The sequence below is a fragment of the Callospermophilus lateralis genome, chromosome 5 (assembly GCF_048772815.1).
Source record: "Callospermophilus lateralis isolate mCalLat2 chromosome 5, mCalLat2.hap1, whole genome shotgun sequence".
NCBI lineage: Eukaryota > Metazoa > Chordata > Mammalia > Rodentia > Sciuridae > Callospermophilus > Callospermophilus lateralis.
This window is the reverse complement of record NC_135309.1, coordinates 106,845,963-106,979,340: the sequence shown is the minus strand read 5'-3', so window position 1 is coordinate 106,979,340 and position 133,378 is coordinate 106,845,963. Positions and strand designations below refer to the sequence as shown.

General features: G+C 42.4%; 1 protein-coding gene across 1 annotated transcript; it reads right to left on the bottom strand.

Annotated features, from left to right (window-relative positions):
- Positions 1–11,817: 11,817 nt before the first annotated feature.
- Map1b (microtubule associated protein 1B) lies at positions 11,818–112,851 on the bottom strand. The gene is made up of 7 exons (XM_076857131.1): positions 112,596–112,851; positions 103,948–104,049; positions 35,963–36,045; positions 33,232–33,372; positions 18,837–25,341; positions 15,651–15,889; positions 11,818–12,291 (listed from the first exon to the last, which is right to left on the bottom strand). Exons 1-7 carry the CDS (start codon positions 112,777–112,779, stop codon positions 12,136–12,138), a joined length of 7,410 nt encoding a protein of 2,469 aa, XP_076713246.1. The 5' UTR covers positions 112,780–112,851; the 3' UTR covers positions 11,818–12,135.
- Positions 112,852–133,378: the final 20,527 nt, after the last annotated feature.

The following is a 133,378-nucleotide window of genomic DNA, read 5'->3' as shown; positions in this document are numbered from 1 at the left end:
TTTGGGGGTCATGCCTGCGAAAGGTAAAAGGAGGTGGAAGTAGCATTGTCAGGGAAAGCCCGCGGGTGTAGACCTCACATCTGCGAAAGGGAAGGAGCACTGGGAGTTGCTCAACCCCATTGCCAACCTCAGCCAGAACTGTGACCTGACCACCTTTCCTACCATGGACCCTAAGCTACCACTAAACTTAATGACATACGTCCCCTCTCACCCCCTGGCCTTGTTGAGTGTCCGGGTCTCTGTGCAACCTAAAGCTGTGCTGGGCTTCCTGGCTTCCTGTGATATATGTGTCCACCCAGCAGGCTCACTCCCCTCCACGGCCAGTTTTATTCAGGCCTTGCCGGTCTGTTCTGTATGGAACCTCTCTTTCTCCAGGCTTTTGCCAGCCATCCTGGAAACAAGTTTGCAAAATCCTGAGTGGTAAACCCCTTATCCACTTTGTGGTTCTGAATTTTCTTAAGAACCAATGGGTGAGAGCAGCACCAAACTTTAACCTTCAAGACAGGAACTCTTTGTCTTGTTAATTATCATATCCTGACAGAAAGCAATCACTCCCATGACAAGGATGCTGCTTATGAATATTTATTGAATAAATTATTAGGTTGAATGTCCTTGGACTGAGCTATATAATTCTTGGTAGAAATATTGAAACACTAGAAAATACACACACACACACACACACACCAAGGTGAGAGTTTAATGACAAAGAAAGCCTCTGAATTCCTACAAGGGGTGGTGTAGGCCAGCAAAAGTGACATCAGGTGGAAAGTTCATGGGGACTGGCGAGGAGAAGTGTCAGAATTATCTCTGTGTCTCATATGTATCCCGTTTACTTGCCTCAACGCAGAAATTGATAAAGCAAAGACACAAATCTCATGATTCCTAGACCAGAAGCTAATATTTAGGCTGAGCATGGTGGCACACACCTATAATACCATCAGTTTGAAAGGCTGAAGCAGGACTCAAGTTCAAGGCCAGCAACTCAGTGAGGTCCTAAGCAACTTAGCAAGACCCTGACTCAAAATGAAAAAAAAAAAAAAAATCCAAAGGACTGACGATATACAGCTAGGTGATAAACTATTCCTAGGTCCAATCCCCAGTAAAAAAACAAAAAAGAACGTATTTATTGAATACTTATAACCAAGAACTCTTTTTTTAAAATTATTTTTTTATTTATTCATTTGTTTTTTTATGCGGTGCTAAGAATTGAACCCAGTGCCTCACATAGGCTAGGCTATCTCTCTTCCAACTGAGCTACAATCCCAGCCCTAAGAACTCTTTATATTATCTTATTTAACCCATATAATATGGTGTTATAGCTGTATTATATTACATATGAGAAAACGAAGTCTTAGAGAAACAATTCACTGCCAGGATCACCGTCAATGAATTGAAAAGCAAGAGTCAAGCCCAGACCTGACTCCTAAGGCTACTTTCCCAAACTCGCCAGATCACTGTCTGATTTAGGTTCCCCCTAAATCAGTGCACGCGATAGGAATTTGAGTGCAAGTAGGTAGTCTGTGGTTGGAGCATTTCCCAAGCAGATGAATGAGGGAGGTCAGAACTTACAACAGGTATGCGTAACTGAGTGGTTGGTGGGGGGCAGGCTTACTCCTAGGGATGCAGAGAGTGTAGGCACACAGCAGCCTCAGTGCACCAAGGGGTAAGGGAGCCGGGGTATTTATGTGTGAATTCCATTCCCTCATTGGCTAGGGAAACTTCTGGCCTCCTGGGCCAGCACACCAACATGACAGTAAATACCCCTGTGCAAAGACAAGGAAGTCATCTATCCACTGGTGGGAACTGTCTGCAGGTGACCTCAGGTATAAGCCCAGGACAGTAGTTGTCAACCAGGAGCCATTTTGCTTCCAGAGAATATTTGGCAATGTCTGTTGGTGCTTTGGATTGTCACAGCTGTTATTGGGGAGGTGGAGAGGCCAGGGATGCTGTTGTAAACACTTTACAGTGAACAGGACAGGCCTCTCCCACCCCAAGAACTATCCTGTCTAAAAATATCAAAGGTGCTGGGGTTAGAAGCCCTGGGCAGAACAACCGTGGGACTTCTGTAGGGATTTCCATCGGACCCAAGGATGACTTTTAGTAGCAAATAGTTCATTTACAAATTCTTCAGGCTAGAAGGGTAATAATAGTTGTTTCTTATTTAATTCTGAATATGATTACCAGATAAACAGCAATGCAGAGGGGGTCATTATGGTTCCTAAACAATGTTTGTTAGGGAAAAGGGTAAATGATAATTTACATGAGTTTGCTATCTGGATGTGACTGGGCCAAGACCTCGCATGGGTCAGGGGAAGATAATTCCCTTGGTACCTGAAAACCTCCCTGGGTTTGGATAAAAAAAATGGATGTCTCAGAGAGCTTTGTCTTTCACGAATCAATAGCAGAAAAGATGATGGAATTGTATTTTCATGAACTTTTCAAACACTGAAAATGATGTATTTAAGAAAATAGGGAGAGGGGAGTGCTTTTCAATATAATTATGTCAGGAAAATTGCCTTTTATTTTGAATAACTTCTTAGTTATTCAAAATAACAGTGGCCCAGCATACTATCACTGCCCCCCTGATGTGGCATTTTCACTGACATTACATACTTCCACGAGGATGTTATTGCCTGCAGGTAATAGGACAAGATGCTGGCAGGGTCCCTGAGATTGTGACAGTGACCACTGGGATCTTTGTTTAAAACAAAATAGTTACTTAAGCCATGTGTTTACTGGGTGTGCACATTAGAGACTCCAAATCTGAGCTTAATCTGTTCAAAACACAAAGAATGAATTCTTGTAAAAATCATTTGAAAACAAATTCCATTGTGGAATTTAAGTGCTGAATCTAAGCTCATGGGGAAGATTTGTAAAGGATCTACAAAAGGGGACATGATATCCTCTGATATACCCAGTGGCAGGAAAATTGTTGAGTTATTTTATTTTATTTTATTTATTTATTTTTTTTTTTTGTTCTTGTTGTGTTTTTCACACTGAGATTGGACCCAGGGTCACTTAACTATGGAGGCACATCCCCACTTCTTTTTATTTTTTATTTTGAGACTAGGTCTTCTCGCTAAATTCCTTAGATCTTTGCCGGTTCCCAAGGCTACAGATAATTATGTCAGGAAACTTGCAATCCTCCTACCTCAACCTCCTGAGTTGCTGGAATTAAAGGTATTCACCTCTGCACCTGGAGCATATTAACTTCTAACAGTGTTTTAAAGATCAGAATTTTGAACTCTGGGGCCAGGTGCAGTGACTCATGTCTATAAATCTAGCGACTCACAGCTATAAATCCAGCAACTCAGGAGACTGAGGCAGGAAGATTGAAAGTTTGAGGCCAGCCTCAAACTTAGTAAGGCCCTAAGCAACTTATCAAGACTCCATCTCAAAATAAAACATAAAAAGGGCTGGGTTTGTGGCTCAATAGTTAAGTGTCCCTAGGTTCAATCCCTGGTACCAAAAAAAAAAAAAAAAAAAAAGTTATTATGCCTGTGATAGTATGTGAGATAGACCAAGAATGTCCTCTGGTGATAGTATGCTGGGCCACTGTTGGGAGTGGGTGTTTCCTAGGCTCTGGTTCAACAGAAATTATGTCCCTACCTTGATTACAAAAATCATGTGAATTCCTCCTTGTTAAATGCCCATTATCCAACCTGATTGAATGCATCTTCTCTAATCCTTACCACAACCCTGCAGGGCAAGGCTTATGATCCACATTTTCCAGAGGAGACATAATGTCACTTTTCCAGGGCTATCCAATTAGAAAGTGACAAGAACAGTATTTGAACTGAAGTTTGTCTGGTTCTAACCCAACTTTCCAACTACCACATGGTACAGTCACTCTATCAACCTGAGTCTTAGTATATTCTTTCTTTTGTTTATTCAACAAATATCGAACACCTACTATGTGTCAGGAACTGTGAAAATACTGATGATACAGCAAGAAAAAATACAGACCCGGATCTCTTCCTTTGGCATTTGCATTCTATGGCAGGAGGTAGATATAATTAATAAGTGTATCATGTCTTATGGGGATAATGACATGGAGACAAAGCAAGGAAGAGGACAAGAGAGGGCTGCGTAAGTGGTGGCGGTTGCAACTTAGGATGATGAGTGGAGGCATCCCGAGAAGATGACACCTGAAAAATGACCCACTGGGGAAAAAGCATGTCAGACAAAGGAAACAGCATCAAAGCCCCTGAATGAAAGAACATTTCTGAAGGATTGTTCTAGCTGCTACATGGAGAATAAGCTAGAAGAGAAAAGATGAGCAAGAGGAGGAGCTGTAGGTGGCCATGGTGCTAATCCAGGAGAGAAGTGACTTTGAGAGGAGGTAGCAGTGAACGAGGGGAGGAGTCGGACTGGATGTGCAGTTGTGCATCATTAAACAACAGGGTTGCATTCTGAAAAATGCACTGTGGGTGATTTTGTGAACATCAGAGGGGACTTACCCAAGCTATAGCAGGTGCAGTCCACTACACACCTAGCCTGTACGGTATATGCCACCTTATGTGTGATCCATTGTTTACCACAGTGTCATCTGCAGTGTGCAACTGAATTTTTTTTATTTTTTTTAGGGGGGGTGGGTACCGGGGATTGAGGGGCACACAACCACTGAGCCACATCCCAGCCCTATTTTGTATTTTATTTAGAGACAGGGTCTCACTGAGTTGCTTAGTGCCTCACCATTGCTGAGGCTGGCTTTGAACCCTGCAATCCTCCTGCCTCAGTCTCCCAAACTGCTGGGATAACAGTCCTGAGCCACTGTGCCTGGCTTGTGACTGTATTTTAAAGGTCAAGTCAGCAGGATTTTCTGACAGGGCTGATATTTGTGACCTAAGAAACTAGAATTATGCATTTGCCATTTACAGAGGTAGAAAATCCTAGGGGAAGAAGCAGTCTGGCAGTGTGGGGAGAGATATCAAAGGTTTGTTTTGAGGCTTTTTTTGAGGGGGGGCGATTGAACTTCATTCCCAGTCTTTTTGAGACAGGGCCTCCCTAAATTGCTGAGACTGGCCTTGAACTTGTGATCCTCCAGTCTTAGCCTCCCTGGGAGCTGGGATTATGGGCATGTACCACCGCACCCAGCTGATTTGGGGTATTTTTAAAACATTCCCTTTTGGACATCAAAGTGAAGATCTCAACAGGCAGCTGGATTTGAGTCTGGAGATCAGAAAAGAGGTACAGGCTGTACACACAACTGTGAAAGTCATCAGTTTACACATGACATTTAAACCCCTGTGAGCATTAGAGTAGCTTGCATTTCTGGCTTGAGCGGATATGGTCTGGACTATGACCTGAAGCTCTCCCTCAGAATCAGGCGCAGCTCCACTGTCTGTAAAACACCAACAACAACCCCCACAGTGAAGCAGGAGAACATCTCACAGCAAAAGAACTGTGTGTGACCAGAACTGTGTGTGGCCAAGCTGCAGATAAGCTTCCAGTGAATTTACATATGATATTAGATAAGAGGAAATGGTGATCTGTATTTATGTGAGATGCCAAGAGTTTGTGAGTCAAACTATGTTAAAAGATCATTGTAGGGCTGGGCACAGTGGCACATGCCTGTAATCCTAGCGGCCTGGGAGGCTGAGGCAGGAGGATTTCAAATTTAAACCAGCCTCAGTAATGGTGAGGCACTGAACAACTCAGTGAGACCCTGTCTCTAAATAAAATACAAAATAGGGCTGAGGATGGGGCTCAGTAGTCGAGTGCCCCTGAGGTACCAAAAAAAAAAAAAAAAAAAAAACATTGTAGGGACACAGAAGAGCATCCAGAATGAGTGATAGAAGTAGAGACATAAAGTATGGTCACAGGTCCTCAACAGACATTTATGATTTGGAAGAAGGAAAAATGAAACTGGAAAAAAATCTACTTCCACAATATGGAGGAGAAGCTGGAAGAGGGTTCACTCTTTTCCAGATTTAAATAGGACAGGGGTGGGTAGAGTGACCAGGCCTCAGGGGTTCCCTGGGCCTGAGTATCCTGAGGCACAATCAGGCACGCAAGGCAAACCACGATGGTTGTCACCTGGGGTTCATGTCAGAAGAAAAACCTGGAATTGGGCAATGGAACAGAAAACAATTTAACTATCCAACTTTAGCCTGAGAGAGGTAATTAAAAACCTCTTATTTCCCACCCCAGTTCTCACATCCTAACCCTTTCATTCCTGGAGGTGTTATGGTTTAGATGTGATGTTTCCCAAAAGCTCAAATGTGAGACAAGGCAAGAAGGTCTGGAGGAAAATGAGTGGATCAATCCCTGATGGGATTAACTGAGTGGTGACTGGAGGCGGGTGGGGTGGCTGGAGGAAGTGGTTCACTGGTGGCAGGGTTATGGGGATATATATTTTATCTGGAGAATGGATCTCTCTTTCTCTCTCTCTGCTTCCTGATCACCACGTGAGCGGCTTCCCTCTTGTCACACTCTCCTGCCATGATGTCCTGCCTCACCTGGAGCCCTGAGGAATAAAGTCAGCTGTCTATAGATTTGAGACCTCTGAAACTGTGAGCCCTTGAAGAGACTTTTCCTCCTCTACAATTGTTTGGGTCAGGTCTTCTAGTCACAGCAGCAAAAAGCTGACTAAAGCAGGAGAGTTTCAGAGTCCCTCTTAGCAAATAGTGAGTTCTGCTGAGACCACTCAATGCTGTCCGAGTGGTTCAGAGGCAATGCGCAAGATAAGAAGTAGAATACGTGACAAAGGAACATCATAGTGACTCAGGACAGACTGCAGGGGCCTTGTGAGGTCAAAGACCATCTCTGAAGACAGACATGGCCAGGTGCTAGAGGTCTCCACTGAACACCCCATAGGCACATCCCCCGGGGGGCTTGGGCTCCCCACTATGCACTACCATCCTGAGCTGTCTCTGCCCCAACAGATGTTGATCCTGCTCTCTGCTGAGCCGTGGTGTGTCTTCTGCCTGGAATTTGCTTTCTCTCCCTCTTTCCAGGGCTCAGCATACACATTGCCACTGGTTTCTCTTATGGTCACCTAAGCTCACTCTTCAATTTTAGGAACCCTTGTCACAAAGTAGCATCATTGCCTCTCTGCTGGCCTGTCTTCCTAAACCAGGTAGGACAGAAGTTGTTTTGTTCCTCTTTAAATTCCACAAGCCAAGTAGAACTCACCACTGGGTACAGAATAAAGGCAAGAAAACCATTTAAATGGCATATAGGAAATCCTACTTGTTTAAGTATTTTGGGAATACAGATGTATTCAAAATACTTAAACAAGTAGGATTTCCTCTCTGGCATTCAAATGGTTTATATAATAATTTTTCACATTGATGAGTGAGTGAAATATACAGCACACTATGTTAGTTAGATATAGCTTATTCAGCTATAATAATCATGACAGCTTACAGAACACATCTCAGGAGGGACCAGCCCATCTGACCCTTTAGTTGAGCTCTCTCATTTTACAGAGAAGAAAACTCCAGAAAGATTAAATGACAGGTCACCCAGCTGGAGGTGACAGAGCCGGCATTCAAATCTGCTTTCTCCTTTATTTGTGGTTTGTGCAGGAAGCCCAGCTAATATTCTCCTTCAACTACTTTCTTTTTAGGCCACTGTTTTTATTATTATTCTCCCTCAACTCCCAGTTTCTGTCCTTAAGACTCTAACCTCCTTGAGGGCTTGGCTACACACATCAATCAATGAGTAGCCACAAAAAAGCAGTCTTAAAAGAATGTGGTCACCCCCCCACCCCCCCACCCCCCCCACCCCCGTCATGGATGGCAGAGCCCAACTCGGGACACAAAGCCAAAAACAGCACGGGGAATGCGTGAACTTTTGCCACTTTTGTATTTTATTGTGGAACTGAGTTTTTTTTTTTTTTTTTTCCTTTACATCAAATATCCTCAATGGAAGAGGGGATATTGCACACAAATATCATAAAAGCACTACATATTACTTTCACTGGAAACTAATTTTCTACATTAGATATGACTGGATAGGATAGAAGTGATGCAGGATTATAAGACATAATGCCATACACAGCTGCAGACTGACACAAACACCATTCAGAACAAGAGAGAGGAGTGTGAAGTGCTTCTCAGCCCAGCTCAGGACCACTCCTTGTGGGGGCTGGAAAGTGAAGGGGCTGCGTGCAGCGTGGAAAGCGTGACTCCCAACTGCTGGCTGCAGGGTGTTCTCCAAGGGGCAGCCCGGTCCGAGCCTCTTCTCTGTGGCTCCCTCTTTGGGGAGCTCCAAACAAGTGCAGAGAAGCTGTTGACTTTTTCTTCCCTTCCTTTTTCAGTTTTTGATGCTGCCTTTTAAAATGAACTTCGTAAAAGTCACAGATTTTTTTTTTAAATAGTAGATAGTTTTAATACCAGGTGAATAACCTAATTGCTTTCAAAGAAATGCTCATCTCTAGGCTGCTTTTGGTGTGTTGTTCAGTTGGTTAAAAGATAAAAAGCTTAACAGTTCCTTTCAAATGGAAACAGGATCTTTTCTCCTACATCTGAAGCACAAAAAAATAAAAATAAAAAGTTCTCCTAACGCACAATATCGTTACTGAGCAGAAACCTCCTGTGACAGATGACTAAAGAGAGGCGAGAAAAGCAATTCCAGAATCGTAGAGCAGCTCCTCGGAGCTGAAATTTGGTAACAGAGGGAAAAATGGAAGGTGGAAAAATTTCCATTAGCAAATGATTAAATCTTATTAAATGAATATTGGAAAGCTCCTAAACTTCATAAGCTATTGGAGACACTTAAAACATCCATATACACTGGGGAAACCATTCACTATGATATGTAACGTTAAGAAAAAAATTTTTTTTTCCTTTTGAACTCCATGGAAAAATGGTGTTTAAAGAGGGAGGGGTCAGTCATTGTATCCAGTCCCACCACAAGACTGAGAAAGCATGCACAGGGGTTGGGGTTTTGAGAAAGGGGATAGAATTGGTTAAAATTGAAAATGGAGGATCGTCTCTAACATTTAGTCTCTGTAGAATTTTGTTTAAGAATACTACCAAAAAGGTCATGATCATGAGTGCTATCGCAATAGAATCCCATCATTTAAACAGAATGGAAATTCCTTCCACTCAAATATTCAAATCTATACAATTGGATTAAGTAATCGGTATGAACAAAGCTCCTAGAAGTCTGTGTCGAGTTTTAGCTCTCACCATGAAGGTACATGGTACTTTCTGATGGCTGTTACTAAACTAATTGTGTATTTATGGAACTAGCAAAATTAGGTTAGTCACACAGGTAGGAAAGATGTCTAGAAGGACAAGAGCAACCTGTAATGCAAATATTGGTTTTCCTGGTATACTCAGGCTCTGTGGCCATCATAGAGAACAACGAATGGAGGACAGTACTGATAGATTTCATAGGAAAAAGAGCCAGCTGATCAATGACAGTTTTTTATATTTTTCTCATTAAATTCCATAGAGGGGTAGGGGGTTGGGGGCAAGGAGTGGGTAGAGAGGTTATAACTGAAGACTGGCTATAATTCTCCAAAAGTGTTTGCACTTTTTTTAAAGCAAAATAATATACAACTTAAGTAATTTTAATTTGGAAAATTGGAAAGTAACTCCATCTTCTATCAAAGAAAAATCAACCAGAGGTCTGGATTTGGCAAGAAGGCCAGGAAATGTTTCTCTTCCCAGGCATTATGTGAACCAACTCAATAACTAATCATTAAATAATAAACTTGAGTAATTTTATGGGCTTCTCATAAAAGAAGTTTTAGGTAGATGAGTTTATGCTCAATGAAACCCATTTTGGTCACAATGACTCTTCCATCAGGTGTGACGTTTTTGTACCCTTAGTATGTTATTTTTAAAAACTTAAAAAAGAAATAGGGCAATAAATAAAAACTGTATTCCTAGAGAAGCCTAACAAAAATAGAATATTAATTTTCTTAAAAAAAATTAAACATTTGGAAAATGTAATTCACAGCATTAAGTAGACTGCACGGGTCCTCAGTGAGGGACCCTGAAGAAGCATTGTTTAAACCCTCATATTAGTTAGGAGTGCAAAACAAACACTTAACAGACAAAAAATAAACTAAAATGTTAATTCTGAAATAAATAACTAACACAGAAAATAAAATGAGGTCATTGTTCACTACTCCGTAGATCTTAAGAGTCTGCAGGAAACGTGACATGACAGAGCACAGCACAGTTGTCACTGAGAAGTTTGCCACATCCGAACTCTGGGTGCATGGAGCTGCAACTTGAAACCGGACGTCAGTTTTAATCATGATCTGGCTTCCCAGGTTCATGGTTCAATGATGACGGCGATGGACAGTATGTCTGAACTCTACATGATGAACAACAGGAGTGGGGGATTCATTTGTTGTCAATCTATTACTTATTTTTTTCCAAAAAAGAAAATCCCATGTGCTAGGGTTCTTTTGAACTTGGCTCTTTTACCTCATGGTTGAAGATCTTGAAAGAAGTATGTAGGGTACCACTGGGTGATAGACTTGTAAAAGCCCTGGAATTAGCCTACCATGCTGTTCTCTCCCACTCTCAAATAGCCCATACTCAAATTTTTAGGTTATGGGAATCAAAAGGTGGGAGGTATCATTCTTCCTGGTAGTTATGGGTTTTTAATAAATATTATTACTGCAATCTTAAGACTTCAATCTTGCCAGAACTTCAAAAAATTACTCGATTTTTGTCTTATGAAACACTTAAAAAAAAAAAGACTATCGCTTGAAATTTTTCTTTTGTATTTTCCTGTAAATTAAAACGTTAGTTAAAAAGTTCATCTATGAAAAGTTCTCACATAGCTAAAAAAAAAAGTTCTGTACACTTGTTCCCATAATCATGTTGAAATTAATGGAAAATTAAAAAAGCCAATGTAAGACAAAGGAAGGTAAATACTGTACACTTGCTGAGAACCTCTTCCACCATAAGATTCACTGTTTTCCCAGTTCTGATCATAGAAGCCTTTTCAGTCTTGAATTTGCAGTAGTGAAGAAGCTATGAAAGGTGCAACTTGTTTGGCTGAGGGGTCACGGGTGCACTGGCGTGGTATTCAGCACGCATGACTCAGCATCAAACTGTTGGACCAATCAGATCAACTTCTAGTACCCCCCATGTGCACACACGTGCTTCTTCAACTGGAGTATCTATAATCCTACACGGATGTTTTATAAACTTGCTGTCTCACATTAAAAAATAAGTGCATCAAGTATCTTTGTACATTCAAGTCACTTCCTAAGGCAAATTGTCTACCATATGTACTCCCAACTGCTTTGGTATTTGCTTCAGTTAATTGGGGTGGACTTGGGCGTTGACGCATGCAGGTTAATTGACGCAGTGTGGACTAAGTGGGTGGACAAATGCTGGGAGCATGCCTTAGATCAATCTACTCGTGTGTCTAAAGAGTCTGAGAGTTCTGAATGGGGCTCATTCCACTTGTGTGTGCGGTCTACACTCACTACAGCATGTCAGTGTGCAGCCTTCAAACTGAAGGAGCTTAATTAAGGCGTGACAATCTCACATGCCCTCATGACAAGTTTTGTTCTTTTTGTATTCCTCTAGCCAGCTTGCTTTAGAAAATGATGACTTAAGACTGACAAAAATGGAAAACTTGGCCTGTGTAGACTACAGAATACCTACTGCCTGAGGAAATGCAGACCTCACTGTTGGTTTTCTTCTCTTTACCCCACCCTGCTCTCTCTTCCTCTCTGGGTATCTCACCAGAACCTCTCCACTCCATCTCCTTTTCTTGCATTCTTTTTCTTTCTCATTCTTCCTCTCTCTCTCTCTCTCTCTCCTGCATTCTCTTTGTGCGCTCACTCCCTCACTCCCTCTCTCCCTCCCTCCCTCCCTCTCTCTCTCTCTCTCTAAGACAAATGCCTCTACCTAGCAGAAGTCAGTTGGGTTTGCTAGTGCATGGTTTCCAAATGTTCAGCAGAGATGAACTGGGGTAGGTAATTTTGTAGTAACTTGAACCCTATTGTGGGAATACTGTTACTTCCCTTAGCAATCAGCAAAAACTGAGAAATATTAGTGACTTGCGTCACCATGACACAGGATAGCATTTGGCAGGTAACTGTTCGGCGACTTAATTAGATAAATTGGCGTTTTAGAAAAGGTAGTTTCAAATTGAAGAATTTCTGGAAACAAAGTTCAAATCCTGTGGTGTGGCTGGCCTTGGTTTTTACAGTTCTATCTTGCATGCAGGGAAAGATTCATCTTGCATAACCACTGTGCTGCTGCTGGCTAAAACCATGATGTTGAGGTCTTGCTGTTTCTCATGGGTCTCCTGGTACCATTCCCTCATCACTTCTGAGTCATGAGTTGGGATCAGAGTTACCTGCAGGGAGAAAATAGCTGTTTAAGGGCAGGGACAGAAACCAGATGCAAAAATAGTACAAACCCAAGGTATTAGACCACTAGAAGATGGGGAATGAAAGAAAAATGTTCTATTTTCCTCAAGGAATGCAAGTCTTTTTTTTCAACTTACATTTGTAAGGAACCAGAATAAACACACACACAAAAAGAGTGGAAGACTGGAACCAAAGGCAACTAGAGACTTGTCAATTAGTTCATCTAAATTCACTGTTGTTTTTTCAATCCTTTAATATTCATTAAGTACCTTGGTTAAGGCTATTTCTTACATTTTCTTTCAGCCAGTAAGTTTTGCATAAAAGATAATGCATATTTAGTCAAAAAGAGTTTTAGTTATTATTGTAGCTCAACATCCTCAGAAAACCCACCCACTGGGTGTAATTAACATTTTTCTGGAAACGAAGATATGTCTCTTTGCATGTGTGGTTGGGGGGTAGGTGAGTGGGATAGGTTGTTAATGACTTAAAAATGTAATATTCCTTAGGAGGCAACTGGCTGTTTCACATTAGATTTCTTTGACCTTTTTTGTGGTACTGGGGATTGAGCCCAAGCACACTCCACCAATGAGCTATGAGCTAGCTATATCCTCAGTCTTTTTTTTTTTTTTTTCTTTTTTCTCCCCTGAGACATGGTCTGACCAAGTTGCTGAGACTGGCCTCAAGTTTGGCATCCTCCTGCCGCAGGCCTCCTGAGTTGCTGGGATTATAGGGGTGTGAAATCTAATGCACCTGGCTACATTAGATGTCATATGATTAAATAAGCAATTCTACTTAATAGTATGCAAACGCAGTTTACTAAGTGATTTTGTGCAGAACCACAAGTAAAATTTGGATGAACAAAGATCCCAACCGTACTGACAGGGTGGTTCATAGCTAGACACTTGGTTTGGGAGTTAGGCATATTCTTTAGGAGTCAATGCTCCTACTATGGAATTTCACCTGGACAGTTGATTTTCTAAAGTTCTGACCTTTGGTCCATCCATAAAACACAAAGGAGTGAATGCACTTCTTCAGCAGCTCTCCCATGGAAATATGACTGCTTTGATTCACATGCACAATACTCATATATTGGGGGAGGGCAATTAACCTTCAGTCCATTTTGTAGATGAATAGATTATGCCTTAGGTAAGGTGGCTTTCCTCCAAAGTGATGGTTGTTGGTGGCATCAAGAATACTACTTTAGACAGAAACAACACAGGGATGCCCACTTTCACCACTTCTATTCAACACAGTCCTTGAATCTCTAGCCACAGCAATTAGGCAAAAGAATAAAATAAAAGGTATACAAGTGGGAAAAGAAGAGTTCAAAATACCTCTGTGTGCCAATGACATAATTTTATATTGAGAAAACCCAAAAAACTCTACCAAAAACTTCTAGAACTCATAAATGAATTCAGCAAAGTAGCAGGACACAAAATTAACACTCAAATCAATTACATTTCTGTACGCCAATGATGAATCAGCTAAAAAAGAAATTAGGAAAACCATCCCATTCACAATATCCTCAAAAAATAAACAAAAAAAACTTGGAAATCAATCTAACAAAAGAGGCGAAAGACCTCTAAAGTGAAAACTATAGAACACTAAAGAAAAAAACTGAAGAAGACCTTAGAAGATGGAAAGATCTCCCATGCTCTTGGATAGGCAGAATTGATATTGTCAAAATGGCCATACTACCAAAAGCGCTACACAGATAGAATGCAATTCCTATTAAAATCCCAATGACATTCTTCATAGAAATAGAAAAAGCAGTCACAGTATAGAATAGAAAATAGAGACAAACCCACAAAAACATAGTTACCTCACACTAGACAAAGGTGCCAATAACATGCATTGGACAAAAGATAGACTCTTCAACAAGTGGTGCTGGGAAACTGGAAATCCATATGCAGCAGAATTAAATTTAACACCTTTCTCTCTCCCTGCACAAAACTCAGCTTAAAGTGGATTAAGAACTTAAGTATTAGACTAAATCTGCACATATTCGAAGAAAATGTAGCCCTAACCTTCCAACATATTGGCTCAGGAACTGACTTCCTTAATAAGACTCCTAAAGAGCAAGAAGTAAAATCAATAATCAATTAATGGGATGGCATCAAACCAAAAAGCTTCTCCACATTAAAGAAAACAAAAGCGTGAAGAGAAAGCCTACAGAATGAAGAAAATCTTTGCCACCTCAGATAAAGCATTAATTTCCAGGATATATAAGGAACTCAAAAAACTTAACACCAAAATAAAAATAATAATTACAATAATAATAACCCAATCAATAATTGGGCAAAGAAACTGAACAGACACTTCACAGAATATTAAGGGTCAACAAATATATGAAAAAATGCTCAACATACCTAGTGATTAGAGAAAAGCAATTAAAATTACACTGAGATTCCATCTCACTCCAGCCAGAAAGGCAATGACCAGGAATACAAGTAACAATGTTAGTGAGGATGTGGGGGAAAAGGTTCACTCATTCATTGCTGGTGGGACTGCAAATTGGTACAACCACTCTGGAAATCAGTATGGAGATTCCTCAGAAAACTTGGAATGGAACCACCATTTGACCCAATTATCCCACTCCTCAGTATAAACCCAAAGGACTTAAAATCAGCATACAGTGATGTAGTCACATCGATGTTTATAGCAGCTCAATTCACAATGGCTAAACTACGGAACCAACCTAGGTGTCCTTCAATAGATGAATGGATAAAGAAATGGCGGTATATATGCACAATGGAATATTACTCAGCATTAAGAAGAATGAAATTATGACATGTGCCATGGAAACTATCGTGCTAAGTGAAGTAAATCAGTTCAAAAAAAAAAAAAAAAAAAACAAAGGTTGAATATTTCCTCTGATAATGTGAAAGGGGCAGTGAGGGCAAGAGTAGAAGTGCAGTAGATTAGACAATGGGGAATGAAGGGAAGGGAGCAGGGATAGGCAAGGAACAAAAATGGAATCAATCTGGCATAGTTTTCCCATGTACATATATGAAAACAACACAGTGAATCTCACCATCATGTACATCCATAGAATGGAATTCTAACTAAAATAAGATATATCCAATGCTAATATAATTATATCAAAATGGATTCTGCTGTCATGTATAACTAAAAAGAACGAATTAAAAAAAAAAAAAGAATACTACTTTAGATCATCTTTTGTAGGTTAAATTGACTTTGTCCTAAGGAGATTTCATGTGTGACAGTTTTGGAAGGCACCTTGTACAGATCCACAATGACAAAGATGCCTTGCTAAACATGGCTCCCTCCCTCTGCCTCTGGCCCCAGTTCAACCACAGTGCAGACAAGGTCCTCGGGCCCTTACCTGCATGTTGCTGCCCCACTGAGCCTTCCCTTCCAACAAGGCATCCAGGACAGCCCGGCTGGGCTCCTCAGCAGCAGGGTCATTCCCACTCACCACATAGTAGGACGACCTCACTCTCTTGAAAAATTCAACATCAACATTCTTACTGTTGCTGTGGTTGGGAATATAGCACAGGTCCAAATACACAGGGAGGCCTGGAGGCACAGCTGAGGACTTGGCGGTCTTGGTGGCTCCTGGTCCTTTGGAAAACAAACAAAAACAAAGCAAGGGTCTCAGTAACATGAAGAGAGCTGTCTGTCCAATATACCTCTCCCACTCATCCCCAAGCAGGCTGTCTGAGACAGGCAAAGAAGTGAAAGCATCTCCATCTCCCCAATAACGTGTACAGGACATCTAACACTAGTGATACGAGAATTCCAGGGTTGTTTATCACTTCAGTAGGAGAAACGAAGAGTGGGATGTTTGTCCTCCGTGCACAACCCAATATGAAGTAAGAAGTTTCAAGGCCCTTGCAAAGACAGAAGTAGATAGCAACACCTTCCTAAAGGAGCTACTAACATCATCTAAATCTGAAAAGTGATCTAGGAAACACCTTAAAAGTCAAAAACAAGCATCTGCATTTGGCAAACCATAGTTAAGCGATGATTGATTGATTGATTGATTTCAGTGGTACTGAGTACTGAACCCAAGGGCATTCTACCACTGAGCTATATCCCCAGTCCTTCTTATTTTGAAACTAGGTTTTCACTAAGTTGCTGAAGTTGCCCTCGCACCTGTAACCCTCCTGAGATGTTGGGTTTATAGAAGTGGGTCATCGCACCCAGCCGCAGTTAAGAGATCTTAGCAGTTCACTTTAGGGTATCAATTGATAGCAGTTGTGCCCATAGCTGAATAGTATGCCCTAACCTTTGTCCTAGTAAGTAGTTCAGATCTTCACCCTATATGCTCTCCAGGGCCCTCCTCACCATTCATAACCCAAGGAAACACTGTATTCTCGCCTTCGCACAGTGCTGTGAGACATCTCTCCCTATGCAGGACTGGACACCAACATTTGGCAAAGGAAGGTCTAGAAAGACTAGGCTTTTGCTAACCAATCAGGACATATCAGACTGCAGAAAGGGGCACCTTGGAGCCAAAATTTCCAGCCTAACCCAGAACAGCCTGGGCAAAGAAGCAGTTCAGATTAACCCCCAAATTTCCTGGCACCCTGTTTCGTCAGCTGCCTTGCTAACTTCTTCTGGTTTGAAGGTTTAATGCTTTTGAACGAGTAAAGCTAACACTCGGGCAGTGGTCCGTCACTCTCCCTGCAGATTAGAGTCACCTTGGCTGCTTACTGATGCCAAGGCCTTCTCCTCTAGAGTCTGCTTAAGTGGGCTAGGGCTGGGGTCTGGGCACCACGATCTTTTAAAACCACCCCAGGGGACTCTAATGTGCAGTTTAAGACCACTGCCTAAACCATCTGAAATGCCGGTGAGATTCTATACACTTAACCTGCTTTCCTTTCTCCATGGGATGTATAAAAACTCTCATCTCAGGGTTTAAAAAGTTCCAGTGAATTCCATCAATTGCCCAATTTTACTTTTAGTGGAGCAAGGGAGTAGCAAGAATCGGCCAAATTAATGTTTGAGGTAAATAAGCTCATTTTATAAATACATTCACAGGCCATTTTAGTCAATCTGAGCTGAAAACAACCATTTGGGGACCTTCTAAAGAATCCTGACTCTAACAGAAGTTTGAATTTATGTTCTAATAATTAAATATGTTTGCAATTTTACCTTGAATATTAAACTGCTACCATCAAAATCAAATTAATAATGTTCATAGAAGCACAAACTGGAAATCACCAGAAGTCCACCCAAATTTGTTTTTAAAATCAGTTAAATGGGCAACTTTGCCTTTTTAGAAATCTAAAAGCATCTTCAAATTAAATAAAAATTAAATCCTCTTTATTACTTTGTCGTTAAATTGTCTCCTTAAATGTTCAAGGAAGGTTTTTTTTTTTTTTTTTTAATATCAATTCCGTGGGCCAGGGTGTATATGTTCTGCAAAATTTCATCTGTTTTTTATTAATATTATTAATTTGAAGGGATTCCATGCTTTCTCCTTAGTGCAGGTCATCAGCTCTTTCAGACCAAAGGGTTAATTATCTGGTGGCTTTATATTTATACTAAGCATGAACAAATTCCATTTATTTTCTCTGTGTACATAAAAAGACCCAATCTCGTGAGAACTGAGTCTTAAAATTGATGCTTCACATAAAGTAAAATCTGCAGCTGTAACCAAGATACCATAAAATGCATGGAATTTGAGAGCCCCAAAGGGTCATCTCTCTGATATTCTCTAATAAATCAAGGAAATGTTATTCAAATTATTTTTTATTTCATAGTTTTGGGTCAATTTATATGCCTTTGTGAATGGTGATCTAAAATCCCTGGATAATTACATAAAGAAAGAAAGAAAAAAAGAGCATTAGTACAAATCCCCGTGAATACTTAGAAGCAACAAGATGAAGCTGTGCTACCAAAGTCCAGTGTCATCAAAATCCCACATCACTGCTATAAACTGATAAATCTGGGAATCAGAGGCAAATCAGGAATGATCAGAAGTCAGGAATATCAATTGGAATTACAGTGTGTGTTAGCTAATAAGAAAACAGAACATTTCCTTCAATGGGAACGTATCTCCAAACTGGTCATTTTTTTCCTTAAATAAAAAAAATTATAATTCTAAATTTTCATGATTTTATTTTTAAAAATCTTAAAAAAATAGGACTCTAAAATCCTGGGCCTTGACAGGTCATTGGGGGTTGGGATGGAATTTCTAGTTCTCTCTAGGCCTTTTGGAGCTTCTAGCCCTTGTAACCTTGGCCAGCACATCTGAAGCCAGTCTTCAGAGCAGCTTGAAACTCATACCCCTGGCTCTGAAGGTTTCGATCAGGAATGCAGTTGCTATCCTCCAGAAGGGTGCAAAGCCAGGAATCCCACCGTCCCATCAGAGCTGCTCTGGGCCATCGGCTGAGCTACCCCTAAGCCCAAGTCCACACTGGGCTCGGACACAGACCTTCAGCAGGAGAGAGTAATGAGGGGAAGTGAAGCATCCATGTGTGCTCCCCTGTCCTCCCAGCACAAAGTCAAACAGGGAAAGAGCTACATGACCTCCCAAGGATGCCCGGTGCCCTGGGCCTACCTGCGGTGGCAGTCTTTGCTGATTTGGATGCGGAAGCGTTGGCGGCATTCTTGGTCTCCTTGTCCTTCTCTTCCCCTCGCACAGCTTTGACTTCAGGAGTGGTGGTGGTTTTCGCTGCTTTTTCCACAGATTCTTTCTTCTTAGGAGAAGCCACTCTGGACACCTTATCTGAGGTATCTTTCAAGGTCCCCGGTTTCGGTGAAGCTGCTGAGGGCTTGGACTTCCCGTCCCCCTTTTTGACAGGTGACGAGGACTTGGTCTTAGTCCCTGGCTTCTTGGTCTTAGTCTTCTCTTTCAGGTCCTTCTTCAGAGCTTTGCCCAGGTTCTGCTCAATGGCCAAGGCCTCTGGGTCAACCATGGACACGTCAGGGTGGCGTGGAGAAGGGCTGCGGTCCTGCATGGGGGCAGGCGGGGGGTCCATGTGCTTGTATGTGACAGTTTTGTCTGTGGGGATGGTTTCTGACTCATCTTCGGAGTCGATGTTTGCATCGGCTGTGATGGAAGGACACTCTTCTGTCTCTGGAGGGACATCAGAGTCGGTCTGGGATGGGGCCGACTCACTGACCGAGGTAGGTGGGGTCTCATCACACTGTCGTCCCTGCTGCTTTCCTCCTGGGGGTGGTGGGGCTCCCCCTGACTGAGTGAGGGGCTTCTCAGATTCTCCAGTGGGCTCTTCACTGGCAAACCACTCCAGAGGGTTGGGATTGATGAAGGAGGGCGAAAGCTCTGTCTTGGGATGCTTGTACTCACAGGAGGACACGAGGCATAAATCCACATCCTGGCGGGCCTCCGAGGGGGACTTCTTCTCCGCGGTGTAGCAGCGATCTGAAGTCTCGTAGGAATATGTCGAGGCCTGGGGGGTTTTAGTAATTCTCTCCATCGTCTCATAACAGTACGTAGAACTATCAGGGCTTCTGGCTGTTTTTGTAGACGTCTCGTAGGAGTAACTTTCAGATTCAGGGAAGCTGGCAATTTTCTCTGTGGTCTCATAAGAGTAGCTGGCATCCCCAAGTGGGTGGCCACCTTCCTCAGAGTCGTCATAGCCATTGCTGATGTCATCCAGGAGCCTTCTAGCCCTCTCGGTCTTTTCATAGCTGTAACCGCTCACTTCAGGGGTCCGTGTGGTCTTCTCACTTATCTCGTAAGAGTAGCCGCCCTCTTCAGGGGTCCGTGTGGTCTTCTCGGTGATTTCACAGGCATAGCCACCATCTTCAGGGGTCTTGATGGTCTTCTCAATGGTCTCGTAGGAGTAGCCACTGTCACATGCAGATTTTATGGTTCTCTCCGTCTTCTCATAGTAATAGCTGCCCACATCTGGGGTTCTGGTGGTTTTCTCACGAGACTCGTAGTCATAATCTTCTTCATCTGGGGACCTAGTGGTTTTCTCAGACTTTTGATAGACATAGTTAAAGTCACCAGGTGTCTTTCCTCCGTTGTCATTCTCCATTCCAGATGTGGCCATATCTCTATTCAAGGCAAGATGATGTTGCATCGTATCGAATAACATGGAGGCTCGGTAGCCAAAGGGCTCTGCAGATGCTGCGTCTAAAGGTGGAGATGAGGAGGTATGGCAAGCGTCTGTGTTCTCTTTGACGGCAGAGGTAGAATCTGAAAAACCAGGTGAATATAAAGGAGAGGACTCTCGTGGGGTGAGTGGAGAGATATCAGATTTTGGAGAGAGCTTCTCTCCTTCCAGACTTTGCTCCTTCTCAGAGGTGAGTGAGGCATATAAGGACATCTCTCTGGGAGGAGCAACATCGGATAGAGTTTCTTCTTGCAGGGGAGAAGCTATCTGAGATGGGGTATGAGCAGAAGAGGTGGACGGGGAGGCCTCCACCTGAGACACTGAGATGAGCTCAGAGAGATCATTATCTTGGGTATAGGACTGCTCCTCCGTTGGTGGAATCTTGTGTGATAAACTGGAGTCTTGCATGTCAGAAGGACTATAGTCCACTTCAGTTGGCCCATTTTCAGTGATGTGAAGCATACTTGCACCCACCGCAGGGTGATCTGGAGACTGTCGACTGAAGTCCATAGCAAGGGAGTGCTCAGGAGATTCTTGGCCAAACTCAATAGACATCGAGGACTGTTCTGATCTGTGATCTTGAACTGGTGTCCTGGATTTGGCTGTCTTGGGGGAAAAATCTGGAGGAGAAATTGACATTGGTCTTGGGCATTCTTCTTTAGATGGAGACATCTCTGTCTCCTGGAAAGTGGTAGGCGTTTGCACAACAGACACTGAAAGGGAGTCATCGACTTCTGTGGAATGTGGGGAGCCAACTTCCGCATGCAGAGAAGGAGACACATCATCTGTTGTTGGTTCCGGAAACGAGCTGGTAGCCACGGAGGCGGTGGAGACCGAGGCCACACCCTCCATGTGAGAGTAGGTGTCTTCTGCTACACCCTCATCAACAGGAGTGGCTGACTTGTCTGAGACGGTGCCTTCAGAAATGGACATCTTGGTATCTTCTTTGAAAGATCCAAACTGACTGACATCTATTTGGGTTGGAGAGACATCTCCTCCCAATTTCCTTTCATCCAAAGCCAGTGCTGGTTGAGAACTCATGGCTTCAACATCATTGGTTTTCTTTTCTGGACCAAAGTCTTCCTTGATTGGTGTAAAGTCTGTACTTCTGACCTCCTGTTTGTCTTGGTAAAGACCAGGGGATGTCATTTCAGAAACTGGACTGACTTGGTCTGCAAAGTCTTGTTTTCCATTCTTTCCTTCAAAGGGGCTTTGGGCACATCTGCCAGGAGCCTTGTCATCTGCACTGAGAAAACTTTCATATGCAGACTCGGACCCAATCAGGGGAGGGCTGCGTAAAGGAGACAGGACTTTTTCCATAGGCGACTCTGAGTCAGGCACGGGTTCATCCATGGGGCTTATGGAAGCCCTTTCACTCTCATCTTTGGCATCACTGAATTCAAAGCTCACTGGCACTGCTGCTGGCTTTTCAGTGACCTCTGTAGGGAGGTGACTAGCTTTCTCCTCGGTGGGAGATTGGTAGTAAGGTGTGTGGCCGGCACTGCCAGTCACAGACTGCGACGGAGACACCACTTCCAGAGTCTTCTCCTCAGGACTAGCACAATGTTCTTCAACTACTTCTTGGGTCACCTCAGGAGACACAGGGACCACTTTGGCCTCTGTGGAGACTTTAATCTCATTGGGCGTCAGAGAGAAGTTCACACTACGTTCACCCAGGGGGGTCTTCTCTACGGGTGATGGCGGAGACGGACTCGAGGATGGACTCTTGGCTGGGCTAAGCTTCTCATCCGAAACCGTGGAGACAGTATCTCTGATCTCCAACGTGGCACTCGCTTTCACCTCTTTCTCTTCTGAATAGTAAGCATCACGTAGAGCAGATTTGCTGAATTTGTCTTCCTCCATGGAGGAGGGTGGGGATATGGTGGAGGCTGAAGCATTATAATCCTTGCCCTCCGTGGCATCGGTTTTTGACCCATCGGATAATCCGTTGAAGGGTGTGACCGTCGTTTTGGAGTATTCCTGAGAATACAGTGAAGACTCGTATTTGGTGATGTTTATGAATTCCTGAGATGGGGACTCTGTCTCTTCGTTGTTGGTCTCGTCACTCATCACATCGCGAGGAGTAGACATCTCATCCATGGGGGTGGGCTCGCTAGATATCTCGATGGTAGACTGAGTGTAGCCAGAGGTGGCAGTGAATTCCTCAGGCTGGTCTTCTCGATTCTCCTCATCAGAAGCAGTGGCCTCACTCTCTGAACCTCCAGGTAGCGTCTCATCGTGAATTGAAGACGCAGGTTCTCGGCCAGGAGACTGGACTCCGGGCTGCTTGGCCGATGTGGTGAGGAATCCATACTGATCCTCGGCACCCCCAGCCTCCGCAGCCTTGTCAACCACGGCCATCACATAATCTTCAGCTTCAATTTTTTCCGGCTCATATTCATCTCTGGCATCCTCTGCTTTGTCCTCCTCTTCGGCCTCCTCCTCCTCAGACTGTTCAGCTTCTCCTTTCTCAATGGCCTCGTCCATGTCTTCTTCTGCCCGGTCGTCCCCACTGGCCACAGACTCCCTCTTCTCCCTGGTGTGCACATCTGCCTCTGCCTTGGCACTCTCCTCATCCTCCGTGGGGCTGTGCTTGGAGGTGCACACGTTTTCCTCACCGTCTTCTTCGGGCTCCTCAGCCTCCTCGGTTTCTGCCTTCTCCTCATAATCCCCGGTCTCCGAGGACTCCTCGAAACCAGCTCCTTCATCTTCAAATTTTTCAATGTCGTCCACCCCCGGTTTCTCCACCGGCTCCAGCTCTTCCGGCGTTTGCTCGCATTCGCCCTCCCCTTCAGTGGTGGTGATCCCCTCATCGGGAGACTCGGCAGAACCTTTGATGACTTCTGTCTCTTTCTGGAGGACGTAGGCGTCCACTGGCTCGGTTCCCTTCAGTTTCTCTTCGTCTTCGATGAGTTGCAGCTGGGGCTTGATGTCCTTGGCTACATCAATCTCTTCCGCCTTTAGCTCTTCAAAGTCCTTGGTGAGATCCTCAGGGGATGACATAAGAGACCTCTCGGCTTCCAGTTCTTTGGCAGGACCGGTGGCTGCTATTCCAGCCGCTGCCACAGCGGCTGCCGAGGTGGCCACGGCGCCAACCGCTGCAGCTGCAGCCTCGGCCGTCTTGCCCTCCTTCTTGACAACTTTGATCTTCCCCTTCTCCTTTGGCTTCCCCGCAGCTACAGACTCCTTCTTGACGGGCTCTTCCTTCTTGGGTACTTTTGGTTTTAAAGCCGCTGGTTTTTTTGCTTCAGAGAGGGGCGTCGATGGTTTCTTGGTGTCCTTAGAGAGTTTCTTGATTTCTTTTTTGGGCTCCTTCTCCTCCTTTTTCGTGTCCTTCTTTTCTTCCTTCTTCCCTTCCTTCTTGGCATCCTTCAGCGGCGTTTCTTTCTTAACCTCTTTCTTGGGTTCTTTTTTCTCTTCCTTCTTGACTTCTTTCTTGACTTCCTTCTTCACCTCTTCCTTTTTGGGTTTCTCCTCCTTCTTGACAGGTGTTTTGTCCTCCTTTTTAGCCACTTCCTTCTTGGGCTTCTCCTTCTCCTCCTTCTTCTCCTCGGGTTTGGTCTTGGTCTCTTTTTTCACGATCTTCTCTTTGGCCGTCTTGGGCTTGACGTCCGTGGCTTGCTTCTCGGCCATGTCGGTTTTGGCGGGAGGCTGCTCCTCTTTGCTGGGTGCCTCCTTTTCCGTCACGGGAGGTTTGGTCTCTGTTTTGACCGGCTTGTCTTTTTTCACGATCACCTTTTCTTTGCTTTCGACTTTGGGTGGCTTTTCCACCTGATTAGCTTTTGTGACCTCGGGGGTTTCTTCTTTCGACTCCTTACGCACTGATTTGCTGGCCAGCGGTTTGGCAGCTGGCTTGAGACTCTCTCGGCTGTCGGCTCTCTGCTTCAGTTTTACTTGTTTCACGGTCGGGGTGGGCACCTGGCCCGTGAGATCCTTTTGGGTGGCCAGCGGCTGCTTCAGGAAGTCTAAATGTTTGAGCTTTTCTAGCCCTTCCAGGATGTTGTACTGGGTGCTATTGCCAGGAAACAGAACTCGAATGATTTTCTCAGCAGGGTTTGCTGGATGCCACACGATCAAAGAGGAGACGGATGTCAGGTAGGAAATTGGGATGTCTACTTCTTGACCATTGGGCAGGATCAGTTCAGCCTTGTCTTTGTTGGTGCCAGTCCATTGCTGCATAAAATACTGCATTTCCTTGCTGCTCTTGACGGGGTTAAGCACGTACATCTCAAGCTTCCCCACGCCCATTTTTTGGAAAAGAATGACAGGATCAATGGTATTGCCGACACTTCGGAAGAGAGGCTCTGGTTTCATGGACAATTTGTTTAGGTACTGGAGCGTGAAGCAAGCTTCTTCTATGCTTCTCTTCATCTTGATATTCGGCTCTGGGTTTTTCAGGTTTTCAGGTACGTTGAGAAATACGACCCCTAAGTCAGGGGAGATGAGGTTTTTCATCCAGTCACTGTTGGTGGTGGAACCCTGGGACTGCTCTTCCTCCAGCTCTGCGATCTTCCGCTGCAGCATGCTGTTGATTCCGGGCAAATTGTCATCCCCAATGTGGGTGAGCAGGATGGAGTCCACTCGGTCCAAGTGTCGGATGAGCTTCCAGAAACAGGATTTTCTTTCGGATCCTCCATTGATGAGCATATTGAATCCGTTCACGGCGAACAGGGCAGAATCACCCCGTCCTCCTGGGAAAATGTAACAGCAGGGCTTGGAGAGCTTCAGAAATCCACCCGACGTGGGAGGTTCCAGGATGTCAAAGGGAGACGGGACTTCCACTGATTCTGAGAGGTACTCGGTAAACTCAGAAAGTCCTTCCATTTCTGGCAATATAGAAGCTGAGTTGAGTTTGATATTGATGAAGTCTTGGAGATTGTGTCTGTCAAGGTTGGAGTTCTTCCAGTCCCCCTCTTCGGGGCAGAACAGGGTCAAGCTGGCTTTGTTGGCAGGATGGGTGGTACTCAGTAACTCCCCAATCTGGGTTTACAAAAGGAGGGGAAAAGGAAAGAAAAGGTTTAAGTGGCTGTCATTACCGATCTGTCACTTCCATCAATTACCAGGTATTATGGGATCACTGACTACAACTGGGACCTGCTTCAGAGATGGACTCGGGTAGCCATGCTATTTAATGCGGACGTATTTATATACTGGGAGCTGAACAGCCTCTGTTTAGAGCCCCCCATTCCTCCCTTTTGCCACCACCAGCACCCCTCCACCTGACACCTGCCCAGTAATCCTTCTCCCATATGTCTTTGCCCAGTAGGAGAACTTCAGAACTCTGCTCCAATTCCAAAACCACTGACCATCTGGGTGACCAGCGCTTCCGCTCCCGCAGTTACAAAATACTTTGAATATTCCCCTTGGGTATTTGCCATGCAAAGATGCCCTTTAAAAAATATTAAATATCACGGATGTGTGTGGAGGGGACTATGTGAGTCATTTCACCACTGACATAAAACCTTTTCTTTTAATCCACTGGGCTTGGCAAAAAGAAAAAGGCCTGATGGACACATTAAAAGGAATTCAAATAATAATGCACTTCTTCCTGTCTCATCTCAGAATTTGGTAGGCATAAAAGAAAAAAGTTTGGTGGGTTTTTTCCCCCCTGGGACACAAGAAGTTGCAGATTGCCCATTACAACGAAAAAAATTCCTGGTTTCTGGCATCAGTGCACTCTACTTAAAACATGAGTGGTATACCCAACAGATCCTCTGTAAATGCAAATGCTTTTATTGAAGCCATAATGATTCAAGTGGTTGGGTAATTATGCAAGCCTGTGGCCAATTTCATTCCTCACTTGCTTAAGTTTAAACCCAAGGTAAGGCCCTGCTCCCATTTTATTTTTTTATTTTTCAGGGCAAACTGGGTGCTGAGCGGCTAAGATCACATTGGACTCAAAGGCTTTTCAACACACTGTTTAATACTTCCCAAGGACGGGAATGCGAACAAGCAAATCAGGATCAAAATGGTGACTGTGGTTTAATGAAAGCCCTATTTTCCTTCTCACTCCATATTAAGGCCATATGTTTCATGGTCTTAGCTTAGCAAATAACAAGGGGGAATCACGCCATAAATTCCAGAGCTCTTTCCATTTCAGCAAACCTCATAAATCAGCTCAGAGTTTCAACTGACAAGTGCTCTGTGGCCTGGATAGCAAATGATAAAGAGGCAAAGCAAAGGTTTTATTTCACGCAGGCATCCCTGGGCCAGTGGAGCTGAACTCTTACCTCCTAGCTTTGGTTTCCTCTGGCTCATAACCTCCTGCATATTAATATTCTGACTACCAGAGTGTGTGTGGTGTGTATGTAAGGGTTATTTAGACTGAGCTTTCCTATATTAGATTGCAGAAAATAATCATTTTTGTCTTGTTAGCCTATTAGTCTTAAGCATAACATTTTAGATGAAGCATCACAAAATAGCAAAATAATGAAACTTTTCTATTTTCCTCTAACCTAACTTCACAATCCTGTACAAAAGGCATAAGAATCAACTCCTAGTTTGGAAGCACATGGCAACTGTCCTTGGGCAAAAATCTCTGCTCAAATTATTTGCTGTCCAAAGCAAACGTAAGTACCAGTTATGGTTTCCTGTCCAATAATCAGCACAGACCCTCGTCATCGTCACTATAGCCCCATGTAGATTCTCTTAGACCTAATATCCACAAAGAGCACACGCAAGCTATGCATGTATGTTTTGTAATACACTTTAGGAGGCAAATTCAGGATAACTCAAATTGCTAAATCTTTAATCATGAATTTTTGAAATTCCACCCAAGCTACAAAGCACAGCAGCCGGGGTCATGTGTGTAGGGGTTGATCAATCACTAGCTCTTTTTATGTGAAATGTGGACTTCCTCCAACTTTAAGGAGAAAGTAAAAAGACTTGAGGAATATCTCCCACTTTCCACCTTTTTGCCTCTACCCAGAGAGTTGAATGCATTGCAGGAAAGGACCCCCAAACAAAATGAGCTTGCAAAGGCATCTGAGGAGGTCAGAGGGCTCGAAGACATCAAGAGGGGTGGGTGAAGGAAAACCTACAAGGGACCAGGCCGAGCGGAAAGGAAGTCTGCTCTGCTGGGCAGGTTTCTTTCTTTCCAACAAGTTTTTGGTCCCTCTAGAAAAAAAGCATGAGAGAATGATGAGGCAAGAATGCAGAGACAAGGACTGGAGACGGTGAGGCCAGGAGGGACGGGATGGGACAGGGAAGAGGAGGAGGAACACTACATCCTTGAGCCGCTCCACAGAAACGAAGCTCCCGTTTTCTTGCCCGATTCTAGACCTACAGGCCCACAGGCCCCCTAGAGAGCGCACCTCCAGAGATGGCTAGAGAGTGCCCAGCCCCTGGCCCACACTCCATGGATGCTCATTCAACAAACAGATGAGACCACTAAGGAGAACCCAACAATGGCATTCGGGCTCTGACTGGCTGTTAGACTTGGAAATGGAGGCTTCTTCTAAACAAATTGGGAAAACGTCTCGGTGATATGACTGTTTCCAGGTAGCAGAAATACATCATCATCATCACCATCATCGTCATCTCTCTCTCTCTTTCTCTCTGTTTTTGGTTTGGTGCTGGGAATTGAACTCAGAGGCTTGCTCATGCTAAACATGCACTTTACTCCTGGGCTATGCCCCAAATCCATCCTCTGTGTCTTTGTATCTTATTAAATGTTAACTAGTATCTCAATTAATATCCTTGATTCCCTAGATTATAGCCAGACTCAGCAGATTTCATTAAATTGCACTGAATACAGCCAATTCCACTCCTGCCATTTTCCTGGAGTGGGCACTGGGAAGAGACATGAGCCTGTGGGTACTTATTAAACATACTAATTACTCCCCTGGGCCTTATGGGTGGTAGACATGACTGGGAGAAATGTTTCTTCGGAGCAAACATAATCTTTTTTGTTAATTATTTTTTTCCTGATCAAATGCAGGCATGCTGGAAGAGGAAGGGCGATAAAGAAAATAAATGGCTTCACTGAAGATGATATTAATGAAACAAGACTTTTATTTCTAAACCGTGGCCTTCTAACTACATCTCCTTTTTTGATTAGGTTACTTGGTTGGCTGATGAGGAAAGACCACAGACAGCGTATCTCTAGGCTTTAGCAAAACATTGAACAGGATCTCTGAACGTTGTGATGGCAGAATTAGGTGGATTTACAGCAGCCGTACAAATAGTGCTACTTAGTGTCAACCTGGGGGTCTGTGATGGGCTGCCTCGAGACTAATTTCTGTCCTGCTGCGGATTCACTTGAGAAAGAATGGTGGGGACGTGCTTAGGGGATCAGTGGAGGGCATGAAAACCAGAGGCCTGGCAAAGATGTGGGGTGGCAGAATTAAAGTACTTAAGGAAGCTCTGGATGATGATGGCTAAGTCACCTCTAACAGGGTGGCACTCTAAAGGGATAAACGTGAGGTTCAATAGACCAGCAAAGGACAGGATTGGGAGATGTGGCTTAGCAACAATATCCATGGGGGAAACTCAGGGATTTTAGTGACAGTCATGGATTTATCATGAAGCTAAAGAAGCTTAAATGCCAAGGCCCCTCACTGGCATGATTCCCTACTAAAGTTTTGCACTTAATTGTGGATTAATAATTGTGTTTTCTTTTTCTTTCTTTCTTTCGAGTGGCACTAAGTGGCTCAGGCTGGCTCCAAAGTCCTGGGCTCAAGGGACCCTCCTGCCTCAGCCCCCCCCCCCCCAGGAGCTGGGACTTCAGGCATGTGCCACCATGTCTGGCTGGTTTCTTTTACTTAATAAGACACCCCCCCACACACCAAATTATCCAAATTGCAGAGCTCCTCAAAGGCTGCGCCCTTCCTGGTTGGCATTTAATCACATATGGTGACTGTCAAAGGTTACTTTTAGACTTGCTCAATAGATAATTGTATTGGAAACTATCAAAGTCATTGATTTTTACAGTTCTAATCTGGTCAGATGACTCCCAGGAAATGGTGTCCAGTTTAAGTCATGGCATTTTTGAGAAACTAGATCAAACAACGTAATAAAAGTTTCCCCCTTGCTGGCTTCATCTCCTTGGCCTTGACCTCTACCTGCTAGATCTGGGTCTCTTTGTCTTGATACACCATGTCTCTCTCTAGATCATGACCTGTCTTCTAGGTGTCAAATACCTCTGGGTTTTAACTATACCAGCAGAGTACAAATCAACATCTCCAGCCCAATTCAAGTTCCCCAGCTCTGGACTTCCAATGAACTGCAAGATATTAAAACATGACCAGGACTAAACTCTTGAATTTCCGGCACAGCACCTCATCTGCCTTTCCTGACAAAGGAACAGGTTTGAAGGACAGTGACCATGGAACATAAGGAGCTTTTAATATTTTACAAAGATGGTTAATTTGCAGGGAGGATAAATTGAGTGTTGTTTAGGGGTATCTAAGACACTGTAGGTGGTAACGGATTCTGTTCCTTTCTCAAAGACATAAAAAGACAAATAAGGAAACACTTCAACAGAGAGGCAGGAAAAGGCCCCCAGGAGGCGATGACTTGCCACCCTGGATTTCAAGAGGGGGGTGAGTAAACCAGATGGCTGCTCTGTCAGGAAGAGCTGGTTTTGTACTTGACCTCTAGTGATGAACGCTTCCTAAACCCAAAGCTCAAAGTGCATAATTCTATTTTTTTTTTAGACCCTTTATTTGTAGCTATTCTTGTTAAAAAGAAAAAAAAAAGTATCATTTTTGTTTTTCTAAAATTGTGCTTCTGGTTTCTCTGGAATTGACAAGGAACACTTTTCAAGGACTAAAGGACTGGAGCTGGACTCAGAGTGACCTCTGGTGCTTTTGCTACTGAGTCATTCTGTACCCAACCCTTTTCCCCAGGCAACAAAAAAAGGGCAAACATGGCTGCAAAGACTGAATTGTACCCGGAGCACTCTAACACCATAACACGGAGCTCTATCATTTTTTTATTTTTTGAGACAAAGTTTCACTAAGTTGCTGAGTCTGGCCTTGAACTTGTGATCCTGCTGCCTCAGCATCCCAGGTTGTTGGGCTTACCTCACACTGATTTTTAATTCACTTTGTCTCTGGCTTCCTTCTTCAATGCTCATGATGTAAGACAGATAAAGGTTGAGTGGCTCTGATTGGGGCAGGAGGGAGGGACTGGATCTTCATAATCGTCCTCCTCTCCCCCTACTTTCCCTCTCCACCCCAACACCACTGATCTAGACTGTTAGAAAAAAAAAATCTAGAAAACTTTCTCCATTTGCATTGACCATTACATTCTCCAAAGAATCAGGATGAGGGACTGTGAGGACAGCAGAGGGGAATATGACCTAGTGTCTGGCCCTGACAATACCTGCCTGAGTATAATGAAGATGTGTAGCCTTCAGAACAACCCTATGATGATGAGCCCTGGGAACCTGCCCTTCCACAGAGCTCTTAATTCTTCAGGTGAGGTTGTTCATTTTTCTTCCGTAGTTAATGGTAAAAATCAGACACATGCCTAGCCCATTGCGCCACAGCTCTACTTCCATGGTCTGTAAAAATGACTTAAATGGAAATATTCTTAAATACTATTCTTCATTTAAAAAGGCAGGTATTGTTTGGGGTCCAGAGGGATGAAACATGATATCTCCTTATGTAAAATTTTGGCAATGATGAACTCTTTACATATTTCCTTTGCTTGGGGAGAAACTGACCACTAAAAACCAACTGCAGAAATGCACAGAAATGCAGAAAGGTGTCCAGGTGCAGAGGAAAGAGCCAGAGGTTCTGTAGGGTTAGGTGCCCACCACTGCACAAACTCCAGTCCTCTGCAGCTCTCCTGCCTCCCTGGGACAAGATACTGATAATGTGCATGGCCTCTGAGCTATCAGACACTGCCCATCTGCCCCCGGTACAACATGAACTTGAGGATACAATCTTGCAAAAGAGTCTGTCCTTCCAGTGATCATACATCAACCTCAGAACAGTAGACAGAGCAAGAATTATAGCTCAAGCTCAGGAATTTCAATGCCATTCAATGATGGTTTACTGGGCCTTTACTATATGTGGGAGCCATGGAGACCAGAACCAATGAGGCATGGAGGCTGCCTCTAATAGCTTGGGGGGAAGACAGATCACAAGCTCTGGAGAAAGAGCCAAAGGGCAGGGCAGGGTGGTGCATGCTTGTAATTCCAGCAATGCAGGAGGCTGAGGCAGGAGGATTGCAAGTTAAAAGACCAGCCTTAGCTAGTGAGACCCTGTCTCAAAACAAACAAAAAAGGACTAGGGGTGTAGCTAAGTGGTAAAGTGCCCCCTGGGTTCAATCCCCAGTATCCAAAAAAAAAAAAAAAAAAAGAGCCAAATTTTCATTCTGAAGTGGCAAAGAGATACCAGCCTTGAATGCTTAGAGGAAGGGACTACTTGATGCCTGGGGGACAGCTTTTTGCTTTGGGGAACCAGTGTCCTATGCTTCCAGATGCAGATGACCCCACACCTACAGAGGGCTGTGGCTTCGAGTGTTAAGTGAAATGTTCATTTTCACGGTCATGTTGTGTCTTGGTCCCCCGTGGTGGGTGGAAGAGTGAAAATCATTTTGTTATCTGACCTGTATTTTTACAGAGGTAAACTAAATGAAATTGGGCAGTTTTCTTACAGCTCTTGTGGGTGAGGAAAAGTACACAGGGACTTTTCCAAGAACCATCAGGCAAAGGGAGATTAAATGCAGAAAGACACTTGGCCTTTCATGACACACAGGAGATGGACAAGCTGCCGTAGCAAGAAGACAGTTTTAAATGGTCCTGGCACCTCCACATCAGCAGATCCCCAGCCGCTCTCCATTTAGAAATCTGCTATCAGCTACAGGCAGGCCCCAGTGATAGTCCTGAACTCTTTCTGTAACCACTATGAACAAATGTGCTAAATCAAAAAGGCACATTTTTTTTGGAAAGTTTTTCAGCCAGGACAAATTCTCAAGTAGAAATAAACAAATTCAAGTCTTTCATCTGATTTCACCAAATACTACTAGCTTCCTATAGTTTTCAATACTACATAAGTATCTTCCTTGAGTAAGATATCTTTGTGAGAAATATTAATGATCCAGCTCCAGCTTAGCTACTTCGACCATCTTTTTTGGGGTCACAGTCATGCCCCATTTTCCTATGTGCCTCCCCTTCCAGATCCCTCTCTTTTTGGTGGACTAGTTATACAACCCAAGTTCAAACACTGGGATTAAAATGAAGAGAAACAGAAAAAATAATTAGGCCAAGGAAAGTAGGTACAAGTATTGAAAGAGATCAAAGCAGTGACAGCCTACCAAAAGCTAAAGAGATCTTCGAAGTATTCTTGCAGAAAACAGGGAACCTGGATTTTCTATTTGGCTCTGCCATTCCAAGTCTCCCCATTATTTCTGATATCTGTAAACATTTTTTTTTTTTTTTGTACTGGGATTGAATTCAGGGGCACTCGACCATTGAACCACATCCCTAGCCCTATTTTGTATTTTATTTAGAAACAGGGTCTCACTGAGTTGCTTAGTGCCTCGCCTTTGCTGAGGCTGGCTTTGAACTCTGATCCTCCTACCTCACCCTTCTGAGTCACTGGGATTACAGACAGGCACCACCATGCCCAGATGCTATCTGTAAACTCTGACTATTTCTAAATACCCTGCCCCAACACACACCTAGCTAGTCTCTAGCACATCAGGTGATTCCAAATAATTGCCGATGAGTGCCCTAGATTCTTTCCATGATAAACCATAAGAATAAAGTATTTTGGATCACACACAGTTTTGCTTATTTCAAAGGAGTCATAAGACTTCCTCTCCTCTTTCTATCTCCCTAGTGTTTTCAAAGAAGAGCCTACAGCTAAATAATTATCAAACAACTGGAAGTTGAGCTATCCCCAGAAAGGAGCCCACCTCTTGATCGGTGAAGATCTCTATGAAGTTCTGGAAGGAGAAAGATCCAGACTGCAGAATGAGCTCTCCTGTGTTTTCGAAGCACTGCCCGGTCAGCACGAGCAGCTTGTGTCGGGCGGCATCGGTGATCATCAGGCGCACCTGAAAGAAAACACGTGGAACCAGCCATGAGCCGCGGGGAGCACTGCCACCCGCCTTCAGGACGGGGCTTTGGGGCACATGAAGTTATCAACCAAAGGCGTTCAGGCCCTGGGAGTCTACTTTCTTCCCCTGGGGTTGGTCGGGGTTGGAGCAGGCAGGGCTGAGCACAGCAGTGGCTGCAGGAATCATCTGCAAACTTTATGGACGCAGCCATTGGGAGTTCACCCATCAACACCATTTCCAAAGTTGTGCTATAACCCAGACAGTCATGCAGTTGACTTTCTCTCCTAATCTCCTCCTGGTTTTCAAGGCAGCCTTCACAGCTGGCAGGCATGTGCTCCACAGCTGTTCGGAAGTGTCTGCTAGCAGCAGGCAGTCTGGGAGACCAGGACCGTCTTGCCAAAATCCCACAGGCTGAGTCACCACGTACAGCCCAACTGCCCCTTCAGGAAGGAGAGGCTTCCAGCCAGGGTCCAGGCCGGCCCCTCCCACCTCGGGTCCCTCCCTTTTCCTTCCACAGGGCTCCAAAGGCAGTCTCCAGTGGGATCTGCAAGGTGGAGGACACTGAGCATGACGGAAAGGCTTCCCCTCAACAGCGATCTTTGAAACTGAATTGCAAATGGTTTGCACTGAAGAACTCTCTGTGAACTTTATGTGGCAGGAAGCCAGCTGTCCTTCAGCAGAAACACCAGTCTGAGCACCAAGATATTTGTTCTGGGTCCAATTCGTGAATGTTTGACACATACTGGGTGCCAGGCATCATGGGAAGCACTGAGGGCAGAGGGCAGAAGTAAACAGACCAGGACCCCGCCTTGCCCAAGGACCCCACAGTCTTATCATGGGAAGACACATGTATCCAAGCAAGTGTTTCAGTCCCAGTTGTTCTGCAGGCAAGCCTGGATTCCTTTTTCAAAATCCTTATTTTTGTGGGCTGGGGTTATGGCTCAGTGGTAGAGCGCTTGCCTAGCATGTATGAGGCACTGGGTTCGATTCTCAGCACCACATATAAATAAATGAATAAAATAAAGGTCCATCAATATCTAAAAAAAAAAAAAAAATGTTAAAAAAATCCTTATTTTTCCTTGTCCATTCCTCATAGCTGTTCTAGGCAGTCTGCCTGGACACAGATTAATCCTCCAGTCTTTTCAGGTTGTAATTACTCCCTGATTCCATTAGTCACAGAGAGATTGCTATTCCCTCACTTTCCTCAACTTTTTACCTTAATGGATTGTCAAAGAGGTTTTGTTCATCTGAAGTAGGGAGAAGAGAGTCAGAATAGGCTACACTATAAGGGTGAAAAAGTGGAAGCAACTCAGATATCTAGCAACTGAAGAATGAATAAACAAATGTGCTATATCCTCATGGTGGAATATTATAGAGCCATCAAAAGGAATGCAGAGCTGATATATGTGACAACATGGCTGAACCTTGAAACAATCATGCTAATAAGCCAGATAAAAAGGGCACAGGTTATTTGAAATGTATAAAACAGGCAAATCTATAGACATAAAATAGGTTAGGGGTTGCCAGGGCAAGGGGGAATGGGAAGTGACTGCTAATGGGTTTGGGGAATGATGGATATGCTCTGGAATTAGTGGTGATGATTGTACAACTTTGCAATAGGCCCCAAATCACTGAATTGCATACTTTAAAAGAATAGCTTTTATGCATATGAATTATTTCTCATTAAAAAAATAGAATATAATCATAGATGCTCAAAGCATGGGCAGAAGACACTGCAAATAATGGATGCTTTCCATCTTAAAGCCATCTTTAACAGCCTTAAAATCCAGGAAACAACTCAGTTTCCAAAGTGCTAAACTCTAATAAAGGAAGTTGGAAATGGAGTTATATCAGCTCTTGAGCCTGGGTGACCACAGACTGTGGGCTTCAGCCTAGTTCTCTGTCACAGTGGGGCTCTGAAATCCCCAGTTACTCTAACCATGCTTTCATATGTTGGGGACAATAGTAGCCAACACGCTTTCGTCATCACATGCCACACTCTGTTCAAAGTACTTCGAAGTACCACATTATGTACGCACATTCCGTGTAGGGACTGGTACGATGTCCTTTTCACAGAGGACAAACTGAGACAAAGACAGTAAATGACCCACCCAAGGCCACCAGCTAGTCAGTGGCAGACCTGGGAGTGGGAACCCAGGGGGTGTCCAGGCTCCTGACCACTGTGCTGGCCTGCCTTTCAGCAGCAGTAAGGGTTGTGCAGGAGAGCTCTCAAAGGGCTTGCATCTAAGGTGCCATTCTTCTCCAGGTTAGGTTCCTGTACACCCCAGCCAGAGGGCTCGCAATCTATCTCCTCTGCTGTATTCCTGCTAGACTCCACCCCTCCAGCACACACCCCACGGATACCCCCATTCTACACTGTCTCCCCGCCACAGAGTACGACAGCCCCAGGAGCGCCTTCCATTTGTCCTTACTGGGAGGCGCTGTCTGAGGCGGTACTGATGCAGAGAACCAGCCACTGCACCCAGGATTTCTCCTCCTCTCATGACCCTGGCTGGCCCCCTCCTGTCCAGCCCCTGGAGTCAGTGTGTGAGACCCTGCCCAAGCCCCTGCGGGGACGAATGCTTACCTCAGTGCTGACGGCTTCATCTGAAGGGTTGATCAGGACCACTGTTTCTAGAACGTCACTTCGGTGATGAAGGATCTTTTGTCCTGCAGGCACGAAAAACACACAAACACACAAAGAGCAGATCTTTAGCTTTTTCCGGATGAAAAGCCTGCCTGCTTCAGGGAAGAATTTCTGCCTCCAAGGTGGCACGGGGCACCGGGTTCTCTGCAATCTCTGGGGAAACACAGTCGGGGCTCCCGATGAAGAGGGTGCAGGCAGCAGGCTCCACCCGGCGCTGGGTCCGTGTGGCCTGCAGATCGGTGACCCCTCACACTCTAGTTTTCATGGTAGATCGCCAGGCAGCCTCAGCGCCCTAATGGCGGTTTTCTTCTGAGACCAGGCGTGGACTGCCAGGAAAACTCAACTGGGGCTCTTGACATTTCTTTTCTCATGGTAATCGGGGATGTTTCTCCCTATCAGCCTTTCTTCTGGTGAGAACTGCGCTGAGATTAATTAGGAGCCTCATTGTGAAATGAATGACATCCAGAAACCCGGACTAACAATTAGCCCAACAACCGGAATGGCTGTCTGAGGCAGGCTCGCAGTCTGTTGGGGGATTCCTTAATTAATTCACTTGCTCATAGAAAAGTGGAGAAACTGTGGGCAAATGAAAACGGGAGAACACCCCTCCTGCTGGACAGGGTGGCCAAACGGCCCCCCTAAAGATAAGCAAGGTTGACGGAGAATCAAGGTGTAGGGGAGGACTGAAGCCCTGCGGGACCCAGCTCCACATCCCAGCCTTCCCCCATCTCACAGGGTCATCCTGTGGCTGCACAGCCCTCCAGCCAGGGTGGACAGAGGTTTTTGGCGGCCTCAACACCCCCTCCTTTGCCAGCCAGATGAAAGCCATCAGGGGTGTGCAGCCAGAGCCGGCTGTGTGTGCTCTGCCAGCTGATAGAGAAGGGGGGCATCCCTCAGAAAGTCGGGAGGAGACACGTGGTTGGAGGGTAGACAAGAATGCATCGGCTGCACAAGGAAGCTTGGACGACAGGAGGAAACAGATTGGAATCTGAGCGAGGAGGACACCAACCGAGAGAAATAGAGAGGGGAAAATGACCAGAGGCAACTGTTTTCCAGACAAATAGCTTAAGTTAATGTTCTTCAAAAAGCTAAAACAGAATTATCAACAACCCAGCCATTCCCTTCCTAGTGGAATGGAGAGCAGGGACTGAAATGGGTGCTTATACACCAATGCTAATTACAGCAATATTCACCGCAGTCAAAGGTGAGACAACTCAGATAAAATCTGTATGCACAGACAATGGAATACCCACTCACCGTGGAAAGGATGGAGTACTGATAAAGCTACAACATGGACGACCCCAGAAAACATTATGCTCAAAGAAATAAGCCAGACACAATGGACCAATATATGATTCTGCTCCAATAAAATAGCTGGAAGTGGCAAATTCACAGAGAGTAGACGAGAGGTTATCAGGGGAGGGAGCATGAGGGATTGTGGGTCCAGTCTCTGCTTGGGGTGATGGAAACGTTGTGAAAATAGAAGTGATTAGTTGTTAGTCAACTTTGTGAATGTAATTAACACCACTGAATTGTATATAAAAACTGTTAAAATGGCAGATTTTGTTTTATTTATATCTTATTGCAACTTTAAAAATAATTAATATACCAACCAGCATCGAGTAGTAGTATGCTTACATGGTGAATGGTATGTTATGCAAATCACATCTCAGTGAAGTGGTTAGAAACAAAGCAAGCAGCCTAGGCACAGGGCCGAGGGTTTTCCCCTTTTCCCCTCAAGGACCTGGAGTCCTACAGATTCTGGACAACATGTTGACATTCTCAACATCGCCATTTTCAAGCTCATTCTCCTCCAACATCATGCTTTCCTTAACAGCTATTATTTACCAGTAAGCCTCACCTCAGACATAGAAGCAGCCCAAACTAAGCCACAATGGTATCCAGCGCTGCTCTAAGACTTCATATATACAAATTTGCTTATAACTGAGGTATCATGATAATTCCTGTTATTGTTGAAGATGATGAGTCTGGAGAAGAAAATTAAGTACCCACCTCACCCAACCAGTGAGTGAGTGGTCAAGCTGAGAAGGCACCCAGGTTGCCTGGCTCTAGGGCCCTCCACGTCATTCCCTACGGAGCTAGTTAGGGACCAGATTAGGAAACAAAAAGGCTCAGGCATCCAGGGTCAAAGAAGAGCTAGAGAAAAGGCCAAATAAAATCCGTATGCACAGACAACGTAATACCGATTCACTGTGGAAAGGATGAATAAATGAATAAAATCAGAGATGTGCTTAAAGAAGAAGCCTCAAAGCTTTAGGAGAAGAATACTAATCAAAAAACAAGACAAAACAAAGAACTACCTACATAAACATAAGTAAAATTAAGTGAAAGTATGCAGTGCCTTACTCCAAACACCTAAAAATGAAAAAACTTCAAATCAGGACAATGCTACACAGTTCTTTACAAAAAACAAAAACAAAAACAAAAAACCCAAAACATAGAAAAGAAAGTTCCTTTATTTATGAATTCTGAATTCTGTAATTCATTGGAAATTGCTTTTGGCTTTTTCGTTGTTTTTGTTTTTGACACATATGTGCATTTAAAGCTCAAGCCAAAGAAAAGCAAATTAAATAATAAGGAAATGATAAAACGAAAGTCAGCAAAACACACAAATCCATCCTCTATCAAGTGGCCTCTGAGTGCCTCCTTGAACAAAGATTTCAGGATCTTTGAAGGCAGGAAGCTGGGTCGAAATTAAGCTACGGTGTGAGACCAAAGAGAAGCAAACAGTCATCTCCCTTTTCATAAGTTTGACCTGAGTACTCAAAGCATCAGGCAGCCCCATGCCGGGGTCTAACCATTGTCCCTGACTCTAATCTGCAGGAATTCATAAAAGTAAATGAGTAAGTTCATAGAAGGAGCGCCCACCCCAAGAGACAGTAGTGGTCTCAGAGCCCCTTCTTTCCTAAGTGATCCTACATCCTGCCCCCAACCCAGCTCACTGAAGCCGGCACAGCCACGCCCCTGCCCGCACTGCATATCCTAGCCAGGTCCCAGAGGCCACCTGCTGCCCAGGTGCTGCCTGAAGGGGCTTCTTACCATGCTCCGGCAGTGCCCCTCCTCCTTGGCTTCATCAATTGCAAACAAATGCCATGTGACAGCTGCCGTCTACCTCCACTCCTCCCAAGCCAATTTCCAGACCTGTTCACCCAGGAATTCAGCTACCGATGTTCTTCTCATCCATCTTTGGAAAACACCCAGAGGAATGGCACCAGCGATGTCCATGCACCAAGATGCAATGGCTGCTCCTTCAACAAAAGCCTTTTTATAGGATTTATTAGGACGAAGGAGGGGATTTAAAAGGAGAGAGGGAAGTTGTGTGCTCTTGTCACGGCTGGACTGTGGGCCAGATTCTCCTCCAGGACAGGGGCCGAGCCTCCTGGGCCAATCTGGCAAAGCCACAGCTGGGAAGAGGGTCCTGCAGGCGCCCCCACCCCCGCATCCCCTGGGTACCAGCTCTCCCACAGCAGGCGGCTGTCAGGCGGCTGGGACACTCACAGAGTTGCATATTTGGGGAATGTTTCACACTGGGAAGTGGGCCAGGCATTCTGAAGGAGAGGCCACTACCCTTGCCTGTAAAGGTCTCATTCAGTTGCTTCAGAAAAGCAGTTCCCAGGAAAGAAAGACGACAGGGTTCCAGCCTCTCCCCACCATTCCAGTGTGCCCTCCCAGCTCACCGGGTGACCATCAGGCAGCCCCCATGAATAGTCCGTCTGAGGGGAGCGGGGGAATGTCACTCACGGCTCGCATCAGAGAGAGTGTTCTTCAGGGGCTTACCCACAGAACTCAGTGTGATTGTGAGGCCTGACCCGGCTGTATGGGGGCAGCCGAGATGGCAGTTGTGTGACAAAAAGGGTCTGCTCCACCTCTGAATCAAAAGAGGACAGTCTGGGGACCCCTTGAAGCAGCAGGGGCCTTGCAGACAATGAGACTTTTGTCTGGGCTCTTCCAAAGCTGTGTTTGGAACTTGAAAAGAGGCCTGTATTTTCCAGTTATGGCTGGAATTTCTTTCCCCCTTTTGAAAATCTGAGCTATTGAATCTATGTGTCTTCTTAAAGTTAGGCTGCTGAGTCATTCCTGTTTTGCTATATGCAGGTGATTTTGAAATCTCTTCAAGCAAAATGTTGTTTTCTTTGTACATAAGATTCTAGGATGCTTACAGGGTCTCTTTTCCCTAGAGCTAGAGATTCATCTAAACTTGTACTTGTGAGCACACATAGAACACAAGCTCTCTCCTCAATTTCAGAAGCTGAGGATGGCTGAACTCAGAGACTGGGAACAGTCACAAACTACCCCCGCCACCAAAAGCTCAGAACCTTCTTTCACACCTGGCTGATGCTTTCCTCCCACACTGGACTGGGAACACAGTAGCTGGGAGGTTGTAACATTTCTGCAGGAGTCAGAGCAACCTCCAGCACTGGGCCTGGGCAGGCGCTCCCAATGCAACAGTCTGGCATGAGGGAGAGCAGAGCGCCCAAGGCCGCCAGGTAGCTCCCAGCTACCTGGAGCAAACCCTCAAGGGAAAACATAACCAGTGTTGCTGAGACCTTTCAAATGGTCTCTAAGAGGGTGATACTTACATGTCTTGGAGATGAATATTTAAGTCTTTTTCCATTAATAATCACAAGCCCAAATTTAATTTTTACAACTTCTTTTTCCTGAAAAATTAACACGTGGCAAGCATAATCTAGAAAAGCTAATTGAAGAATAAAGAAAGCATTCAATTTCCACTCTGCATGGGATGGAGAAGACAAGGAGGGTCCTGAGTCACTGATAACCAGGACCCAGGGTCAGAGTGGGTGAGGGGCTCCAGCCAGGAGAACAGCCCTCTTGCCCCATAGAGATGGCTCCTTGCCAGGTGAAAACCAGGTGGGTTCTTTTTAGAAAAGGCATTTGACATTGTGATTCGACACTTTAAGAAGCCCCCAAGGTGAAGACACAGACCTGGTAGAGAAGGTTCAAGAAGATTCTAGGGTTAGAAAGGGAAATGTGTGGGATGAGGAAGGCCTGGGATGATTGAGCTAAAGGAAAGGTCTAGCAGGTCAAGAAAGGCCACAGGCAGAAGACGTGTTGATGTTAAAGAGGTCAAGGAGAAAGGAAGAGGGCAGGGACCGTGGATTCGGAAAGGCACCCCTCACCTGAAACCATGCAGACAGAACACTCCCCAGGTAAAATTAAGCTAAATGGATATAAGCAAGAATGGAAAGGCGCTCTGTGGAGGGACTGAGATCACCAACAGGTAATTACAACAGGCCCCCCAGCAGCTTTTAATAACAGCTTTTTATTTGAATCATACCCAGGTCTCTTTTCTGCAGGAACCCACGTCACACATACAGCAAATGTGTGGCCAGGTTGAAGGGAGAGGAAGCCAACGTGGAAGGATCTAACACTGGGTGCAGAGCAGGTCCCAACCCGGCAGGAAGAGTCCCCAGCTCCCTTCTCAGAGGGAGGGAAGGGGCCAGTGTGTGAGGAAGCAGCAGAGGCAGCAGAAAGGCCTGCTCAAGAGTCCATGGTGGTTTCCTGAGCTCCTCCATCCTACCTCGGCATTTCTGAGCAAGAAAAACAGGGAGAGAGAGAGAGACAGAGAGACAGACAGAGGTGTGCACACAGGTCACCTGGTAACAGAGTTTATGAGAAGCCACAATTAGCAGATTTTCCTGGGTGCCCCAGGGTGGGGCTCAGGGGAAGAATCCAGGAGAGGGGCTGAGGCAACCTGACCTAACAGAAGTCTCCTTCAGGTCCCTGAACCAAGAAATCACCTCAGTCCTGGGGGACCATGTGACCACGAGGCAGGGAAAACAACTAAGTCCCTTCACCCCTGCCAGGGAGGCACTTGGGGACAAAACAAAGGTGCTGGGGGACCTGGTATCTCCTGATTACCCAGATCCCCAAACCTGGTATCCACATGGAAAACAAGAGGCCAACTGTTACCAGGAAACTGTGCAGAATCCCTCTCCAGGGAAGGAACACTAATCCTGGAGGGGGTCTGGTTTCTCAGGACCCTCACATGTCAAATCATCTTGCTTATCTTTTCCCATTTATCTGCCTTTCAGCTCAGCCCGAAGCTTGGAGAAGAACTAGCCTGGGGTCTCAGAGACCATGAGGACCTGGAGCAAAAGACGGCACAAGTATCACCTGACGGACGGGCAAGCTGGTTTTATGGTCATGTACACATGGGAGCCCCTTCAAGGTGCCAGGTGCCACCCTATCTGGACCGAACACAACTAAACATGAAACTAATGCACAGATGAAGTTAGTCACAACATCTGATCTTTGATCCCCAGAAAGCCCATCTGAAGGACACAGCAACAAAACTTGACACAGAAACAGTGCTTTAGAGTTCTTAAGTACTGTTCCTTCACATCGAGCTTAGTTTACGATTAAAACATTCCCATGAAGTGCTGGGGGCAGATATTACTCTCCCCACTTTTTGGACTGTAGACCCGAGTTCTAATGACTTGCTCAGTGTGGAAGAGCAGGGCTAGGACTCAGGTCACCTCCACTTACAGCTGCTCATGGCCAAGTAGTCAGGGACCCGGAACGATCCTTTTTTCCTTCTTGTACTGACCCACTCCTGTGCAAAATGAAACTTTCAAGTTGTGATGCCAAGATTCCCCTTTGTAAGAAGGTAACGCGGAGGCTGGGTCAGTTATGTTGAGTAGTGCGGCTCCACTGCTGGGAGAATATACCCCATTCCCTCCCATCACGGGGCACCCTGGCCTCCCACACAAACCCTGAGGCCAATTCCTCCTTTGTTTCTGCTGAACAATCAGCCAAGTTCTCTCCCACCTCCCCTGATATTCCTGGAAATGGCATTTCTTTTCTATTGAAAATGAATTTTTGTTTCTGCATGTGTTTCATCTCTGAAGTGTGTTCCCGGATGTCACCAATTCTGGACATGCACTTTATTAAAGAGAGACTTAAAAAAAAAAAAGAGTCAAATCCCATTGTTCGGGATATTTCACGAATGATCTTTTTCCATATAAATAGGTTGATCATTGCTTGGAAGCCAGAAAACTTGTTTCTCTCACCTTTGGTATCTTTTGTGTTGCAGAGAATTTACGTGATAATTTGAATTTATACCTAATTTTTTCTACATTTCCCGGTCCTTGTTCTATTAACTATTTGCTTTTTTGTTACCATCGGTTGGGGTCTGATGTCCCCCATGTCTCCCAGTACTTCCACCCCATCTTTCCTTGGGTCTGCCGCCATCTTGTGCTTTGTCCCCCCAGCCTTTCTCTGCCTGGATAAACAAATAACCAGAGCCTTCACATTTCCAGGTTCTTTCCTGGGTCCACATTTTTCACAGAAGGCAGAAGCCTTCCCAGCCCTCCGGTTCCAGGCAGGCAGGCCTTGATCCTGCTTGTGGAGAGAGCCTGGTCTTGCAGTTGGCAAACCCGCATGTTCTAACTGCGCGCACCAGGAACAGAGCTTGTGGGACAATGGGTCCCGGGTTCTTTTTGCACTTCACCCACTTTCTAAATCCTCTGGTTCAGTGTTTTTCTCCTACCTTGCCTCATTCCCCTAGGTTTTCCTCTTGCTTTTTTTCTTCTCCCTTTTTTTTAAAGTCTCAAGGCAAAGGGATAAGAATCCAGACTATCAGGTGAAAAGAGAGTGGAAGGAAGAAGTGGAAATAAATAACATGGGTAGTGTTGATGGAACTAGGCCTCCCTGGTGGACACCCAAGGGGAACCAGCAATGCCCAGTGTGGGCACCAGCTGAGGCCGACAAGTCAGCAGTGTACAGATGCTATAGATACACACACACACACACACACACACACACACACACACACACAATGCAGACCTTGTGCAGAGTGAACTAGTACCCTGTCAGGGAACCAAGTCCAGGTTCATTAAAAAAATGACAGACCAGCATGTATCTTGTACCTCACCACTTACTATGCCTCTCCCCCTATGTCTGTCCACAGCCTTCCAAGTCTCTGAATTGGTTTCCTGGGGCTGAGATGAGATGGGATCTGCTCTGTTCTCTAAACAAAACCACTTCAGACAAAGGAAAATACTCACAGCCCTCATGCACAAGAAACGATTCCCTTTCTCCACTTTTAAGACCTGGAGTCCATCAGCCAGGAAGGAAGCGTCCTCCCCATGAGTCTCATGAGAACCTGTTGCTCTTAGGGTGTAAAGAATCAGAGCTTCCTCACTTCTCAGCATGGGAGGACCTGAAGGAGCCCTGGGGACAATGTCATCCTCTCTTTTTCCCTCTCATTTTACAGAAGAGGAAGCTTCAGACACTGCTGTGGTCGCTCATGGGTGGTAGACGTGTATTTGTACAACTGCCAAAGGCATTTCCTATGTATATTGTAGACGGTTCTATTTGGAAGTGGGTGGCAAAATTCTAACGCTGCCTTTCAGCTGTGATGCACTTTATGGTTTGTAAAATTATTTATTTGCACATTACCTCACTTGGACATTACCAAGGTCAATGATCAGAACTCTTTCTTTTTACAGATGGGGAAACAAAGCCAACAGTGAAGGCTGTTGAGAAGAGTTAGCTGTCTTTATGGGAGACAGAAGGAGCTGTTGAACTCGGTTAGAATCCAGCCCATCTGACTCCTGATCCCTACTTCTTTTACTGCCCCTCACTGATGGAGAAAAAATGTTGAAAGATGTAAAGGTTCCCTGCCTTCTCTGCTCACCTTCACTCTTGCCCGCTTCTCAGATTATTTTAGGAATTTCATGGTCCAAATCCTTATTTTTTAAAAAATGACTTATCTGAGATACATTTCCCTTGGAATATTATAGAATAATCCCAGCATTTGGGATATAAATTTGGGAATAAATTTTATTTTGAGGGATACCTTCCATGTGCCAGGTGCTTTGCCAAGTCATAGATTATCAATATCAGTTAACTTTTAACTTGAAGACAGCACTTTCACCTGGTTGACAATTAGATCCAACTTTCTTGAGAACAGAGTAGGTTTCAGAGGAATGTTTTCAAAATCTTTAAAAAAAAAAAAACAAAACATTGCTTTATTTTTCCTTAGGTTACTGGGGATTGAACCTAGGGTTTCATGCATGCTAGGCAAGGGCTCTATTGCTGAGCTACAGATCTCTTTATTTTTTATTTTCAAACCGTATCTTCCTGTTTTGCCCAAGTTAGTCTTGAATTTGTGATCCTTCTGCCTCTGCCTCCCAGGTATCTGGGATAAGTGTGCACCACCATGCTCACATGATGTTCTCAAAAATCTTCATGGTCTCCTTCTGCCTTTGTAAAGCATGTTGTATTTTCTTTCTGTTAATTTATTAATTACTTACAGGGGACACAGTTTCCTGGAGTTTAATTCAGGCAAATCAGTTCTACTTTTATAACCTGAACATTGAGAGCAACACATAAAAGGGATAGACCCCTATCCTGAAAGGAGCCCAGTTTGATGGGGGAGAGACTCAGTGTTTTGTCAATTTCTAATTCAGGAAACCTAAGTCTGAAATAATGTCTGAGACACAGAAGTAACTCAATCAATATTTGATAAAGGAATGAATAATAAAATGGCTATGATATATTGAATACCTACCCTGGGTCAAGCACTAAGTTCTTTGTGTCTTTTATTTATTTCATTTAATTTGGACAATAACCCAATGAGGAAGACACTCCTCTTGTTTCACAGACAGGAAAACAAAGCATGGAGCTACAGAGCCACAAGAGTCCAAAGCTCTGCATAGTTAGTCATGAGACCAGGGTGGGATCTGGGTAGTTTGGTGTAGGACATGCTGCATTTGGGGTCCCTGTGGGATAGCCAGGGGGCTCTGTCCAGTAAGCAGGCAGAAATGTGGATCTGATGCTTAGGCAAGAGGCACAGTAAGCATACTTTTAGTGGATACTCTTGGCAAACACTGTAAGAGCCTCCTGCTGAGAATAGTCTTCAGAAATGCCTGTATCTAAAGGGTGGGCAAAGGCAAGTTGAAGATGATGGAGAAAAAATGTGAAAGATGTAATGGTTCCCTGCCTTCTCTGCTCACCTTCACTCCCACCCGGAGGTGACCTATAAGCATAGTGCTATTCTGAACCCTGAGCTAAATCACCTGTTATGGTTTGGACCCAAAAGTTCACTTGTTGAAAGCATGGTCCCCAGTGCAGCAAGATTCAAAGGTCAGGCTTTTGGGTAAGGATTGAATCACCAGGGCTCTGACCGCCTCAGTGGATTAATCCGTTTCATGGAGGTGGTCCCTAGTTGGAGGAAGTGGATCACTGGGGGCGTGCCCTGGAGGGGTTTGTCTTTTCCCTGGTCCCTCTCTCCTTCTCTCTGCTACCTAGCTGCTATGAGCTAAGCAGCTTTCTTCCCCTATGCCCTTCTGCCACAATGTTCTGTCTCATCTCAGGCTCACAGAAATGGAGTTGGCTGACCATGGACTCAAAACTCTGAAATCAGAAGCCAAAATGAATCTTTCCTCCTCTAAAGTTTTTTTTTTTTTAATTTTTATTTATTTATTTTTTATGTGATGCTGAGGATGGACCCAGTGCCTCACATGTGCAAGGCAAATGCTCTACCACTGAGCCACCCAGCTCTTTGTTTTGCTTTTAATTTTTATTTTGAAAGACAAGAGGACTCTATACATTAACATGTACAGCCAGTATTCAATCAGATAGCTATTTTGCTACTCAAAAACAGAAATGCTGTGGTGCCTCCAATCATCTTGTCCAGCAGTGAAAACAGACTAAAGTATCATCTCTGCATAGAGGAGTCGAGACTAAATATTTCAAAGACATTAACCAATCAAATCAGAACTTATTTTTGGTTTTTGAAGTCAATCCAAATACTCTTGGTTGAGCTCTATATACCCAGCTATGATACATTACATAGACTCTGGGCGAGGCTTTATTTTCTGTCAGACACCTGAGATACCTGTCTGGTGGAGGAGAAAGACTATATCCTGGCAGGTTTCAGAATCAAATATTCTGCACAGTCATCTAAGGAGCGCCATAGAAATGGAGATTCTCATGGCCTCCCTTAGACTTTCTCATTCAGGAGTGAAGCCTGGGACTCTGCATTTCCAAAGTCTCCCAGATGATTCTCTGGTTCCCTTCTTGGAGAAACAAGATGGCATGATGATGAATACGCTATTGATCGATTATATAAAAAGTGACCTCATTTAAAATTGTCCTCGTGTTGTTTCATGTATTACTACCCTAATGTCCAAATGGATTGTGAGAATTATTTCCCTTGGGAGCAAATGTGATCATTAAAGACTCAACCCACTCTTCTAGCAGGTATTGATTCTTAGGATCATTTGACAGGTTTATCTGACATTTAATTTGCCATCAAACTCCTACCATTGATCAAACCCAGGCAAACAGTTGACCTTTTGCCCTCATCTCTTCCTATCAGAACCAAATCATCCCACTATTATTCACCCTCAAAGCCAGCTGCCTTTAAAACAAAAAGTAAATTAGTCTTCTTTTTTTTTGGTATTTGGCCATCAAAAAGGAAAAATTTTAAAAACTACAAGTAGCTGACATAACATGTTAAATCTAGAATCTGACAATGACCTACCCCTAGGCAAGCCTTTAGCCCGTCAGGGAAAAGTGGTATGAGATGATTTTCTTCCCCCAGTAAAGTCTGGAGGGGACAAGGCTAGTGGTACTGGCAGCATCAGGCTGAACACAGCAACCTGGTCTACCAGGAAGGGACTTTTTAGGGTCAACAGCCTGATCTAGAAGGATGAGGCTCAAGAGGCCTGAGACCTTGTCCTGGGTGACATGGTGCCTTGGCTACCACCATCTGTTAACACACAACTCACAGGTAATTCTCAGGTCCTGAGCTCTGGTCAGAATGAAAAAATCTGGTCATCTCCAAAACAGTTCACATAAAACCTCAGCCCAACCCAAAGGGCCTGTGATTCTTGTATTTGTTTAAACGGTGTTTTATTAATACTATGCATCATTCAAAAGGTGAGGCGCAGATGGCTAACTCGCCCATGGGGACTGACTGCACCTGGATATTTCCACCTGTGCTATGGCCGTGTCGTTCAGTCATGACTGGATGCTTGGCTGCCCAGAGAAGGACACCCAGTTCTTGCTGACTTTGGGTCTTTCCTCTCCCAGGCCTGAAGGGTGGTTCTCAGGACCCCAGGGCTGAGTCCTCATTCCCCTCAACGCTCTTATTCTTTGCGAGCCCTCGCTGGGAACCACAGGACACCTCTGTGGAGCCTGGTTCTCAACCTCCTTCTGTTGCATTCCGGTGAATCCCAAGAAATCTCCTCCCATGTTTAAATGCCTTTTCTTTAAACCCCAAACTTACAGTCTTTAAAGATCTCTACCGCATCTGTAGGCTCCAGCTTTACTGTGCTGATCTCACAAACAGCCTCAGGAAACCCACCATATTTGCTCATGTGTTTTTCTCCTTATTATTCTCCTTTTTTCTTATTCTAAGCAGGAAAGAACCACCCCCTTTTGCTTTACTCTTTTCTGCTCTGTATGTTATCCTGGGCAGCAGCAGGAGTAGGGTACCATTTTTGAAGGCTTGATGTGAAGATACAAACAGAAAGCCTTGGGTGGATATTTTAGCCCTATTGACTAAATGTTCGTGTGTGTGTGCGCTGCCATATTCTGTTTTTATTTTTATTATACATGTATATATACGTGTGTGCATGTGTATGTGTGTGTGTGTGTGTGTGTGTGTGTGTGTGTGTGTGTGTATAAAACACTAAATGTTAAAGAGGACAATGCCACAAAGACTTGACAAGTTAAATTGCTCCCACCACATCTTCAGATGTGCCACAGGGGATATTAAACCTCTGCAAATTGGGCAGTTCCAGCTCCTCTCAGTGGGCACAGAGGAAGGAAAATTTTAATAGAACTTTCTCCAACTAAACCCTTCAGCTCTAACTCAACTAAATCCAACCCCTCACTTGTGCAGTGAAATATTTATTAAAAGGGTCAAGAGGAGTGACTGCATGGCTAATGCTGTATTCTCTTAGGAACATCATAAACAGAGTTGACCTTCTTGCTGCCCTTCACACCATTGTTCTTGGAGGGGATAAGAAGATAAAGAACCCAATTTGCTGCTGACTGAGGCCTTTGAGGAGTCCTACTTTGTTGGGTAGGATGTAGGCATTTGGATTTCAAATCAGCTACTAAGTTTTTTTCCTTTTATCTAATAGTATTTCATTTCAATGAGCCGTATTAATAAAAGCTTCCATGAAATAAACCAGTAATTTAAAAAGCTGAATGTGTTATCAGATATTCATGCCAATTGATCCCTGCAAACATTTTTTTTTTTTTTTTGCCCCAGTGGATAGTTTGCTTGAAGTTTGTTTTAAATAAAGGGTGTTGTTTGATGAAATCATTTACTGTGCTATGAAACAAGGCATCGTATCTACTTCAATCTCATCATTTTCTTAAGAGTTCTGCTCACATTTGATTTCTTCTGGGGATATCTCCCTGTCCACTTCAATTCACAGAGTTTTCTCTTTCCCCAAAATTCTGATAGCAATTAACAATCACATAATTCAACTAGAGGAAGCACCTAAAGACTTATGAGTTATTACCTTCAAAGAAATTATAAGATCTTAGTGAACAAAATGCTTTCATATCTTTTCACATATAAGATCTCACTTGCGCTTCCTGTGAAGTTAACAGTTTCTACGAAAATCTCCAAGTCTAGATGAGTGCCTTCCATGCACAGGCATTCAGATGATGATAATATTTTGCAAAACAGGACAATTCAAAGTGTGGATACCCACATTCCACACAAACATCCACTCAGTTTCTTTCTTTTATAATTGTTTTTTAGTTGTAGATGGACACAATACCTTTATTTCATTTATTTATTTTTATGTGGTACTGAGGATTGAACCCAGGGCCTCAAACATGCTAGGCAAATGCTCTACTGCTGAGCCACAACCCCACCCATTCAGTTTCTGAGAAGGATTTACCACAATGATGCAGACTGAAATGCAGCCTTCAGAAGCAAGCTGATCAGGTAGTCTAACTGCAGGATCTGAAAAATATACTACTGTCACCCTCAGCAGAAAGCTCACTGTCATACTTACAGAATGAAAAAGGAAATGCTGCCCAGCTCTTTAAACATGATTAAGGCCCCCAAATGTCCAAAAGTATCAGGAGTTGCTTGTGTTTGTCTTGTTTCCTCACAAACACATTAGATTTTGCATCTCATTATTCAATCATTCCCTAAAATCCCTTAAGCAATTAAAATTGGGCATCATAAAGAAGATAATTCTGTGACTCCCCCCCCCACCCTACAGTGAATTGAACCCAGGTCTTGATGCATGCTAGACAAGTGTTCTACCAATGAGCTACCTCACCAGCCTTTAAACATTTTTTTTTTTTTTTTTAGTTATTTGACATAGAGTCTTACTAAGTTCCTCAGTCTGTCCTTGAACTTCCGATCCTCCTGCCTTAGCCTCCCAGGTAGCTGGGATTACAAGTGTGCACCATTGCCACTGTACTCAGCTCCATTCTTACTTTATATTAAACTATAAGATCTTCACATGGTCACTATCTGTGGAATGCCACAGCAAATCATGTCCCTAAACCACATGTTCTGCCGAAGGTTTAATTCATACTTATTTTTTCTTTATTTTAAAGTTAATGCCATTGCCCTTCTCTGGGAGACTATAGCTGAATGAATCCATTTGCAGATTTAGGAAAACTTGATGTAGGAAACAAAAGGAAGAAGTTTGGGCCACACAGTTAATGATGGCCTGCTAAACAAGAAGAGATTTGTTTAGGATGCAATTCAATCAAACCTTGGCCAAGGGGCATTCTGAAGGCATTGACAAATGTTTTTTTTTTTTTTTTTTTTTCTTTTTTGGTACCAGGGATTGAGCCCAGGGATACGCAACCATCCCCATCCCTCTTTATTTTCTATTTTGAGACAGGATCTCACCAAGTTGCTAAGGCTGGCCTCAAACCTGCAATCCTCCTGCCTGGGCCTCCTGAGTTCTGGTATTACAGGTGTGCATCACCATGCCCAATGAATGTATTTTAATCTACAAAGGTAGCTCTCCTGAGAAACCGATTTAAAGCCCATGAGGCAAAAGCCATTTAGACAGGGAGTTAAATATGTTGTATTTTCTTCTATCTTCCATTAAGAAAGACTGAGATTCAATTTTAGAATGAATTTGGGTAGGGAGAAAAATAAACTGGAGATTCTGGCAAAATTTGCTCTTGAGAAAATTTCTGAATTTTAATTTCCATGAGAACTGACAAGTTCTCATAGAAAGGGCAGCTGCATCAAATCACTTCCTATAATCCTTTCTCACATTACCCTCCACCGGTTAGTTGTATGTATTCATACACTTGGAATATATGCAGTTATCCATATTATGCTAATCAAAGTTCTTCTAATGCAGTACTCTTTACACTTTTATAAATAAAATAGTGTAAAGTGGGAGTTCGTTTTGTCCCTGTATAAATGCTAAGAGGTGAAATGGCTCTGGAGAACGGGCTTCACATGTCCTCTGCCAGAGCTCCAGGTACAAAGGAAAGAAAGACCATCTAGCTCCTATCCACCTTCCTATTTGTTCTGGAGAAGCTGGAAATTCATTCTGAAGAGACCAGAAGGTAAGACAGAGCACCCAGAGGCTGCAGAGGGCACTACCTCTCAGTGTGAACTCAGATATCTGGAAGAGGCAAGGGGTCAAAGCCAAGGGTTGGAAAGGCAGTTTTCAAGGGAGCATGAGGCCCTCCTTAGGTTGGGGCCTTGGCAAAGCCAAGGAGTGGGGACAGGGGCCAAATGCAGGCACATGGCCTGGCCTGTTTGCTGACATTCAGCAGTCCATCCTGAAGAGAACCTGACCTTGTTCCTAGCTCCAGTGTCCTGGGCTGAGTTTGAGGTCAGGAATCTTTCCAAAAAGGGATAGAGAACAGTCTGCTTTGTTCCTAACTGAGAGGCTGGTATGCAGAAGGCCAGAGGCTGCAGCACATTGGTCATGACACCGGGTACACTAGCATGTTCCTGGCACTTTCTCTAATACTGTTTTGGGAGTCTTCTTCCCAAGGCCATCCTACACGGAGAGCCAGATACCAGTGGGTTCACCGCAGTGTAGATAGTTTGTCTGCATTACTGAAGAAAAGGGAAAGTTGGCCATCATTCCACCTCCAGGCAAACCAGTGGAATCGGGAGTGTTTGGGGATGAAGAGGTTCCAGAACCTGCATGATATTGTCCCTCTTTGGAAGCACTACTCGGGATCAGCCTCTGGAAGCATGTTTCCAGCTGAAATGGGACCACAGGAGCAGCCCCAGCTGTTCTTTCTCTCCAGCTTCTCAAGGTGTCGGGTGTGTGTCTCTGATGGAAGGCAGGACACCTAGTGTGCAGGAAGCCCTGGGTTTGATCCCCAGAAGGAGAAAAGCAGGAGAAGGATCTGCTCTCAGATGACCAGAACTTGGGACAAATTCATCAGAAGAGGCTTTTGTTGTATAAAACAAGGGTCCCCCACATCGACACTTGATTATATATTTGTATCTTCTGTGTTCTAAACATTTTGCCACAGAAAAGTTTTAAGTATCTTAGAAAAAGCTTGAATTTATGTCACTTTTTTCCTTATAATTCTTAAAAGAATGCTTTAATGTGTGATCTATATTGTTTTGGGAAACACCTGCATTGCCTTTCTGTCATATCCAATCAAAGTCCTTGTTCAATTTCCTAAATGTCTCATATGTATAACATTGCATTACAGGATAAATTATTATTTTTCTTAAATTGAAAAAAAAATCATGGGTCGTTGGGGGAAGATATAAAATCAACAAGGAGTTGAAACACTTTAACTCAAGACAAATCATTCTTTCAATATCTTGGTTTGTTTCATTTAATTTAAAGAACGACAGTTGACCAAAGTATCTAAGGCAACACTAGAGATAGACACCAAAAAATATCCTGAGTCTTCCCTATGAATGGATACTTATTTATTTATTGGTATAGGGGATTGAATCCAGAGGTGCTTAAGCACTGAGCCATACCCCCAGCCCTTTTTTATATTTTATTTAGACAAGGTCTCACTAAGTTGCTTAGGGCTTCACTCAGTTGCTGAGGCTGGCTTTGAACCCATAATCCTCCTGCCTCAGCCTCCTGAGCCTCTGTGATTATAAGTGTGTGCCATCACACCTGGCTAGATAATTACTTTAAATGGGCTCAACTGTTGACCTTCCCCGGTTTGTAGCTGAGTCCTGAAGTCAACTGAGAAGTGTCCTGTGCAGAAAAGTAGTAGACAAGCAGCTCACACTTTTTTTAAATTAATATTTTCTAAAAAGCTATGATAACTAATCTGGAACCTCAACTTCCTAACTCCAGAGGCTTTTTTTTTTTTTTCCTCTACTTAAAAAAAAAAATCCAATTAACAGATTTCAAACAATGGGACAGATGCTGTGAAGAGCAGCATCACACATGGAAAACCATCCCCTTCTGCTCCCTCATTTTCCATAAGGCTTCCCATGGAACAGAGAGGTGCTGAGATAGCAGACTGCTCAGCCATTTTGTAGATCTGAGTCTGGATCTCCTGTTTCCCTTGGTCCCTCCTCTCCTTTTTGTAAATGTCTACATTTCGGCATTTCTGCATTGTCTGTTTGTTTTTCAGATCTTTCAACTGAGCATTTCCTGGGGACAGCAACCACCACCACCAATAAATAAATAAATACATACATACATACATACCTAAATAGAAAGGAAGAAAGAAAAAAGGAACATGTAGCAATTAGCATATATTATGCGGCTGCACCAGATTTGAATACTCACCAACACGTCTGCATGGCAGACCAGTCAGCCCTGTTTTGTCTTCTTTCCTGGACTGGCCCGCCCCACTCCCAGTCTGCCATTTGCCAACGGGAGGTGCCCGCCCCTTCTCTTCCTCTGCTTTCCCAGCCACTGCAGGGCACACTCAGCTTTCCTTGCTCAAGTACTTAATGAGTTTTTAATTCAGTTTTGACTCTGGAACTTGGCCAGCTACTGCCGCCTTGGGCTTGCATTTCCCTTTAGACATCATCAGAGAAGGGTCATAAAGACAAGTTGTGTCACCCCCTGGCTTTCTAGGGGAGGATCCTGTTATTATGAAGATTTGCTGGCTGCAGACAATAAGAGGGCTGAAGGGGGAGAACAGGGAGACACCTTTGAGGGTCCGGAGGGAACTGTTCTGAAATTTCTAAGGAGTGAACACTGCTCTGGATACCAGGAGACCTCTGTCCACCAGGAAACGGGAGAACTACAGTGCATGGAATATTCTTTCAGCTCAAATCAGATGCATTTTTATAAACAGATGGCTTCATAGAGCAGCATCCTGGAATGCTCCTCTCCACCATGATTCCTGTGGCCAGGTCTCTGCTCCCAGATATTGAAAAGGGATCTGCATGCCACACTCCTTTCCCTGAACTCATGTAGATCTTGAAACACTCCGTGACCCTTGAGGAAGCTCTGTATAACCCACAAAAGCTATTGCTCTGGGGGAAAATGTGAGAAAGCTCTCTGAGGCTTGATGTGCTGGGATATGCCTCGCAAATGATGCGCTTTTTCCTGCATTTGCCAAACCATAGCTGGGATGTTACCTTCTAGAATTTCAGGGCCTGGGACTGCAGCCAGAAGACCTGGGTTTATGTCTTCTTGCTAGCTGTGTGATTTGGGGCAAATGAGTCTGAGCCCTGTCTATGAAATTGTGGTAACAACAGTGCCTGCCTCTGACAGTGGCTGGGAGGGTAGAACATGCTGGGACTGGAAGAGCTATTGTCGTATTTGCTATTACATGATTTCTCCCTCCTAGACTCTCTGGTCCTACAATTAGACTTTGCAGCCTCCTCAGTCATAGGACTTTGACAATCACCATCACGACATCTCCCAATGTGGGCATGTTCTACTGGACTGGAGCAATACATTTGATGAGTTTATAAAATTTTAACAGCAATGCATACTTTGATATGTCATGCATATGCGTCGTTACCTGGCATTGATTTTCCATCAAGGGTAGTGATATTGTCTCGTTACATGAACGGTTAAGTGAACTAATGATCATTGCATCCAATTCTTTTGTAGAATGGAAGAGAAAATTGAGCCCCGGAAGTTGTGTGACTTGCCCCAGAACCTGTTCTAGCTTTGGCCAGAAACAGAACTGTTGTTCACGATTCTTCTACTGGACCACATATGGTCATCACCATCTCATGCCATAAGTAACATTTCTATTCTATCAGCATTTTAACCAACTGATGTATGACTTTTTAAAACCCCAATCTATCTTATATGCCGGGTCTATGGACTTGACCTAATTTGCATGACTCAAATATTCTTTCATTCATTCGTTCAACAAATATATATTAAGGACTTCCCATATGCCAGGTCCAAGGTATACAGTGGACTCAACTTATAGTTGGGGCAGAAAAACAAACAAACAAAAAAACCCAATAAGAAAAATGTCAGTTAGTGATTGGCAGAGGAGATTGGTCAATATTTTTTTGACAAAGGGACCAAGGAGGATGACAAAGCTCTCCATTCACAATTACCTGACAAAATTACATTTTATTTCAAAGAGTAAGTTTTTGTGGTTCCTGTACTTTGGCTTAAGCCTATCAAGGTTCTCAGGGTTCAAAACCAATAATAAGGTAGTGTATGGGTATGTGATACACATGTCCAATTGCTAAAAGGTAGATTCCGTTGGAAAAAAAACTTTTTTAAACAAAGAGATAAAGGAAGAAAGAAAGGAAAGACTTCCAGGAAAATATTAATAAGTAAATATTAACTGAATGGCAAAAGTCCTAACGAATAAACAAATCATTTGGCTGAAATATCCCTACAAGCAAAAACATTCAGGGAAGCAATGGTTCACCCAACAGACTGCAAGCTCTGCCGTCTAAGAGCATGTACCTACCCTGGTAAAAGGAACAGCACAGCCCTGGGGAGGCACGTAGGACCTACAGATGAGATCTCCCCCACCTGAGAATGGAAGTCAGGCAACTGCATGGCTCCTGGCTATCCTGTTATGTGGTTCCAAAACCCTTTACTGTAGTCTTGTCAGGGATGGATTCTAGGACTCAGGCAAGAAAGCGGGCACCCAGCAAAGAGATGCGGTAGGTGGCAGCACCACCAAATGGTTCCATCCTGGCCATCATCAGCCATGAGAAACCCAGAGAATATTAGTATCATCCAACAAAAAAACAAAACAATACTGCTGTCAACTCAAAAGATTCTAACCCATAAAAAAGTGAATTTCAAACCACAGAAATGCCACCTTTGTCTTAGCCTAGATTATCATCTTCCTTCACCGGAACTGTGATAGCCTCCTACTTGTCTCCTTGTCTCCAGGTATGCACCTGTCCAATCTACTCTAACAACTATAACAGAAGTAGCTTTTTTAATGTATAAATTTACTTTTATAAGAGTTCAGGCCAGATGTGGTGGCACGTGTGTGTAATCCCAAGTGGCTCGGAAGGCTGAGGCAGGAGGATCACAAATTCAAAGCCAACCTCAGCAAAAGGGAGGCACTAAGCGACTCAGTGAGACCCTATCTCTAAATAAAATACAAAATAGGGCTGGGATGTGGCTCAGGGGTGGAGGGCCCCTTAATTCAATCCTGGTACACCCCACCCCCAAAACAAACAAAACAGAACAGAGTTCAGACTCTGGAACCAGACTTCATGGGTTGAAACTCTAGCTTCAATGTTTACTGGCCAAATTATCTCAAGGCAAGATATTTCTCCTCACTCCATTTCCTTGTTAATAGTTTAGATCTATGGTGTCCCCCCAAAAGCTAACGTATAAAATGGTGTAAGAAAAATTTAGGGGTGAAATGATTGGAGTGCAGGAGTCCACTTGAATGGATTAACTGGTTGGTAACTGTAGGCAGGCAGGATGCAGCTGGAGGGAGCTAGTCACTGGGAGTCTGACTTTGGGGTATATTTTTTGTCCCAGTCAGCAGAGCTCTCTGTTGCTTGATGCCACGTCCTGAGCTATTTTCCTCTGCCGCACCCTTCTGCCATGATGTTCTGCCTCACTTGGCCCAGAGCATCTACAGAGACCTCTGAAACCATGAGCTCCACAATACACATTTCTTCCTCTAAAATTGTTCTGGTCAGGTCTTTTGGTCACAGCAGCAAAAAAAAAAAGCTGGCTATAACACTCCTCATCTGTAAAAGAGGACACCTCCCAGGGTTGCTGGGAGGAATAAAGGAGCTATTGGGTGATGTGCAAATATCAGAATGGTAGTAAGTACACGTCAGAAGTATGCTAAGTGTCAGGCGCAACGGCCAGGCTCCATCACGGTCCTCCACATCGTCCTGCCACTCTCCTCCTTACAAACATTTCAGGTGTCCCCAGGGCCTTCAAGATGAATCTAAGCTCCTTAACATGGCTCGGGAGGCTACTCACGACCTGGCCCACACTTCCCACTTCAGACTTTGAAAACCACAGGAGACCACAAACACTCCCTGAAGTTGCTTTGTCTCACCTCAAGTTGCTCTGTCCACCAGAAAGTTCTTTCTGGGTCTTTGCACATGCTGCTCTCTGTGTAGAACACTCACCTCCTATTTACTTGCCTGCTTCCTATTTGTTCTCCAGTTTTTGCAGAGATGGTCCCTTCTGGAGTCCTCCCCAAAGCCCTGTTCCTTGTAGCACCTGGTGCCCTCTCTCACACTCACAAACTCCACACCATGTTTCTCTGCGTGGTTGGGGCTGAAGTCTACTCTGATGTCAGAAATCAGGGGTCAAGATGGCTTTTGGTCCTTTCTTTTAGAGAGACACTTGGCATTTACTTATTATTCATCAGTGGGGATATCTGTGAGGAATAGCCTCCTTAAATGAGATTGCAGTTTGATGTTTTGAAAAGGGTAAACAATAATATTAATCAAATAAATGGATGTGGAATATTTGAAAAGAGGCTTTGGCAATGAGGCAGATAGGTTTAGAGATTGACTTAGACTACAGGTTATGGTTGGTATTTTAAAATAGCCTACCTCTCATGGGCTATGATTCTTCCTATTCACAAATACCTGAGGTCAAATTGTTAAGCTTAGGTTACTAGTCATCAATAAATTACTCCATCTTACCTCAAATGTAGATTTTTATTTATTTATTTTTAATATTTTTTTAGTTGCAGTTGACACAATACCTTAATTTTATTTATTTATTTTTTAAATTTATATTTGGTGCTGAGTATTGAACCCAGGGCCTCGCATGTGCTAGACGAGTGCTCTACTGCTGAGCTACAATCCCAGCCCCAAATGTAGATTTTTAAATCCCACTGACAATGTAAGTGTCTTACAGTCCAGGCACACTGTCATGATAAATGAGACTGGACATCTGATGAACACACAAAAAACCATAGAAACAGACATGAAACTAGGAGCTGCTTATGGACCCACCAGCAGCTTCAGAATGGTGGTCCTGGTCCTGGCTACCACATGTGCTTGTTATAATAGTACATATTGCTGGGCCCAATCTAGAACTGCTAAATCTGAACCTCTCAGGCCAGAGTGATGACTACCGTCATCAGAGGGTTGGGAGCCTCTATTCTAGAGATCACTCTTGCTGAGTAGAGGGCTGACCACCCTAAATGCTTCTCTTGGGGCTCTCTCAATTCTGAGTTTCAAATCTTTCCCTAATCAAATTAAGGATGAGTTACCAGTGACCATAGTAGCTATACATACACGTAACTACATAGAAGTTACACGCTCTGGGAGACATGTCCTCTGAGATGGAGAGATGTGGTCCAATTAAAATCCCACAGCCTGTAATGAGGGGCTAGGGAAATGTAATTTGGATGGATTTATTGCTAACTCCTCATTTACAAAGATATCAAGGATCAGAAGGCTCAGTAACTTGTCCAAGGTCATAAAGCAAGAAAACGGCAGAGCCAGACATCACATGCGGGTATCCAGATGACCATCACCTCCAAGTAACCACTGGAGAGGCGACCTGAGAGCTCTGTGACCGGGACACTTCCTCCCACACCTACCTGCTAGCCCATGGCAAATGGAAGCACGCCATCAAGTGGTATCATCTCAAAGAGCATAAAAGGCCCTTGGATTCTTACCTAGATACTGCTCAGATTCCTAATTGGAAGCCATGATGGACTGAAAGAGAAGCCATCTTAAGCACAACTCTTGGATCACCAATTTGGGTCAATGATGGCAAAGACATGGAATTTTATCTCATCTCATCCATTTGGCTAAAACTGTGAGGCTAAAGCTGGCTATACAACCTTCCTTCTTTGGAAAAAGGAATAGACTAGAAAATATAACTGCTTTATTTACAAAACTACTTTAAGTGGCAACAGGGAATTCTCAATACAGAATAGCAAGCCTTCTTTTGGGGCTCTGTTTTGCTTTTACAGTCTTCAGAGACCCCTCATAGAAAACTGTAAATGATAGATGAAATGAAAACCCTCACACACTGAGTAGGAAGGTTTCAAGCCAGGGAGAGGTCACTCCTAAGCAACCCTCCCTGTGCCATAATTAATATTCCACACATGCACAGTCTTAAAACTTAAAGGGCTCATGGTGGAAGGGAGATGCTTTTCCACTGATGGTGGGTTTTATGTTTACTAAGTCCCCACGGTGCTGGGTCCCTCATAATGCATGTCAACAGCCAACAACCTGGGATGTGCTGAGGTGAGAGAATCTGAGCAAGGAAGAAAACCTGATGTGAACATCCTTCTATTTCTTTAGAAATATTTCATAAGCATGAGCAGAAAGTGATACATGTAGCTACAGGAAGTAGATGGGAAGTGGTTTATAAGGAGCTGTTTCCTTTTGGCTTTGGGTTGACTTGTTTAGCCTGTTTTTCTTTTTCTTCATTTTTTTTTTTTTTTGGCACCAAGGATTGAATCAGAGACTCTTAAACACTGAGCCATATCCCCAGTCCTTTTTATTTTTAATTTTGAGACATGGTCTCACTAAGTTGCTTAGGGCCTCGCTAAGTTGCTGAGGCTGGCTCTGAACTTGTGATCATCCTGCTTCAGCCTCCTGAGCCGCTGGGATTATAGGTGTGCGCCACTGTGCCCTGCTGTCTTTCTCTTTCTTAAAGCCATTTTATTTTCATTTCTCCTTGAAGGAGTTTGAGCAAAATGGAGAAAAAGAAGATGCTTTCCCAATCCTCTCATGGTCCTGGTATCAAAGATTTTTCAAGTTCTTGAAAATGGCTCAGAGGGATGAAAGGTCAGCACATTGTTTTATTAATAATGACTGTCTCAGGGAAAAAAAAAAAAAGACTTCTGTACTATTTTGTTTCTTCTGCTCTGCTCAGACACTCACCTCGCCAACCAGCTTTGCTAAGCGGTGTGCCATATCCTTGATCACACAACGTTAGTTCTCGGGCATCACCTGCAGTGGTACCCGGCATGGCATAATGTGCCCAAGGTGCTGTCTCAGACACAAAGGCCCCTTTTCACTCTCTGGCCTTGACAACTTAGAACTAGTTCATCATAAAGCCCCTGAATTGGCGGTCAGTTTTGTTTCTTCCCAGTATCTATTTTGCAGCAACACATCCACAGAGCCTAAGTGTGAGCTGAGGGTGTGAAAATCCCTTTGGGTAGAAAAGAAGGGCAGAGGAGTTGGGAACATCACCATGATTCTTCGCTAACTGGGACTTTCCCTGTCCATGTGTCTGCAGGAATCCTGGCTGTAGGGGGCAAGACATCTTTTTCATAGAAAAAAATCTTACAGAAAGAAGTGTTTATAGTTATCCATTCCTTCATGGCAACACTAGTACTAGTACTAGTAAGCATAAGAGCCATAACAGCTGCCTTTCACCAACAGTTTATTGTGTGTTCTTTGTGTATCACCACATTAATTCTAATTTTCAACAAGAGCTGTATGATGGGCTTCACTGTATACGTGGAGAAACTGGGGAGCAGAGAAGGGAAGTGATGGAGCCAAAATCATATGGCTGGTGGGTCCACGGCTGGATTCCAACCCAGGCGTACCTAATATGGAAGCTCATCTTCTTTTCTTGGTCTCCAACACTCACTGGGTCAAACCTTGTAGCTCAGAACTGCACTCTTCTCCACCCCTGGCATGGGGTTTTTGAAGGTGGATGTCCCAAAATCTTAGGGAGAAGTGACGGGGTCTCCCCAGAGCCACTCTGTAGCTCAGGTTCAGAGGCATCACGTCATGTACACAGGTGTGGTCTCGAGTTAAGCAACCACATGGTACTGCGTTCTGGGGTCTATCTGGCCTGGGAAAATCTCCCAACCTCTCTGGGCCTAAAACTATTTCCACCCATCCATCCAGGTACATTTCAAGGTCCAGGACCAATGAAGGAGCAGTCCCTCCTGCCCATGGCCAGTCTTGCTTCTTGAAGATTTCCAGATAAAAAGATTCCATGAGAGTCTCTCTAGCGTCACTCCAAGGGCTTCTGATCTCTAGCTGGAGAGGGTGTAAATCCTACTGTTTGCCCTACTCTCAACTTTGTGAGGATTAAGAGATTTCCCACAGTCTTGACTGTTGTCTACATACGCTCCTCAAGGAACAAAACCAGCCCTGTTACTAGACATTAAACTCAAACGATACGGAATGAAATGATTACATCTTGAGGCTACTGAACTGATATCAAAAGAAGGCATGATGAAAAAAAAAAAAATCACAAGAACATTTATGCGTCCTTCCTACCTAAAGGGAATGCAGAAAATAAGGCCTATTTCTAAGCAGTGTAATCAGCAAGGCTATTCCCAGCCTACTCTCATTTCCTAGACAATAGTCATGGTTGTTTAAAAACTTCAGCTATTTCAAGATGGCAAAATAAGTATAGGTTCACAGAAAAATATAACTTGTAGTAAAAGACTTAATACTATTATTGCTCTTGATTAAAGATCTTATTTACTTTTAGAGTCTTTTCAAAAAAGAGCTGGGAAATAGCTAGAGGAAGATTTTTGGTTTGGGGAGGATTTCTCTGGCTCCCAACATATCACTGAAAACCACCCTTTGTTCTCTGTCTCTAATCCACAATAACATCTTCCCTCCTGCATCGATTCTCATTTGTGCTCAAAGTGAAATTGGAAACACAAATGGGGGAAGAAGCTAAATAGCTGAAACTTCATTCTTTGCTCAGTTCAAAAACACATTTTGAGCTTTCTCTATAAAAACTAAAACACTCATAACATTTTGGCTACAGAGGACACTGGAGAAAGATAAGGAGGTATGGGTATAATTATGGTGGAGCCCTGCCCCCTCCCAGTGAAAAGCACAATTTACTATGGATAGAGGCTGCATAACTCACCACACACACACACACACACACACACACACACACCACCCACACATTCCCATCTCATGTTAAAACAACAATGAACAAGACCTGGATCTCATGCTGTTCAGACATGGAAAACTGCTCCCCTTAAAATATGACTCAGACTCAAATGTGAATTTAATATGAAACTCTAGTTCCTGGAGGACTCCTGAAATCCCTGTTGAATCCTCATGAATGTTCCTTTATTTCTATCATTTGATGCCTTGAAGGCTTCTTCTAAGATCCATCAATGCTAACATTTCATGACCATAAAGAGAATAAGAAGGCACTTCTTTCTCCAGGGTGTAAGTTAAATCACTGGTATAATGGTGTTTATCAACAATACGACACCAGATGGTCAACTTACACAGATAATTGTATATACACAGCCAAGCGAAAAGATGGCCTAGAGTTAATTACTTGCCAGTGTCCAGAAGTAAGCCCCGAGTGATACTCTTCATTGCACTAACAAACCCAATCTGCCTTCTCAATAGCTTCCAGACACTAGACATTTTGTTCAAAAAGATTCCAAAGAATCTCCAAAGGACTCCTAAGAAATAAATCCAGATGTAAGCATAACTGAGTGATAATATATATATATTTGCCTAATGCCTAACCCTTCTTCAAAGAAAGATCATCTCTCTATAATCTTTCCTTAAGAACTGATTTCTTGGGGCTGGGACTGTGGCTCAGCGGGTAGAGCGCTCGCCTAGCACAGGCGGGACCTGGGTTCGAATCTCAGCACTACATAAAAAAATACAATAAAATAAAGGCATTGTGTTGTGTCCATCTACACCTAAAAATTAATATTTTAAAAAAACTGATTTCTTTTCCATTATGAGGACATAAGGCTCCATCTATCATAGGGTAGTGAAGTAAGGAAAGGTTTTGGGGGTTTCTTTTGTATCAGGATTGAACCCAGAGGCACTTGACCACTGAGCCACATCCCCAGCCCTTCTTATTTTGAAACAGAGTCTCCCTAAGTTACTTAAGGCTGCACTAAGTTGCTGAGGCTGGCTTTGAACTTATGATCCTCCTGCCTCCACCTCCTGAGCTGCCGGGATTACAGACATGCTCCACCATGTTTACCATGAAAGAGGCTTTGGAGAAGGCAAACCTGGGTTCAAATCCCAAAGCTGCAACTTGGTGGCTATGGCCTGGGCAGAGCATTTAATCTCCCTGGCCCACAGGTTCCTCATTGGTCAATGGGAATAAAGTCACCATACTTCATAGGGTTTTGGTGAGAATCAAGTGAGGTCTCCAAGCCCAGCACATGGGTGCTCAATAAAGGGGTATGACTGCATTTACTAATGTAACTGGAACTGGACATAATACACCAGTCCTTAACTTGCTGCTTAAATAAACCCTTTCAGAAACCAAACAACAAGTACATAGAAACCTCCTTGGACCCAGATTCCCTCTCCCACTCCCAGAGGTGCACGGTTGACTCTAGCATGCCCATTGGAATGTTTTCCAGCACTGACTCCAAAACTGCTCCACCAGGCAGCCCTAGAACCAGCAATAGCTTTTTATCACCTCAGTCTTACCTGTTGCCTTCCTTAATCATTTCCACTGAGTGTGAGGTTTGGGTCTCATGAGGAAATCACCACAAGTCCAAGATGTTATCACTTGGCTCATCGACACACAGTGATCCTCTCTGAGTTATTCATCTGAAAATCACATAACTCAAACATCACCCCAAACTCTCTCATCCAGCCACAGCAGCTCCTTGTGTATTCCTTGTTGCTGTCTTTAAAGGGATCCAGTCACAGTTTGCAAACACTGCTTTCTTTTTCCCAGCCGTTTTAACCACGTGAAGCAAGTACAAGATTTAAGGTTCGTTTAGGTTTGCATCATTCAGTTTCCAGTATTCCCTTACTAGTCCACCTGATTACAAGGACTGTCATAAAAATCAGAGGAGAAAGAGTAATAAAAGCTATCCGTGAGTAACTGCTTTCAATGCACAAAGCATCATTAAAAGTGCTCTGCATATGGTATTTCCTTTACCACTGTCATTTCCCATAGTCCGGAAGCAATTACTGGAAGGTTTGGGACTTGGCTTTTATAGCAAGCGTCTGTTAGGGGATGGCCATGAATCTTATCAGGCAGGTACGGGCTAGTCATTTTTCTCCACTCTCAGGGACCTAGATCAATATTTCCTTTTATGTTCTGCCCACTTGTCCCAGAGAGACCTGCCCTGTCCCCTGTAATCATGTGGAAGCCCTTGGCTGGCTGTCCCTGGCAACCCCCCTCCCATCTTGTCCCTAGGCTCCACTGAGCGTACCCACAGCTGCAGCTGTTGACCTGTGTTTTGCTGCTATTTGCATCTCAAATAAGTTAATAAAAGCAACAGGATTAAATAATAAATTGGAGATTTGTGTTTTAAAACAACAATGACAAAGGCCTTTGATTAACCCACAGTACAACAGAAAAGCAACTCAATAATACCACTGCTGGCACTTTACGCACATACAGGGCCTCTCAGCTGACTGTTCCGGGATTTTTACAAACGTTATCTTCTCAGTCTAAATGGAATGAAGATCAACACCTTTGGGAAGGACAAGTAGGTCTAAGACAGAGATAAAAGAAATGTGCTGATTTGCATATGGTTACAATTAAATTCAGTCACTCATTCATTCATCTGTTTAATACACATTTACTAAGTACTGACTAACTGCTGGTGACACTATGTCACCAGCTAGTTGGGCCAGTGTGGAGGCTGACTCATAATCCATTGGCCTCAACAAATAAACCTACAATGATTGGGTAGAGAAAGCTTAAACTCTGGTCCATGATCTGCTGCCTCTCAGTTCTGAGTTGTGACTTACAAGGTCTCCCTGGGTCTCAGTGTTCTTATCTGTAAAATGGGTGCAGTGTACAGGGTGGGAATTTGTACCAGCTGCCCTTAAGAGCCCCTTTTCTGTTTGGACACTCACTGGTAACTCTAGGCTGCTGTAGTCTTGCTCTGTGTCCCCATCCATGTCAGAGAAAATGCTGCACCCACATTGTGTCCAGAGATGCAAAGGCAATGAATATTGGAACCAGAAGAAACATGTTGGAGTCCCTAAATCTTACCAGGTCCTGATCTCCTGGTACACAAAGGAGAATAATAACAATTCTTATCTACAGAGTTGCTCTGGAGATTTAATTGAGGTAGCATAATGTGAACTGCATTGGAAAGCTCTGTACAAATGTAAGTTATCACTAACATCCCTGAAATTTAACAGCCCCTTTTAGGATCAGATATTGCTAGTTCATCCTTACCTTAATATCTCTATCATGTTTTATGATTTTATTGCTCAGTTAGTACATAATTGCTCTTCCTATGCGGCCATGTTATTTCATTTTCAGTTTGCCTTGCTTTAAGAGGATGCAATTCTGAAATGCCCCGCCTTATCTATTGTCTTCTTGAAGCAGATGCTTCATTTAGCCATATAAAATTCTGATTTCATCCTAAATTGAAAACTTGGCACATCAGGATATGACACTGGAGAGAAGGGAGAGGTTGGTATGGAAATCCAGGGCTGCCCCTGCCTGGTGGGGACTCCCCCAAGCGGTGGCCAGTGTGCTGGCAGATGCATAAAGAAACATCAGTGTTTGAGAAGCAGAGGAGTGAGGTGGGGTGGGGCTGGGGTGCAGGTTCAAGCAGCCTGATGTGTGTTCAAAATGAAAACTGTTCAACTGCCTCTCGAACTCTTTCCATCACATTTTCTACCAAAAGACTACTCAAAAGTAGGGGAAGGGCTGGGGCTGTAGCTCAGTGGCAAAGCGCTTGCTTAGCATGTGTGAGGCACCGAGTTTGATCCTTAGTACCACATTAAAAATAAACACTATATAAAATAAAGGCATGCTGTCCATACACAACTACCCAAAAAATTAAATAAATAAATAAAATAAGGGGAGCTATCAACAAATGAAGTGACTTACACTGCCTGTTTACTGAGAGATTTTCGTTTAATCCATCACATATTTTTGTTGTTAGTATAACTACCAGCAACTTTCCAGGACAGGAACATACAAAACCTCGGCCTCTGTTTTTATGCCAACACACTCTCACCAAATCTCATTCTCAACCACAGCTCAGGAGCTATGGCTCCTGGCTACAGCTAAATGGCTAACCAGTTGGTTTAGGAATAAACCCAAACTCCTCAGCCCAGAACTTAAGCCCTTTCACTAGCTAGCTCTTTGCTCCTAGGAGGAGCAAAATTGGAAAAACACAGGATTACAACTCTTGAAGAGATTAATAACTTAGTTGGTGAAGCCAGATTTTGTATATAATATATTTAGAAAATAATGTGTGTGACTATTGAATCAAGTGCTAAGCCAGTGAAGGGGCACACGACACAAGGTCATTGAAAAAATGTACCTTTAATTCACCAGAATGTTCAGCCTTCCTTTAGCAGGTAATACTCTCCTCATAAAAACATCTAATCCCTGGTCAACCTAGAGTCTAGGATAATCTGGGCTTTAAGCACCCTGATGACATTCAAAATTTCGCAGGGCTCGTGTATGATGGTTAATTTTAAGTGTCAATTTGACTGTATTAAGGACTATCTAGAGAGCTGGATGTGTCTGTGAGGGTGTTTCCTGACTCCTCGGGACAGCCTTTGGCAGGACTTCTCTGGTGTGTGTGTCAGTGGGCCGATTGGGGAAGACTGCCCCGGTAAGAGTGGGCACCGTTCAATCAGCTGGGGATCCTTTTAGGACCAATAGGCAAAACAAAGGTAAATTTTTTCTTTCTCTCCTGGAGCTGGGACATTGTCCTCCTCCGGCCCAATGGTCATTAGAACTCTAGGCTTTCTGACTTTTGGACTCTAGGACTTGCATGGGTGATGCCCCAAGGTCTCAGAACCTTCAATGCCATCCTGAGAGTCACAACACTGGTTTCCCTGATTCCCTGAGCCACACCACCAGGACCCGAGGGCCTCCACTTTATGGACAGCCTTTGGCAGGACTTCTCAGCCTCCATAATGGTGTGAGACAATCTGCCTATTAAACCTTTTCACATACAATGGACGTATGTAGGACTGTTCCTCGTGGGTCTGTCTTCCAGGGAAACCCTAGCTAATGCAACCTAGATTTCTCAAGTTAAAAGCTCCCCAGATGAAGGAGCCCTTGTTAGAAGACACTCTCAAGAAGCAGCAATTAGCAGGAATCATCAGGATGCTGTTCACAGCATGAAGAAAGGGAGTGAGCAGTCCTGACTGCAATCCCCAAAACTAGTGGATCCAGGAAAAGAGGCCTTAGGGAGCGACAGGCAGATCCTAAGCCTGGTCTCAAAGAACGGCGCCTGGAGGCCTTGTTCTACCAGCACCTTACCATCTGGTAGGGGACCTGTGTTTGTTTACCCAGGAAAGCCCTGGTTGGCAAAGTTCACCAGTTTAGCTGGGCAGCACGCCGGGCACTGGTAAAGGATAAACCCCACTCCTCCAACATGTCTCTCTGACTCTCGCCTGCCTGTGGCCATCTGTATTGACCAAATTAACTAAAAGTTGTCAAACCTCCCTTTGTGTTATGTAGACATTACCTCTGTGTCTGCTTACAAATAGATGAAGTTGTTAACAGCACACTGGAAGGGGACCAAAGACACTCAATTGGTCCAAAAATATGTCAGCCTTACACTCCGAGGGAAGTCCTGCAGCTTGGGTGGCATTACACATGGGCACTGGTGGGCCCATCCAACTCCTGCCCTAAATCCTCTGGTCTTGAAAACTCTTTGCACAGTATTTCTAGAAATCTGATCGTGTCTACTGCATCTCCATGTGACAGAGACGTGTGTGCTGGGAAGAAAGTGATAAAGTAATTCCCCCAGGGGAATTATGAGCAAAATAACAGAAGTAATAGTAATTCTACAAATCTAATATTATTTTGTTTTGCTTTTGCTTTTGGTTAATATATGAGAGATTCGCAGGTCATGTCAACCAACTACAAGTGCCAACCTGTGGAATTTGGTTATAAATGGCATTTTCTTCTTTTTAAGATTGATCTTTCTTTCTTTCTTTCTTTCATTGAGAAATTAGGTCTTGAAGGTCATCTTGTCAATCCAGGAAGAAGAGATTTTTTTTCCACCTTTTAAATGGACTTGTGAAAGCAACAGCCCAGGGCTTTGGAGGGGGTCTAAGCAGCATGCAGCCAGATTCCAAGCTGTCATTTCCATTCTCTTTTGTTATTCAAAGTCCAGTGGTCTCTAAACAAAGAAAAAGGGATCCCCTCTCTCTCCTTGATCAAAGCCCAGTAGAAGGGAACCCAGGGAATAAAGAGAGGGAAAGAGACAACAAGGGTTTATATCCTGAGCCCCTATCTCTTACTTATCCACCACCAGCAGCCACACCCCCCTTGGCTGTATGTGGTACCCCCAGGACACTACTGGCTACTCCCATCTCACTATAAATGACCACCACACTGCCTAGGCCTCAGTCCCACTGGCCTCTGATTTGCTTTTGAATGAGATTATCATGGAAGATTGGTGCCCACAGAAATGGCAAAACACCATTGCCTCGGACAGTTCCAGAACCTGGCCAATTCATAGACCTCATACCTTTTCGTGATTAACTTCAGTGAGGGATTTTTGTCAAGGTAAACATGGTCTCTGCATATCTGTGCAACAGCTTCTAGCAGGGACGATGACATGGGCTTGGCACAGCCCCGCTCCCTCCCAACTCTTGTGTGAGAACTCTGGCCACGGCCAGCAACCCAGCCTGTTGCCAGGTAACAGGGCACCGCTAACGTGTTGCCTCATGTTTGTAAAAATGGCAGGGAAAGAAAGACAAATCTGCGCAAGCGGATCCAGCAACACAGACCTGAGGCAAACACGAGGTAGCTCAGCAAATGCTTGGCTACCGTTGGTCAGAACTCACAGAACCAGGCGCCAGACACACCCACAGTGCAATTTCCACACTGCATTTTGTTTTCTTGCAGTTACTCCTAAGACCCTAGACAAGCTTTCCACCCAGACTTCAGCAGCCTTGGTTTCCTTGCAGTTCCCCCTGGAGAAGCCATGTTACTGCTTCCTGCTCCAGCAAGTCAGCAAGAGAGAGGCCCAGGGTCCACACACAGCTGCACTGCCTTCTAGAGCTTGGATGGTGATGCTCTCCTTGCTCCAAACAGCATTTCCAAACCCGTTTTTTAAAAAGCTGGTTGATGTATAAGAAATGTTATAAAAATAGCATGAGACTTTATTCTACAATTTCTCCTTTATAGACCCTCTGTTGGCCAACATAATGCTCAGGGTGGGAAGGGAAGCGACATTCGAGATCTCTGGGTTTTGTAGAACAGGAATCTTATTTCAACAGGGGAGAGGCCAACTGCTTCACGTGTCTCTTTCTTCACGCCAGGAGGAAAAACATCTAGTTTTTATGTACAAAACAGATCCACAGATAGGATAATTAGCATACAATACCCTGTACTGCTTTGTACCTTTAAAATAAACCACCATCTACATGCCATGTGGGATCCTGCAATGGTGTAAGGACATTTCCTGGAAAATCTGGAGAAATTGGAATGAAATCTGAACTTTTGTTAACAGCATTCTACTAATGTTAATTTTTTGGTTTTGATAAAGAGTAACATAGTTGGGTCAATTGTTAACGGTGGGAAAAGCAGGGTGAAAGACACACAAGAACTCCCTGTACTGTTTTTGCAACTGTTATATAAATTCAAATTTATTTTTTAAAATGTATTGTTTTTAAAGAATCACCCTGGCCAGGAATGGTGACACATGCCTATAATCCCAACAGTTTGGGAGGCCAAGACAGGAGTATCACAAGTTCAAGGCCAGCCTCAGCAAGATAGGCCCTAAGCAACTTAGCAAGACCCTGTTTCAAAAAAATAAAAAGACCTGGGGATGTGGCTCAGTGGTTAAGCACCCATGGGTTCAATTTTCAGTTAAAAAAAAAAAAATCCCACTAAAGATGTTCCTCCTTATGGCACTCAAGTGGTTTGAAGTATACTGTCCCCCTTCCTCCCTTTTAGATGCAGGACACATTTGGAGGCAAAAAAAGAAAAGGCAGCCAGCCTTCCCTTTTGCTCCATTCCCTGCCTCCAACCAGCTGCATTTTATGGTCCAAATTATCATCCCACTATCACCCTGGTTCTTACTTAGTAAAGGTACCGAGGAGGCCAGAGGCAGCCCCACTGAGCAAACAGATTCTGTCCAGGGGGCTTCCTAGAGACTGTTTGGAAGATCAGCTGCTCCAACGTTAGGAGGCTGGACCTGTGTCTCACTAAAGAGCTAACAATGTTCTCCACCAAGCCAACAAATCACCAAACAATTCCTGTAGAATCCAGGGCTCATCAGACAGAAGCTGAAAACACACTGAAAAAACAAATGTCTATTTTGAAAAAGGGGAATCAGATTTTGCTTAACACCCCCTTCAAGTTTCCATGGGCTAAACCAGTATATTTTCCCCGGGGTGTATGAATTATTTGGTTAGAAACAGGCTATTTCTTTCCAAGCTAGTTGGAAGGAACAGTGACGCTTAAGATCTCAGAAGTGGTCTACTACACTCTCAACCCTGGAGCTTTTCGAAGTCGAGAAAGAACAGAAAACTGTGTTGGGATTTCCATGAGAACATTCGATCAAAACAAAATAAACAGACCCAAATTCTTTGATGAGCGTTGACTTTGTGTCAGGTGTTGGGCTGGGTGCTGGTGGATACACTGGCAGATAAGAAATGGTCTTGACCTCTGTGGGAGTGAGGTGTTCAGCAAAGAATCACATAGAAAGTAGCAAGATGCAGGGTTCATCAGAGTGTGTAACAGGATCCTAAATTAACCCCGTGTCAAGACAGGCTGGATCCGGGGGGGGGGGGGGGGTGGTGAGCAGAGATTCTACCCTAAATCTAAACAGGGGGAGAACCTCAGAATTCCAGGAGAAAGGCCAACCTGGACAGTTCTAAATGCTCCAGTTGGGAGATTAGAGGGAGGGACAGAGAGGCTGCCATCTCCTCACTCTGGAAGGCAGCTGCTCCTCTGAAGTTTTGTACCCAGTCCAGCTCGTGACCTGGGCTATTTTGAAAAACATTATGGAGCAAGAAGGCTTTTTCTCCATCACAACAAACATCATTTTACTACAGGGGTGGAAGACAGGATAGGCAGAGAGAACACATGGCGGACAAAACACACGTGGCCATGATTTAAAGTCCACTTTTACATGGATTAGTAAGGCAGAATGAAAAGTCACCCTTATCTATCTTGATCATAAGCAGCACTGTTAAATCAATGACTAGACTCTATCCACAGGTACACCAATGTACTGTTCACATTCATAAAGCAAAACAAAGAAGAAGAAAAAAACCAGCTCCCTCCATCCCGGTAATGGTCCACTTGCCTGGTAAAGGTCAACAGGTACTGTAAATGACTCCCACCCTGGCAAAGGTCAACATGTCCAGTTACCAACACAAAGGAGAACTGAAAACACCTGTTAGATCATGTCCCTCTACTATTGATCGTGCATGTATAAACATGCCCAGCTAAGATGTCACTAAGGCGTTCCTCTCCAAGGCTGACACTCTGCCCTGCCTCTCCAAGTGTAGACTTCTTTCTTTTCCCTCAGTAAAATCAACCTGCCTCACTGTAACCCATCCCTAGATTCCTTTCCCTGATGATGCCCCAGTAGAGGCCCACCTCCTCAGGACCCTCCTTCCAGTGACACCACACCACACTACACTCTGTGGTTCCTTCCCTCTCCTGCTCCCCTTCCCCACCTCAGCATCTCCTGAGTGTGTGGAAAGTGGATCAGGTACCCTCAGAATCTGATGAGAGTGAGAATCATCTCATAAACTTGTTCCAAATGCAGAACCCTGGATCCTACCCTGAAATACGGAGACCTGGGTATCCTTATATTCATGACCCGCAACCCCTTCTCTGCCAAGTGATGCTGACAAAGGGGTTAGCTGGTCTGGTCTTTATGCAATTAATTGGAAAAGCAGAATATTCAAAAGTAGCAAGATAACATGGAGAACAGGGGGCTTCTGCCTCAAGTGCTATTAGCAAAGACTTCCCTTTATCGGGTCTCGGCTGGTCTCCATTAACAGAAGGACCAAGGGGCGGTCTCCTGAGTCCTCAGAAGACAGGAAGGATGGAGAATTCTCAGGAGCCCTATGCAGTCTCAGAGTGAAATGGAAAATTCCATGAAATAAAGCCTCAGGAGAGGTTTAACTAAGTGGGATGTCCTTTGGGTCCATAAGAGCATCACAAAAGAAATGTTTTATGAAACTAATATTTTATGAAATAATTCCTATTTTAAAAATCTTCAGAGCCCTCATAACAACCATACAATGTATATTTAATTACCGTGAAACCTTTGATATTCAGGGGTAACCCCTTTATAACCTGTTGGTCTTACGTTTAGGGAAACTTACCATTCCCTTAATTTGGGTGATTCTCTCCTTTCTTTGTAAACAAAAGAAGTTTTGGAAATCACTGTCCTGAACTCTGCAGAGACTCCTTTGAATTCTCATGTTAACTTTTCATTTGGGTCCCCGGTAAGAGGCTTTGTTTTTCAGTCTATAAATCTGTCAGGGAAGACAGTGAACTGGACCCTCTGCTGGTGCATTTTGTAGTCAGCAGATTTCCCAGGCAACAGCCACCAACTCCAGTCCATCGAATAGTCACCAATTTTCTCCCTTGACATGTCTTCCAAGTCCTCCCCTCCCAGCTGGCCATGGGACCACACCAATGCTTTTCTGCCTACAGCAGGAGGAGAGGATGGGCAGTCCCCAGGAGGACCCCTGCCTACTGGCCAATCCATCACCCAGTGGGGTGTGCACAGTCAGGAATGTCCTCTGAGGGCTCTGCCCTGGGCTTTCCAGCACCAGGCAACTCTGCCAATGGCCTGCCTTTCTTACCCAGTCACCAACCCTCTTTCATTTTATAATTTACAGCAAAGGACTCATTCAGTAGTTCTTATTACCTGGAACACAGATGGCTCTAGAGCAGGCAATGAAACCCAGGTGTCCTTCCAGATGTTGGCCCCATGACAAAGCACCTTCCTGATGCCCCTTGACCAAGAATGATGCAAGCAATTTGGTTCTTGGCTTTTAAAGAGTTTGAAAAACTGTATTCTTCCATCGGCCACTAAGGAGAGAGTCCTCTAGAACACCCCATGGCCAACCAGCTTCTGCTTTTGAAAAAGGTTTTAGCTGCCCCAGAGAGCGGCCATTGCTGCATGTCAAAACCAAGTATTTCCTGTGCTTGGCATCCATTCGATCAGACCTGCAAGCTCCTCAGAATATAGAAGTTAAAGAACTTCCCAGGAATACCTGAGCATCTTCAGAATGGAGCAAAAGACTCGCGTGAGATTCCCACAGGGTCTGAACCCCACCTCCACCACGCACTGGTGAGTGGCTCTGGACTCTCATACTCTCTATCTCATACCCTGGGCCTCAGGTTCCTCATGGCTTTAGGGTGCTAGGGGGCAGGTTGGTGGGGATTACATCAGTCCCATGTAAGGTGCTTATGAGAGCACCTGGCACATGGTGAGCACTCGGTAACGGTCAGCTGTGCTCTTCACTGACTCTCACCAAGAATGAAGACCAAGGCAAACTGTCTTCACAGAGCAAAGGGGAACAAACCCAGACTGAAAAGCCACCACCAGCTCCATCAAACAAAGACAAGCCCTCTTCCCTAGAATATGATTCCCTCACAGAAATCCCTGGAAAGGTGGCCTGCCTGGAATTATTTTTAGATTTAATGAAAAAACGTTATCTAGTCCAAATTAGATGAGCTGGGTGACTGTGAGATCCAGCCCCGGGGCAATGTTCAGACTCTCGATTCTGGTCTCATGCTGGGCTGAAATAAATTGATTTAAATGAGTTAATGAAAAATTCACGTTTCCCTTCTTGCAAACGGCATCACCAAGCTTCCTAAAAGGGCTCAACGGAACGGGCTACTTTCTTGCAAAAGCGAAAGAAGAGTATGAATTAAACTTATGTAGCTTTCCCCCAATCACTCTCAGTGAGTCCCTTGCTTGACCCATCTCCATCCAACTTCAGGGTTCTGTAAGGATTCCTCTCACTGTCCACATTTCAGGTCTTATATGACTCCTGAATGAAACTTAATGGATTTGACTGGTGGTTCACTACTGGCTCCGTGTGGAATAACATCATGCTTCATGCATAATAAATATATGACATTTTTAAACTAATAGGGATGAACATAAATTCAAATTTACAGCGAGACCCTCTACGGGACCACTGGCCATCTCATAATTAGCAAGTGATTTAGGACGGCTCCATTTCCCACCATCTTTGCTGTGGGCCGCGAGAAAATCCACCAGCACTTCACTGCTTCTTGGAGGAAATGCTTGGCATCTAAATGGAATATTGTCAGGTGAAATTAGGCCACTTCTGAGTTGTGCAACATTTCTCTTCAAAATCTTGCTGATTATGCAAACACTGAATAATTACACTGATTCGTGCATTAGACTCCATCAGAATGACAAAGCATTAGCACTGGCACTCTGCTAATGAAAAACAGCAAGCTTTTAAGACCACCATCCATCAAGACAGAAAAAGAACTCATTCACAGTCTTGACAGGTGCATGACAATAGAAACGGGGCATTTTTTTTTTTCTTAAGTATGGGGGCTGCCGCCAAAAATGAAAATCCTTCTGTGTTTAATATCACTCTCTTTCTTTGTGTTTCCTCTGAGGTTTAGTATTTTCTCTCGGCAGAGAAATACAAAAGTTGATGCAAGAGATCCCAAATCCCCAAGAGGATCTTTCTATGATTTTACACTGGGTTAGTGACACTTCCCACTGGGGTTTCTGTCACTCTCTTTAGAGACCAATGTCCTCCCCTGTTTGTCCAGGGGGCAAATCTGCACAAAGGTAGTTCTCAAAAATACTAACAAACTGAACTGAGGAGGGAGTTTGTGCCAGACGGTGCCCCCCACAGCTGTACAGAGCGTGATTTTCGCCAAAACAGAGCGTGATTCACAGGCAGCACCAGAGCTAGGCAGGCACCGACCCTCCTGAAGCTCACACAAGCAGCAACAGTCTTCCAGCAGCTCAGATGGCCAAGGGAAAAGGGAGCTATGTCTTGAGGGGTAAGAATGAATACATTCTAGCACCTCACCCAGCAGCCTGAGGTCTCAGATTTCTAGTCATGGCCCAGACCACTTCTCAGAAGCATTACTTGGCTCATTTTCCCCCTAGCACCCTAAAACTCTTCATCTGAAAGACCCAAGCATAATGCCTGGTGTGTCACAAGTTCTTTATCCAGCAGGCTCAACTGCAGGAAATTCAGCTTAGAATCTGGTAATAAAACAAAACAACAGAATAAGAGAAGGGATAGAAGTCTCCAAACAAGCAAAATAGATAGCACTAAGTCAAAGCACTTAAAGCTTCAGGACTTGAAGCCAGTGAGACCCCTCTCAGGGCTTATCACCAAGAATCAAGTCTTTCCTCTCTTTCCTTCTTCTTTAGTTAGGAGATCTAGTGAGCTCAAGTACTAGGTTTTGCAGTCTACAGCAGATCTAAGAGAAGAGAAGAGAAGGGCACTGAATTGAACAGCATTCCCCCAAATGCATAGCCACCTGCCCCCTCAGTATGGGACCTCATTTGGAAATAGGGTCTTTATAGCTGTAATTAATTCAAATGAGGTCATATAGGGTTAGGATCAGCCCTTATAAGGTGTATTCTCATAAGAAAACACAGACATACCAGTTGAATATGCCATGTGACATCAGAGGCAGATACTGGAGTGACAGCTCTGCAATCTAAGGGATGCCAAGGGTTGCCTGCAGCCACCAGAGTCTAGGACAGAGGCATGGAACAGCTGCTTGCTCCCTTCCTCCCAGCCCCCACAGGTCACCAGCCTTGCCAGTACCTTGCTCTTGAACTTCTGGCCTCCAGAACTGTGATTGAAGAAATTTCTGTCGTTATAAACTACCCAGTTTGTTCCAACTTATTTTGGCAGCTCAGGGAAACTTACAAACAAACGCATTGGTGGTACCTTAGAAGAAACTCCTGACAACATGGTAGCAAGTGGGGAGCCCAGGAGGGATGTTTTCTAAGAGACATATGAATTTTAAAAAGCAGAGTTTGGACCACTCTGGTGGCAAACCAGCATCCTCTCTGGGAAGACACAAAGACACAACCCAATTGTGGACAGTTTCATAATGGCGACCTTGAGTTGGTTATTAAAAGGCTGGATTCTGTTCAGGGTGTTCAAACAAGGTCCCGCTGTACTGCCTCACCCCGCGGCCCTAAAAAGGAAATGTATTTGTTTGCCTATTGGATTGCACTAAACATTCTCTTTTATATTCGGCTTTTCAACATGGTGGCGTATTCTTTGGTTACTAAATTCTCAGGACTAAAATTTCACATTTTCTTTTCTGGGAATCCCAATCAAACTGGGCAGTTTATTTATGGTCTGTGTAAAGACTTTTCTACACTTACTCAATAATTGTGTTTTTCTATTATAACTGCACACACACACACACACACACAGAGAACATAACAAAAAGAAGAATCATTTATTAGAACTCCAACATATTAACACCTAAACAATCCAACTTTTCACTGTGGATTTCATACAAGAACCCAAAAATCCTATTTCTGGCAGATGAACTATGAAGGTGGACTTAGAATAATTACATCTTGTCCTCAAACCACTCACAAACTCTATGCCTCAACCCGCCCCCCAATCTATTGAGAGACAAAATAAGAACCACAGTTGAAAATGTTTAAATATATGAACTACAGCCCATATAAAAATGATCCATGGTAGTTCTGTTTTATTCTTTGATTCTTCTGCATCATATGCTAAGGTCAGTTTACCTTTTTGTTTGTTTGACTGACGATTTTAACTTAAACTTATGCTAGGGAATTGCTCTTGTTCAAATAGCGAGCATTTCCGCCCCCCGCACAGTAAGCCCAGAACTTCATGCCATGAGGGACCTAAAATCATTTCCCATCACTTGTCTATATAAGAACTGCCCTCTGGCTGGGCATGGTGGAACATGCCTGTAAGCCCAGAGGCTGGGGAGGCTGAGGCAGGAAGATTGGGAGTTCAAAGCCAGCCTCTGCAACTTAGCAAGGCCCTAAGCAACTCACAGAGACCCTGTCTCTAAAATCAAAAACAAAACAAAAAAAAAGTGGCGGGGCTGGGGATATAGCTCAGTGGTTAAGCACCTCTGGGTTCCATATCCAGTATCTCCCCACAAAAAAAAATCAGCCTTCTGCCGAGCAGATGAAGTGGGAGGGCGGGGCCACAGAGTGGGCACAGAAAGGGCAGCCCGGTTCTTGAGAACACACCCGCTGCTGCCACTGGCTCCTCCAGGAAGTCAGGCTGGGCACTGTGCCAAGGTGGGGAGGGCCACCAGACTGTCGCTGGGTCGGGGACTCCGCAGGTCCCTTTTGCTTTGCCCTGTCAGCATTTTAGGATTTAGGGCTGGGGGCTGAGTTCCAGAAATAATAAAAACCACTCATCTGCAGAAACACGCGGCAGCGCTCTGCAGCTTCGCAGCCTCTCTGCAGAGCTGCGCTGGGAGAGACCAGCAAGCAGTCAGTCAGCTAGGGGTGAAGATGCTGGGGCAGGTCAGCCAGAAGCATTGGGGAGGTGGATTTGCTGTGGCCCCCACCGTAATCCAGATTTAGGGTAGAACGGATTCAAAGGAGTATGTTCTTTTTAACCAAGCCTCTTGGTAACATGATATCATTGCCTTAGGCTTTTCTTCCTTTTCTCCCTTTCTTTCTTTTTTTAAACCATGATCCTCTTACAAACCAAACATAAAATCGGCTCAGAACCTCTCCATATATGGCATTTCCACACAGAATGACTCTACGGGCTGTTTCTTGGGCTCAATGGAGAAAAGCCTTCAAGGGCACTGTCAGGCTTTCTGAGTTGTGCAACACTTCCCACAGTACAGGGTCTAGCCTTTCAGGGTCCCTGGCCAGCCAGGAGTGGGAAGGGTCACTCTCTGCCTCCTGGGCAATGTGTTCATGATTTGAAGAGACCCACTGAGCACTAAGACTGGGCGGGTCTGCTGGTAAAATGCCTGGGACACAGACTCTGAATTCAGGTCTTTTCGTCTTATTCTCACTGCGCACAAGTCCAGTGACAATTAGATGAAAAAACCTGCCAAAGAAATTAAAGAACTGTAGCTACCAAGTCCTGTTCAGGTACCTCCAACCCCTTACATCCTGGAGCACTGGTGACTGCTGCTCACCCCCACCGGCTGTGCGCTGCCGCTGGGACTGCTGTGCAGGGACAGAAGATGGGGGAAACCAGGAGGAAATAGGAAAGAAGTGGCAGGGCAGAAGAGTGAAGTGTGAGAAGGAACTGTGGGGAGGTGACATGGTCCAGGGAGGGAGTGAAACAATATGTGGGTGCAGGGCGCTGCACCCTACAGCAGCCTGGCTGGCACTCTGGAAGGCGCAAACACCAGAGGCTGGTGGGCACCTGCAAGCACTGAGAGGTCCAGATGAACACGTGAAGTGGACATCCCGCCCCTGACCCCACCCGGGGGTTGCTGTCTTGAGCAGTTTTACTGTCTGGTCACCCTTGCATTCAAATCGACTCATACACTTGAGACTGGGACCGGCATGAAAAAGGCAATGTCTAGATGGACACTAGAAACAAAACCAGGCCCACTTAGATCTTGGTTCTTTTATTTTATCCCATGTGGTCTAAAGTTGATGGTGATTTCATTCATTGGCATCTATAATGGGATCGCTTCCATATGCATAAGTTCAGAGACTCTATCCTTTGAAAACATCAGATATGGGTACATGTTGCGCGCACGCGCTTGCTCTCTCTCTCTCTCTCTCTCTCTCCTCCCTTCACCCCTCACATCTCCCCTTTTAAAATGTTTTTCCTATTTTCTTTTTGTTTTTGTTTCTTTTGCAATGAACTTAACAGAGAAAGGATCTTTTTCTGTTTCTGTTTCTCTGTAAAGAAACCTGTAAGTGATATTTAATAGTTCTCAAGATATACAATAGCTTTTCTCTTCATTTCAGGTACCTCTTCCAAAGCTCTATATCACAATTTTTTTTTTTTAAATGAGAGTTGCAATTCTTTAGCATGGCATGAAATCAAGTTGGCCAGTCCAAACCAGTATATTTTAATAAAAACAGACTACAAAATGTCATCATCTGTTGCAGATAGTAAGCATGGATAGTGTTTTGTTAAACTTTTTATTTCCATTTTATATAAGCATGGCTTACCATACATTTTCTATAATTGTGGTCAAGGTAAAGAGTTTGCAAAACATTCCTATGCAATGTCTCTCTGAACATAAAGTTGTCTTTTAAGATTAAAAAATAAAATCCCCTGAACTGGGCCCCTCTTATGGACCTGGAATAAAGGACAAACCTCTACTGTCTTCTTACCATTGATGGGGGGAAAATTAGCCTGGTGATAATTACAAACATTAATTTTTACATAAGAAAAAAATATTGTTAAAGTCTACCTCAGGTTTGTTCACATTCTGTGACATATTTCTGCTTTCATTTTGTGAACCCCAAGACAGAACTAAACTGCCTTTCTCACCCTCCACTGTAGTCCTTTCCAAGGTAATTTATTATTCGAAAATGACAGGGACCAGATGACTTCAGACACATGGGAGCCAAGGGTGTGAGCCAGAAGGGGCCTCCATCTGCCTCAGCATTGGCCAGACACCCCCAGACTCACACCTCACCTCACGGGGCTAGAAATTGTTTTTTGGAGTGCCAAACTCCAAAAAAAGAATAAACATCCAGCACTGGAAGAAAATTCAGTATTCAGAGAGTCTGGTGACTTGCCCAAGGTTAGGTACAAAATGTAACAGCAGGGCAGCCAGAACAAGAACCCAGGTTTCCAAGACGCAGGCCCAAAAGGATGCACTTTGATGCAGGTTCAATATGGAGGCACCCACTGACCCCAAGGTTAACGGGGCTGGGGCTCTTGGATGAGTACGTGCTTTTCTCTTAGGGCTGTTTTATGTATCTACTCCAACCTCCTTAACTCAGACTGACATCTGTGGCTTCTCGTGCCATGTCATTACTGCACTACATACCAGTTTGAGGTTTCTGAGGTTAGTATTCATAAGAGCTTTCCAACCTCTGAATCAAAAGAGCTCTATTTTCTCCAGATATAGAACTTACTATTCAATCTCATTTCCATGAGAAATACAAAAGTGATAGTGATTCATGACTCAAATATTAGATTTATCATTTTTAAAAATGCTTATACTTTCTCCTGACTGTAAAATACAATGTTCCCACAACACAAAAAGTAAAAAGTACAGAAAAAGATAAGGATGAAAATCAATGTGATGACTCATATTAAAATTGGGGTGTGTTTTGTCTATGAAGGTGCAAAAAATCCCTTAGGCATTAAACTGTGATCAAACTGAAAAATACCTCCATGAACTATCTGCTCACAGTTTTTACTCAACATTATACATCAGTGAAGATTCCATGAATATACAATTTATAATGTAGGTTGAATATTGCATCCTATCGATTATCATTAATTACTCCATTCACTATCGTTGAGAACGTTAGGAGTTTATTTCCTAGTTTCTCACATACATAAATAATGTGGTAGGAAGCATCTTTTTGCATAAGTCTTTGTGCATATCTCTGCTTGTCTCCACAAAATACATTCTTGGTAGGGAACAACTAACTCAAAATATATAAGCATTTTTAAGGTTCTTGATACATATGGAAAAGTTCCAATTCAGAAAGGATGTTCATATCCAAATAAAAGTACAGGAAGGTGGCTATCTTGACCTCTTTGCCAATGATAAGTAGTACCATTTTTTAAAGTCTTTCAATTTATAGGTAAAAATTTAGATCTTTTTGTATTCACTCATATTTCTTAATTCATAGGAGTCTGCATATTTTCAACATGTTTATTGGCTTTTTTGTATGTGGTGTGTCTACCGTTCTCCTTTGTATGTGTAAAATGAATGTTCCTATACCCTTTCTTTTCCTACTGAAAAGTTAAGGCTTTACTTATTTGTTTGTAATAACTCTTTACATAATAAGGGCCTAAAACTTTTGAATGTTATATTTGGGGCAAATGTTTTGGGAATCACTTTTAATTGCATAATAGTTTAAATTCATAAGATATATTGATTTTTACATTGTCACCAATATAGTAATAAGTCATGCCACCTGCTGGTAAAAAAACAGAATAGTTGGCCATTCTTCATGTTTCCAACATAGGACTACAGACTGATACTTTTTCCATGCCAATTATTTTTAAATGTTGGAAACAAAGGATGAACAGTTGTTTGGAGCTTTTAGGAAATTTTGATCTCATTTAAGTATTTTTAAGGTTACTTTACCACCTAACTGGGGAAAAAGAAAGAAAGAAAGAAAGCTAGCTTTGACTCATATTAGACATTATTAAGGAAAAGCAAAATTCAATTCTGAGTCACCTCAAACCACTTCTGATGCCAATTTTGGACAGAGGTACATATGCCCTGTTTTAAGGAATCACAATAATTGAAAATCCAAATTTTAGCTGGGTCTAGTATCACATATCTGTATTCCCAGCTACTCTGGAGGCTAAAGCAGGAGGATCGCAGGTTTGGGGCCAGGCTGGGCAACTTACCAGTGTCTCAAAATAGAATCTATAAAAAGGGTTGGGGATGTAGCTCAGAGATAGAGCACTTGCCTTGTATGTGTGAAGCCCTAGATTTAATTCTTAATATTAGGAAGAAGGAAGAGAAGAAAAGAAAGAGAGATAGAGAGAAAAGGAAAGAAAGAAACCCAAATATAATAATCAGATAAATGCAGAGATGTACTTTTATAACTTATCTTTACAAAAGGTATTTCCAAAGACAGATCTCCAAACCAGAGCTTTTCCTATACAGATCATTTAAAATCAACTCTTGCTTGATTTGGCCAGGCAAATTAGGGAAAGTTGCTTCCACTTAATTCTGGAAGAATAGGTCTTAACAGTTTAAGATCTTAAAATTTTCATGTAGTTCCACTGGAAAATATGACTTAATTTGTGGCCTCCTTAAAACTGTAGATATGAAGCATGTTTATTGCTTATATACCCACTTGGAAACTCATCTAGGAAAAATAATACACTCAAAGCTTCTTCAGAAGCGGAGGCTTTCAAAATGACCAACTAACTACAGCATATGGTCAATGGGTCAATGGGTCATACACAGGCAAGTTAACAGCCAACTACCAGATCTATCATCACATGGTCTGACATCCCGAGGAAGATAAAAATGGAATAGTTGCTTTAAGGACAAGAAGCCATCCTGATGAATGCACTGAACTGATTTTTTTTTTTTTTTTGTTACTGTGAATTATTACTCAGCCCCTGAGAGTTCTGATAGACAGAAATGCAAGCCACACCAACAACCCAGCCAACACGGTGCTGTGAGCAGAGCCCCCAGGAGCAGGGAAGACCACTTGAGCCTTTGGTGAGAGAAGATGCAGAAATCTGAATCAACTTGAAATGACCAGAGGTGAAACACTTAAAATCAAGCTCTGTGTGTGGGGGGGGGGGGGGATGCCGGGGAAGGTCTGCGAGGTCTGTGTGTGGTGGGCAAGCACTCTGTCCCTAAGTCAAATGCATACACTTAAATAATAAAATAAATTTTGGTATTATTTTTGCAAAAAAAAATATTCTTGGTAGGGAATGACTGACTCAAGACACTCATTTTAGCAATCTCTGAATAAGATTTTCCTACAGGTTGTCTTTGACTCAATAGACAAAATACGTAAGTTTGTAGTTGATAATCAGAGAAGAAATGCAAAACAACTCAAAGACATACTCTAATAGAAGTCCAATAATTGACTCCAATAATTGAGTAAAGGGACCAAACATTGGGATGATGGGCAGGATCTGACAGAGAGAAGGAGTAAAATGATTAAGAAAAGTCTCCCTTCTCCTGTCAGCTAGGCTTGGAGGTCTTGAGGGAGGGTGAGGCAGATTTTAAATTATCCCAGAGAACCAAACCTACAGATGAGGACAGGCTGTGGCTGACAACATCATGCTAAGAACCTGAAGGAGACACAACTGAGACACTAGGAAGGTGACCCAACTGCCCCTTGTCACCAGGAAAAGGGCCTCCGGCCACCTCCAGGCAGCAATTTCAGCTTCCAAAAGCAACTGCCAACTTCCTGTTGGTAATGGCCTTCCTGAGTGCTACACGTACGTTCAGGTAACTTGTGCTGAGACCGCTGTCCTGTATTTCAAAGAATCCAAGCAGGACCAGGGGTGGGGGTGGAGAAGCAACAGCAATATTCCATGAATTCAGAAGAAACCCTCAGGAGACACTCAAGTGAGAGCTGGGGTTACAGGTGACAGCTGTGGTACCTGGGGTACCTGGCTCTTCACACAGTAGGCAGGTCCTCAGCACATTGCACTCAAGAGCAAAGGACAGGTGATTCCGATGGTCTAGTCCTTTCTAGACCCCTCAAACAGACCTTGGCACATCCCGGTGTCCTTTCTACTAAACAACCAAATACCCTGACAGTTATGCTGTACCTCAGTGAGATTCAAATCTTATTCCTAAAACACCATACTCTAGAAACGTCAACTAGGTAATGAGACCTGAAAATCCAGGCAGGAACAAGAAATAGCACCTTCCTTTCAAGGCAAAGCAAGAAAGAAAGTGGAAAGGTCCCAGGCAACTTGGATGCAAAATTACCACCTGGTAGAAGGGCCTGATTTAGACTGGATTCACAAGACAGTTCAGAACCAAAGAAACTAATGCTAATCAAGTTCTCTTGTCCACATATACACAACTGAGAAACACTGTACGGGTTTGTAAAAACTCCCAAGAAGAATCTGTGGGGACTTTTTCTCTCCCAAAGGTCTGGGGAAATTTAAAAAAGGTTAAAATTCCAAAGCCTCTCCTAATGCAGGTGGCCTTCAACCTCATGGTTCTTAGTCATGCCACAGAGAGGGTACCCAGCATGGCCAGAGTCGGTTCCCTCACCTGATTCTGCACCCCACTGATACACGGGGAGGGAAAGGAGAAGGGTTTCCGCTTTTACAATAATAGGCTCATGTCAGAACAGCAGCCTGTTTTCTGAAAGGAAATGCATTTTGAAGGTGAAAAACCACTGTTGATAGGTACCAGACACAGCAATGAGGTGAGGGGACTACTGCTGATTAACTCCATTGACTAGATGTGCAAACTGAGGCTCAGAGCAACCCAGTAAACAACCCAAGGTCACACAGCTAAGTAAAAGCCAGAGCTGGTATTTGAACCCCATTTTTCTGACTCAGGTTATTATGAGTCATATCCTTCAAAGGAGGACATGACTCCCCTTCCCATGTTTATTTTTGCTGGAGGACTTGAAAATGAGTGCTAAATCTCTGTGCTACCAGGCTTCCACTGCAGTCCCGATTTATTTTTTTCACGTGGGAAGGGAACGAAGAGCTTTACCCTGAGAAGTAATGAGACTGGACGACACACTCCATCAGCGCCATCCTGAGAAAGTGGAACATTTTCAGAGGCCTGAAGGGACCTGCCGCCCGAGTTCCCTTTCTACCCAGCAGTGGCCCTGGTCTCTGCCTTCATTTTTCAGGGACATTCTCTGCAGCAGAGCTCAGGTCATTGTGGGCCTTGTGAAGAAGGATATTCTGCTTTTGTAAGAAAAGGAGGCGCTTTCCCAGGCATGCTTTGTGTCCCGGGCGCTTTCGCTAATTGACAGAGTAGAGCTACAGAGCACATCTCCATTCAGTAGGAACCCTCTGCTTCTACATTTTCAAGTTTTACTTGCTTCTTTTTTTTTCCTTTTTAAAATTTTCTCCTATGAAGTAAGACAACAGTTAACAAACAGAAGTGCAGCCAAATTCTTCTTAACGAAAATGAAAATGTCAGGGGGACCTCTTTCCTCGTGCTAATCCCCTGTTTGACATGCAATGACATCATTCCACAGAAGGGGAGGGGGTTGATCGGAATGTCTGCTGTAATTATAGGCCTTGATATTCAGGGTAGGAGAGATGGCTGGGAGGTGCAGGCAAGCCCTTCCCACTGGGCCTTCCTTGGCAATACAATGGGACCCACTAATGCAGTGCTAGAGTCTTGCTGTGACAGAAATCAAAGGACTACATTGGTCAGAGATTCCTGCTTGATTTTTGGAGGCAAACTTATCTCCCTAAGTGACCATTTACGTAAAACTGCATTTTTTTTTTCATTCAACTAAATTAAACTGTGCTTTCAAGAAAGACAACACGCACGCGCACACACATGAAATTTTTGCTCATAAAAACTAAAGTTAAAAAAAGAAAACTGTAGTTCAGCAGGTTTTCCTGCAGCCACAATGAGAGTGAATGAGCTCTCATTCTTTCATGAGAGCTGGTGGCTGCAGGAAGGGAATTTCTTCAAGACCATAAAGGATGATTTAAATAAAGTTTTGAAGTGTGAAAGGTCCTGCTCAGATGAAGAGAAATGAGCATATTTGGCTCAATACTTCAAGTATAGAAAACTGATAATGGGGGCTGGAGTTGTGGCTTAGTGGTAAGAGCACTTGCCTAGCATGTGTGAGGCCCTGGGTTCGATTCTCAGCACCACATATAAATAAATAAAGGTCCATCAACATCTAAAAAAAATATTTTAAAAAAAAGAAAACTGATAATGCTTTAAAAGATACCACAAGCCCAGATTATTGTTGAATATACTGTAGATTTTATGGAGATTTTAAGCAGAGAATCAGTTTGAACATTCATGAGTCAAGATGAATCAGTTTTCCCGGCTGTGCTAACATTTCTTATTCATTTCCTTGAATGAATGGTTAAAAGCATTAATCATTAATGAAGACATTCTTTTTTAAAAAACAATTTTTATCTGGAAATCTAAAAAGCATATTTAATAAACTATAGCTTACAATTAAAAAAACCTGCACATTACTTAGAATAAGAATACTGGGCTGTGTACCACAGAACGAAAGAAACGTACAAGAAAATTGGTTTTGTTTTCTATAAATGATACGTGTAATAGACTCTTAAAATATGATTTGAAGTATGTCAAAGACACCAAAATGATACCACATTCTATAATCATGATAGATTTAAAAAAAAATTTATAGTTATAGATGGACAGCATGCCTTTATTTGTTTGGTTTTTTAATGCGGTGCTAAGGATTGGACTCAGTGCCTCACACATAGGGGCAAGTGCTCTGCCACTGAGTTACAGCCCCAGCCCAAGTATGACAGATTTTGCAAATGAAACTTATGTCATATAATGACTACTTCAAGTCAGATGGAATTGAATGATTGAGTTGGCAGGGCAGCACACCAGAAGAGCCTAATATGTCCTTATCCAAATTGATGAATTTTAAAAAATTCATGAAAATATACAAAACCAGAAAAACTGACCACAGTGATTCAAAATAAAGAGATGATCATAGGTAGCAGCAGGGCTGGGGGCAGAGGGTGCAGAGGGAAGAACTACACCAAAAGCTACAGAAACACACATTTTTTAAAAAATATTTTTTTAGTTGTCAATAGACCTTTAATATTTTATTCATTTATATGCAGTGCTGAGAATTGAACCCAGGGCCTCACACATGCTAGGCAAGTGCTCTACCACTGAGTCACAACCCCAGCCCAGAACACACATTTTTATATGCATGCTCCACCTCAGGATAAAAGTAAGTATATCAGTAACAGGTAACATGTATAGAGCACTTAATATATACCCCTCGCTGTTTCTACGCTTCACGTGTCCTGAATATTCCCAAATCCTCTATAAGATAGAACCACAGATGAGGAAACAGGCACAGAGAACTTAAGCATGAGGTGGGGCTTGTATTTGAACCTGGGCCCTCTAGCTCCTGAGCCTCCATCCTGAGCCATCTTGCTGGGCTTAGAGAAGGTAGAAGAGGTTGACCTCACTCCCTAACATCTACCCCTGGCTCTAAGATGTAACTGCAGGGGGAACGGTGGCCCCCTTCCCACTGCTCTCTGCGCCTCTTCACTCTCACCTTCAGAACCCAATGGAGCTGGGGGATGAAGGAAAATTCTGCCCTGCGTGACAACCTGAGCTGAATGGCTCTTCCTGGAGAAGCACCTGCAAGCAGAAGCAGCATTTGGAGGAGGCTGGGGAGGGCTCTGTCTTGGCAAGCCCTTCCCATTTGTTTCACATTTGTCCAAGGAAGGTTCTGTCCAACTCTGTCTACAAGGCAGAAGCTGTGACAGCGAAGATGGCCCATGTATTCCCAGGCCAGCGTCCCACCCCCGATGAATGCTTGCCCGTCTGTAGACACGGGGTCACAGATCTGGATCTGATGTCCAGTTTCTAGTTATAAGAGGGTAAAGATGCTGGCAGCCAAGTGGGACAGTGGAACTCACTAACTCCCTGCAGCCCTGTCTGTCCACAAATGATGGATCCAGACAGACATCTCACTACAAGAGGAGAAAACAAACAGAATTCAAAATGGGGCCATTGAAAAGATTCTGCAGCACAAGAAAAAAAAAAAAATGGAGTACTGGCTTGAGCGTTGGGAGAAAAACATATCTTAAAAAAAAAAAGACTTTCTACATAAAATTTTAGAAAATGATACTTGTGTCCACAAAAGTTGGCAGACATTGTCTCTATGAATCTATAGAGAACAATATAAATAGGGTGGATCGAAATACAGGCAGAGATGCAAATGGAAGCCACTAGGGAAATGGACAAAAGAATTCAAGGAAAGACAATATATATTCCAGAGCAGAATTTAAATCTGCATCTGAGACAATAATGGACAGAGCAAACCCTGCAGAACACCGGCTCAGTGATGCCCAGAGCAAATGGGAAATGTTCTCCTAGATAACAAAAGACTGGGAAAAAAAAGAACAAGGCATAGAATGAGATAGAAGAACAAGTTCCATTTTAAAAATTAATAATCAGAACTAGAGGAAGAGGAATAATGAAAAAGAGAATAAAAACCTTTGCTATCTGAAAAAAGTCCATAGTCTGAGTGAAGCAGTCAGTGGTTCCTCAAGAACCACTACCTTCTGTCTGTAGTTTTTCCTGTGTAAAGGGAGCAGTCAGTCTAGGCTCAGCATCTGCCAACAGTCAGGGGTGGAGGAACTTCTTAGCAAGTCTTACTATCCTTCCCAGGTGCCAGCATTTTCATTCTCCTAACTAGAACCTGTACAGCAGACCAGGAGCAAGTTCCCCTCCCACATCCCATGTCCATGGTCCTGCAGGAGTTCATCTAGGGTACGTGCTATTCAGAGCATTTCAGGAGAAATAATAATAATAATAATAATAATGAAAAATGCCTGTAGCTTGATATTTCCAATGTATTTTAATTTCAGATTGTCAGATTAGCAAGATTTGAGCAAGATTTGATGCTCCTGAAAAATGTTACTCTGCACCTGAGTTATTAACATCTTAAGTAAAAAGTTACATTTATGGAACAAGAAAAATCTGTTCCTAATTAGATTTGATGGTAAAGTTGGGTTTTCTTTTTTCCAGTAAGGGGTACTAGTTCCAAACAGATGCAAGCTATCTGTTTCAGTCATATTCTCCAGTTTATAAAAGATGTATTTCGGTGTGCAAAAGCTGGAATTTTAGACATTCCATCAATATAGCTAGAGTTATCAATCAACATGGGAAAAAGAAAAGGACTTATCAGAATGTAAATGACAAAGGAAAACTGATCAGAGTGTAATGCACAGAACTCTGTGGCCCAAAGACACAATGTATGTTGCAACCCAACCTGCAAGTTCTGATCCCCAGAAATTTTGGCCACTTCCTTCTCTATCATCAGAATTTTGGCATCCCAGCACTTGTAATTAAATGCCCCCCCAAACTTTTTTTTTTTTTTTTTTTTTTTGTGGTACTGGGAATTGAACCCAGGACCTCACACATGCTAGGAGTAGAGCTAGAGCAAGTCCTCTACACTGAGTTATATCCCCACTCCAAATCCCATGTTTTTAAAAGACCAATGATGATTCTTAGTTTTCTTTTACTCTGATACTTTCATTTCCCCCCACCCCCAGTGCTTGAACCCAGAGCCTTGTGCATGCCAGGCAAGCTCTCTACCTCTGAGCTGCATCCATCACCTTTACTTTCTTGAGCCACAGAAGAGTAGTGGAATCCTTATGAGAATGTTGATATTTATATAGAAATATTTTTAAATAATTCCTATTTCATTGTTCATATTTTCCAAGAAATGTGTTATTTTAACTCACATTGATCCATGTGAAGCTCAGGAATAATAGCTTTACCCCCAGAAGCTCTGCAACTAGTCCAAGTTGCTAACATCATTTTTAGAAAGAAACATAAATACAGGACCCAATGACTTAAACATAACATAAAAAGAATCTACAAATTTGAGTGCAAAAGTTCTCTCACTTTCCCCCTTACTAGATCTGATTCCTCTTTTATATAATAGCACCCTATCCCCTTCCCTCCTACTTTGTGGTTTGTGATGCATATTTGTGTGACTATGGGATTAATGTCTGTCTTCTCACCTTGACTCAGAACTCCACAGGAGACTGGGTAGGGCCCTTGTCTGATTTATTTATTTTACTTATTGTTATTAACCTCAACATTTCCCATAGTACCAGATCCCACTAGACAAATAACATATGTTGGTGGAATGAACAGATTGAGTATACATGTTTCCATATTCAATTCAGCCAGGCAAATTACTGTGTCCTAAAAATGCCAAAGGACTTTAAAGAAACAGCACATCTTAGCTCTACATATTAGCTATGTTTATCAATTTTGTATGTAAAACACTTTTTAAAAATATGTGAATGACTTCCACTTGGGTTAATATTACTATACCACAGAATGTTAAATATAAAAGGAAGCTTACAAATAATCAAGTTCAGAAGTGCTGAAGTTCATAAATGCTAACTAATTTGTCCACAATAGCTCAAATCTACTTAGCAGTTGAACCAGGATTAGAGCTCAAATTTTCTGCCCCTCCAACCTCACCTCCTAAGGGTTCTGTCCGTTGCTCTCAAGAGACTGGCTCTTTACCAGAGTTCTTTGCCAAGTCTCTGAAAGGAACTGATAGCTTATAAATAAACACTTTCCTGTACCTTAATGTTTAAAGGAAATCTATAACAAAGAAATTGCTTGCAATGTAAATAATGATTGCAAATTGTCAGATTTCTTATGCGGTTTATTTTTCAAATCTAAGAGCTAATTATAGTTTCTCAAGCCATGACACCTCATCAGTCATTGTCATTCCTACTAAGCCTGTGTTTCTGGCATTAACCTAAGGCTCTTTATCACGGATGTTACCCTGAGGCCTCCTTATTTCCCTGGTTAGAAGATAATTGCATTCCTGCTTTCTTATGAGTCAGTTACAACTGGGAGGGAAAAGCCATTTCTGAAAGTTAGAATCCAGAAAGATTTTTTACAAACTATTCCTATGGGTTGGGGTGGTGATTCAGTGGTAGAGCGCTTGCCTAGAATGTGTGAGGCCCTCCCTGGGTTCGATTCTCAGCACCACATATAAATAAATAAAATAAAAATCCACTGTCAACTAAAACAACAACAAAACTATCATTAATTTAAGTTCTTTGGTCTCTCTTTTCCTCATTCAAATTATATTTTTGTTTATTGGGGTTTTCTTTTCTTTTTTTTAATTGTAAGTTAACATTTCTCCTCCCTCTCTTCTTCTCTCCCTCCCTCTCCTTCTTTTCTTCCTTCCTTTCTTCCCCTTTTTGTAACTAGTTTCAATCTTACCAAGCATTGGAAATCCATTGCTGGCTAAAGGAGTCCAGCAATAGAAATTTCTATGTCATGATGGAATCATATTTCTAGATGACCCCTAGAGTGAGTTAATTTGCCAAATTATTTCGTTTATATTTATATTCTGGAATGTCATTCCAAAGGCTCCAAATAATCTGTTCTATGTATAAGACAAATAAAACAAAAATAAGCTAGAGTATAATAATAAATATAATACATAATGTAATGTTTCTTTTAAAAGCAAATACTGATCAGCTGACATGTTAGCTGTCTTAAAACAACCTCAAATCAACATTATTTGTAGAAAAGGCGGCTGTGATTGGAGAGTAGGGAGGACACACAGAGAAAATGCAGGAGGGAAACAGATGGTATTCGAGGGGGAAAAGTGCATGAGTGACATGGGCGAGGGAGCAACAGAAAAGCACAAGAGTAAGCTCGACATCTGAGGCTGCTGCTGGTGCAACATGCCATCTGTGGTTCAGGACACTCATTTTTACCAGTAAAAAGAGTATGGTCCAAAGCAATGATCAAAAGCTTAGTCAACCAATAATTCTGCACCACAGTGTTTATTATCAAGTATGATGTGCTGTACACAATTGGATGCACTGTTTCTATGTGCCTGACAGCACAATAGGCTTCTCTGCACAGCATGACCACAGACATGTGGGTCATGCATTGTGCTATGACGTTGGGATAGACATCACGTCACCAGCCTATAGGAACTTTTCACCTCCCTAATAAGAATCTGGAACCCCTGGGGTGTCACTGAAATATTATGTGGCACATATCTGTAATATAAAACAAAGCAAACAATGCACATGCTCATAATTAAATTTGGATGTAAACGACTACATAATTTAGCCCTATAACTGTCTATTTCTAGGATCCAAATATATTTTGGACAATCTTTAAGCATAAGTAATAAATCTTTAAAAATAATTTCACTTATTTCTTTTACCTCTTTGTTGGTCCTACCTCCCTTTGGGGTATTAAATCCAGGGGTGCTTTACCACTTGGCTACATCCCAAGTCCTTTTTGTTTTTTATTTTGTGACAGTGTCTTGCTACATTGGTACATTCTCACTAAATTGCTGAGATTGGCTTCAGACTCTCATCCTCCTGATTCAGCCTCCCAAGTTGCTGGGATTACAGGAATGTACCACGGCACCATGTCTTTGTTGGGTTTTGTGTTTATAAGCTTATTAGGAGTGAGAAGACAATTATCTAGTTAAAACATGTTTTCATAGGCAAGGAATATAGGAAGCAGGAAGAAAAAAATGATAGGGGCTTAGTAATGGGTGCACCTATTGTATATACACAAGGCCAGTGTAAATGTAGTTAACTTAGTACTTATTTCACAAACTTGGAGATTTTATGGAAGTTATCTACAACATTGCTATGGTCTCTTTCTCCATACTCCCCCTTTCTTTACAGCCGTTTTGGGTTATTTTGGAATATCTAGAACCAATGACTTTTTCAGCCCTATAACTTTCAGGGATAGTAGTTGTTCTATATTAAAATATGATGATAAAACATCTAGGTGGCTGTCTGTTGACTACCTCAACATGAATGGTTTTGCTCAGGAATAGGAATTCAGTAGTCATCAGCATACTCTCAGGCCTCAGGGTGATAACCACTGGAGTTCATGAGGACCCTGAGGCACAGGAAAAAGACCTTCCTCTGTAAGTACATGGATAAATGCACTAGATTACTCTGCATTCCAAGTAGGTAGCAAATGTTCTTTTTCCTCTTGAATGAGAACATCTCTCTTGGCCTATGTTCCAAATAAATTCCAATATTTCCATAAAGAGTACATTATCTCTTTTAAAAAATATCCTTTGGAAATATCATTATATTGGGGAGGGAGAAGGCATAATGGATTTCTAAATTCATATTTTCCATAAATCATTGGAATATATCTTGGCTTAATGCACAAATTGAGTTTAGGAATTATAAGTTATTTCTAAATAAATGTGAAGTGTTCACATAAAAGAAATGACTATATGACTGCAATCCAGAATTTTGTAAATTAATAATCCCACAAGGAATTAGGACAACTCTATTAACTAGAACCTTTGATTCACTAGGTCACCCTACTTTCCATCTATGGAATATTATCATTAATGGTATTAATGTATACAAATTCTCTTTCAAGTTTTAAAATACTGTTTCTCTGTGAATACATAAAGTCACATCCAATGTTTAATGAGTAATTTAAACAATTTTTGCAAAACATGATCAAATTAGAGATTGAAATCATTATCTTAAAGATATTAGATACCAACAGCCAATCATAAGATGCATTACCATAAAAATCACTTTTCCTTTTGGATCATCATGGCTTTCTGATAATGATTACCTGCATGCAAGTTGTACACCGTCAGTAATAATTTAACTTGAGCATGGCTTCCCAAGGGCATTCATATCCGCGTGTACTGACTTGTTAAATTATCTTGTGCTAATTAATGGTTCACATGACAAGATATGCATAGCTGATCATGCTTATTAAAATGCAGGCCACTCTCAATTATCTATAACAAACAATGTGCCTGGGACTTTTTAACACATTCTACCTACAGATAATTCCCAGAACTCATAAGATTCAAACCTTCAGCCTCCTTCCAAAGATCTGTGAGTAAGTAGCTAATCTGAGGCTCAAAGCAGCATCAAACAGCAACACGCAAGTTCTCATTATAATGGAAAAAAACAAAATGAAGCTATTTCCTCTTTGGCATTGCATAGATAAAATACCCATGAATTTGACTTTTGAAATTCTTTCCATGCAGGTGTTTGGCATAGTACAAACAGGATTAAGTTTCGTCTTGTTTGGTCTGCCTACAAGGTAAAGACAGATGGAAAAAGTCAAGAGCCAAGAGTCCCCAAACCAAGAAATCATAAGCCTGTGCACCTTCCTTTAAAATTGGTAATCCTAATAGATGGGACAGGCAGGTTTTCTAAACAAAGTATATAGTATTTTAAAACCTGGATCAAAAATCATCTTAAGCTAAATGGAGTAGGATAAGTTCCTGTCTACATTTCAGCAATGAGGCAATTTGGTAAGAATTCACGGAATCATGGAACACAAAACCTGGAAGGGACTCTGCGACATTTAGCCCATCTTTTCCCAACTGTGTTCCACAGAAACCTAGATCCATGGAAGAGAGTGGTGGTGGAGGTGACTGATAAAAATTTATGGTTCAGAGCTGGGGATATAGCTCAGTTGGTAGAGTGCTCACCTTGCATGCACAAGGATTGGGTTCAATCCCCAGCACCATTAGTAGTAGTAGTATTAGTATTATTTGTGGTTGAATAAAATTAAACAAATTTATGCACATATACTTTATGCCTCTACAAAAATGAGAGAGTAGGTCACTGATCCCAAGCTTATTTTGCCCTGGAATTCTTTTCCACTGACCATTTTATTTTAAGATTTTGCAGAACTAATGACTGGGAGAACAAAGTTTAAGGTGCCTTAATCTAGTATAATACCTTTATAGCAACTTTTTAGGGAGCCACATGAGTGACTCCAGTATGGCCCAGAGATGCTGCACTTGATGGTCAGGCTTCCAGACTCTCTGGAAGAGGGAGGGTCCTGGGAAACAGCTCACAACTGTCCCCACAGCTCCCTTCCCCTGACACAGGAACAGCTAAATTGGACGCCTTCCAAAGTGTCCATCCTAGCTGTGGAGCAGTGAACAGATTATTTTCATGTTTGTTTCCGTAAAACCTTGCACTTTCACAATCTCTCCCTAGATCTTTGGAGGCTGCCAACATACAATTTTCCAGCACTGAGAGACGAAGACAATATTGAAATTAAGCATATATGTCCAAGTTAGTGGTTTTGTTCTCAAATGCTTTCGGAGGAGGTGAATCCTTAAAGTATCAATTTGATTTTTTTCAACATTGAATTAAAAGGCTTAATTTTAAACCTAGCTTCAAATTAGGGAATAATGTAATGCAGTCTGGATTACAAATTTCCTGAGTCACAAAGAGAATTCAGTGCATTAGAATATGTTGTGCTAATGCCACAATTGAAATAGATAATATATTTCAGTGCATGTTTTTAATGCATACATATATATATATTTTAAATATCCTCAACACAGAGAACTCAGGATGACATCCGTGCAAAACTCTCATTTGGCACATGTCACATATTGACTTAGTTGCTTTATTTACACACTCAATTGTAAGCAACTCTCAGTCCAGGATTTACTTACAAGTCTTCTTATGACCTTGCAGAACTAGGACTGGGATTGTGCCTGGAGGCAGAATGTAAATATTTCATGTCAAATTGGCTGATGATAGGGCACATTTAAAAATGATATGCCATATAATATGAAAATATTATCTCCTTTCCAATGAACTAGAATATGATTGATAAGGTATTCTCTCTCATGCATGAGTGTACACACACATACACACTTCACTGAGGCACCTCATGGGACTTCACACTGACACTTTTTCTTTCTTTATGCTGGGGGTTGAACTCAGAAGTGCTTTATCACTAAGCTACATTCCCAGCACCATCTTTCTTTCTTTCTTTTTTTTTTTTTTTTTTTTAATTTTGAGACAGGGTCCTGATAAATTGCTGAGGCTGGCTTTGAACCCACAATCCTCTTGCCTTAGCCTCCCGAACTGCTGGGACTACAGGTGTGTGCCACTGTGTGCAGCTGATCACCTCTTCTTTATTGAAATGCACCACCCAAAACTCTTGTATTTGAGTTGAGAAATTGTTTGAAATTCTAGCAGGCATCTAGTGCAATTCAAAGGGCAGGAATCCCACAAAGTTGTTTTCATCGGACTCTCAAAAGTTGAAAAGGCAGAGGGACAACTGCTCAAAATGGCTAAGGAACTCTGCACTAAGAACCATTCACCTGGGCTGCAGAATGTACTCCATCTTTAATGTAATTGTTCTTCAAATATGACATTTCTGCTGACTGATGTTTCAGGAAGCAAAAAACAACATCTACCTGGAGCAGCGTCCCTGGGACTGGGATCCACAGAAATGAGGTGCTCACTCAGGGAAGCCGCAGTTCCTCCCGCACACCACTGATGTGTTGCTGAAAGGAATCTGGGAATTTAGATCAAATGCTCAACGGAGGATTATTATACTCGCAGCTCCACTGAAAGCTGGTTTTATTAAGAAAGAAAAGGCCAGTGTGAACAGCTTAACAGAAAAGTGCTGGTGTAGGGGACTTTCCTCTGTGACAACAAAGGTAGTCCTTAGGATGTATTTGATCTTAGCCCCTCAGGAACACAGGCAGCAACTGCTAGACTCGGCTGGATCTAAAACAGGGTGTGGTACAGCGGAGCTGTTGAGCCCTCATGTTTAATAACATACTTTTATTCTCAGATCCCATAGACTCTCTTGCTGCATTTTCTATGAACATTCATTTCCCCAGTCCTAACTACAGGCAATCCTTTATTGGAGGTTGGAAGAGCTGATTTGAATAACATTACTTTTGTCTTGGACTTCTGCTAATTTCCCCAGCCCCCGTGGTCCATTTTCAAGCACGTTTCCTCAGGACCACTTCTTACTTTCTCCCAGCCTCTAGGATCAAGGACATCTGACTTCACATGCAACAGGACTTACTGCAGCCGCAGAAACAAAAGAGGTAAGCCCTGGAGTATGATGTTTGGGGACATTGGATCGTTGCCTCGGTAGCGCGTTTAATTAGTCCTGGGTAGAGTAGGGGCGGGGGTACGCTGGTACCTGGGTAACCTTTGTCACTGTGACTACATCCACGGATGAACAATCAAAATGCACCACTCATTATGATTTCCATTCTCGCCCTTTGTCTTCTTTAGGGATTTGAGTAGGCCTGTCTCTCTTTCTCTTATACACACCTACAGAGTTTGTAAATTAAGGAGATACTTTCTTGGTTAAACAGGACAGTATTTTTTTAAAGCTGTGAGTGACTTTTCCCAACTATATTATGAACAGTGGCATACCTCCCTTATTCTTCCATCTGTCCCTTGTCAGTTTCTTGCCTATCAGTGAGTGCTCAACAGTATTAGGTAATCTATCAGTTTTTGCTCTGTTCCTCATCTTCTGCTATGATTTATGGCATGCTACCACAAATGCTGAAAATGTCCCAGAAAGAAGATGCAAACAGAGGCAACAAACAGAAAGGGCCTGTGACCACCCAATGGCTTGCTGTCACCGCGTGCTTTAAAAACATGGTGCTTTGGTCTCTGGCAATGAAGACAAAAGCGCTGACATTCCACGTGGGACACCGTCCTTGCTCGGCAGTGTCAGCAGCTGCTCTGGAAGGCACTTCGCTGGATTTAATGGAGGGGTTATTGACATTCCCTAAAATGGCTTCTGAGCCCAGGCAGCCAATTTCCTGCTCCCTTCCTGCCCATGCCTGCCTGTGTCTAGTGGTTCCACAGTGCCCATTAGGAACCGCTTGAGAGCCATTATAGTCGGCAGACTAAAACAGCCTTTCTACTCTGGGAAAAAAAAAAAAAAGTGAGATGAATGGGTATTTCTAGGGTGGTCTGAATAAGCCATCATTAACTACCCTGAGGAATGTAGGTGCCTGAACATAGTAATGAAGCACTGTTTTATTCCTTTTTTGGTGGCCACACCTGGAAAAAAAAAAAAAGCATCACATATGTGTGAGGATGTGGATCTAAAGAAATCCCTCAAATTTCAAAGCTGAGCAAATGTAAACCTCTCAGGAATTACGCCTTGTGCCGTGGACACTACAAAACCCGGGCTCTACTCCTTAGAAGGTCTGATTCTTTGACGATTTCAAAGGGAGCAAGTAGTTGCCTGCAAAGTCTGAATGGGAGCAGTGGGGCGAGAGCAGGGAGTGGAGGGGCTGCAGATCACTCTGCCCTCCCTGCAGCGGGGCCAGGAAGGCTTAGGGCAGGGGGTAATAGGGGGAAAGACTAGGGATTTGCATTTAATGAGTCTCCTTCCTAGGCAGGCAGCATTGACCTAAATGGATATTAAATAGAGGTCTGGTTAATTCAACAAAATTAAGGCTCTCTGTTTGCTCCTTTCCTCTAAAACCATGATTCCGCCCATCATTTCTTTTGCTTTTTTAAAATTATTTTTTAGTTGTCAATAATACCTTTATTTGATTTATTTATATGCGGTGCTGAGAAATGAACCCCAGTGCCTCGCACATGCTAGGCAGGCACTCTACCTCTGAGCCACCACCCCAGCTCCTCCTATCATTTCATATGACAGTGCAGTGACGAAAAATGAGTGAGGCCTGTGGACTTGGGGGCAGGTACCTAGCCCTGAGATGTGCACCTGTGACAGAGAAAATGTGAGGATAAAGGATCTGCTTTCCCTTCAAAATTGCAGGTTCCCTGAGCATAAAGTCAGCCAATGGAATGCAACTGGAACATACATCCGTGTGCTTTATTGCTTAAAGGTTGGAAGCAGGGTTGAAAAAGGCATCTATCACTCCCTGTCACAGAGCAGCTCACGTATTCTAGACACATACAATTGAGCCATAATTCTACACGATGACAGACTAACTATACAAGTCCAGACAGAGGAAGATGACTAAAAATATTCTAAGACCCTTTTCTAAGAGCAGTTTAGCATTTTCTTATCATTCTACTGGCAAATATTAGCTATAAAACCTTTCCTCGTTAATGTCAAAGGGAGGAGAGGATCCGCACGACTGAAATTCAAAGGGCTGATTTTAATTCTCCATCAAAAAACCAATCTCCAGGCAGGATATTTTTAGCAGTCACTCAGCACCAATCTAAAGATGCTCAGCTGTGGTTTGTTTATTTTCCGTGGAAAAGGCATGCGTTCTTAAACAAAACCTCCCCTATCCACATTACAAAATCAGCCACATCATAGGAAGGGTTTTGTGAATGTGATCTAGGAGTTATAAAACTAGTGGAAATATGCCAAATTCTAACTATTTATCCAGCTAAGAAAACACACTACAAGAAACCTCAGTTTCTTCTAACTGGCAAAATTTACAGTCACTTGTTGATTGGAGAGAGTAGAAGAGAAAGCTGAGTAGTTGAGTGGAGTACAAGAAGTTACCACAGTGAGAAAGCAGGCTGGGACTCTCCTGGCATCTCAGTATCCTTACCTGCACAAGGACAGGACCATTTTGCAAATGGTCTACAGCCCTGCTCTGCTCCTGGTGACCCAGCACTCCAAAGCGACACCTCCTTTTTAAACTCTTATGCCCAAAGGATCTCACTAAACTCAGTCACTGAATGTTGCTGCCATCTTCACAGACCAGCAGCTTCATACACTTTGATAATTCCAGAGGTAACAATTTCTCAGGGAAACATCTTTAATACAAAGTAAAAATTATTACCATTATTACCAGCCAAATAGCTAAATCCGGTATTTCCCATAGATAGTAATAATCACCATCTTTAATACAAATTAAACATCATTACCATTATTACCAGCCAAATATCTAAAGCCAGTATTTCCCATAGACAATAATAATCACCATCTTTAATACAAATTAAACATTGTTACCATTATTACCAGCCAAATATCTAGATCCAATATTTCCCATAGAAAATAATAATCACCAAAACCCCAAGCCAAGTAGATTTTTACAAGGGAGATAAAACAAATATTAGTGTAGATTTACTGTTTGTCATGTGATAAAGCCTGTTTTAAGATTTATACACATACATCTGAATCCTCATGCAAACCCTAGGAGGTAGGAATGATCATTTCCATTTACAGATAAGAAAACCAAGGCAGAGGATGTTGAAGTCACTGTCCAAGACAATTCAGAAAATCAGTGGAAGAGCTAGGATCCAACATGGGAGTTTGGCTCCAGAATCTGTATTCTTTTTTTTTTTTTTTAATAGTTTTATTTATTTATTTATTTACTGATGGACCTTTATTTTATTCACTTATTTTCATATGCAGTGCTGAGAATGGAACCCAGTGCCTCACACATGTGAGGTAAGCTCTTTACCACTGAGCCACAACCCGAACCCAGAGAATCTATATTCTTAATTGTTACATTATGTTGCTGGTCAGCAACTGCGTTATCAAAATTTCAAAACCATTTTAATAAGCAGACAACAGTGGCAAAAGGAGGGGGAAAAAGAAAAACGAAACATTTTCCGTCTGGTGTCCCTTGTCCTGGGAAAGTTTTTCACTTGTTCTACCACAGATAGTCATGGGGCATTTCCTATAGCCCCAGGAGAGATCCTCCCCCAATACTGCATGAAGTTACATCTAATGTTAAATTTGAGAAAGAAGCAATAGGAATGGAAAATGAATGACATTCTATACTGTAAGGCAAACTTATGCTTCCCATGGTCTTACTTTTGTAGTAAGACTTATAAAAATGATTTGCATCCAGCAGGGTTAAGGGACAAAATTTCTAGGATATAATACATCAGAAAAAAAAACAAAAAACCTTTGTGATGGTATTTGAATTCATAAGTATAAGGAAATGTAAGTTTTGTTCTATTTTGAAAAATCTCAACTGCTGACCTGTCACTTGAGTGAAAGACTGGAGAACTCTTGAAAGAACCTCATCTCTTCTCTCAAGGTGACTGTGCTTGCCTGCATCAGCTCCCTCCCATGTGGCGTGGCCAGGAAGCCTAGCATCAGGGCAGCTCCGCAGGAAGGGCTCTGGGGACATGGCAGGCATGGCAGGTGTGGCTAAGTCACTGTAGGCAAGTCAATGCTGTAGCATACTCAAGACACTAAGATGAACCTGATGATTGACCACTCCAAGAGATGTAGTCGCCAGAGTTGGACAGGGCTGAACGATCAATCCCAGGACTAAGGTTCTGGGGGATGGGGACCCTCCACTCCCCATTCATATGATGCCACTCCCACCTTGTGTGGGGAAAGCACTTATATTCCAGGTTCCTGCCCAAAGGATATTTATCTAAGATGAATAAACTGATTAGAGTGGTCTTGAACGAGAGCAAATCCTGAAGAAAGAGCCTTAATGAAGGTCAAAACCATAGAACAAGGAATAAACTGGTAGAAAGGAATGAACCTAGCTGTGCCATTTGCAGGGTCTGTTAGCTGTACTTGGAGTTGTAACAACAACCTGAGCCCTAATCAACCATGCCAGGGGATGAGTATTTTACTGTAACTCTGCTAAACAGGGTGGGGTGGAGGGGGCAGCACCTCTCAAAGCCAGGGAAGGAAGGAGAGAAGAAAGAAGAAAAAGGGGGAAACCAAGATAAAACAAAAAACCCTGTGAAGCCTGAACTTGACACAGGATGCTAGATTTGATGTTGAGCTGCCTGTGGTTGTTAATATCTCCTCTCGTGACATAAATGTCATAAAAGTAATGAATACGTTTGCTTTGTCTGTTGCGTGTCCTCACCCACCTCACTCTCCATAGTGCCTGGCACCATGTAGGTGCCATTTCAGTATTTATTTTTATATATTTTAGTTGTCAATGGATCTTTTTATTTTTATTTTTTATTTATATGGGATCGAACTCAGGACCTCACACATTACTCCAGCCCCCATTTCAGTATTTTAAAACCAAGTAAATGAGTGGCTTTATTCTTTTTTTTTTTTTTAAAGAGAGAGTGAGAGAGAGAGAGAGAGAATTTTCATATTTATTTTTCTTTTAGTTATCGACGGATACAACATCTTTGTTTTGTATGTGGTGCTGAGGATCGAACCCAGGCCGCACGCATGCCAGGCGAGCGCGCTACCGTTTGAGCCACATCCCCAGCCCGGGCTTTATTCTTTTTTAATCATTCTTTTTGTTCCTTGTCTCAAAAGTTAACTTTGATTCTTAAAACTCTAAATGCAGAGATTCAGATAACTCCACTTTCAGGGATCTGCAGGATATAAGTTTGCTTTTAGAATTTCAAGTGAAAAAGGAAGAGAACACTAGGCTTGGAGTCACTAAGAAATACACCTCAAATTTCTCCAGTTTGTTCAGGAAAAGCTATAGGTTTCCATGGTCCAATCCAAGGAAAATCCTTTAATCCTGTGTACCTCAATTTTGTGTTCTTGTTTTCTGGTGTCTCCTCTTTCTAAAATACACCTGAAACTGAATATGACATGTATGTTTATCATCTACAGACTAAACATCCAAGGATTTGGGAGCATTTTGGATTCTGAATTTTTGGATTAGGGATGCTCAACTGGTAAAAATGTGGGCAAATGTTCCAAAAATCTCCAAGTTCCAAAATCTGAGACCTTCAGTTCCATGCATTTTGAATAAGGAATAATCAACATATGAAACAGTCTTAATAAGAAAACTTCATGTTTCCCACATATGGGCATCACTATAATAGCTCCATTAGAGGTTTAAGTTCCCAGAGGAGGCTGGGGCCTACATATGCTTGAGATGGAAAATCATTACACCAGTCCTTTCTGCAGTTGGTAAGAATGGTAAGGATGCTGTGCATGTAAAGGCCAGTTTCTAAACAGAGCATCAAGCATACCACTTGATAGAACTGGGTAGGTGACCAGCTCTTATACAGGTGATAGAGGAGAGGAGAAAAGAAAAGCATACAAGGCTGAAGTAAAATTTGGAGGGACTTGATCTTTTTAGTCCACAAGAGAAATATTAGCTAAGTCTTTGGTCTAAAAATGGTTAAATTTTCAGAAATTCTTACAAATTTTCATTTTGTAATACACAGTTGTCTTTCTTACAAGGTCAACCCAAATGTGAATAAACACAACAAGATGTTTACAAAATATGATGTTTTCAAAAAAGAAAACAAGTCCCACAGTCATAGCAAGAAAAACTTACAGAAAAAGGATAAAAACTTGGCTTTTATATGTTGAAATAAACATACTTGTTAGTAAAGGGTACTTCTCTTAGTTTTTGTGAGATGGTTTGAAAAGTTATGGAGATTTTGCAAGACATGAAAATAACAAGAGAGACAATCTAATACTGTACCTGTCCTTCAGTAAATCATATCCTGCCTGATAAGTTTCTGGATCATTCCTTTCCTCAACCCAATGCAATATTACTTAAGAACTGATTTTTAATAGGGCTTGGAAGCAAGTTTAACTTTCAATGAAAAAAAAATTCCCCCTAAGTTTCTCTTGAATGCTACAATTCATTTGGATAACTAAAATGTATGGGATTTCATCCTAATATCAAACTTTAAAAAAAAAAACAACAGGACAATCCCATGGGCATAATACTATAGCCAAGTATGACTCATGAAGGCACTGACATTCCATAAAAGTCATTTCAAATTTCATATACATATTATAAAAGAGGATGATCTAATCATCCCCCAAAGACATATAACCTCATTTCTGATGTTATAGCAATGCCAATAAAATAAGTAATCATAGAGCCAAAGCGTGTAGACAGAAAAGTGTTTTCTTTACTCTTATTTTACATAAAATTCAATGAAGTCAATAAATCAAGCACAACATAGTTTCAATAGCAAAGTTTTTGGAAAACACAACCTGGGTTTGAAGTTCTTATGGGCCAGAAATCGTTTCATAATCCCCAAATGTGACAAACTGGAAAAAATAAGGGTCACAACTCACAAGAGGAAGAAGAGATGTGAATTCAGCATGAATCTATCACCAGCACCAGAGACATGCAACAGAGCACATCCCCGGAGGCAGGAGTCTTCACAGATGACAAATGTTTGTGTCCTTACCTTCAAATATTCTGTAGTGTTCTTTTTCATCTCTAAAAGAAAGGCTATTTTAACAGCAGTTTGGAATATCAAACTCTCTTACCCACAGTAAGAAAGGTAGATGATAATGCAATGGGGATAATAAAGAAAAGATAAAATGAAACATAGTAGATGTCTCCTTTTTCTTTCAAGAGGAGGAAGTTGTGGGATTCTGGGAGCATCCGATTTGAATTCATAATTTCATTTGGGTAAAATTAACATTTAAATAGTTTGCAATCACTTGAGTTTAGAGTATGGAGAGTTAAAAAAAATTAGCCTAGAACTTAAATATCTAAGAATTCACAAAATGAATAATCCACACAGCTATAATTTGGAGTAGGCTTTCTTAAACTGTGGCTGCTGGCTAACATAGTTGATAATAACCAGTACAAAGAATCATGTAGCAGTACAAGAATATCTTTCCCTTAGATATCAATCCAGAGTCCCACACAAAGCTTTCCAGCCAGTGGCCTATTCCCTTGTCTTTTCAAACTCTAGCCTAATACAGAAGCCTCACCTGGGACTTCAGGAGAGAATCTTGCAGAATGTCGAGATACAAAAAGTTTGAGTTCTTGATCCAAGTTGCATTCAATCAGGTTTGTGTCCCATGAGCGGATTCCTAAGGAGGAAAAGGAAGAGTTGACAAACTTCCAGTTAGTCATTTCAGAGTGGTTTGGAAAACATCACTGCAACATTTCTCAGGATTTAGAGGAGACTATAGAGTCCTTTTCTGAAGAGGTTGGTGACTAGCAGTGGATGGCCACAAAGTGGGAAGGCCAGGGAGGTCTCTCCACCAGGCCACAAGGGAAGGATAACCATCAGCGGGGACTGAACTTCTGCCCCTCATAAAACATAAATGCAGCTTTGCTGGAAGATTCAAAGAAAACAGCTATTAGGGAAATGACAGGCTCTCCTCCAGGGAGGGAAGAGAAAGGGCAGGAAGATGGCTAGTTTATTTGTGGCTGAGAGGTCACTGGACTATCTCTAGCTTTCTCATGGTTCACTTGCAAGTGGCAAGAAAATATAAAAAAGCAGGTGGGGAAGTCATAAGGGATCTGCCATCAGGGAGCCTAGGCCTCTGTCTTTCAAATGATGTTCTTGTTAGTGTGTAGTATATGATTTCTTTCTTTCTTTCTTTCTTTTTTTTTTTTTTAACCAGGGATTGAACCCAGGGGCATCTAACCACTAAGTCATATCTCCAGTATGTTTTTATATTTTATTTAGAGACAGGGTCTCACTAAGTTGCTGAGGCTGGCTTGGAACTCAAGATTCTCCTTTCTCAGCTTCCCTAGCTGCTGGGATTACAGGCATGCACCACCCTGCCTGGCTGATTTCTTTCCTATACCCATATCATTTTTTTAACCTATGTTTCTCAACCCCTAGATATCCATCCAAAATTTGCATGATCTTTGATAAGCAGGGTGGATCTCAAGACTTGGCCCATGTGTTCTCTCAGGCATTACCTGCCCAACTTGGCAAGCAGCATATTTATTCACCATTGTTAGTTGTATTAAAGTTTCTTATCCAGAATCAAAGAAATATGGCAACATTTTGTACTTTATTAAGCCGTTGATGATGTTGGGGGCCATGAACTTCCTTTCAGTTGAGACCTCCTTTCACTGGACTGAAAGGAACATCAGCAGTGAGAACACAAGATCAAGTCTCCGAATGATGGTGGTTTCCTGTGCTCATGCCCCACCTCCTCAGACTTTTCCTTTCTCCTCCCTCCAGCTCCTCATCCCAAAGGGGATGGCTCAGAGGGAAATCCAAAGAGCACTGGATGAGAGAGAACTGGACAGCAATCCAGGGAAAACTGAGGAAACCCAGGATTCTGGAGTGAGTGTGTGTGTGTGTGTGTGTGTGTGTGTGTGCGCGCGCGCCATGTGCGTGCATTTATATTTTTCAGAGCAGATTGCTCATGGTGGAGCCAGTTCATAGCATTCATGATTGCACCCTTGTTTACAGCATCCTCAATTACCAAGAACAAATCTCTGCAATAACAAACACTTATTGCCCATCTCCTAAAGGCAGGAGCTTGAACCTCTGGGTACAACACTGCAGGTAAAATATCTCTAAATAAATAGCCAGTTATTCAATCATTCTTATTGATCATTTGTTGTGCACAGAGACCAGAGGGTTTAAATGGCAGTGTGCTAAACACATCTCCAAATCCTGAATGCCTATCTGTATTTACCTCCATTTATGATTTATTCAGTTTTCCTATCTTACAAAGAATTTGTTCTTACCTTGATATATATATATATATATATATATATATATATATATATATATATATATATACATTCACATACATACATATATGTACACATCTGTTTATATATATACACATATGTATGCACACACACACATATATGTATACGTGTGTGTCTATATGTGCATTTTTTTTTTCTGGAAATGCATCTTAAATACCTTCAGATTACACATCAAATACCCTTTCAACCATGAGGAATATTTTCAAATAGATTTATGTCCACTAAATAAAAGCAGAAATTCCTCACATGATCAATGAGAAGAATTCAGAAATGGAAGAGTTAATAGCCCTAAAGAGTGGATAAATTATAGGGGGGAATTTTATGGGTCTCCCTGGAAACATTAATGGCCTCAGTTTGCATTTGTGCTAATGGAGTATTTAAATTTTAACAAGAAAGGCATGTTGAGATTTTGCAGCTCTTTTTAGTACAGAAATGATAAATGGGTTCTTTTTTTGTTTCCCGCAGAGCTTGACAGGTTGAGAGGTCTGAATTCATTAGAATATTTTACTTCAACATATACACTATATACCGGCCTAGTGTGAAAAATCATTGCATTCCTGTCTGCGTCTGACTTAATTGGTATTGTTGACTGAATTCTCCGAGCTGTAGGTCAGAGCTCCACTTTGTCTTCTAGCTTGTCAAGTGGGGTCAATAAGTTAATAATGAGACATATGTATTTAAATTAAATTCATACAATTTTTCTGTCTTTGTTCTAAATAATGCCTAAATTGCTACATTGTTTGAATGACTCCATCTGGGGTTATGCGTACGTGTGCTCTTACATTATTGTTTGTCATTTTTCCCTTTGCTTCAAAATTAAGTTGTCTGACATAAGCACTTAAATGTTTGCTTCACATTTATATATATATATATATATATAAAACATGAGTAACTTAACAATGAATAAATGCTAAATATTAAGATATCCATTTAGTATTGTTTAAATTACACTAGTAACAGCTGATAAAAATAATTTCTCTCTCTCTTTTTTGTTTTTTGTTTGTTTTCAATGTAGGGATCAAACCCCAAGCCCTGGACAGGCCAGGTCATCGGCACTCTACCATTGAGCTACATACATGTTTGCACTTCCAATTAAACTAAAAATTTAGGGTTCTCTTTCTATCAGAGCAATTTCCAGCCAAATTATTTCTTAACAATGCACAATCACCACTATCACTTTTCAAATAAAGATCAAAGGAATTTACTAGTTATTTTCGTTGGAAAGGAAAATTTGGGGATCAGGCCACTTTCTATACCAATTGTAGAAAGAAAATATTCAGAATTGCTTTGTACCATCTGCTGGATAATATCAGTGAAGGGAGAGTATTATTCACTGAAGGCTCATTTGCATTGAGTAGGTTTCGGTATCTCCCCTTTGTGCCTAATGTGGAGCCAACAGTGGGACCTCTAGAGTTCATAGCACAGAAAGTATTCTTGTTGGTCTTTCCCACTTTCTCCCTTCTCAGAATCTGTGGCTGGATGGGATCCTGGGTATTGGTTAAGAGATTCTGAGCGGGCTTTTAGAAGCAGGTCATCTTGATCAGCAATGGGAGAAGAGAAATCAGGAGAAATTCCTGGCCCTCTTTCTGATTATCCTCCCAAAAGTCCCCAAGTGCAGCTCTTCCCCGAGGCTTTCCTTCTCCAGCAGTCTCTAACTGCTGCCCACTTCTTGGCTTACCCAGGTGGGAACAACTGCTAACTCCAGCAGTTTTTAAACATCTGGGCCCAAAAGGGCATCTGTTACCCCTGAGAACACTCCTGGCTGCTAAATGGATTTGGCCCAGCCCTGGGAAGTGAGCACTATCATTGGTCTATCCTTGGTGACAAGGGAGTAACAAAGGGTTTTTTCTTCTCAGTTCTGTGACCTCACATGGTAGAAGTACACAAAGAGGAGGAGAATGTGCATGTGACACTTACAGATGGAAAAGGGGGGAAAGAAAAGGTGTGTGTAAGGGGAGGTCACCACAGAACAAGTCAGGGTGAAAAAGGAAGAGTCCGGTATCCTTCAAGTCTACAATCTGGATTTCTCCAAGCTTACCCTGATGCATGCATTTTGCAGGATTGTTTAATGAAACCAACAATTTTTAAAAAGCACCTCCCTTTTAAAAGCTAAAAACACAAAAAAAAAACCCCAAAACCTGGATTCCTAAAAGCAACTGCAGATTGAAGAAAGCAGAATAAAATGACCTGCATTGCATGTTGTCATTTGGACCTTTAATGAGTTGATCTGCCTCTATGGGCTTTAATTATTCTTTCTGAGAAATGGGCTTTTGGATGTAGTTTTGTAAATACCTAAATAACTAACCTATAATCATAAGATTCTATAGGTAAAACCATGCCAAAAAGTGAACTGAAACCATAATAGAAGTATAAGCTAAGGAAACAATTAAAAAGGAAATGCTAATTTAAGAAAGGCTTTACTTTTCAGAGACAAGATTTTCCTATTTTTTCCCTTGACCTAACTTTCAATTTTATTTTTTCCCTTTTTTTTTATAAGCTAGCAACTTGATGTTCATTACATATGTTATATGTAATGCAGATAATAACTTACATACATAGTTCATAATTTCAAGTATTGATAATAAATAATTCAGATCTTATAAAATATCTTATGATAGAAGCAAATAATAATTGATTTATGATCATTTGTTTATTTGACCTAAAAGTTAGAAGTTATTTTAAAGTGAGCCCTTAGGGGGCTGTAGCTCAGTGGTGGAGCACTTGCCTCCCATGTTCGAGGCACCAGGTTCAATCCTCAGCACGACATAAAAATAAATAAATAAAATAAAAGTATTGTGTCCATCTACAAAAATATATATATAATATAAATATATATTACTTAAAACATATATAATATAACTATATATTATATATATTTTAATATATATTTATAAATATATAATATATTTATATATATTTTTAAGTGAGCCCTTAGAGAAGGTTAACAATGAATCATCTATTTAGTGACCTTAAGTTTTGGGACTGGCTTGTGTTTCAGCATGGATCACAAAGCCCTTAGTAGATAATACCAACTACTGGATGCAAGCAGAAATCTATCACATTTTGACTTAGAAAAGTAAAGATGAGTACAATAAATTTAATACCTTATAACATTTCATTTAACTACCACTTATTATATTATAAGTAAATGGAATTTTTATTTACTTATTGGTACTGAGGATTGTACCCAGGGCCTCACACATGCTGGGCAAGTGCTCTACTACTGAGCTTCATCTCCAGACCTGATGATGAAATTAAACCCAAATCTTTCCTGGGTTCTTAATTCTCTTATCATTTTAGACTAAACCCATTCAATAAAGTGACATTAGAATGTTACAATATAATCAGCTAAATCTAAATCTCAAAATCCAGGGCAGTTACACACACCAATAAATTCAGTTTGCAAGACACCCATGTATGTAATCTAGATTTTTAAAAAACATGCACACACACACACACACACCCCAAAAAAACTAGAACAAAACAAACTTGAGGAGCAGGTGTTCTGTTAAAATCTAAGGATGACTGGATAAACCCATGTTGAGGGTGAATTGCAGGGGCGGGGGTGGGTGGGTATTGCCAAGGAATAATAGTTAGTGATAGCCACAATGGCTCAGTCCTGCATAACTGAATCAGTAAAGCTAGAGGACATGGAAACAATTGTTTCAAACTCAGAAGTAACCAAACCTGACATTGTGCTTTGTAAATACAGTTGAGAAAACAAGAGTGACCATTTCTCTGGGCTTCAAGAAGCATTTATTAAGCATCCACATTAGGATGTCTCAGGCGTGTTGGTTTACCATGCTACCATCATCCCTCTACAGATTTATAGATTATCTTCTAGGCTTCCCAGAGGGTCCTCAGTAACCAGATGGCAAGTCACCAGGGTCTCCAATCCCACAGAACCTCAATGAAGACAGGAAGGGAAATAATAAGAAAGAGTAACCAATGAGGAAATGGTTTCCCAGACTCCACGCAGCAGGGCCCAGTTAAAAGCAGAGCTCCCTGGAGCAGCTCCATCTTGCTTCACACACATGGCCTGCAGGGTTCAGCAACAACAGCAGTGGCATCAGAGTGACCTCTGGAGGAGGCCCAGCTGGGACCTGCCCACTGAAGCTGCAACATGTCATGCACAGGGAAAGAAATCCTGCTCACCCTGTTGCTAAGACATCTCAGACTGTCTGAATGAAAAGCTGGGGAGTGGTATTCTCACTTAGCATTGGAAGCCCTGCAGCCTGATTTACATTGGAGACCCCAGGACCCAGGAGAGCAATCTCCAGAGAAACAACAGCATCTGTTACTGCCCACAGGAAATGGTTCTGCTCATTCACTTGGCTGATTCTTAATGGGATCGATACAGCCATTTCGGAATTCTGCACAAAAATGTGACCAAATTAAGGAATTAAAAATCAAGAAGGCAAGGTGATGGCAAAGGAGATGGGGATGGGGTTCTGGAATTGCAGTAATATCTGTTCTTATCTGGATAACACAGGTGTGTTCATTTTGTGAAAAATCCATTGAGCTGTTCATCTATGATTTGTGCCCTTTCATCTCTAATATTTCAAAAGGATTAAAAAAATTTTAATCAGAAAGATGAATTTTTATTACTAAGTGCTAGTAGTGTGAAAAGGAGTATAGAGGGAGCAATAGTTGGCTGCATCTGTTTTGTCCTTCAGCGGAAGCAACTTGAATAAACCCCCTGAGGAATGGGACACTGAAAGGATGATCAGCTGAGTAACAAAGCGAGAAGATAATTATGGTGGGAAGGTGAGTGCTGAACCATCTCCCTGCATGGGGCGCTGCCCACAAGTGGATGACTGTACAAAGGCAAGCTCTGAAAACTGCTGTATTGAAATCTCTCTCAGATATTAGCCTGCCCTGCGCCAACATCATGACAGGGTCAGTAAAGGAGTGACGCTGCAGTACTGGCACTCCAGTCACTGATAAGCGGTGTGACCTTGAGCCGGTCCCCTTCCTGCCTCTGGGCCCTCATCTGGAAAATAAGGGTGAAGATCCCTCCCTGCACCACATTGGGTGGTTAGGAATTTTGTAGATAGAAATCACCTCCCTATATGTTATTATTCCCAGGCAATGCTACTGACAAATGATTTTTTTTTAAAAATCAAAGTCATTGATTCTCACAATAGCCACGCCCAAAATAAGAACGTGCAAAAATTTTCCAGGAAAAAAAAATGTGCAAATAAACAAAATTAGAATGAATCAGATCAAAGGCCTATAGTTTGAGAACGTAGGGTTATTGAGATGCTCAAATAAGACATTTCATTTTTAAAATCTCTTATTTTTATTTTTTTTTCCGAATGAATTATCATGACTGCTTTCTGTTCGCATTTTTTTTTTTTCCTTTTTTAAGCTGAAAAGAAAAATCAGTGCTTTAAAGTTAAACAAAAGAACAAGGTCTGCAACTCCAGTCCCCACCCTGCAGCCTTTTGTTCTGGGGACAAGTGGCCATTTCCAAGTGCAGAAGAAGCAGATGACAAGCGTTTACTTATTTATTTATTTTTTCATCTACAAACAAGGCTTTTCTTCCGCCTTTTATTGGGGTGAGGGGGAACCGGGAAGGAGGGCTGCGTGAACGCCCTTTGTCCGCCTCGGGCTGCCGTAGAGACCGCAGTGCGGACTGCACCACGCCCACCAGCCGGTGTCTCCGGGCAGAAACGCTTCAGCACCACCCCGAGAGAATAGAGCCGGGCTGGGGCTGCAGAGACCCGGCGACCTCTGTCAGGGGCGCGGGGAGGGCCAGGACGCCGGGGGTAGACGAAAAGGCAGAGATCATAGCTGCCACCCCGGAGTCGAGCGCAACAAAGCCAGGCAGAGGGAGAGGTGGGGGCGAGTAGCCCCCGCCAGCCTGAGGCTCCCGCAAAGCGCACGCCCCGCCAGCCTAGTGGGGGCGCCGCAGTGCGGGGGGCAGGTGCGGCTGGCGGGGTGTGGGCACTGCGGCAGCCCGGGTGGGGCTGAAGGGCGGGTCGGTCCGCACGTCCGAGGCTGCGCCCGCCGGGACCCTCCCAGCCCCGCCCAAGGTTCCGGGCGAACCGCTACCCGGCTCTGCCGAGCGCGCTCCTGGTGCACACATCGGGTGAGGGGCTGGCCCTAACCGCTGACGCCCCCTTCCCCATTCAATATAGCACTCCCAAAGCTGATACTTTTAAAAGAAGCCCCACCCCACAACTTGGGGTCCCATTGTCCTTTCTCAAAGCTGCAGCTAAGACCTCAGGGGCAGCGGCGAGGCGGGCTTCGTCTGGGAAACGAGCGCAGGCGGTTCTCCATCCCTAAGTCCCGAGGGGTGGGGGGAGCGGGCGTGGCCCTAGGACTAGCCTAGTCATTCTGAGGAAAGAAAGGATCGGGAAGTTTTACGCCAGAAAAGGCAGTTCTCGGGGGCTTAGGTGGCCGTGGTGAGGATGGTTCCCACGGGCCCTGGCACATGGTGTTTCAACCCTCAGGTCTGCGGGTGAGAGGGATCCCAGCTTTTGCTAAGGCGAAGAAGGGTGCTGAAGGGAGTGGTTGCATCAGGTCTACCACCACCGTCACCCCCTTTGCCTCCCGCGGTTGCGGCTTTATTATGGCCTTTGCTCCTCTGACACCTGCATTTCACTTAGCGGGAGAGGCGGTGGCCAACTCGACTGTGGCTGCGGACCGTCCTGGTGACTGATCCCTCAAGGTTATCAGAGACTCTCCCTCTAGGTCTCAAATCTAATATTCAGGTTATTCCCCGAAATGACCAGAAAAGAGTCCTGGTCGAGTGCGGGAGGAGACCGGGAGAGACGTGGGTGCGGGGCGCGCCGCTCCAGGGGAGCTGGGTGGCCATCGCGCCCTGGGTGGGGTCGTGTTTGCGCGTCTCCCGGTGCGCGTCCCTGGGGGGTGAGGGGCCGCTTACCGAGCTCGATGTTGCCGATAGCACGCCGCAGGTGCTCTTCGGTCACGGTCTCACCGACCACCACCAGCAAGTAGAACTTGCTGTCGAGGAAGCGGTGCGACAGGCTGGGAGAGGTGGACGCCGCCGGGTTGGCGATGCTGCCGGATGGCTCCGGCTCGGTGGCTTCCACCACCACGGTCGCCATCCTGCCGGCCCGATATGCCTCGGCGAAGTGTTCCTCTCCTGCCGCTCCTCTGCTCTGCGGCAGGAGAAAGGATTATCTCCGAAGGTGCTGTCTCCGCTCCGCCCCCTGCGTCCCCCCTCCTCCCGGCGCTGCGCGCCGCCTCCCCCTCCGCCTTCTCGGAGGCGGTGGAGAGTGCGCGGGGAGAGGAGCGGGGAGTGAGAGAGGGCGGGGAGGCGCCGCTTTTATATGGAGACTAGGCAGGGAGCCCGGGAGGAGGAGGAAGAGGAGGAGGAAGGGACCACCCGGCACATCCTCACGCGGTGGCTGCCTCGGCTCTTCCAGCCGTTGGCCCAGGGCTGATGTCATCTGCAGCAAATCATCTTGCCTGCGGCCCGGAAGCTGAAGGGACGAGGTGTGCGGACAATGGTCTGGGCAGGGCCGCGAACCAAGGAGCTGGGGGACCCAAAGGGCTCCTGCTGCAACCGTAAAGTGGGAAGGCACGCAGTATACACACACACACACACCCTCCCACGCACCTACTGCCTTTTCCAAACCCTCATCCCGCCTATGCAGGAGAATGGGATGAGTTTCCATTTTCAGAGTGGAGATATTTCCCACGTCCTAGATGCACAAAGTCAGGCTTTCGCCTATGTCCAGTCCATGATTGAAGCCAGGGTCTGAGATCTGTGATAGCTACAGTGGACAGGTGCCCAGGGTACTGTCCCCAGGAAGACTGGAATCTGTCTTTTCTTTAACCTTGTGGGTTTAGGAAGACATGTTTACTGATATTTATCAATAGCAATATTTACCACCTTCACTTAAAAGAATGCATGAAAATTGTAAAAACTAAGCCTACTTTTGTTTAGTCTTGAACTTTTCTCTGTAAGGGCTAACGGTGAAAAAGCACTGCCTTTGTGGTGCTTATGGGAAATGAGATGAATACAGATATATTATCTCCGATACAGATTTCTTAATAATATTCTGAACAGATATTTTCAGGCATAACAAAGAATAAAGATACTGTCTCTAACCAGCAGGAATTACAGCAACTATAATATACTCTTCAATTCCCTGGGGAACACACAGGCAAAATTATTTCATGTGACAGTGATGTCTTAAAATACATGTAGCATCAGGAATTTTTATCGCCTTTGTCTATGTTTAGAAAAACTCATTAAAATTTTTAAAAGACAACCCATCTACAACCATTTTCCACAAAATAATGAGTATAGCTTTTGTCTCAGGGAGGAAGGGAGGATGAAGAGGGAACAAATTGTGCAAACATGATGCCACCATAAAAACTGGGGAATTAGAGTTAGGGAAGAGAGGTGGACAGAAATGAGAGTAGTCAATGAGCTGTAATACAAGAATGCATGTTAGTAAAAAACTAATCATAATTTTTAAAAAGTGGATATTCTGAATTCCAAAATAACCCAATATCTTAGATATTAACAGCCGTAACTTACTTATGTACCCTTTGCCCCCTTTTCCTGCAATCTTGAATAGGAGAGGCAGTGAGCAGCAAAAGACTGTGGGTCTCCTCCTATATGCCAGTCTGATCAATGGGAAATAAAGGTACCATCTGGTCAATAGCATTCGGGGTCTGCAACAAATTCGCTGGAGAGCTCCAGACACTAGTAAACAGAGCCTAGGAGTTTCTAAGTGAAATGTCAATAGATTATGGTCAAGATGTTCAATCACTATGGAAGCCCATAAGGGGGCTGGAGGTAATGTGAAGAACAATCTGGCAAGGCTTAGCCACTGGAGTCCAGCTTCACCTAGTGATCCCCTCCCTTTTCTGAGTCACCATTGCCTCCATGTATGTGATAGTTTTCTTTTACTATTCAATTTATTCTTAAATTTATTTTGAAATAGAATTCTCTTTTGCTATATACATGGAAATACTAATATCCTTATATGTAGAAGATATTCATAAAATCTACATAATGAAAATATATTGATTAAATTCCTGCTATTCATATTATTTGCTCAAGATTGAACCTGAGGCATACCCTATCTTCTATAAAAACATGTTAGCAAGCATTAGAGAGGTACGAAAAACACAGTAGCACCTGGGTTGTTGTTCCCCTATGTTAAAGCAGAAGGTTGGATGAAAAATGCAACAAAAGAAATTTCTCACTGTGATATGCAGTGAAGGGCCATGACCATGAACCACTCCCATCATCATCTGGACAGACATAATGGCAGAACACAGACTAAGAATGCATACTGCTGGGCTGGGGTTATGGCTCAGTGGTAGAGTGCTTGTCTCAAATGCATGGGGCACTGGGTTTGATCCTCAGCACCACATAAATAAATAAAATAAAGGTATTGTACTCATCTACAACTAAAAAAAAAAATTTAAAAGAATGCATACTGCTGCTTCATAGCTCTGTAACTTTGAGCAAGTGACATTCTTTTTGATATTCAGACCCCTCATGTATATAGTAAGAATAAGCTCTTTATAACTCTAAATAACTGTGCAAGAGAGGAGTAAATGATGCAAATTTATATAAGCACCAATGCAACGGTTGAAGCATAATAAGTAATCAAGGCATGGTTGATTAAATGACTTTTTTTTTTCTGATTTGAGACAATGAAGTAAAAGCAGCTTTCCAAAATGTGCGGCTGATACCTCCACCAACACCTCTGAAAAAAAGAATAGAACATTAAATCACACTTCAAGCCTAGAAATGTAACCCCATCCCAAGATAAAGGCGACCGTTCTGAGGAGGAGGAAGGCAGAAAATAATATAAGAAGGCCTATATGCCCAGCTACCCAGTTGACATCACCTGAATGTCCCAAAGGTTCCTCAAATTTGAAACACTCCAAATCCAAATCACCTTTGCCCTCCAAACCTGATTCTGTCACACTTTTCCCATTTCGATTAATACTACCACCATCTGTCCTATGTAGCAAGTCAGGAAACTCACAAATGTCTTGAACCCTTCCTTGACCCTTAGCTTCGTGTGCAATCCAGCATGGAATTTGGTCAATTTTACCTTCTAAGTATCTCTTCAATTCATCTGTTTCTCACCACTATAATCACCCTAGTCCAAGCTACCATCATCATGAGAGGTACTGGTGTATAAAGTAGGAAATGGGTTCTGGAGTTGAAATTGCCTGGTTTCAACTGCCATAATTTATTGCCTGTGTAACTTTAGGCAGGGTGCTTAACCACTCTGCTTTGGTTTTCTCATTTGAATGATGCAGATGAGTTGCCAATGTTCTAAATGGGGGATAGTTTAAAAGTATAAAGTGCCTAAAAGTGTCTGTAAATTATAAATACTCATTAGAGGATAGTTTGTTTTATTATTATCCATTTCAGTATAGAAAATTTTCAAACATAAATACAAGTAGAGAGAATACTATAAATGCAAAATCATCTCTCATCTAGTGATTTTTGAGGTGTATCAGGAATTAAACCTAGGGTCACTTAACCACTGAGTCTCATCCCTAGCTCTTTTTATTTTTTAATCTTGAGACAGGGTCTCACTAAGTTGCTGAGGCTAGCCTTGAATTTGCAATCCTCCTGCCTCAGTCACCCAAATCATTAGGATTATATTTGTGTGCCACTATGCCCAGCTCCAATCAAGTGATTTTTTTAAGAATTTCTTGTTTAAATCAAAATCAGAATAAGGTCTATTTATTGTAATTGATTGATCAGTCTTAAATCTCCTTTAATGTGTGTTCCTAATTTTTTTCCTTGCAGTTTCTTGTTGGAATATGTGTTATGTAGAGTTGCACAAAGTCCTAATTTTGCTGGTTGTATCCCCTGTTGGGTTACTTAACATGTTCTTTATCTCCTGAGTTTTCTGTATACTTGATCAGATGCAGATTTTTTTAAATCAGATTTGATATTTTTTACCAGTATGTTTCCTAGGTGATATTGGTTGACTCTTATTCTGTAATTTTAATAGTATTGATGATCATTACCTAGCGTCATTATATACTAAGGATTTGAAACTGGGGTAATATTCTAATTTTATTATTTTTCATTCATTTGACAACTGGAAGATTTGTTAGGAGAAGCCTTATTCCATCTGTTGATTAGCCAGAGGTACAGTTTGTACCGGAATAAAAGGATAAAAACATGACAATTTCTCTTTATTTACTAACCTTCAAAACAACAAATCCATTCCACAGTGTAATCCAAAAAACATTAATGTTTTTGTATCATTAAGACTATAACTTGCAGCTTTTATTATGTTGATGCTTTAACTTTTTCACCTTCAGAAAAGGTATTCCCTGCTCACCATGTACTTTTCTGGCCTCAGAACTTGAGAATTATCCATTTCTCTAAGGAACCCAAGTTCCTAAAGTAGGAAATGGTATTTAGAGACCATAATCTGAACATAAGGGTTGCTGCTATCTTGGTCATTGTTCCTAGATATTTTCAGTGGACAGAAATAGGAAATACTTTTTTTTTTCAAGATGAAATACATTATGAGTTCATACTGGCACTCCCAGTTGAGTATGAAGGCCATGGGGATTTTGTTTAAACTTTTATTCTTACATCTGTATTTCCCTTTGTCCTATGCCTTGAATTCCAGTTCTCGGAGACATCCAGGATGATTAGAAGAACAGGTGATTTTTCATTTTCTTTGTCTCACAATATATAAAAATCATATTCTCAGTAATGTTAGATAAAAATGAAATACTTTTGCCAACAACATGATTACCAAAAATGGTTCAAAGCTTTTTGCAATTATTTTTATTCTCAGAATTTATCACACTAGAAAACCAAAATTCCAGTTGCCAGACACTAAAATGATCACTCCTTTTTTAAATCCCAGAATATATACAAAGTAGTCACAGGATAACAACAAAACCCTACTAATATCAATAAGATTATTGCAAGTAGTTTGGATTTTTTTTGACAATTTCCATCATCAATAGCTATAAACAAACAGCATAAAGTTTTATGGTCTAGTTGACTCCATTTTTTTATGTTATGTTATTAACTCAATACATAGTTATCTATGTTTGTTTCATTTGGTTTTCACTAATTTTGAATTGATTTTTTAAATTTAATTTTGCTTTATAATTATGTAAAATATTTACATGGTTTCAAGGTCATTTCTATAAAACCTTTGTATTGAGAAAGCTTAAGCCTCTATCCCTGTCTACTCCATCATGCTCCTTTTAAGTAACACATTTAACCTTGGTTTATCCGTTCATTGTAAAAATACATAGATATAGTTCTTGGTGTGTAGCTCAATGGTAGGGTGCTGCCTAGCATGTGCTAGGCCCTGGTTTCAACCCCCAGCACCCCTGCCAAAAATGCATACTACCTGCTTTCTTTTCTCAGATAAATAGCAACACACATACATACACACAGACACACAGACACACAGACACACAGACACACACACACACACAGTTTCTTCTATTTTATTTTATTTTTTTCACCTAACAATATATCCTGGAAATAACTTTATAGCAATATATATTTATATTCTTCATCCCTTTTTATCCATGTACTAACCCATTATATACATTGACTATAACTTATCCCACCAATCCATTGTTGTTGAACATTTGGGTTACTTTCAATTGACCTTATATTATGAACAGTAATTATAGCTATTGTTTCTCCCCTGTGCAATAACAATGATCATCTGACTGGCATCCTCATGTCCACCCTGACCCTTAGCCAGTCCATGCTTCACACCACATGAAAAACAGTCTCTTCTAATCTGGCCATGTTACCCCACCTCTGCTTTAAATCTTTAAATGGGTTCACACTGTCTTTAGGATAAAGACTAAACATATAGGCATGTCCTACAAGACCCTGCAAAGTCCTTATCTCCCTTGCTTGATCTATACCCCCCACCCCAACCCTACTCACCCTTACTTTCCAGCTTCGGATACACTGACCTTGTTTCAGACCATCCTTCCTTCCAAAGCAGGACCTTTACCTTGCTCTTTCCTCTGCCAAGAGCTGACTGGTGAACTTCTAGTCAATGTCTGCTCACCCTGCAGATGGCATCTCAGCTATCGTTTATTAGGGATGGCCTCTCGACTTTCCTTCCTGGGCCAATTACACTTTTTCATGTGCACTTTTGGCTCCAGGCCCCAAAGATGATACTTGTCATCATTGTAACTTTACATTTAAACATGTTGTTTTTGAAATTTCTATCTTCACTATGGACTCTGCTCTATAGGACAAGGATCATGTCTGTCACGCCCCATACACACCGTGTTCACTCACACCAGCTCACTTTCATATTCCTAGTGCCCAGCATGGAGCATGCACTCAATAAAAGCAGACTTGGTGGCTAAATGAGTTGCTTCTATGAGCCATGTTACTATGCCAAGCACTTTACATACATTACTTGAGTTAATTCTCACAAACTTCTTAAGTGCTGGATAGTATTATTTATAATTTTGCTGGTTTAAACTCTGTACTGATATCTCTTTTTCACTTCTGATCTTGGTAATTTGTATTCTGTGTCTTTTTCTTGATTGGTCTTGCAAGGGTTTATCAATTTCGTTATTATTAACAAATGACCACATTTGGCATTATTGATAGTTTTCTATTGCATGTAAGTATGTATATGTTTTCATTGAATATGTTTGTATCTATTCTATTTTCCCTCCTAATTTCTTTGAGTTTTATTTTATTTCCTATTTTTGTTCCTTAAGAAACTCAGTAGGGGTTGGGGCTGTAGCTCAGTAGCAGAGCTCTTACCTAGCATGTGTGGGGCACTGGGTTTGATCCTTAGCATTGCATAAAAATAAACAAATAAGTTGATTTTTAGTTTTGCTTCTTGTCTATCATATACATTTAAAGCTATGTTTTTCTCTCCAAGTTCTGCTTTAGCAGCACCCTAAACATATCACTATGTTGTGTTTTCATTATTATTCACTTCATAATCTTTTAAAACTTCATTGTGACTTCTCTTCTTTCCATGTGTTATTATTTTGCTCATTGACTGATGGAAAAACTGACAGACAGAAAAGCTAGATAATTCTAAGTCACAGAAATAGTAAGTTGAAAACCCATGACAAGAACTCAAATATGTCAGACTTCAAAGCCCACAATTTCCCCTATAACTTATTTAGTCTGTTTTCATTACTATAATGAAATACCTGAGACAGGATATTTTTTTAAGAAAAAGAGGTTTATTTAGTTCACAGTTTGGGGACTAAGGGTCCAAACAGCATAGTGTTAATTCTGACAAAGACCCCATGATAGATGGTGGTGCGTATTCCAGAGGAAGCATCACATCTCAAAACAGGAAGCCAGAGACAGAATGGGATCCCCAAATCCCTTCTGATGGTATATTTGCTCTCAGTTCGCATAAGGACCTCCTGCTAGGCCCCATCTCCTAAAGGTTCCATACCATGTCCCACTGCCACTTGGAAGACCCAGTTTCCAACACATGAAGCTGAGGGACAAGCCACATCTGAACCATAGCAACACCCTTCTTCTATGCTATAAGAATTAAGGAAAATTAAAGGCAGCAAAGCAAGCAAAAGTGTTGGTTGGGAAGAAGAATAAAAGAGAAAGACCTTAAGGGTCAGAGTAAATGTCACATCAAATGAAGCTCCAATATTATGCTGTTATTTAAAAGTGAAGTCATTCTAGAATGTAATTCAGGGAATGTATTATTTAAGGGTCAAGAAATAGTCTTTGTTTACTCAGCACTGATGGGTCTTTTCTTTCCAAATTTTAGGCTAGCTGTAGAAAATCTAACAGGGAATCTTGGAAGAAACAAGAAAAATGAGGACAATAACTTGTAAGGTTTGAGCTATTAGAGAAGGGAGTAGAAGCAAGATCTATGGGCTGCATCGTTGACAGGGGTAGCTATGCAGCAGTGGCCATTTAGGTTGGTTGTAAGAGGGACAATTCTGAAAATTCAGTGGTGATCTCCATAGCTAGGTGAAAATGTCTCGTACTTATTTCTGTTTAATCATTCTTGACTCAAAGGGCCTCTTCTTTTCTTTTGATAGAACACTGGAAAAAAATATCACACTGGGAGGCCAATCGACTGAAATCAATCCCTTTTCCTAGCTGCATGAACTGGCTTCTTGCAATCACTGCCATTCAATAGCAAACAAAACAAAACCCTATTAAAGCATAGGGCACAAAATAAATGTCCCTCCTTTTGCATTCCTAAAATTCTACAGGAAAACCCTGTTATCCAGGCAAGCGCATACACACACACACACACACACACACACACACACACAATTTTCTCTATTTTATTTGATTTTTTACATATATATATAAAAACACGTATTTCATGTATTTACACATATATTTAGTATGTACATATATGTATAAACATACTTATACATACACATATGCATGCGCTTTCCTCCCATTAGTGGGATAATATTTTGCTTCAAATGACATTTTCCCTTTGGAGCTCTTTTCAAATACGTAAAGATCTACCTTATTTTCGAAACTGCTGCACAGTAGCCCAGAGCCTGAATTTACCATAATTCATCCACTCCTTTTCCTACTGGTGGTCCTTTAGGAGACTTTTTTTTCTATTGTGAATAATGTTGCATTGGCCATGCTTATAAGTGCTGCTGAGTGCATCTGTGGATCTCTGAGCACAGATGTCTAGAAGTAGAATAGATGGGTTGAAGGTGATGCATAATTTTAGCTTTGGCTAAATCCTGCCAAATTACTGCCCCAAGAGGATTTAACTATTTATACTTCCTCCTATCCTTGCCTCTTTACTCATATCATCGTATAAATCTTTTTAGTTTTTGTTCTTAAGAGGAGAAGTGTATTTATTGTTCAAAATTTGAAAATATCTTAAATAATATTTCTTCCTTTTAATTTCAGTAACTGCATTTTTTTTCTTAAAATTTGTCCTTTTCTCTGTTGGATTGTTGATTTTATCTTTATTGGTTTGTAGAACCTCTTAATACAACCTGAATAATAAGCCTTTGTCATCAATAAATGCCATGAATGTTTCCTCTTGGTGTGTTAGTTTTGTCTTTTGTTCCATTTATGATGTCTTTGATCATATAGAATATTAAATTTCTTATAAGTTCTTCTTCCTTTATGAATTATTGGAGAGTTGCTTTAGGAAGGAGTTCAAGCCCCAAACCTGATAATTTTATAGTTTTGTTCAATCGAGAGAGTATCTAATTCAAGATATCAATAAAGATGTATAGACAAAGAAATATTTGAAATTGTCCTGGAAGAGTCATTTTTCTACCAGGCAGAGATGGAGATAAGACAATCTAAGGAAAGGACAGGGTGAACCAAAACAACCAGCAGGAAGACTCCAGGCCTTTCCTTGAACATAACTGATGGTTTACTTCTCTTTCTTTTATACACAAATGGTAGCACACTGAACAAATCATCCTGCATCTTGCTGTTATCCCTTAGCAACACATCTTTAAACTATTTGCATGATCATCCTACAGGGTATCCCCATTGCTTGTGACCAATGCACAGAATTCTACTGTAGGTGAAAAACATCCTTTATCACTCCTCTCATGATGATTCCTTCTGATCTTTTGATAATATAAACAGTACTACCATAAAAGAAGGTTCTATTATGTCATTTCTCATAGGTTAGAGACTTTCCATAGGATGAATTCCTAACAAATTGCTGAGTCAAAGGATGCACATTTACAATTTTGATAGATGTAGAAAATTTGCCTCCTCTAGGTTTGTGCCAGTATGTTACACATGAGTGGGCTGCAGATCCTCACAAGTATTTTCATGCTTTTTAAATTTTGCCAATATAATAGGCAAAAATATATATCTCTGTATGATTTTATTTGCCTTCTTTTATAAGTGAGGCTAAACATCTTTTCATGTTTTTAAAAACTATCTGCATTTCTTTTTCAGTGATCTGTCTACTTACATTCTTGGCCCATTTTTCCATTAAAATGCTTAGTGATTTTCTTATTGATTTGTACGTATTCCTTATACATTAGGGAAATTAGCCTTTCTCTGTAGTATGATTCATGAATTTTTCTCAGGTTGTATTTTATTGTTGTTTTGTTTTTACTTTATATATAAAAGATCTTGGCATGGGGAAGGTTTTTATGTAATTAAGTCTCTTGTTTTTTTATATGGTTTGTGGGTCCTGTGTTATATTCAGGCCCAGAATGGCCTAAGGCCACTCTAAGGCTATATAAGAGAATTTCTCACAGGGTTTCATCTAGTATTTTTAAGACTTCGTTTTTAATATTTGCATTGATCTACATGTAGACTCTGAGCTATAGATCCACTTATTTCTCCCCAGCTCCTTAACACTTCCCTGATACAAGATTTTACAACATTTTGTAATTACTTGATGACTAATGTTTTCCCCCAATTGATTTTGACATCTGTGAGAGCAGAAACTTTGATTTCATGCTTCCATTCCCTCATTTACCCTGCCCTTTAATCCACTTCAACCCCAGCCCCAAGCCTCTGACAAGGAGACAGTTCTTGATGGCTGGGGTGATAAGATTCCACCGGAGTGGGGATGAGGCCTGTTCGGGGAGGGACTGAGAAGGAGATGGGCAAGTTCTTGGCCAGGGCCTTTTCATTAAATCCTGGCTCTTTGCAAGTGCAAGTGCCAAGTGAGTCATTCTGACACATGTAGGGATGGCATCCTGAGGGGGAGAGAATTATGGTGGAAATATCCAAGCCTACCCGGAGCCAGGCTTCTCAGCTGGTGCTGCAGACAGGCAGCCACTCACAGCACACAGCCCAGCAATAGCACGCCAGCTTGCAGGAGGTGGAAAACTGCAGGTGCAAACACAGGCTCTCTCCACAGGCTACCAGCAGTAACCGGGGACAGGTATGCTCAATGGACAGCAACTGTGGAGTCCTCTCAGCTCAGCCAGGGAGGATATCACTAGCAGAGGTGCTCCAGGGTGGGGGTGAGCAGGTGATGTCATGGGCCTGGGGGGAACATCTGGACAGCACCAGGCCCAAAGAGAAGTATGTTGCCTAGCTGAGCACTAACAGCAATGACCTGCAATCTGTTCCACACTGTTCTAGGGCCCAGGAGGACACAGAGTTGGTTTCTGATTCAGATAAGTAAGGCAAGTAATACAGGCCCAAGGGAGCAGAAAGGGGAACAGGGTCCAGGTTGCACTGAGGAATAGGGAGGAAGAAGCAAGTGCATCTCTTGAGACAACCTGGAAAACTCGGGAGGAACTGGCACAGAAGCCCCCAGCAAACTGTGAGGGAATCTGCTTTGGAGAGTGGAGACCTAAGGCCACCTTTAAAAGCAATTAAGAAGAAAGCAGATGGGATGGATAGGCAGAATATTCCTATCCCCTCAAATATTCCTATCCTAATCCCTGGAATCTGTGAATTTGTTGATTTACATGGTCAAAGGGGCCTTGCAGATGTGATTAAAAATTTTGAGATGGACAAACAATTCAAATCATCATTTGGGGGGCTTCATATAGTCACCAAGTTCCTTTGTGAGACAATAGCCAGAGTCCGAGAAGATGTGAGGGGAGGAAAGGGAGGGAGGGAAAGGGTAGGGAGAAGGGGAAGGAAGGTGAGAGAGATTGAGATTTGAAGATGGAAGGAGGTGGCCATGAGCCAAGGGTTGTGGGTGGCCTCTGGAAGCTGGAAAAGGAAATGGATTCTCTCCCAGAAACTCCAGAAGGAACAAAACCTTGCAGGCACCTTGGTAGCAGGACTTCTGATCTCAGAATCATACAATAATAAATCTGTGTTGTTTTAAGCCACTGAGTTTGTGGTAATTTGCTGCAACCTCAATAGAAACTAATGCCATGGGTTAAATAGTTGGATAGATCTCATTCTTCCTGCAATTCCTTCTGGAAGATCCCATGTAGCCTGGGATTCTGGACAGTTGTCCCTCAGGCCTTCCCCACACAACATGCTGGGTCTTGGCAAGAACTGGGCTGGAGCAGGCAGAAGGACGAGGACTGCCGTGAAGCCACCTGCCTTGGCAATTCTCGCCTCTGTGCTTCTCATCTGGAGCGCAGTGAGGATACAAGGTGCTAACCCTCTAAAGAGGTTGGAGCTGGGCAAGCATCTGAAACCACTGGGTTTTAAAATAGAGGTAAAATCAAAGTTGTCCTTTAGAAAACTGTGAGCAATCTCTCTCAAATTCCAGGGCCAGCAAATATCTGATTTCCCATTAGATGGCTTTTTGCCGTTTCTGCAAGGAGTTTGGTTCTGCTTAGAATTCTACAATTGCTTATGGATTAGCTACTTCAGAGGTGGAATCTGTGCATGTGAATTTTCAAAATTATTTATTTATTATTTTTTCAATACTGAGGATTGAACCCAGGGGCATTCCTACCACTGAACTATATCTCCAGCCCCCTTTTTTTTTAAAAAAAATTTTGAGACAGGTTCTCACTAAGTGGTCCATGCTATCTTCAAATTTGTGATGCTCCTGCCTTAGACTCCCAAATTGCTGGGATTGTGTGTGAACTTTTAAAAAGCGATAGGAAAATGTAAAGTCACACACAGACGACCTGGTAAAAGATTTCCAAGTTGTGATATCAGGGTACAAAGAGGTAGCCATTTATTTGGTCATCCATACATTCCTTCAGTCAACACATCTTTAATAAGCATCTAGCATGTGCCAGATACTGTTTGAGTGCCTGAAGATATGGTGATGAGAAAAAACAGACTTGGTCCCCACCCTCATGAAACACGCTGCCCAGAGAGAGAAGTGAAGGTACAGAAAGGCAGATGCCGTGTGTGACGAGATGGTGTCCCGAATGCCCTTGACCATCACTCCTCCGTCCTCACCCGGGAGGGAGCATTGGACCAATCTACTGGACATGAGGAAAGAGAGAGTCAGAGATGAAGGATCTGCAAGTGAAGAGACGACCAGACGCCTCCGAGTCCCCTGCACAGGGCGTCCCCAGGACCTTTACAGAATCTCTGGACTCCCACGCTTCCATTCTTCAGAATGCAGATCCGGCACAGGAGGGTGGCTGTGACTCTCGACAACAGATGACATCACACGCTTGGGGAAATAGGACGAATCCGTCACTTCTCAACCTTTAAACCATGTGCCCTCCTGTGGTAAGTATAAAAAATTGACTCCCTTTTAAGCACTTGAAATTTCAAGATATATTAGACAGCCTAACTGAAAACAAACTGCAGCAAAACAAAAGGTAATTGTAAAAGAATGTTCTGGATTCGACCAGGATAGGTATTTTAGTTTATCTGCCATGGCAGCTGTGAAGTCATGGAGCAAAGGGTGGAAGAGGGTGCTGCTCTGTCACCTGAACTCAGGGCCACCGTGCTTGCCATCCAGCCTCATGGGCTCTGCTCCAAGTTCCGACACCACGGGGACTGTCCCAGTCAGTCACTGCTGACAGTGATAATGTAGACCAGTATTTGCGTATCTGACTTCTTACCATACTAGAGAATAATTACCAAATATTCTATCAGTGGATAAACAAATTTCATACTACCTAAACACAATCTTCAAACACATCACTTATGTCACAGTAAGGTGCACAGATAAATTAAGTGAGCTTATAGTCAGAATTCATGATTTCAAAACTCAATCCCATCCCTTCTCAGCTACTGGACAAGCTACTTCACCTCATGTGTCTTAATTTCTTAATTTGAAAAATGTGAAAATGATAGCTATTATTTCTATATGTTTCACTTATAAATGTCAGTCATTGATTCATTTATTCTTTCAATAGTTATTGTATATCCACCAAGTATCAGACACAGTGCAAGGGGATAGCATATTTTAATAACTAGTACATTCTAAATCTTCTGAAAGATGCTGGTAGTGTGCAGTTACAGAGTAAATCTTAGTTTTCAGTTAGTTTTATTTACTTTTTGATATATTTTTGCTGTGTTTGCTATTGCCTTAATATAAAGTATAATAGACTGTAAAAAAATCACGTGATTAATTCACCCCTTATTTTACTCTTCAGAGTTCTCAGGAATCACAAAATGTTAGACAAACCAACCAACCAGCAGATAATAGAAAACATGCAGTAGCAAAGCAGCATGTATGCAGACTTAAAAAAATAAGTTAACAGCTAATGATCCATGGCAAGATACTCTCTGAAGTACCTTACAAATGACATCTATGAATGAAGTAGAGCCCTTCAGAAAGAATTGAAAAATGTGGCAATATGACCTGAGCCACTGTGTTTTCCTGACTGCATATTCCTGGTTCTGTAACACTTAACAGAGGTTGTGTGATTATAGATTACTTCTTTTCTAGGATGCCAATTGTATGAGAATTAAATTCTGAACCAGAAATACTTACTTTTGCTTCTTCTGAACTCCCACAAAAAGACAAAAGTCACCCTCAGAAGCTGTGTGTCATCTGCTGGGTGCAGTGGCACACATCTGCCTATAATCCCAGCAGTTTGGGAGGCTGAGGCAGAAGGATTGCAAGTTCAAAGGCAGCTTCAGCAATTTAGTGAGGCCCTAAGCAACTCAGTGAGGCCCCGTCTTAAAAAAAAAAAAAAAAAGATGAAGAAGCAGCAGCAAAGCAGAAGAAGCTGTGTGTCAGCTTAGAAATCACCATGGAATAAAGCAAGGGCTTTGGGTATGGACATACCTCTTAACAGAGCTGGTTTCCTGGCCTCAACTTTAGAGTGAATACCATCCTTAGAATCAGCCAATCCTGGTGGAGGTTCCAGGAGTATTGGACTTAAAAATTTTCCTTCATGCTGTTGGAAGAAGACACTATTAAAACAGAAGAGAAATAGAAAAACCAGGAAACTGTGGCCACGTAGCAAACATGACAAAATGACCACTAAAACAGAAAAGTTCATTTTAGCATTTGTGTTACTTTTAGGAAAAATAAATAAATAAAACACCTTTGGACACGACCTGAATTTGTGAGATAACTACCACTATTTTGAAAGAAAATCGCATAATTGTAAAGAATATAATACTTTATATTCATGCTTGTATTGTTTCCAGTTCAAATAAGACTTTAAACATCTCATTAGATGCCCTTTAATCTGAAAAAAAAGGCTTTTAACAATAGTTTCAAATTTGGCTTAATTTAGAGATATCTTGGAATATAGATTGCACCTTCTAATTACATATTTGTAACAACTTATTAAGGTGTCTGTTTTAAACTTTCTATAAATAGGTACAGCATACCAGAAACCATTTCCAGCTCATTTTTCCCCTCATTAGTATTATGTACACTTGAGACCAGAGTCAAGTTTTAACCCTTTACTCCACATGTATGCTTATTTTATTGAAATGATAATATCATCAGTACAACCTAATTTATCACAAACTAATCTCTAGCAAATAATGAATTTTCATGACTGAGCCACACTGTCCTCTGGACCCTTGTAGAAGCTCTTCTTTCTGTCTTCCACATGCCATCCCTCTTAGCATGCCAACTTCTCATCTGCTGAGTCCAGCTTAGAGATAACCTCCTCCAGGAAGCCTTCCCTGATTTTCTAAGATCGGATTAGGTGCACCTTCTGCTGCCTCCCATGCTGCCTTGTGCTTCTTCCTGTCACAGGCCTATTGTGGTAAGTTAGACTGACTTACTAGAATCTACCCATGGCTCTCAAACTTAGTGTTCTCAAGATTTTCTGGATTTTTAAAAATTATTGAGGACCCCAAAGAGCTTTTGCTTATGTGGATTATGATATTAGAAACTAAAATTTAAAAATTCTTAACATTTTTGTTTATTGGTTCATATAAATGTAACAATAAGAAACCTATGAGAAGTTGATATCTAAGAACATATTTTTATGGAAATAACTACAGTATTTTTCAAATGTAAATTTCAGAAAGAAAGTTGGTGGTGCTTCACATTTTTGCAGTAGACTTCCCATATCTATTTCTGTTTTCAATATTTGGGAGGTTGAAATATATGAGGAATATACAGTCATTTATATATATAAATATGTGTGTGTATGCGTGTGTGTGTCCCTTAACAGTTCTGTTGAAAGAAGATACTATTAAATAAATATACATAGCTTATTTAAATAAATATATATCTTATTTTAAATAAATACATAACTTATTTAATAGTGAATATGAATATATATACACACAGTGTGGAGAAGAGAAGTACATTTCAATAATCTTTTCAGGTAATTGTGGATATTGGTCTTTGATACTAGGCTAAAACTGAACAAGTGGTAGATTCTTAAAGTTTAATTTCAACGTGTTATCTAAAAGCAAATTAGTGAACTTTATGTGTTCTGTTACATTAAACCTATTGGTCTGTTATTTTCACTTTGGATGCAACATTTATCCATGCATGATTTTTTAACTTCATGCATTTTTGCTTACTTGGAAAAGACTGGTTCACTGTGTTATGCACTTTATTTTAATTTGACAATTTCATCATATAATATCAAGTAATCAATTTGTTAATATCACCATCATTCTCACTGGAAAGTCTCTAATTATTGGAAAGCTGCAAGTTTATGTTTTCAAAAACGCTTTCATTTGAAAGTTCAAGTTTTATTGTTGTCAACAAATACTCTTTTTCCTGATGTGATAAGATCAATTTTTTTTTCATTTTTGAGAAAACACCTGCCAAATACCTAAGTTTGAACAACCAACTTGTCCATCATTCTTTCAAGTAAAAATTACATCCCTTGTAAAATGTGGCTGGCTCAGCTTGTAACTCGGACAAACACACCCATGGCTCTCTGTAGCAATGTGCCTCATAGGGACCTCCCATTTCATTTCAGGGAAGATTCAAAACAGGTATACTGCAGGTTGAAATATAATAAAAGTAATCATTTCTCCTGCTTTGTCAAGGACATTTTTCAGTGAAAGTGTCTTTTCACGTGCATGTGTTAGGGTGGGGACAACACAACTACTAACACATTTGGTGTCACTTTATTGACTCTTGTTAAGGAACCCGTAGTTTTACCCACCAGTACTTTGGCACCATGAATGCAAATGCCATCTTAGCATCATTAGGAGCATAGCTTTGACCTTGATGACCCTCTGGAAGGATCCTGTGAACCCCAGGATTTTGGGTCATACTTTGAAACCTCCTACTTGAACATAAGTAGGACCCTAAGGCCTACCTAGCACAGACCTTGGTACCAAGAAATGCTCAATAAAGATTTGCTGAATGAATGAATAACTCAGAGGAGCTCAGTTTTCTTTTTGAAAAGTCCTACTTTTCTTTTTTCTACTTTTTGGGGGGTGATTTGAATATTTGCAAAATGTTATCTAAAATATACTAAGCATTTCTCTCTTACAGAGAGTGTTCTGAATCTAAATTAATCTAGTGACTCAGGGTCATCTGTGAGCATCAGCTGGAATACAGTGAGATTATGTTGGATGTTGTCTCTGCAATAAATTATGTCAACTTCATATGGGGATTTTACTTGTTTCTTGGTTTCTCTTTTGTTTGCATCCTTCATTGCTGACCAGCTCTCAGCTGTCACTTAATGATGATGTTAATGTTAAGACCCTAAAGAAATGCCTATAATCTCCTCCTTTTCATGTAGTTTTATAATCCATAAGCTCAGAATAGGAAGTCGAATAGATCTACAGAGATTCTGTGTTGCCCCTTGAATCAAATGCATGAGGTTTTAGTGCAGGGATTTTTCCAAGATTTATTTAGTTAATCGGAGGCCTCTATTTTTTTTCTGGTCCTGAGCCATCTCCTGTCAACCTGAAATTTCAGAATAGACAAGTTTTGGATAGAGGAGGTTTTGCTGTGTGATTCCAAAAACATACCCCAAAATATACCAACTACTTATTCAAGTTTAATGCAACCATATGTCTGTTGTTACAGAGATGAAGGTAGATTTATTTTGAAAACTCTTCCAGTTGCTATCATTAAAACAAACACAAATAATTGGACAGAGGAGCTTCTGTGGCAATGTGGGAAGGGCCTTTTAAACAATTTGAACATTCATTGTTAAACACCTAATACTGAGGGGTGGGGTTATAGCTCAGTGGTAGAGCGGTTGCCTAACATTTGTGAGGAACTGGGTTTGATCTTCAGCACCACATAAAAATAAATAAAATAAAGGTATTGTGTCTATCTACAACAACAACAAAACCACAAAAACAAAAAACACCAAACAAACAAACAAACAAACAAAAAACCCTAATACTGAAAGCCAAGCATGGTGGCACAGGCCTGTAATCCCAGGGACTTGAAAGGTTAAAACAAGAAGATGACAAGTTCAAGGTCAGCCTCAGTAACTTATTGAGATCCTGTCTCAAAATAAAAATATTTGTGGAAATCTCTCAGTGGTAAAGCCACCTCCTGGGTTCAATCTCTAGTACCAAACAAAAACCTAATACTGAAACTTTTGAACTCAACTTATCCTGTATTAATTTAGTTGTATTATTTTGTAAGGTAGCTACAAATTAATGATGTTTTATGCTCATTTTTAAAAGAACCATTCATACCCACCAATGGCATCATTTTTATGTTAGTCCTGTTTAACTTATATTTTCCTATTTTCAAAGAGAAGGTGGTTCCTATGTGAGAAATATTAGGCCTCAAAATTGTGCTCATAGAATACTGATTATGACTTCTAGATGTCCAGACAGTGAGAAGCCAAAAGCCTTTTTTTTAAGATAAAAATGAATGTACTTAACTACATTGTTACTAATTACATCACTTCTCACAACTGCAATTTAGTCCAGAAATTCAGAAAAAAAACTTAGCTGTCATCCATCTCTCTTTGCAGAGGTGACCCCAGGATATTATGCCAGAAGAAGAAGCTGTCCAGGTCTTAGATAGGAATGAGGACAAAATGCCCAAGTTCAGGTTCTATTTAGGCAGCTGGGCTCCAGCCTTTCTTCCAACCCACATTAAATAAACGGAGACACTTCCTAAGGGAGGGATCCCTACATGCTTGTGGGGGTTGAGGGCTTCCCTTCTCCTCATGCCTGGAGGCCCGTGAGAGGGCCATGGGGGTTGTGAAGACCCAGCTCCTTGCCTTGAGGCCTTCACCGAACCTAGGCACACCTCGGGGTGGAGATGCAGAAAATTGGGGGACCCACTGGGTAAGGGGTCTAGACATTTACTGGTAGACTATATTCTTCTCAAGATATCTGCAAAGGCAGGAACATGGCATTAAACATAAAAATCTGGGCTGGGGTTGTAGCTTGGTGGTAGAGTGCTTGCCTAGCATGTGTGAGTCACTGGGTTCCATCTACAGGACCACAAAAAATAAATAAATAAAATAAAGGTATTGTGTCTACCTACAACTAAAAAAAAACCCACACACACACACACACATAAAAGTCTTGCTCACCACCTTTGGAGATGTGACTTGTCTGTTATTTGGGGACAGCCGATTGCAGCCCATTAGATTGACAGAACTCACCATCTTCCCCTCCACTCCTAGTATAGCCGCACCTGGGAAAACAGCCTCCAGGAGCAATTAGTGAGCTTTGGGGTAAGGAATTCACCAAAGACTCAAGGTGCCGCCAAACCAGGTCTGTTTTCCTGCTGCGCAGAACACCAGTCACTGAAATGACGAGTTGGACAATGAGTGAGTTGATTCCCAAGGTGGCCAACTGTGTGGAGAGGATAGAGCAAGTTTCAAATCCACTTCACTGAGGACAGGGTTTGGGGATATTTATGGGGTGGTGTGGGGAAAGGTGATTGGGTCAAACTTTGTCAACTGTTACCATCATCAGAGGCATTATCTGCAGTCAACTGAAAGTAAGTGACTAACAGCTGGTGAAGTTTAGAGGATTTTTTAGGAACAGAGAGCAGGTGGCTTACTCAGGCTTTTCCCCCCTTCCAAGGTGCTCTTTGAAGGCGATTCAAAAAGCCTAAAACCAGTTGGAAGGTGGGGACTCAAAGGTTTCCACGCCCATTTTCAGGCCACAAAGAGTGGGTCTTACAGGTCATCAAATTGTTAGATTCCATTTTTGGGAGAGGTGTTTTAGTCAGCTGGAAATGCTCAAACTTTGACTTAAATATAATTTATCACAGCAATTGTCAGACGAGCCTTAGCTTTCCAAGTTGATATAACAAAGATTCACTGTACAATGACAGGATGAAAAAGAGAGAAAGTTTTTCCTGGATTAGGCTAACGTTTCAGGGACCCTTAAACCAGAAGAGCAAGATAAGAGAGGTCTCTTCCAGACCTCCCAGGGTTCAAATAAGGTGTCCCGAAACTCAAGCCAAGAATGCCCAAACCTCAATTTTCAATAATAATTACATATTGATTTTTTATTGAACTCTTACTATGTGAATGGCACTTATGCTGAGCTGATGAGGATTATCTCATTTTAATCTTCAGATATTCCTTTGAAGTAGAGGCAACTCACACACTGAACACACATACAGCACAATTTTTCATATCTCTGGTATATATGAAGAATGTGGACACCAATTGGTGTCTTTGAGGGCCATGATGTAAGAGTGTCTGGGATGCAGTGCTCTAACCTTCTGATAGAAGGAGACAAGCAAATGGATTCTGCCGTCCGAGAGATGTTATTGATTACCTACTATGTGCGAAGTGCTAGCCACTGGGGATACAGCAGCCACCCCAACAAAATATCTGCCTTCACAGAACTACGTGACAATAAACTAAAGAAATAAGCAAACTATGAAACATGTTATATCACTCATGCTAAGGAGAAAAGTAAAGCAGGGAAGGGAATAGGGCTGCAAATTGTAGGTAAAATGATGACCTCAGGGAGTTTTCATCGAGTCACTGCAAATTAACAAGCAAATAAGATAATTTCAG

Excerpts from the sequence above, each read along its gene's own strand:
- Map1b (XM_076857131.1), bottom strand. The coding sequence starts at position 112,779 with ATGGCGACCGTGGTGGTGGAAGCCACCGAGCCGGAGCCATCCGGCAGC. Across the intron at positions 33,373-35,962 it reads ATGAAGCCGTCAGCACTGAG|GTGCGCCTGATGATCACCGA; the intron begins GTAAGCATTCGT and ends GTTTTCTTTCAG. Across the intron at positions 25,342-33,231 it reads AGATCTTCACCGATCAAGAG|ATTGGGGAGTTACTGAGTAC; the intron begins GTGGGCTCCTTT and ends TTGTAAACCCAG.